General features: G+C 40.5%; 6 protein-coding genes, 4 long non-coding RNA genes and 1 pseudogene across 14 annotated transcripts; 7 read left to right on the forward strand and 4 right to left on the reverse strand.

Moving 5' to 3' along the window:
• Positions 1-4755: 4755 nt before the first annotated feature.
• On the forward strand, positions 4756-10548 carry LOC102082669 (myelin-oligodendrocyte glycoprotein). The gene is made up of 3 exons (XR_003216748.1): positions 4756-4860; positions 8181-8534; positions 8970-10548. It is a non-coding gene; the product is annotated as a myelin-oligodendrocyte glycoprotein (long non-coding RNA).
• Positions 10549-14740: 4192 nt separating this feature from the next.
• Positions 14741-18913, forward strand: LOC112844258 (uncharacterized). Its single transcript, XR_003217004.1, has 3 exons — positions 14741-15813; positions 17811-18165; positions 18710-18913. It is a non-coding gene; the product is annotated as an uncharacterized LOC112844258 (long non-coding RNA).
• A 9660-nt stretch (positions 18914-28573) lies between these two features.
• LOC112844066 (Fc receptor-like protein 4) lies at positions 28574-65086 on the reverse strand. Of its 5 annotated transcripts, none has more exons than XM_025903535.1 (6): positions 50909-50995; positions 49485-49520; positions 33367-33402; positions 30466-30726; positions 30144-30386; positions 28574-30068 (listed from the first exon to the last, which is right to left on the reverse strand). In XM_025903535.1, exons 1-6 carry the CDS (start codon positions 50940-50942, stop codon positions 29857-29859), a joined length of 822 nt encoding a protein of 273 aa, XP_025759320.1. In that variant the 5' UTR covers positions 50943-50995; the 3' UTR covers positions 28574-29856. The 5 variants fall into 5 exon arrangements, with proteins under 5 accessions (XP_025759320.1, XP_025759323.1, XP_025759317.1 ...); XM_025903532.1 differs by lacking the exons at positions 28574-30068; positions 30144-30386; positions 30466-30726; positions 33367-33402; positions 50909-50995 and adding exons at positions 42397-44938; positions 45031-45225; positions 45388-45633; positions 45713-45976; positions 64885-65086; XM_025903529.1 differs by lacking the exons at positions 28574-30068; positions 30144-30386; positions 30466-30726; positions 33367-33402 and adding exons at positions 42397-44938; positions 45031-45207; positions 45388-45633; positions 45713-45976 and having other exon boundaries at positions 50909-51013.
• Positions 65087-75283: 10197 nt separating this feature from the next.
• Positions 75284-89453, forward strand: LOC112844049 (low affinity immunoglobulin gamma Fc region receptor II-like). The gene is made up of 5 exons (XM_025903476.1): positions 75284-75659; positions 87698-87961; positions 88041-88307; positions 88383-88533; positions 88630-89453. Exons 1-5 carry the CDS (start codon positions 75293-75295, stop codon positions 88637-88639), a joined length of 1059 nt encoding a protein of 352 aa, XP_025759261.1. The 5' UTR covers positions 75284-75292; the 3' UTR covers positions 88640-89453.
• Positions 89454-94588: 5135 nt separating this feature from the next.
• On the forward strand, positions 94589-112181 carry LOC102076888 (uncharacterized). Its single transcript, XM_005464307.4, has 5 exons — positions 94589-94827; positions 94950-95042; positions 99951-100292; positions 100531-100672; positions 109908-112181. Exons 2-5 carry the CDS (start codon positions 94967-94969, stop codon positions 109957-109959), a joined length of 612 nt encoding a protein of 203 aa, XP_005464364.1. The 5' UTR covers positions 94589-94827; positions 94950-94966; the 3' UTR covers positions 109960-112181.
• LOC106098112 (uncharacterized) lies at positions 101232-104359 on the reverse strand. The gene is made up of 6 exons (XM_019354470.2): positions 104222-104359; positions 104010-104118; positions 103635-103873; positions 103374-103521; positions 102599-102708; positions 101232-102157 (listed from the first exon to the last, which is right to left on the reverse strand). Exons 2-6 carry the CDS (start codon positions 104047-104049, stop codon positions 101846-101848), a joined length of 849 nt encoding a protein of 282 aa, XP_019210015.1. The 5' UTR covers positions 104050-104118; positions 104222-104359; the 3' UTR covers positions 101232-101845.
• LOC102079611 (uncharacterized) lies at positions 104368-109577 on the forward strand. Its single transcript, XM_019354469.2, has 3 exons — positions 104368-104903; positions 106160-106261; positions 107201-109577. Exons 1-3 carry the CDS (start codon positions 104574-104576, stop codon positions 108923-108925), a joined length of 2157 nt encoding a protein of 718 aa, XP_019210014.1. The 5' UTR covers positions 104368-104573; the 3' UTR covers positions 108926-109577.
• A 372-nt stretch (positions 112182-112553) lies between the features above and the next one.
• On the reverse strand, positions 112554-115345 carry LOC106097089 (uncharacterized; annotated as a pseudogene).
• A 10171-nt stretch (positions 115346-125516) lies between these two features.
• On the forward strand, positions 125517-126671 carry LOC112844215 (uncharacterized). The gene is made up of 2 exons (XR_003216946.1): positions 125517-125805; positions 126641-126671. It is a non-coding gene; the product is annotated as an uncharacterized LOC112844215 (long non-coding RNA).
• A 5524-nt stretch (positions 126672-132195) lies between these two features.
• Positions 132196-136068, forward strand: LOC106097088 (uncharacterized). Its single transcript, XM_019354471.2, has 3 exons — positions 132196-132452; positions 135000-135341; positions 135578-136068. The coding sequence occupies exons 1-3, from the start codon at positions 132377-132379 to the stop codon at positions 135763-135765; spliced, it is 606 nt and encodes a 201-aa protein (XP_019210016.1). The 5' UTR covers positions 132196-132376; the 3' UTR covers positions 135766-136068.
• A 2702-nt stretch (positions 136069-138770) lies between these two features.
• LOC112844190 (uncharacterized) lies at positions 138771-139386 on the reverse strand. Its single transcript, XR_003216904.1, has 2 exons — positions 139325-139386; positions 138771-139249 (listed from the first exon to the last, which is right to left on the reverse strand). It is a non-coding gene; the product is annotated as an uncharacterized LOC112844190 (long non-coding RNA).
• Positions 139387-144179: the final 4793 nt, after the last annotated feature.

A 144179-nucleotide genomic window follows, 5' to 3' on the forward strand; every position in this document is an offset into this window, starting at 1 on the left:
CAGCTGTGAAACGCGAAGCCTGCCAGACGTTTATTTGAGTAACGTGACCTTCTTCGTTATTACGCACGTGTTTCTGATCCCACCCACAGACTGTTTTCGTTCCTCCTCATGACACAAACAGTTGTCAGAGCGCGAAGCTGAGAACAAACCCACCTGTCATGACACTCGGAGTTTTATTTTCAAATTGAACTTCAACATCGTCCGGATTAGAATTAGGATAAACTGGGATGTTCTGAAATCTCACCAGCCTTGGATATTTAGCGAGCTTGAAGAGTCGGGTCAGCAAAACAATGAGGCGGAAATGTCTCTGGTGCGCTCACCGTGACTGCAGGTGAGTGTTAACTCATTTTGACTCCAGCAGTGTCACACACGAGCTTTCTTCATATTTATCATATGAACGCGTCTTTAAGTGGACCTCGTGGCCTCACTGCACAAAAACAGTTACTGACACGAAGTGTGGAGTAACTCTGGAGCAGGTTGAATGTGTTTTTTCCTTTTTTGTTTGTTGGCTGTTTGTCTGTGTCTGTTTGTGCACGCTCACATAAAAAGTGGGTGTTTTGCTTTCCTCTTCCTCCGCCCGTAACACACTATTTGAGCGCCGCCTGAATCAGAGTGAGGGCAGCTCACATATAAATCAGACATGAGACCAGCAGCAGCTATGAACACTCAGTGCGCCAATTATTTCAGATGTGAATAAAGAAGAGCTCCTCCGTGAATCGCTACCTTATCGTGGTGGAGGGGTTTGTGTGTCCCAGGGATCCCAGGGGCTATGTTGTCTGGGGGCTTTTGCCCCCTGGTAGGGTCTCCCATGGCAAATTGGTCTTGGGTGAGGGACCAGACAAAGAGCGATTCAGAAGACCCTTATGAAGAGAATATCGAGGGAACAGTTTACCCTGCCCGGGATAGGGTTACCGGGGCCCCGCCCTGGAGCCAGGCCCGGGGAGGGTGCCCGAGGGCGAGCGTCTGGTGGCCGGGCCTTAGTCCATGGGGCCCGGCCGGGCACAGCCCGAAGAGGAGACATGGGCCCATCCTCCCGCAGGCCCACCACCCGCAGGAGGCGCCATAGGGGTCGGGTGCATTGTGTGCTGGGCGGCGACCAGGAGCGAAGGCCCTGGCGGACTGATCCCCGGCTGCCAAGACTGGCAATAGGGACATGGAATGTCACCTCTCTGGTGGGGAAGGAGCCTGAGTTAGTGCGTGAGGTTGAGAGGTACCGGCTAGATATAGTCGCGCTCACCTCTATGCATGGCTTGGGCTCTGGAACCAGTCTCCTGGAGAGGGGCTGGACTCTGTCTCAGTCTGGAGTTGCCCCTGGTGAGAGGCGGCGGGCTGGGGTGGGTATTCTAATATCCCCTCGGCTTGCTGCCGGTACGTTGGGGTTTTTCCCGGTGGATGAGAGGGTTTGTTCCCTGCGCCTTAGGGTCGGGGAACGGGTCTTGACTGTCATCTGCGCTTATGCGCCAAGTGGCAGTTCAGAGTACCCAGCCTTCTTAGAGTCCCTGGGGGGGGTGCTGGAAGGTGCCCCATCTGGAGACTCTGTTGTCCTGCTGGGAGACTTCAATGCTCACGTGGGTAACAACAGCGAGACCTGGAGGGGCGTGATTGGGAGGAACGGCCTCCCTGATCTGAATCCGAGTGGTGTTTTGTTATTGGACTTCTGTGCAAATCACAGTTTGGCCATAACGAACACCTTGTTCGAACATAAGAGTGTCCATAAGTGCACGTGGCACCAGGACGCTCTAGGCCGCAGGTCGATGATCGATTTTGTAATCGTATCACCAGACCTGCGACCATATGTTCTGGACACTCGGGTAAAGAGAGGGGCTGAGCTGTCAACTGATCACCACCTAGTGGTGAGTTGGATCAGGTGGCGGGGGAGGACGCTGGACAGACCCGGTGCACCTAAACGCGTAGTGAGGGTGTGCTGGGAACGTCTAGCAGAGGCCCCAGTCCGCGAGATGTTCAACGCACACCTCCGGCAGAGCTTCAACAGCATTCCGAGGGAGACTGGGGACATTGAGTCCGAATGGACCATGTTCAGCGTCTCCATCGCCGAAGCTGCTGCATTGAGCTGCGGCCGCAAGGTGGTTGGTGCCTGCCGTGGTGGTAATCCCCGAACCAAATGGTGGACACCAGAGGTGAAGGGAGCCACCAGGATGAAGAAGGAGTCCTATCGGGCTTGGTTAGCCTGTGGGACTCCAGAGGCAGCCGACAGGTATCGACAGGCCAAGCGGAATGCGGCTCGGGCAGTGGCTGAAGCAAAAACTCGGGTGTGGGAGGAGTTCGGAGAGGCCATGGAAAAAGACTTTCGGACTGCCTCGAAGAGATTCTGGCAAACCGTCAGGCGTCTCAGGAGGGGAAAGCGGTGCTCTACCTGCACTGTGTATAGTGCTGGCGGAGCGCTGCTGACGTCGACTGAGAAAATTGTCAGGCGGTGGAAGGAATACTTCGAGGACCTCCTTAATCCCACTGACACGTCTTCCGAGGAGGAAGCAGAGTCTGGGGATGAGGGGAATGACCCGCCAATTTCTGGGGGCGAGGTCACTGAGGCAGTTAAACAACTCCTTGGTGGCAGAGCCCCTGGTGTTGATGAGGTCCGCCCCGAGTTCCTGAAGGCTCTGGACGTTGTAGGGCTGTCCTGGTTGACACGCCTCTGCAATGTTGCGTGGAGATCAGGGGCAGTACCCCTGGATTGGCAGACCGGGGTGGTGGTCCCCATCTTTAAGAAGGGAGACCGGAGGGTGTGTTCCAACTACAGGGGGATCACACTCCTCAGCCTCCCTGGGAAAGTCTATGCCAGGGTGCTGGAAAGGAGAGTTCGTCCGCTAGTCGAACCTCAGATACAGGAGGAACAATGCGGTTTTCGTCCTGGTCGCGGAACACTGGACCAGCTCTTTATCCTCTCAAGGATACTTGAGGGTGCATGGGAGTTTGCCCAACCAGTCTACATGTGTTTTGTGGACTTGGAGAAGGCATTCGACCGTGTCCCTCGGGGTGTCCTGTGGGAGGTCTTGCGGGAGTATGGGGTGTCTGGCCCATTGCTACGGGCCATTCGATCCCTATACAACCGATACAACCGTTGCAAGAGTTTGGTTCGCATTGCCGGCAATAAGTCGGACTCGTTCCCGGTGGGTGATGGGCTCCGCCAGGGCTGCCCTTTGTCACCGGTTCTGTTCATAATTTTTATGGACAGGATTTCTAGGCGCAGCCAAGTGGCGGAGGGCTTTCGCTTCGGTGGCCTCAGAATCTCATCTCTGCTTTTTGCGGATGATGTGGTTCTGTTGGCTTCATCAGGTGAAGGCCTCCAGCTCGCACTGGAACGGTTCGCAGCCGAGTGTGAAGCAGCGGGAATGAGGATCAGCACCTCCAAATCTGAGGCCATGGTTCTCAGCCGGAAAAGGGTGGAGTGCCCACTCCGGGTCGGGGATGAGTTCCTGCCCCAAGTGGAGGAGTTCAAATATCTCGGGGTCTTGTTCGCGAGTGATGGGAGAAGGGAGCCGGAGATCGACAGACGGATTGGTGCTGCGGCTGCAGTGATGCGGACGCTGCACCGGTCCGTCGTGGTGAAGAGGGAGCTGAGTGTAAAAGCGAAGCTCTCAATTTACCGGTCGATCTACGTCCCTACCCTCACCTATGGCCACGAGCTGTGGGTAGTGACCGAAAGAACGAGATCGCGGATACAAGCGGCAGAAATGAGCTTCCTCCGAAGGGTGGCTGGCCTCTCCCTTAGAGATAGGGTGAGAAGTTCGACCATCCGGGAGGGGCTCAGAGTAGAGCCGCTGCTCCTCCACATCGAAAGGAGCCAGTTGAGGTGGTTCGGGCATCTGACAAGGATGCCTCCTGGGCGCCTCCTGGGTGAGGTGTTCCGGGCATGTCCCACCGGGAGGAGGCCCCGGGGCGGACCCAGGACACGCTGGAGAGATTATATCTCTCGGCTGGCCTGGGAACGCCTTGGTGTTCCCCGGATAAGCTGGAGGAGGTGGCTGGGGAGAGGGAGGTCTGGGCTTCTCTGCTTAGGCTGCTGCCCCCGCGACCCGGCCTCGGATAAAGCGGATGAAGATGGATGGATGGATGGATGGATGGATAAATAAGAGCTGGAACTTTAATTTGGATCTGCTGCTCCGTGCGTTCGGGTCTGACGCTGATCAAGAATGAAAGAAACCTGGACTGGATCCCTTTAGTCTTTTAGCCCTTACTGATTGAAAGTTATTAGTGATAAAGATCCTCCACATGTAACTGAACACTTTCCTGAGCTGCATTCTAGCAGCTGCAGTTCCAGACTTGAAGGCATCAGGACCAAACATCGGTACCAAAACGAATTAAATTAATACATAATTAATGAGAACATCAATGGACATTTAATTATTTATATATTTGTTTCATTAAATCACAATCAACTAAAGCAGATTTATTTCACCCGAAAATGATTTTTTTTTTTTTCTGTTCTGATGGGGGAAGAATTCAGTTGAGCTTCCTGTTAATCCACTGGCGAGCTGTCACATTTAAAAGTCTAAAAAGGAAATCGGAAATCAAAGTTTTGGGGTTTTTTCTATTGATTTGTTGACTTTTTTCTGTCTGAAATGTCATACATTCTTCATTTTACTACATTTTTAAAGTGAGGATTATATATGGTTCTACCTTCCGGTGTGACTAATTTTAAATGTTTAAAATAACTCCCGCCCCCCACACCCACACACACCCCACACACCCCCACTAGAATGACCCTGGAATGTAGGTCTGGAATGTGAACTGCTTCTTTCTGTTCAGGTCAGGGCTGCTATAATCTTCTCTCCTCTGGCTTGTCACAGATGGCTTCTGTCAGATTTCTCCTGTTTTTGTCACTAATTTCTGTGTCTGCAGGTGAGTCAAACAGTTTTTTCCTTGGTTATTCTTTCTGTAACCAAAGGCAGTTTTATAAATGAGCGAGTTCTGTTCGTGTCTCAATGTTCCATTTAATTTACTTAAACCGGGTGCCAATGACCTTTTTTAAAGGTGATAAACTCACTCTTGCTTAACAGGTGAAGTCTCGCTACTAGGTTGTGACCCCTTTGTGACAACGGGATGGTCAAAAGACTTTTTTTTTTTTTTTTTAATCTGGCTAATGCCGCGTGGGAAGACGGAATTTGCGAGAATGAGCGCGTCATCAGGAAACTAGTGTTTGGAATGAGTAACGCAGAGGTTCGGCTGATTGGAACTGACAAAGGAATTAAACTTTCTCTTTTTGTAATTGGTTAAAAAAAATAATTGATATAAAATGGGTTATAGATCACAATGTGGTACATGCATTACTTTTAACTGCAATCTTTAAATGTAATTATTTTCTTCATTGAGGTGTCAGGAAAAAATAATAGTAATTCTTGAAGACTTTTAGAAAGGATAGAATGGGACTGAGAATCAACTATGACAGCATCAGAGTTCACAAGTGCACTTTTGGGTAAATACATATCACAGTTAATAATTTAACAACTCTGCTGTCCACTTTTTGAATCAGAGGCAGAAATGTAAACAGATCTAATACTGAATTAGCGAACATTCACACAGCTGTACTTGGCAGATGACTGGTTATCATGTGTCAGGCTTGCTTCTTATTATAGAAAGAAACTTTAGGGGTTTCAATAGACACATGTTTTTACTGTGTGTTTTGATGTTTTCCTAATATTTAATTAATTCAGGTGTGTAAAGCTGTAATAAAAAAACAAAATCACGCTTTTTTTTCCCTGTATCCTTCCTCCACTGTCTACCTTGTTGATGGTTGTCCCTGTTACGCTGCTCGCTCAGAGATAACAGTATACATGTTTGGACAGAGAGAAACTGTTGGATTACTGCGAAAAGAATAATCATACTTTAACTATAGATTACATTTTTTTTTTAAAAATGTAAGTAAATTAAATCCAACTAAAAGCAATACTTTGAAATTTTTACATTACTTAATGTAACACTTTTACCACCGGCTCGTGTGACAAGACCCCCCTTATGCCTTCAGGTGAAGTCTTAACCCTGGTTAAACATTCTGTGATAAAAGATACATCTCGAAAAGTAAATATCAGTCTAGGGTAGCGTATGATTCTCGTGTCTAAATAGTCACGTGGAGGCTAGGGGAAATACACTTGGCCTGTAAACGCTTATGCATCTGAATACTTAAATGATAAAACACCATGCAATAAAACCAACACAAGATCTCAGGTTTAGAAAATGTATTAAACATTTGCAGGAAACTCACATTCAAACCCTTTTTTTTTATGAAGAAGAATGAATATAGAAAATAAAATGGAACCCCGGGGGATAGGTTTTAGTCTTTCTTTTCTCAAACTGTCTAATTTTATTTTCTTTTGAGTGCACTCTTAGTCTATTTTTGTTGGCGCGCTTTAGTTGGAGCTCTTTGTAATAACGATACCTCCGTGTATCCGTGACGTCTTTGCCGCATCCGATGAATCACTCGCTCGTTGCGGTAGCAACCGTCTCCACTCGCAGCAGCGAGCAACGAATCTCTGGTTCCCTCAGTAGTAGCGAATCGTCCTCCGTCAACGTCTCTCTCCCGAGACGACTCTTAAAAAACTCCTTCTGTCCGTTCAGGCGGAATCTCCTTCAGCAAGAACCGTGGCGTTAGCCTAGCTCCAGCTAGCCAACGTAACCGAACTTGCCTCGTGTTCACCAAGCACAAATGGATACGGAAAGTCCGGCTCAAACGCTCCGAGTGAATACCGGAAAGTCCACAGGCGGTTGGTTTGTTGTTGCTGAACAACCTCAACCTTGGTGACATACGCAGTCCCGGAGTCGTTGCTCTGTCTACGCCGTTTTCACATTACTCCTTTCCTTCTCTCTTGTTCTCCAGCCTTCTCCCGGAAGTGAAAAAAACTCAAAAATCATGAACTCACGGAACGTAGCGTAAGAAAATAATTTTTAAACCTCTTCTCTTCTTAAAGACATTCACATTCCATGAAATTATGTTTTAAAGTAACTGATTTTAAACACAACTATTTATGCATTTTAATACATTTATTTATATCAAGTATTTATACCAACTTTAGCTTCACCATGAACTGTAATTTTATCTTTAACTTATTCTCATGAAAAAAACAAATACCACTGATATTTATCAGAGTATTACATTAAGAAAACCACAGCATTGGGAAACTCAATATTACAAGTAATGTTGAAAACAAGGAGAGGACAATTCTTGGAAATCAAAGGGAGTTTGGTCTTAACCTCCTCTTGGGTTTTACCATGATGACAGAGGACAAAAGGAGAAAAAAAGAGGAAATGCAGACACACCTCTGTAGGTTTGGTCACATAGATGAATCAGAAGACCACGTGTGGTTTTTATTACCCAGTTACCAAGTTTTGTCAATCAATTACATTTTCAGTTAAGTGTGCCAAATGTTGCCATTTAAAACAAGTGTATAAAAATAATATATATTCTAAAACCATCATATTATATGCTTGTTGTTGTCTATAATACAATATAATAAAACTAAAGCCCCATTTGGGCCTACCACCTCTGCTCTGCTTTACTAGCTGTAAAGCAACCAAATATAGAGGGTAAGAGTGGACAAAATCACAAAGCCAGATTTTAAATACGCTCTCTGAATCTATATTGATATAGTGCATCTCAAACATCTGTGCTACTATATCTATAAAGCTGGTCTATGTTGCTGATTTTCACGGTCTGTGTAAAGTCTTGACTGTAAAACATTTCAAAGTAATGTGCTCGTGTAATCACATTACACTATTCAATAATTGAATAAGTTACTGAATGAAATTCAGTAACTACATTACAGTTAAGGACATTTTGAGCATTTTTAAAGAGATTTTTTTTATCACTGGTATGTTGATGACATTAATCTCCATCACTCGCTCTCACAGTCTCTCTCTTTATCTAATCTTTCAGTACATAGCATGGTCTAGATTTAAATTGTCTTCATTCCCATTCTCTTGTTCTTCTTTTTTTTTTAAAAAACATAAAGTGAACTTTTTAAATCATGCACAGAGAACCTGATATGGTTACAGCACTAAATACAGAGAGGAGATGTTTTCACGCCTGAGATTGGTGAAATTATCCTTCAAACTTTTGTTTGGTCAACTGTGGTTTTTTAAAAAAATATTAAATGTCGTGTTTTAATGTCAGTTTCATGCATTAAAAATCTCTTTGCAATAAGAAAATTGATAACACTTTTCTTCAGCTCTACAGCAGAATGTTCAGGCGACGCTCGGAGCTGACATCACTCTTCAATGTCAGATTTCCACAGATGAAAGAATCTCAGTGCTGAAGTGGAGCAGACCTGACCTGAACACAGACGGCTACGTCTACTTCTACAGGAACAAACGCTCCTATGAAAACTACCAACATCCATCTTTTCATGGAAGAGTGAAGCTGAGGGACCCGGAGATGAAGGATGGAGACGTTTCTGTGATCCTGAAGAACGTCACATTTAATGACACTGGGATTTATGAGTGTCATATAGCTGTGAGGAACCCTGTGAGAAGTAAAAGAGCTCACACTGAGATCAGTCACTTCATCAACCTCACAGTCACAGGTCTGTTTGTCATGCCAACAGCAAATGAAGTGCGTCCATAATGTCGTAGTTTGCATGTCCACTTAGCAAGTTCAAGTCCAGCTGGAGACACAAAACCTTTGGGCATTAGTCTGTAGTCAGCAAAGACATATGTGTGTTTAGTGTCACATGTCAGAACATGCTGAGCTGCTCACTCTGCTGCAAGTAGCTTTAATACAGAAAATTGAAAATGACATGCACTGAGCTAGCAGTTCTTACTTCTGTGTATCAAGGGTAAAGTCGTAGCATGCTGCTAACATAGATGCTTTCGGTCAACAGCCAAACACATTTTATGTAACTTGTGTCTCCTTAACTGTAGCTGACTGAAGCTGTTCTCCTGCTAGTTTTACCTGCTGAACACTTTAAAGCTCACATGTCTGAGGGCTTCTTCGCTAACGGCCAATCTTTGCTCTGCAGGTGAAGTGCATGAAAACATGTTTAAGAACCACATCATGGAAAGAGAAGATGCTGATGGAAACACTGAGGTTGAACAGGTTGAAGCACAGACTATCCTCATTGTTGCTGGTGTTGTCATTGCTGTTGCTGCAGCTGTTGGTTTGTTAGTGTTGCTTCTTAAGAGAAATAAGAAGCAGCATCTACCCTACTGAGGAAGAATTAGTAGGAAGTCCTGCTGATTACAAATAAAACAGCCATAAAGATTTAAATATATTTAATTGGAAGTGAAAATGATAAGATCGCAAACTGTTTATTAGATGAGAATTTGTAACCATTAAAACGATTAAACACTGTCCTCACATATCTATCATAAAAATATCCTCATAACTACATTTATAATTATTAATACCAGTTAAATATATACACCTAGAGAACAAATCTTGCTTATTGAAGCTAGTCTGTGCATTCAAAGCAGTGGTAGGAAACTTTGTGTGCACACATTTGCATGTATGGAAATGACACATAGATATTTGTGCTCTCAGGTGCACTGCAAGCATTTCATCTACTGCATATACATGGATACATTAGAATTACTAACATAATGAAATGTATGTGTTTAGACATTGAAGCATCCGGAGTAACAAGAAAATCCATACAAAAAGGCCACAGCCAAGATTTGAACCAGGAACTTTCTTGTTGTGAGGCGACAGTGCTAATCGTTAGTGTTAGTGGATGCTGATGGAGACTTGAGGGTGTGATGTGTTGTTAAAACTGTTGTAAAATGTCAGAAAAGGTCAAATTTGACCCAAACAGAAAGTAAAGGGTTGAGGAAAGATTAAACACTGACACTTCAGTAACTACATTTATCAAGTACACCACACTGAAGACCATCTCTGCTGTCCATTAATGTCAAACCAAGTAAAGTTTTAGACATTGCAGGTGATAATTTTGAGACTACTGCACTTCCTGTGTCACACCATCTCATGATGTCAGACGTTTTATCCTCACAGTCTTTTATTTGAGCAGTGTTCAAAAACAAAAGGAGAAAAACTGAAAAGATGTTTGCTGATGTTTTAGCAACATTTACCTCAAAACTGTAGGAAAAAAAAAAAAAGTCTGCTGAGGCTGGTAAAAGTTCTACACCTCTGCAAAGGTGGTGGTATGGTGAATACATCAGTAGGTTACCGAGGCCTCCATGGCCTCAACTCAGCTACAAATAGCCCCTTTTCACTAATACCTACTCGACTCTGCTCTGCTTGGTTTTGGTCATTTGTTTTTATAATCGAGTGCCACCTGACATGCATGCAGGCGTTAAAGTGATGCAGCTGAACGTAAGGATGTCAAGGTGATGGTATACTTGCTGATTGTTCTGTGGCTGCCATTTCCCTCATTGCTGGCTTTTAATGGTGGCTAGTCAGAAAGACTGACTAGCCACCGTTAATGTCACATTTTTTAGATCGCCACACTTAGTTCACTCAAAGTACCAGGTACTACAAGGTAATGGCAAACCCTAAAAACTGAGTCAAGCTGGGCTGACTTGACCTGAGTAGGTACTAATAGAAAAGGACTAAAAGTGTTGAGTGGAGGGGGAAAAAAAACAGGAAACTGCTCAGTGAATTAACATCCATTCACAGTTTACTTTTTCTAATCAAAAGCAGAATTAATATAGTATGTCTTTTTTAGCTCGGGTGTGCCCGAGGTTTATCCCTGTTAAAAGGGAGGTCTTTCTCCCCACTTCAACCAAGTGCTGCTCGAAGGGGCTGATCTGATCTTTGGAGTCCTTTCCCTTAGTTTAGTGTTTTTATTATTAGGTGTTGTGAGCTGAGACAAAACAGATCTTACTGACCTGAATTACCTCTGAATATGCATCAATACTTTACATACATTCATGTGTATGTGTTGAACGTTTGATAATTTTTTTTTTACCTCAAGCGCTTATTTATACCACACAGTGTGATCTGCACACATACAATATCAATGCGTATGTAAAGAAAGCAGTGACTTTAAAATATCTGAAATATTTGGGTTTTATTTGCAAGCTGATGTTTATTTTTTTTTAACTGTGATTTTTACAGATTTGAATAAAAAAAAAATTACACTTTTTTTTTTTAGGAGAGGCTTGACAGGCTTATTATTATTAATTTGTTAATATTTATTATCAAAATAGTAATATAGCGATATTGATATTATCATTATTATTAGATTAATTAAATTTATTCCTTTTGATTTTTGCTCTCCATTTGTGGATATTTAATTAAAATGAGCTTGACATCCCTTTTTGATACACACTTCACATACTCAGAACAAAAATCCTTAAAAAGAAACTGAAACTATGATTATTCAGATCATTTTGATTATAGGGCTGTCGGGTTTCTGATAGGTCCCTGTTTTTGTGTTGTATGTCATCAGTGTGTGATTTGATTGAGTTTGATTGTTCAGTTTGCCATGAACCACTATTATGCAAATTATCGTGAGTACAATGTACAAAGTACATGTTTCTCTACACTGTAAAATCAAGCGTTACTTAGCATTACTGACTGTGAAGTTTTTGTCCTCTGGTCAACTGCTGCTTTGAAAAACATGTATACTGAGCACCAGATGGTTTTATTTTCTGTTATTATCTGCACACCGCATAATAAATAAATAAATCATTAAATGGTGTAAAAGAGCGCCTGTTGTCTAATCTAAATATTTGAAATAAGAATATTTATTATACTGCAGAGACAATACTGACACACATTTGCTGAGTGTCCAACAAAATGTTGACAATAAGTGAGGAAAACTGTTCCTCCATTCAACGAGTTAAGGTGAATATTAGGGAGGGAGGCTTTTTTTTTTCTACCTCAGCTTTTAGATTTTGATTTGATTTGATTTTTGATGTACAAAAAATAAAAATAAGCAACTTAAATAAAATATGCTTACAAGAATAAAATATTTTTAAAGAGGTGGAAAAGGTTGTGTTCATGTTAAAAAAGAACAGCACTTCATTTTAAACTAACATCTCTGTTTTAGTGAACCATACAGTCCAGATGGGTTTAAGGTAGTTACCCATTTATTTATGTAATACCCTTAAATTTGTACGGCACCCATTATCATTTATCTGTACCTACGGCCACCAGGTGGTTCAAACCCAGTCTCTTTCATTGAAGAGCTTTTTGTGAAATTATTAAAAAACCCCAAAATATTATGAAATTACAACTTCATTTAATATAACTAAAGCTTCAAACAGGTTAAATGTGAGCACGTTTTTACTGACTAGAGGGCTATACTATTAAGGATGCTAAACACAGGCAGGCTTTTGTTGTGTCAGCTTACCTAACACTTACTTATCACATGAATAAGTAAGGTGGTAAAGAACTTTCTGTTAAACCAGGTTCACTGCTTTAGGCTTTGTGTGCACATAAAGAGATATTCTGCAAGCGATGGTCAAATGGTGATTAAAAACCAAAAAATATAACGGTAATAATTAATCAAGTTAACCTGAGTACACTCTCAGTGCTCCATTTATTTCTAAGGTGACAGCTGCAAATTGAAACTCTGAATATTTAAACAGGATCCATTTAAACATTAAAGCCTACAGCGGAGAGCTGTATTGGTAATCTGGCATAATGGACATCTTCCCGGTGGGACGACTTATTTATGTATATATATATATGTATATATATATATATATGTATATATATATGTATATATATATATATATATATATATATATATATACATATATATATATATATATATATATATACAGTTAAGCCCATAATTATTCATACCCCTGGCAAATTTTGACTTAAAGTTACTTTTATTCAACTAGCAAGTTATTTTTTGACTGGAAATGACACAGGCGTCTCACAAAAGATAATAAGATGATGTACAAGACGCATCATTGTGGAAAAAAATATTTCTCAGCTTTTATTTACATTTGAGCAAAAAGTATCATGTCCAGAATTATTCATACCCTTTACAAACTGTCACAGTCTCTGGGAAAATCCAAAGTTCCATACCATTCCAAATAGTCAAAGCTGTTCTAAAGCATCCTAATTACCCTGATTAATTGGAAATAGCTGTTTTGATCAACTCAACAGGTGAAAAACAGCAGCTCTCTGCAGGTGGTCTGTGGACATTCATGGCTAAGACAAAGGAACTCAGTGAGGACCTGCAGCTGTGCATTGTGGCTGCTCACAAGTGAGGAATGGGCTACAAGGCCATATCCAAATGTTTTCAAGTTCCAGTGGCTACAGTGCAAAGTATTATTAAAAATACAAGATGTTCCGCACTGTGGAAAATCTCAGAGGATGTTGTCGGAGGCCAAAAGTGAAACCTGTGCTGGCCAGGAGAATAGTGAGAGAGGTGAAAAAGAATCCAAGGATCACCACCAAGGCCATTCTGGTGAATCTGGGCTCTGCTGGTGGCAATGTCTCAAGGCAGACAGTCCAATGGACACTGTTGGGTTCCACGGATGCAGACCAAGGAAAACGCCACTTCTCCAGGCACTTCTAAGGCATGCCAAAGCTCATTTGGCCTTTGCAAATGCTCATCTGGACAAAGAAGAAGGTTTCTGGTCTTCAGTGTTATGGTCAGATGAAACAAAAATTGAATTATTTGGTCACAATGATGTTGCCTTCATTTGGCATAAAAATGGAGAAGCCTTCAACCCAAAGAACACCATCCCCACTGTCAAACATGGTGGTGGGAACCTAATGCTTTGGGGGTGTTTTTTAGCCAATGGACCAGGGACCCTAATCACAGTAAACAGCACCATGAAAAAAGAGCAATACATGAAGATTCTCAACATCAGGCAGTCTGCAGAAAAACTTGGCCTTGGGAACCAGTGGACATTTTAGCACGACAATGACCCAAAACATACAGCAAACGTGGTGAAGAAATGGTTAGCAGACAACAACATTAACGTTTTGCAGTGGCCTAGCCAGAGTCCTGACTTGAATCCAATTGAGAATCTGTGAAGGGAGCTAAAGATCAGGGTGATGGCAAGAAGACCCTCCAACCTGAAAGATTTGGAGCTCATTGCTAAAGATGAATGGGCAAAAATGCCTGTGGAGACATGCAAAAAGCTGGTCTGCAATTATAGGAAGCGTTTGATTGCTGTAATAGCCAATAAAGGCTTTTTTCTATTGATTATTGAGAAGGGTATGAATAATTCTGGACATGATACTTTTTGCTAAAATATAAATAAAACCTGAGAAATATTTTTTTCCACAATGATGCCTCTTGTACATCGTCTTATTATCTTTGGGGAGACACCTGTGTCATTTCTGCTCAAAAAAGAACTTGCTTGTTGAACAAAAGTAACTTTAAGTCAAAATTCGGCAGGGGTATGAATAATTATGGGCTTAACTGTATATATATAAAATGTAGCAATAATCAAATGAGATGTAAACATTTATAAGGGTGTCTGTATCACTGTATCAGTAAAGGCCCCTATAGGGGCCCCCTCTGACAGAGGTGAGCCCCCTCCCCCTTTGTTTCCTTTCTTTAAATGTCAGGCACTAAAAGCTAGTGAGGTGTTGCATGCATGCATGGGTGGTCTTTGAAGCTAACACCCACACACTAAACAAATGTGAGCCCTCTTTACTCATTTCTACTTAGACCACCGTCAGTTCGAAGGCACGAGATGACAGCACCTTTGTGATCAGTTTGAGAAAACACTTCTTATATCAAAAAGTGTAACTGTTGAATTGACTGTTTTGGTTTTGGTTTTGTTTTGTTTGTTTTTTTTGGCGGGGGGGGGGGGGGTGTCAGTAACCAGTATATTTAATGGAACCATCGAAAAAAATTTACCTTCATATACAGAGATTTAAAATATAAGTCTGAAATATTCAGCTTTTGATTTCTCCTTATTTTTCTTTCCCAGGTAGCTTCAGAAGTATAGAAATATTAACACGAAGCTTCCACATTTTCATTCTACAAACAAGGGAACATGTTAAAGGCCCACATCACCCTGTGGGACAGGCAGCTGCGCAAAGCTAGTTCTTGCATAGGGATGAAAATTTGTCCCATTCACTTGGACACCATGATCATTTTCTACTTGGGATTCCTTCTGTGTCAAAATAATGTTCTAATAGAATCAGAGTTTAACAGTCTTAAATTCAGAAAGCTGTAAACTGGAAAAAGATGATTGGTATGTTAAAACATGTTAAACAAGTGGTCAGGTAAGATGATCTCTTAGGAATAATTTTACATAAAGTTCCCAAACAACTTGCATGATGTGAAAAATCACATGGCTTTCGTGGCCTTGTCTAGAAATGGCACAGTCACTTTCCAAGATGGAATGGTCTCTCCTTTCACTTGGAGGAAATCGACAGCTGGCAGTCAAACTTGATTGCCAGCTGAAATTCCTTGTTATCCTTGAATCCAAACATGGCCAGTCACTGACAGAATAGTTATGGTGGAGCTGACTATCCCATAAGAAAAGCAGACAGAGGCTTCTCATGAGAGAAAGAAGGAAAGGTATGCAGAACTGTCAGCCACATGTACATAGGCAGGCTGGAGAGCTCACACCTTGCCTGTGGAAGTCAGGTGCTGATATTTCAGTTAAAAAACATTTGGTGTTGCAGGTAATGCCTTGTAACGCCGTTATTCCCATCGCTGGTAGGGAGACATTTCTACTGCTGCTCCACCACACAAAGATGTTCTGGCATTAATAGAGTAAGTCATCAGTGAAGGATGTGTCCCAGCCCTACAATGTTATTAGAGGTGAGAATTGGGAGAAATGCCCAATATATAAGGTTTCAGTTGACTGAAAAAACCTTTTTGTTTAGTCTGCAGGCACTTCAGTGTAATCTGTTGTCACACATGGCTTTTCTCAGGGTCCTCCTGTGTTTCTTCCTAATTGCTGAATCAACAGGTGAGTGAAACAACATTTGTTAATATTTTTATTCTTTACAAAGGCTAAAAGCTGACAAGAAAAACTTTTATTTAATATGTGTATATGAATGAGAGGGAGACTGGTGTAACAGGGAAGCTGCATGAAGCAGAGGTAAAAAGTACCCAAAGGTTTAAAGACTGGAACAAAGTAGTCAGTCCCCTCTTATACTCACTTTTCACCCATGACTGTTCACCAATCCACACCAGTAACACCATTATAGAATTTGCTGATGACACCACTGTCATAGGACTGATCGACAACAACGATGATTCAGCCTACAGAGAGGAGGTTCAGCATCTGAAGCAATGGTGTGACGACAACAACCTGCATCTGAACACAGCCAAGACCAAGGAGATGGTAATCGACTTCAGAAGAACAAAGCGTTCTGAGCACTCTACCCTCTACATTGATGGGGAGGAGGTAGAAAGGGTAGAAAGCTTTAAGTTCCTCGGAGTCCACATCTCGGCCGACCTTACCTGGTCCACAAACATCTCCCACCAGGTAGGGAAAGCACAACAAAGGCTGTACTTCCTCAGGAAACTACGTCAGGCCCAATTACCCCAAAGACTGCTAGTAAACTTCTACCGCTCCACCATTGAGAGCCTTCTGACCTACTGCTGCACACTCTGGTTCAACTGCTGCACTGCGGAGGACAAGAGGAAACTGCAGCGGGTGGTGAGGGCAGCAGAGCGGGCAATCGGCACTTCACTAACTCCCCTCAGAGACATCTATACTGGCAGACTTCAGCAGAAAGCCAGCATCATCATTAAAGACCCCTCGCACCCTGGACACTCACTTTTTTCCCCCCTTCCCTCTGGTAAACGCTACAGGTCCATCAGGTCGAAGACAAACAGACTCAACAGAAGTTTTTACCCACAGGCTGTCAAACATGCCCTACCTCCACCCTGATTGGAGGATAACTGCACTGCCAACACTCGTGGACATTACACCTTATTTATAAATCGTATTTCTGTTTATACTTCAATGCAAACAACATCCCTACCTCTTTAAACTGTATTTATTATAACATTATTTAGTATAGTTCCAACAGCACCCCCCCACTCAATGTGCAATATCACTGATCACACTGCACCTCTCAATGCACCTGCTAGTTAGATGGCATGTATGTGTATGTATATAGATGTAAGCGTGTATGTGGAAATATGTGTGTGTATGTATGTACGGATGCATATATGTATATATACATATATGTATGTATGTGCATGTATGTTTGCAGGTGTATGTATAACTTGTACATATCTTTCTTGTGTAAATGTAAATTTGTCTGTTATTGTGTAAATACTTACGCTATTGTGTGCTTCACACACATGGAGAGATGCCAAACTGCCTTTCACTGTTCTTGTAACAGTGACAATAAAAAGCTATTCTATTCTATTCTAAAAAGTAATGGATGGTGAACAAGAGAAATGAAGAAGAGAGTGCAGGCAGGATTTCAGGGGTGACTTGTGAAAGAAGGGTAGCAGCAGGAGTTTGATGATAGTTCTACAAGATAGTTGTGAGACCTGCTTTGATGAACGGCTTAGAGCTGGTTCCACGAAAAGGCAGGAGACTGAACTGAAGATGCTGAGGTTTCATTTGGTGTGAACAGGATTGACAAAATTAGAATGACTATATCAGAGGTTTGGAGACAAAGTCAGAGAGGCAAGTTTGAAACGCAATGGCATAGTCCTCTTAGGAGTTGAGATGACAGACATCCCAAGCCCACTGTGCAATGCTCCAAATCTGCAAAAAACCCCAACAACAAACAAACAAACAAAAAAACCCCCACAGTAGCGATAATTAGCATGTTAAATGTTAAGCTTTCTGGACTTCATTCATGCGATTTCATGAACTGGAGACAAATGTGAGATTTGATCATTTCAGTTATCACTTACATTGCATAAACAGCAGCTACACGTATTAAAGTGACAGTAGAGTTAGATAAACTTCATACTTACTTGTTCTCTTTCCTTCAGCTCTGCAGCAGGATGTGTAGGTGAGGTTTGGAGAGGATGTCACTCTTCAGTGCCAGATTTCCACAGATTAAATAATAATCTCAGTGCTGAAGTGGAGCAGAGCTGACCTGAACACAGGCGGCTACGTCTACTTCTACAGGAACAACCGATTCTATGAAAACTACCAACATCTATCTTTTCATGGCCGAGTGAAGCTGAGGGACCCGGAGATGAAGGATGGAGACGTTTCTCTGATCCTGAACAGCGTCACGTTTAATGACACTGGGATTTATGAGTGTCACATAGCTGTGAGGAACCCTGTGAGAAATAAAAGAGCTCACTCTGAGATCAGTCACTTCATCAACTATAGTTACAGGTGAGTCTCTTCCCCAGCCAGGAAATTGCAGCACTTGCTCACTTTAAAAAGAATTTCCTGTACTTGTGTGACATAGTAAATGACCAACCAATATGTGTGTAGGTAAAATAACTCACCCACTGTCCCCTCTGCTCACTTCTACTCCGATGGCGAGTGTGAAGGGTAAAGTCATAGCAATCTTCTTCTTTCAGCTGCTCCCTTTTGGGCTTGATACAGCATCTGACTCTGATCCTCCTTAGCATCCTCCTCTGCCACACCAACCCTCTATATGTCCTGCTTCACTACATCCATCAATATTCTCTGGACATATTCTCTCACACACGGATACTAAATGTACTTTGGTGGACATTGGTCATCAAAGCTATATTTTAGCTGTATATATTTGAAAAGGTTTTGCTGTTTTCGCAGCTGTAAAATATAATTTGCTCCAGATGAGTAACTGAAGCTGTTATCAGTAGTTTCACCTGCAGAACACACACTCTTGTTGGTTTCTTATTTTGGTGTCTCAGCATTTCTGCTCTAACAATTAATGTTTTCTCTGCAGGTGAAACACGTAACAGCATGTTTGAGCAGCCCATCACAGAAGGAGAACATGGAGGTGGAAACATGCATTTTGTTCAAGAGGAAGAAACTCCAACTGTCCTGATCGTTGTTCCTGTTGTTGTTGCTGCTGTCCTTGTTGTTACTATAGGTGGTTCTGTGCTACTGTGGACATTTAAAAGAAAGAAGCAGCAAACTACTGAGGCAACCACAGCTGAAACTGCCAACTGTCTCCACCTTCAGGTTTCTGGGCTCCCACATCTCTGCCTATCTCACTTGGACAAACAACACCAATACCCTGCTAAAGAAGGCCCAGCAGCGGCTACACTTTCTGCTTGTCCTGGGGAAGAACAATCTGGATAGAAGCTGCTGCTGGCCCGTTCCTGCCCCTGAGTAGAGAGCATGCTCTCCTACCACCTGGGTGTTTGGTACACAGGAGCCACAACTGAGAACAGGAAGGGTGGCCAGAGGGTAATTAATATTGCCCAGAAACTCATTGGCTGCCCTCTGCCACCCCTGGGGGACATCACAGGTGACCCCTTGTGCACTCTGGTTGGTGCCACAGGTCAATGATGTCCAACACCTCCAGACTCCACTAACAGCTTCTCCCCTAGGCCATTCAGACTGTGAGTAAACACACTGTACATGTACATTAACAATAATGGTAAATTCTATTCTATTCTATTCTATTCTCCATTCTTATAGCATTATTCATGATTCTCTTGGCTCTTGACGGAGGCGGTCGCACTGTTCTCCTTCTCCCTCTCCCTTATCTTTTCTGCTTGGCTTCTCATGTCTTTTGTATTGTCTCGCTTATTCAACTGGTCCCGTAATGGAATTGACACCTTCCTGGGCTTGGGAGAGCCTGATTGTCCTGCGGAGACGTTTGCTGCCAGATACTCGATGGTCGGTTGCGTTGTGTGTCTGGCGACACTCTCAATGGAGGACATTAAATGACATCTACCAATTCGGAACTGCGGTAACATAGTTCTGGCTGATTGGAGCTGGCTCAGACCTGGCTTATCGAAGTACAAGAAACGGCTACAGCTGTTCAAAATCCCACAAGGCTGGACCACATGATAGACCATTGGCAGGGCTGTGAGTACTCAGACTGCGTTTTGAACGCAATATGGATAAGATCTTGAAGAAGCTCATGGCTCTGCTATATGGATAACATCTTGGAGAAGAACAACGGGAATTGAGAGACCTGGAGACCAGTTAGACCAGCTGTAAAAATTGGATGCAGTTGTTCACACTAAACCTGTCATGGTTCTTGGTCCGTTGGACCCAGTATTGTCTGTAATAATGTAATGTAGTAATGTCTGTAGTAATGTCTGTCTTTCAGTGTCCTGTCTGCATCCTCATGTAGTGATCTCTTGTTTCCTGTTTTATTGTGAAGGTCTGCGTCTCATGTGAATGTGTTCAGTTTTACCTCTTGTCTCATCTTGTTAATTACTACCAGCTGTGTCCACCACCTGTGTGTAATCTCCCTGTGTTTCTTTGTGTGTATTTAAGTCGCGTCTTCTGTCTTTGTAGTTGCTGTTTCGTCTGTGTTGTTCCCCTCGGTCTTCCGGCGTCTCTCCGTCCTTCTCTCTGTTTATTTCCCCGTACCTCCCTGCATATCTGTTTCCGGTTAGTTTCTGTTAGTTTTTCCAGTTTAGGTTTTCTTAATTTCAACCTCTCCCTCGCCATCGCTGTTTGTATTTTCTTCTGTTAAATAAACTCACCTGCACCAGAGCTGCCGCATCATGGGTCCTCTCTACAACTCAACACGTCTGCCACACCGGATGTGACAAAACCCAATCATTCACCATCTTCACTCAGCCGCATGAGTGAAGATGGTGCCAGCTGAAGGCCTGCCAAGGTTGAAGCTGACAGGAACAACAAAATTCTCCATGATAACAGGATTGTTGTCAGAACTCTTTGTACCTCCTTCAAGGCCATCTGTGTTGATCGAAGATTGTTGAATTTGCTTAACCAGGTGAAGGGACCCTGTCTCTCGGTTGAACACGGAACACACATACACGCACACGCATGTACACTGACACAGACCTGCACTCACCTGCACTTCTTTTCACTCATTGAAAAGATGCTAAATACAGCTTTGAACATACGTCTAAGGAACGCCAACCATTTCTTCACGGGTTGCTAGGTGACAACGCCTCAGTTAACTGCTATCCTGAAAATCGCAGCCCCTTTGAGGTGCCAGTTCTAACCACTGTAACATCAGCACACTCTGACATTTCCACCCACCTCAAAGCACAATAAAGGTTAACTCAATACCCATGTTAACTGAGGAGTGTGGCTGTAGCTCAGGCGGTAGAGCAGGTCATCTACTGATTGGAAGGTTGGTCTAGTCTGCATGCCAAATATCCTTGGGCAAGATACTAACCCCAAATTGCTCTCCGATGCATCCATTGAGGTATGAATGTGTGTAAATGTTAGTTAGAAAGCACTTAGAAACGTGCTTGTGCAAATGGGTGTGAATGGGTGAATGCACAAGTTGTATAAAGCGCTTGGAGTGCTCAGAAGAGTAGAAAAGTGCTATATAAGAACCAGTCCATTTACCATTTACCAAAGGAAAGGCACCCAGCATAAAACCTTTGTCAAATCAAACCTTTGGAGGTTTGTATTCACAACTTGTTTTCTTTTAACACATCTTTTTCTATTGGTACCTAAAGCTGCTATTGTTTTATTTTTCTGTATTTATTATTTTTCAATAAATTTAACTAAAAAATTGAACACCAGTTCTGTCTTTCTTCTACTGAGTGAGCTCACTGAAACTTTAGGATGACTGAATCTTTTCAAGCATCAAACAAAGTCAGGAAACTTGTCTTGAAAACTATTGTTGGCATTGTGTCACTTTTTTGTGTTTTTTTCTTTTTTTAATTTGTTGTTTTTAATCCTGTGATTAACCGTGTGAGTGAAAAAGTTTGTTTCTGTAATCTGAGAAAATAAAGAGGAAACCACTTTTGCGATAGAGTATACATTTTGAAATCCTTCAAAAACATGTCAAAATATCAGCTGAGAAACAACACCTCAGGTCTTACAGCAACAGGAAATTGATTTATTTCATCATGTCTAAAAAAAATTCCCACCTGACCCTTCAGAAGAAGCTGATGTTTTACTCAAAAACAAAGCAAAAAAATTCCCAGAACATGGGCTGTCATATGCAGTTTGTTCTCCTAGTAATACCATGTAAATATACAATTTTCAGGGTAGAAATTCTCATTTAAGCTCTGTTCAAAGCTGCGACCAGATCAACTTTTCCCTCCAAGTTTTGTTAAGCGTTGTTTCTATAATGAGTTTTGAGCAACAATATCATGGGATATACCAGTGGGATGGTCCCTGGATTTCTTGAAAGCATCTGACTTTAGGTTTCTGTCTAAGCTTTTTCTTTTCTTTTCTTTTCTTTTCTTTTCTTTTCTTTATAGTAATAATGGGGAGAGTTGTGTTCTGAGGATTGTATGTTTTTTGGGTCTTTGTTTTGGTTATCCATTATCCATCTATCGACCTTCTTCTGCTTATCAGGGCCGGGCTGCAACCTAAGCAGAAAAGCCCAGACCTCCCTCTCCCCGCCCACCTCCTCCAGCTTGTCCGGGGGGACACCAAGTCATTACCAGGCCAGCCGAGAGATATAATCTCTCCAGAGTGTCCTGGGTCCACCCCAGGGCCTGGGGCCTGGGGACATGCCCAGAACACTGTGCCCAGGAGGCATCCAGATCCCCAAACCCCCTCAACTGGATCCTTTCGATGTGGCGGAGCAGCGGCTCTACTTCTACAACCTCTCGGATGCCTGAACTGCTCACCCTATCTCTAAGGGTGAGGCCTCATTCTTTTGGTCACTACCCACAGCTCATAACCATAGGGACATAGAGTGACTGTAAATCGAGAGCTTTGCTTTTACACTCAGCTCTCTCTTCACCATGACAGACCAGTACAGTGTCCACCTCACTGCAATCACAGCAACAATCTGTCTATCGATCTCCTGCTCCCGTCACTTGTGACCAAGACCTTGAGATACTGAAACTCCTCCACTTGGGGCAGGAAGTGGAGGAGTATCCTCTTTCATTTATTGGGCATTTTCTAGTCTGTTTCGTTCTGACTGTATGGTCTCACTTCAGTCTTTAAGGTTCCTTTGTCTTCAGTTTTTTTTTTTAAATTATAGTTTCTCTTACTTTTTAGAGTTGGCTCTTTGATTTATCTTGACTTACTTAGACTCTTTATCTCGATGTAGCAGGCAGGGCTATTTGGTTTCATTCACTGTGTTGCGCTTCATTAACCACCCAGAGTTCCCCAGTATCCTGTTCACCGTGAGCTTCCTGCCTTTGTGTTTAGCAAATTATTTAACTTTCAGTTTCACTTTGTCACTTTGTTTTATTTTTTTGTTCTTGTCTATGATTGTTTAGTCTTTAGTCTCAGTCTGCCTGAGTGTCTGCCTCCCATGCTAGTCCATTCCTGTTATATTCTCTTTGCTTTCCCTTACACTTTCACATGAAATGGGTGGTGTTGGCAGCATTAGACTAATGGGACTAAGGGGCTTTTCACAGACTATGAATCATTTTCCTCAAATCTCTATGAGTGCTGCCATAAAGAAAAAAAAAGAAAAAGAAAAATGCAGTAGTGTTTCAAAAAGAGAACTTATTAATGGTGAAGAGAATCAATACTCTGGTGGTTTGTTAAAAAAAAAAGAAAAGAAAAGTCATGGTGCTCCTGCATCGGCTATTTCAATCTAATTTTCTTCAGTTTTATTTTTACAACAGCAAGGTCTGGCTCTTGCTGCGTCCTGCTCTTCAGCTCCATGTACCTGGGGTGAGACTTTTTAACAATTATTGAATTATTACTTCTAAAATTTGCACATTTGTATGCTTCGGCTCTGTGATCTTACCTTCTTTTCTGTTCTCTGCTGAAAACCTGGATCCTTTGAGTGATTTACCTTTAAAGAGAATTTGTGGATCTAAATTAGACCATTTGTAACTGCAAACTCCTCGTGCTGTTGTTAGAAATTGTTTTCTTTGTAAATAAGTGCATTGATTATTTAATCCTCAGTCAGTGTTTTAAGTCTTAGACATGGATTCATTTAAACATTAAAGCTTGCTGTCCTCATCAAGGAGCAGCGGTTTGTCAGCAAGTCAAATTGAAATTAGGTTGAGCAAGTACTCTTCGTTCTGTTTTCTAGTAGCTGTAATTATGGCAGTGTAAAGGACTTGCCAGCAGATTAAAACAAAGTATTTTTTTAAAAATATACATTTTCTGCATCTCTACTTAAAGGCATCTTCCCATGACGGGAGTAGCGTGCTGACAGCAAGAAGTGTCCTCTGGGGCCTGCCTGAGGCCTCTCTGTGGAGCTTGCATGTTCTCCAAAGAAATGCTGTCAGTGAGGTTAAATTGCCTGTAGGTGTGAATGTGAGTACAAATGTGTCTTTTAGCCCTGTGAGACCAGGGTGTACACTGCCAATCAGCCTCTGTCATTGAGTCTCTGCTATCCTAGAACAGCACGCTGAGCAGTAACTCTGAAAGGGTTAATGAGTAACGTTAAATGGGGTTGGAGTGTGGTTTGTGTATGTGTGTGTTTTTCCCTTTTTTGTGCACCTAGTGTGGCAGCTGCACCCTTGGACAAAAACTGATTTATCCCAAAGACAAAACTCCTAAATAGTAAGATAATGTGTGCGGTGCAGCGAGGAGTGTTCAGACCTCAAAAGTGGAGATTCTTGTGATGTAAATGCCCACATCTTTCTTCATGATTAGTAGAGGGTCAGCAACCACCACTCAACTCCTCCCTTTCAAGAGAATAAAACTAAAATATCATTGATTTCTACCTTTCTACCTCTCAAAGAACTTTAAATATCCATATGACAGCTTTGACCATCATATGTTTTTGTGAAATTCTGAACCAATAACTCAGGGGTGTCCAAACTTTTTTCACTGAGGGCCACATACATAAAAATATAGGAGGGGCTGGGCCACTTACTAGAAATTAGGCATATAACCTTAACTTTACTGTATTAAAGTTAGAAAAATCACTTAAAAGTGGTCGAATATGTTATATTGTGGAATATAATTAACCTCCTAAGACTCTTCCACGGCATGCATTTTTAATTTCTCTTTGATATTTGGGCTGATTGGGGCCCGATGAATGTAAAAACAAAGAATTACCAGATGTTTTTTTTTTTTTACCTTATTTTTGTTTTTATGAAAAATGCGAGCCACATATGAGGATATTCGTTTAAAATTTTGATAGATCAGTAGCAGTATAATGTCCTCGTAAGTGGATATCAGGCCCTTGTAGAGCAAAATTGAGTATTTTGGTCTAAATAACCCAAAATGTGATGTCCACATATGTGGACGCCAGGTCCTAGGAGGTTAAAGACAAAACTGCCTACATCACAGCTTTCCATAAATGGATCTTTATTGATTTATTCAGAAAAAAGCTTTGGTAGCTCATTCTCAGAACAGCAGTCTCAGATTTCTTCTTAGACAGAAGATTTACAGCACAGAGAAAAAACAATAAAACGGAAAATGGGACGGGTACATTTCAAGTTTGTTATTTAAGTTCTTAGGCTTAGCAACACACCTATTAACGTTCGTTTGAAACCGTTATCAACATTAACAGACTGAACTGGACTTAATAACATGAGTCCATATAATTTTAGTAAATTATTCTGGTGAGTATCAGCTGCGCTGGGTATGTAAATCGGGCCATCCAGCTGCGGTGCTGATCGTACGCCACTCTTGGCAAAAATCCGGACAAATGTCACTTGATCAAGGAGCAGATCTGCATCAGATGAGATCAGCTGACTTTGCGTGTGCGTGCGCTGTGCACAGCGGTGTGTACTCTGTGTGTTAACAAGAAAAACACATAAGAAAGTGGTTCGCAAAAGCAGGGTAGTGACAGAATTGATGCGCATTATTGATATTTGAAGCATGTGTACCTGCACATTAACACACGGGTACTGTGGAATATACTTTTTACTCACCTAAAGCGCTCGTGCTCTCGTCCACTCCCTGCAAAAAATTAGCAGCTGTGTGGCGTCTGTGGCATCAGTGCTCGGATCGCATGCGATGGAGTAAAAATCAAAAGCACAGCTTTATCAGACAGTTGCAGTTTAATGTTGGCTGACAGTCTTCAGTGCGTGGCACAACTGTATTTCTGGACATGCTGACGTTGTTGAAGTCCTGCACTTTTTCCGGGCACATTATTTCGGTGACTTTAACGAGGCCGTGTTTTATGAGGTCTCCATCTGAAAAAGGCTCGCCATGTCCTGCGATGAGTTGGGCGACCTCATAGCTGCTATTGGAGCCTTTTCCTGGACAATTTGAGCACGAAAAAAAAATACTGTTGCTGACCCCGCAGGATAGCTACCCTTTGCTTTAATTTCTGCTCTCGCTCAGCACCAGTGTAGGATGCATAGGCCTGATGTTTGGTTTCATAATGACGTCGTACATTATACTCTTTCATAACTGCCACAGTTTCAGTGCAGATCAAACAGACACACTTCCCCTTGAATTCTTTGAAAAAATATTCACTCTCCCACCTTCGACCATTCGCTTCTTTGGTTCTGCCATGTTTAGTAACTTGGGGTAAATTTCTTCTGTGATTGTCCTTTTTGGTGGAGCAACTGCCTTGATCAACAGTAGCTCCCCCTGGTGTTAAAACTAAGAAGTGCAATAAACTCAAGCAAAAGTTGACGTGCGGGCCATTTTCTATTCTATTTATAAAATTACTTGCGGGCCAATTAAAACTGGGCGGCCCGCGGGCCGGACTTTGGACATGCCTGCAATAACTGGATGTGACCGCCTACTTTAAGGCGAAATGGAGTCTTTTCCCAGCAGTTCCGTACTTAACCAGGATTCTTTGCTTTTCCAGCAGGCTGTTCTGGTTACTCTGAGTTCACACTTGCTTATCTGCAGATTGATTGTTAAATTGAATCTATTCAATTCCATTTTGTGGAAGCAGAGCAGCTTTACCCATATGGAAAAGATATATATAAATCTTATAAAGTTTGTATCTGTCTTGTGTGAAACTTGTATGAAAAGCATACAAGAGTGAAAACAGATATAAGATCCCTTGAAAAATTATATAAATGAAACTTGTATGTTTTGGATACTTACTAAAACAATATATGAAAGTAATGAGAACGTGGCCACTTTCATGAGTAAATCATATAAGCCTTATATGATTCACTATATGAAGTAGGCCACATCTTATGCAAGTCTTTTATAAGTTTTTTCTATTTCTTTTCCATATGGGTAGTAACAACTCAAATCACCACAGAAGATACAAGAAGGCATTAAGTTTGTCTCCGAAACACTTGCTAGAAGTCGTTTATTAAAAAATTCAGATTGGGAAAAAAATGTGCCTTTATGCTTTATACGTTAGAGAAACAAATTATGTGGGAACTGTGAAAACGTGAAGACTCCATCACTGCAAGTCACCTTTGACTGAAACTGAAAAAACTGACATAAACCTTTAAAATTTTAATTTCAAAAACATCAAATTAAATCCAAATTGTTTTTTTTTCTGTGCAACAAAATTGGAAATATCTCTAATTTATCTTTACACAATCAGGGAATTCTGTCCATCTATGATGCAGTATAGATATAATCTGGAATGATATTCAGTTTTTCCTCATTGAGTGTCCTGAGTCACTACTGATTGCTACTTCAGTTTCACACTGACTAACACTCAGTCACGGTACTGGGTCTGTGACTCACTGACAGAGGCGAGGCTGCCGGACACTGGCGCCACCGGGCCCTCTGACCACCACCAGTAGGCAAACATGGGGTTAGTATCTTGCCCAAGAATATTTGGCATGCAGCCAGGAGGCAGCCTGGGATCGAACCACCGACCTTCTGATTAGTGGCTGACCTGGTCCCAAATGCTTTAAAATCAGGTAGATTTAAACCACATTTACAAAAGACACAAAGAGCAATCTGTATTTTTTGTACTAATTAAAATGAGAGCTTTGGTTTCATCCCATAGTTGTGAAATACAGGCTTAACAGTGAAACAGTTGGTGACACACTTCATACATAATTGCATAAAACATTGCTCTCTCCTACATAAGCTCCATTATGACTTAAAAGAATTGGTATTAGTTCTTGTTAAATGCAGTACTGGCCTGTATAGTGATGGTGTGATAAAGCCCCATGTGTCACACACACACACACACACACACACACACACACACACACACATACGACTAATCATCCTCTCTGAGATTGATTGACTTATGTTATTATTGTGCAATAGAATGTCAAAATGCTCCTAACTGCTGATATTTGTCTGCCTAACCTGCTTACATCTCCTTGTTCATATGAAAAAATAATTTCTGCATTTTAAACAGCTCGAATCGCATAAGAAGGCAGTGACATCATTTCAGAGAAACTGAGCCTTTGGTCACGTGATATTCTAGGCTTTATTTGGACACGCGACCTTTACTCGACACAGGACTCAGGCTTCAGTGTCAGATGTAAAATCACTAGTCCTGTATTTACTTCTTATTCGATCAGCACCTTATGTTTAAGCCATGATTTTATTTTGTGAACCAAACTACATTTTTACACATTAAAACGGACACATTTCCTGAAACGCTTTGCTGGAAAAGAGACATACTTATTGTAATATGCATGCAACTGATTCTTCCATGAGTCACTAGAGGGAACCAAAGGACCACTAAAAACCTCCACAGCCCTCCTCAAAACACACAACAGTCTCAAAGAATGAAGTTACGTTGAAACCAAGCACACCATTGTTTTTCTTGTGACATTACCAGTAAGTTTGATGTGTCACATGGCCCTCTTCCTATTGAAAAAACAAAAGTTGTATCCAAGATGGCCGACTTCTAAATGACCACCATGGTCACCATCCATCTTGAGGAGTTTGCCCCCTCACATATACTAATGTGCCACAAACAGGACTTTAATATCACCAACCATTCCCATGTTATTACGGTGTATCCATATAAATGGCCGACCCTGTATAGCAATCTAGAGTTTTAGCTTATTAACTACAGCTGTCTGCTGTGTTTTTTAAAGAAAACAGAAATATGCAAACAGTAAGTATAAGTATAAAAGTATAAGTATAAGTATAAAATATGAACGTATTTATCTAGTCTATGAACATGGTAATTTCCCCAACCATGATGTGGTTAGCACACAACCCTGACTAGCCGGTACACACAGAAACAAATTAATAGTAAGTTTGTGAGTAAATTTCATTTATAACACATTTAAAACCAAAGTGCTTTTATAATTCTATCTAGAAAACAAAAAGAGACTATACATATTCAGTCTGTATATGAAATAACCCAAGAGCACCCAATCCTTCAATCACAGTTCCAGAAATTAGATGTCTAAAAACACAGAGACAGAAAAGGTTTGTCTTTAGCTGAGTCTGAAACTGTTGGGGGGGGGTGTATCAGTTGTGTCAGTTGGGCCTTAATGATCTGGAGGGAAAATACAGACACACACTATTTCTACCACATATGCAGGTTTGATACCATTTAGGCTTTAAACACAGCGTCTTAATACTGAATTCTATCATTCACAGGGAACTAGTGCAACTAAACTAGTGCAAGCCTGCTGACTCTGTACTAATGTGATCTCTTCTCTCAGTCAATGTAAATGGATAAAAGATTAATGAGTAACTCTGCTATGCAGTGTGTAACAATAGTCCAATTTAAATCAAAGGTATGCATGAGTCTTTCCAGATCAGAAGACCAATCACAGAGCCCATCACTAAAACATTAAAGCAAATCTTAAAGAGTATCTGCATCATTATTCAGGGTGAGTTTGATATTAAGAGTGTGTTAATGGGTCATACAGTAACTTTGTGACTTTCATGCTTCTGCTGTGTTAATCAGAGATGAGCAGACCAGTGAGAATAAATAAATCTACAGTCAAACTTTTGTGAACCTGCTCTGGAAGTATTTCAACAAAAGGAACATAGAGTAAAAAATGAGGGATGACACTCCCTCTGTCTTTGTGACATCATCAATCTCCTGGTCCAGTCCCTGTTAAGCCTGTGTAGGTGGGATCATCACTGTCACAGGAGGCATTTCATGGAGTCCAGCAAGGTCAGAAAGGAAAGTTTGATTATTCTATTTAAAGAATTAAACAATTAACAGCTGCCAATCTTTGGGTTATTAGGTCATTGATTATTGGCTCTGGATAAATATAAAGACACCATGAGGAGAGTGGAGATAAAGTATGGACAGAACACCACTAGGTAGCGGACCAGGGTCAGCGTGAGCTGTGAGTGTGTTGAGGCAGAGGGCAGAGCTCCAGATGTGGGCTGGGCTGAAGCTGTGCTCAAGATGGGTGGTTTTAAGGCAGGAAGTGGAGCTTTGATTGGAGGTCTACCTATAGAGAGAATCCCATCTGTTCAGGTGAATACATAAATAAAATAAAAGGTGAAATCAGAGTGAAGCTCCTCACCTGTGACAGTGATCCAGCTGGATGGAGACTCTCCATGACTGATGTCACACTTGTAGAGGCCTTCATCAGACCTAGAAACATCCTGGATGGTCATGTGACCTGTAGGCTCTTTCCCGATGAAGACTCCATCTTTGAAGAAAGCAGCTGGGAGGTTGGAGGGAGTGGTCTTTGTTTTACAGAGCAGAGTGACGTCATCTCCCTCCATCACAGGGAGGACAGGACTCTGCAGGATCACTGATCCACCTCAACACAGAGACAAACTACAGCATTTCATCCATTTACACACAGCTTCATCAACACTAACTCCACACACTCAGCTTACCAGTGACTGTCAGGTTAACCATGTTACTGATGGGACCCTCTCTGGACTCACACCAGTAAACTCCACTGTCCAGTGGAAAGACATAACTGATGTTGCAAGAGGAACCAGCTGGTATTCCCCACCGAACTCCACACTGAGTCCTCTGTTGTTTTCTTGTGTTTCTTGTCAGATTCCATCTCGTAGAGCTGTTGTCCTCACAGCTCAGAGACACAAAGTCTCCTTCGAAGAACTGAGATCGGTTGGGGCTCACTGTCAGATGAGCTGTGAGGGAGAGGAGAATACATCCTCCATATTTCTTAACAATTGCAAACCTTTTAAAACCACTAACCACTGTGATTGGCTGCTTCTCTGTATGACAGCTTGCGACTCCTAGCAGTGTGCAGGTAGTACAGTTCCTAAATTGTCAGTTATTGACTTGGATTGACATTTCGCTTATGGTTTTCCAGATTGGTTTGCTGCTTTTTGGAACATCTGACATTCCCACTCATTTGATTTAATGGGAGAGCATTGGAGCTCTATATCCACTGGCTGGCTTAACTTAATCAAGTTTTATTTATATATCTTCAAAACACAACAGCGGTTGCCTCAACGCACTCAGGTGCCTGCTGCACAATTTCTGACTTTCCAGCTCAATCTCTCTGCCTATCAATATAAGTCCATTTCTCCTTCTTTACTTTCTAGCTGCTGGAAGAAGATGCAGAAAATCATGCAAACTTCAGCCAAGAGAGTGTCTGAGACAATCGCATTCACACCTTGAGATTAGTCTATTATATTATATTATATTATGAAACTGTTATAAAACTGGCCCTTTTAACATGGGAGTCTATCGAGATTGCTTCACTTTTGGAGCCAACAAACATCACTTTTCACTTTCTTGATGCTCCTAACAGTCAGTATTATTAGAAAATAGTGACTAAATTTCAAATTATACGCCAGTGGTACATGTTGTCACGTTACTGTGTTATATGCTACCATGGATTGTATCATACACTCATTTGTGTATGATACATACACGATGCATACAGTATGATACATACAGTAACTATGTATATTTTTAAAATGTACTAAAATTAACTTAACAGTTAACATAAACTGGAGAACTTACATACTTTGTAATGATGCACAGAACAATACTCAAAACAGACAATCTGAAGAGCATTTTTACAGATGACCAACTCATTACATTTACTGATCAACAAACTAGTTTGGATAGTTGTGCTTGTCAAGCACATGCTGCTTTCACTGTGACAAAACAACAATCAAGATGCCAGGTCAGATCAGAATGAAAATTCTTAAAAACATTAGTGCAACCTCTACAACATTTAGTCATTTGTACACAATATAGTAGCAATTTCTCCTTCCTCTGAACAAATTGCAAATGCTCTTGGACATGTATCAGTTGCTTTCATACAGTTCTCTGCTGTCAACAACATTATCATTTGCTTATGTCATGTCAGTCAAAATGAACTGTACTTTTGGATGGTGAATAGTCGTTCCCAGTAAAACTAATAGTCTTCATTTCATTGTTGAATCATTACATACAAAATTGGTGAATTAGTTTTCAAATGCTGTCCAGCAAATGTTATACCTATTTTTATTATTTTTTCCTGGAAATGTCCCCTAAATTGAACATTTTCTCTCAGGTGAACTTGAGCTTTCACTGACGAGGAGGTGTGTGAAGTAATAGTTGTAACCAATGACAAGCCACTTGTTCACAGTCACTCATGGATCGATCCCAAGAATCCTCAATTGGCAAGCATATATGAACCAAGCAGGACATAGTATGAACCATTTCTACAATTCTGTGACACAGAAATGGAAGGTCAGCATCGTGGAAGAGGGGTGAGGATGCGGGGGGGACAAAACTGGGGAAGAGGGAGAAGACGCAAAATACATAGGCAGATCCCTAATGAAATTAGGTCAACACTTTTTGACCATGTTGTCAATCACTGTCTCACAATGGATGAGGCTGGTCGGAGGGTCCAACCAAATGTTGGAAGAACACTGTGAATTTAATCAGTCAAAGATTTTGTAGGGAGAACAGGTATGTATAGTATTGGACAGTAATCCAACATCCCATAATATCTCATGTTTAGTGTACATTACTGTAATTTTACTGTACACGGCTATACAAAAAGTGCATAGTGCTGTCTTGAGCACTTTCAGGTAGTGTCACTGAGTTCTGACCTTTTTTGCATTGGAAAACACTGAGAGAATACTGTACAGTGTCATAATGGAAACATGACAAAGCCAATTGACTATCTTGTTCATCAAGATGGTGTCAAGACTTCTCATTTTGATGACACTGGCAGTTTCATTGACATGAATACTTGCTTTTGAGGAATGGATTATCGATTTTGAGCAAGTGACTTGCTTTTGCAGGTTATCCACTAGGATTTGCAGTTTGCACCAAATGTTTCGAGAAATGCACTGCTGTGCAAATGTTAATAGTGATGTGAGAAAAGCACCAAAGTGACTGAGAAAAACTGTAATAGCCAAATCTGGGTGCATCAAAACAAACACAGTGCTTCCAAGAATATCATGTTTGTTTGTTTTGTTTTGTTTTTTTTGCAAAAAAGGCTCTGGATGTTAAGCAGTTAAAGTTGTACTGTCTCAGTATGACATGAAAGTGGGACAGGATGTGAAGTCTCTGAGTTTCACCACAACATGCACAACAGTAACGTGTAACTACTTCTCTTTTCTGGACCCCATTACTTTGAAAAATTAAAAATATGACAAAGATCCAAAAATAATGCATTTTTATATGGAGATAACTGCAGGCAAGGTAAAATCTGATCTATCCCACCAATGAAAAGCCTCTGTGAGCTCTCCTAAAGCACTTTACAGACTTTTCTTTTATTAGAGCTGCTGAGTTTCCAACTTTGACAGAAGTTTACTGACCTTGGTTTGTTGTGCAGATCAGTAATAAGGTCACAACTAAAGAGAAATGATACTCAGGTTAGTTTCAGGTTTTAGACTCAGGAAGGCATGCACAAAGCATTAAAAGCATTTTTAAAGTCACTAAACTCCACTTTTAAAGCTTTTAACTCCACACTCCACACATGCTTTAAAAGTCATCTTTCAAAACTGGAAACACTGTAATTTAAAAGCAATCTAAGCTGACAGAAGTGTTTTAATAACATCATTTTTAAAAATGTCAATTTAAAAAATAAATTTTACATAAAAAACACAAAATGAAGCTAAAATGTAGCTTGGTTAGAGTTTGTGGGGACCTTAATAATATTTAAGACTGTTGTTTCTTAAATTCTCTTTTTTATTCTTTTTAGACTTTGTTAAAGAATATCATAGGAGCTGAAAAATGCTTATAGGAGTACCAGAACAACTTAAATGAAATTAAATGTTATTGGAATCAAACTCAACAGAACTGCAGTGCAGATGTCAGCTAGTGTAGTAATAATTCATTATGTTGTACTTACAGAGCAGCCACAGCAGTGTTATTTCTTTCATTCTTTCTCTTAATGGTATTATTGACATTTTGATCATAGTCAAACATCATAGTCACATCTCGTTGGACACGCCTCCTTCCTGATTCTGTGAGACACTGCCGTTTGGCTTTGCTCCCCTATAGCTTTATGAGAAATGTTCCTTTTCATAAGTCTATAAAGTGAGGAAATGAGAAATGTTTCTTTGTTTTACGAACCAGAAAGACCCAAACTACTCTTGTCATGAAAATCTTTGTTTTAATATTTATCCTAAAATTTAAACTACTTGTTTCTTTCCACTGTTTGTGACGTCAGTTTAGCTAAAAGGAAATGAGATTGAGGTGTTTTTTAACCTGAATCAGAGAGCCTGTTTCTGCTTTAACCACTAAAATGTGGTGAGAAAAAAAGGGTACAGCGTGTCTGGTTCAAACTGGTTTCAACTTTTTTGCTCAGGTGACCCACATTAAGCATCCCTTCTCCGTCTATTGTCGCAAACCAGGCCGCATGGTATCATTCAAAAAACTATTTATTTTAAATGAAGAAATAAAACAGAAGCCTTACACAAACCATGGATTTTGTGGTCAGTACAAACAGTGGTGTTGATAGGTTCATTGGTGGAATAATGGCATACACAACATTGTTTAGTGCTAACCCAAATGAAACACAACGAAAAACCACCAGGGTATCTCAGAGGAGAGCACCACACAGTGACTGGAGACCCTTTTAACTCCCAATGCATAACATACCAATGATTTGTCACATTACATCGGTATGTTAAGTTTTGGGATTAGAACATGTTGGTGACTGAGCTCAGATGGCCTTTATAGAGCACTGACACGCTAGGCCCAGTTCTTGTCACTGTCATTAATTGGAAATTAACTACTACTACTACTCCTCTAATGCCTGCAAACGAGGCACAAAACAGAAAAACAAACAGGCCGACAGAAGGGCAACATGGAGTGGGTTGTCACACTATCCAAAGTTCTTGGGCAGTGGCGGTTATCCCAGCCTACTTCAGGGTATTACACAATAAAGCCTGAAATAGCACTGACCAGAGCTAACACAGCTTAGAATCACCATTTAACTTAACTTACATATTGTCAGCCTGCTGCAGGAAGCTGAAGTACCTGACATAGATCCATGCAGGAATAGGTTGAACATGTGAGGTGGCAGTGTAAGCCACCGATTAAGCACATCACATATAAGTAAAAATGATTTAAGATAAAGGTGCTCATCCTCCTGCTCATCTGGGGGAACATCAGCAATTTCCCAGGCCATCCAAGAGACATAATCTCTTAGGCGTGTTCTGAGTCCACCTCAGTGTCTCCTTCCTCTAGGATAGGCTCAGAACACCTTGCCCAGGAGACATCCCAATCAGATGCCCAAACCATTTTAAACTGCATGATCAAAGACATTCTTCTATTTCAATTCTCCTCCCCATCCTGTTGAATGGTGTGGGAGGCAATTAGCTATAGTTTTAACTCCAGACGTTGCAAGTAAGATTCTTGGTGTCCTTATTTGGTGAGGATGTTTTACTTCCTTCCCTTTATGTCCTCACCTGTGTTTGTATAGGGTAAACCATTAAGGGAAGGTAAGCACTGTACAGGGTGAGGGGAGGTGACCCTTTGTCAGCATACACGCGCACACACACACACGCATGCACGCACGCGCGCACACACACACACGCATGCACGCACGCACGCGCACACACACACACACACACACACACACACACACACACAGTGTTTTAACCTTTTGTGACCTTTTGTGGGTGTTACAATGGGTGGTGCTTGTATTCACTGAATAAAAGGCTGCAAGTGAAAGCTGTTTCTTTGAAGTTGGCGAGGAGACAGGTGAGGAGCGTTCAGCTCCAAGAGCCTGGTTCCGACCAGCCTTCCCTTGCTAGCAAGTAAAAAAACCATTTTCACCGTTGTCTTGCTTTCTTCATGAGTGATGAGTTTCTGAACTAGCGGGCCTGCTGAAGCACAGACCCAATAGATATTGATTTTTGCTATATGATATTATTTTTGCTCTTAAAGTGTGCATTTTATCCAATACCATGTGGCAGTTACTCACCACCAAAAAACAAAGAAACAACTGGGGTGTTACTGTCACTTGGTGTTTGCTCTCTGTGGTAGAGTATCATTTACTATTCCTGTTCCAATACACAATGGTGTTTTTGGTAACTGATCAGCTTATTGATAACTTCGTATTTTATACTGTAATCTTCATATGCTTCATGCATATGTATAGACTCTCTAACTTATAGTCACAGTATTCACTCACTGTGTCTTTAGGGATTTGCTAGCACATAGCCAACTCGCTAGCAGCATTGCCTCCTATCCCTCCCACACTTTCCTGATCATTGTGTTTAATTGCTCCTCATCCTCCTTCAGCAGTAATGGCACTTTTACTAAATGTAGTTAATGACACCTGGTTAGATCGGAAGGTCACTAAAATCAATATTGAATCGGTGTGTAACTTTGTCAAAACAATGTTGGACTGAAATCAAGAGTTGTTCTTATGGTTCTCATTTCTTCAATCAGTGATAAATAGTAAGATGTTCTAGCTTTACCTGAGACTTTCTTATAAAGCAGCGAACTATTTCTCCAGGCTAAATGATGATCTTCTAAATTTGTTATTAATCTCTGGCTCTCTTCCCCAGCATATCTTTTATCCTATCTTGATTCTTTCACCCCAACCGGTTGCTGCAGATGGCCACCCAGAGCCCAGAGACCTTTACGTGACTGTGGACTCAAGTGCAGAACCAGATATGGAGATGGCCCAGTTAATTTCATACAAGGTTTATTTGTAAACATAAACAAAGGACCTTAAGTGGCAAACTGTGAACAGAGGAGACAGTAGTTAGTGAGGATACAAAAGTTATCCACACAAAAAAAAAGGAATATAAATGTATTTTACAGTTTTGTACCATTCTTCTAGAATATCATTAAATTTACATAAATAGTGATTTGTGATTTTACTTTTCAAATGTAAATTAACGTAAAATCACTGTAAATGTAATAAAACATAATTTTCTTGTTTTTTTTAAATGTATTTGTCTGTACATATCCAGATTTAGATTGTTAAAATACATTCAATGCTATGGAAAAATATATAAAATGATTCTTATAAACTTTTTTTACATCAAATAATAATTATTATTATTGTTGTTTAGGGCGATCGTGGCTCAAGAGTTGGGAGTTCGTCTTGTAATCAGAAGGTTGCCCGTTGGAGCCCCGGCTCGGACACTCTCGGTCGTTGTGTCCTTGGGCAAGACACTTCACCTACCGCCTACTGGTGATGGCCAGAGGGGAATTATGAAGTGGAATTATAAAGCGCTTTGAGGGTCTCAAAAAGCGCTATATGAATGCAATTCATTTTTATTTAAACCAACTGTTAACTGTATATTTCTGTACATTTAAGTATTATTATTCATAGTGCTGCATTCATTGACCTTGTTTATAGGTAATTTCATTGTTTAATCACGTTAAATTTTCCTAATTTAATGTTTAAAAGCACTTGAAAAAGGCAAAATCCCATGTAAAATTAGGGCAACAAACTGTATTGTCATTACTAAAAATAACCGTATTTTCATGAGAAAGATATTTTCTGTTATTTTATGGTATTATTTTGGCGTCCCAGCTGCCGGAATATTACTGTTTTTTTAGGATTTCTTTCTTTTTCTTTTTTTTTTTACGGTGTAGATTGTTTCTTTAAACCATTACCGAGGCACTAAATATGCCCTCAAATCCGGCTACAGCATCATTTCATTGTGTATTTATGAGGATTTGGGTCCAGTATAAACAAAAAAAATATTTTCTAACCTTAACTGAAAAATAAAATAAAAAGTGGACTTACAAAGCAGTTGCAGTAGAAAGGCGTTGAAACCAAGCACACCATTGTTTTTCTTGTGACATTACCAATAAGTTTGATGTGTCACATGGCCCTCTTCCTATTGAAAAAATAAAAGTTGTATTCAAGATGTCCGACTTCTAAATGGCCACGATGGTCACCACCCATCTTGAGGAGTTTGCCCCCTCACATATACTAATGTGCCACAAACAGGACTTTAATATCACCAACCATTCCCATTTTATTACGGTGTATCCATATAAATGGCCCACCCTGTAGATTTACACTGTCACCAGTTGTATACATGCCCACCACAAACACACCTACACATAGTGGGGCATTGTAAGTACATTGGAGACATTAAACAGATAGTGAGACGCAGGGGCGATTCTAGGATCAGAGCTTTGGGGGTGCTGAGCACCCAGAGAGCTGCCCAGCCAGGCAAGATAAACTTTACACGTCACGATGAGACTTCTTCCCCGTCTCTGTCAGTCCCTGCATCCTTAAATGTCTCCAGTTGTCCCGAGTTCTCTCTGACTGTCTCCTTGGTGCATTTAAACCCCTGTTCCTCCCTGTCCTCATCATCTGTTGTCTTCATCTCCATTATCAGTCATCATAATTTTACCATCTCTGTGTAAGTCTGCAAATTTCTTTATTAAATCATAAGATTCTTAAATTCATCAAGTCTCTCTCTGCCTGGGTCCTCGTCACAAAACATGACATCACCGTTTTGTACATTTTAACACAACCCTCACATTTGTGAAAGAAAAGCAAAACACTTTTTTGATTAGTCTGTAACAAAACCATCAAATCTGATAAAGGTTATTTAAATGATGCTCATAGTGAGTAAGAGGTAAACTGAGTGCATGTTTTGGACAGAGATTCACTTTTAATGTGTATGTATAATATAATACAGATACATAAAAAACACTCCCAAAACAGAATAAATTATTACAAAATATTAATAAAAAACTATAAAAATGGAGGCAACTTTGCCTGTGGTAGAATGTATACAATGTATGAAAAAATCTTTACTGCAGATACTAATTTGACTAATTTAATAATACTAATTTTGTGTTGTAAGATTTATGAGTTTCATGCTTTCATAGTGGTACTTGGGAGAGCTTGACATTTTTCTCAGGTGGTGCACACTGTAAAAAGTTTGAGAAACACTGATAAGTGTTTCTCTGCCGCATAAGTCTGTATGCGGCAGTCATACAGACAACTGGACAGTCCAAAAGTTGGCCTACCTATTACTGGCTGAGGTTTTAGTAGAGTTGTGGCTGAACCACATAAAAATATATCATTAATTTTAATCTCCCCAATCAATTATAATGTTAGGTTGGAATGTTGTTAAAGAGGGTCAAAAATGTTTCAACCCAGTTTGTTTTGCAGATTCTGTATAGCAGCTTTAATATAGGGAGGACACAACTTCCAGACTGTATGAGTAAAATCAGGTTTTTTCTCTTTGTCAGTGTAATAGTTTCTGTTTTGCCTGTCACTGTTCCCTGTCTGTTTTCTTACCTGGTTCTTCCTGACCTTGTACTTTCTCCTCACGTTCCCCTCTTTCCTCTCTCCCTCTTTGGACTGACAATCATACACAAATAGATTGTATTTAATTAGATGAAAAAATTACATTAATATGAAATTTTTTTTTATTAAGATCACTAACGAAAAGTCCTCTCTCAGTGTACTTTCAACCAAAAGGCAAATAACCAAACCACATGAACATCTAATAAAAGATATAAAATATTGAAACACTGATCCAACATTATTCTTGATTGACGGATCATTTGTTCTTACACTTTTACCTGAATGTGGCTCCTGTTTTTGAAAAAACTTCCTCATATCCATTATGAACCTGGCTGTCTCTCTGTACACAAACACACACACACACACACACACACACACACACACAACAGGAGTTATAAGGTTAATGGGCATTCAGTCAGTTAGCTAGTTAGTATCCACTTCAAACATAACAGTGGTAACAACAGCAGGATACAGACAATTTTAAGTTTTAGATTTTAAATAGGCTGTATACATTTCAGTGGGAGCAACAGGACGGTCAAATGTCGCTGAATTTACTACAGAGTAGGACGGATTGTAGGGTAGCAAACATCATTGGAAAACACGTTTTCAACACTGCAGGTTACCTGGTGTAAGGTTTTTCAGCTAAAAAGAAACACGACTCCTATCTAACTACATAAAGAGTAACTGAAGGTTAAATGCTGCTAATATGTCCTGTTTTAATCCAGGCACTCCACCTCCGCTCCGCTGCGTCTCAGCTACCATCGCTCTGGCAGCATCGACCCTAGAGCCAGAGTGGGGGAGCTGGAAGAAACCATTTTGGGAGGGGGGAGGGGTTATCTATACTTTTGTTGTTAAAATGTTCCATCTCAATTAAGTACTGTATGCTTTTTATATTTTTAGTAGTGTGTCACACAAACAGCAAATGTTGTCAAAAAAAGTAAGAAATCTTTGGGGGTGCTTTGATTCATTTTGGGGGTGCTGAAGCACCCCCAAAAATGGGCTAAAATCGCCCCTGGTGAGACGCCTTCTGCTTATCAGGGATGTAAATGATTAGGCCATGGCTAAGCAGAAGACAAGGTCATAATTCTCTCTTTTTCGGGGAAGGTTTCAAGGACGTTTTGAGCTGAAGGTATAGAGCAGGGGTCAGCAACCTTTAACACCCAAAGAGCCATTTGGACCCGGTTTCCACGCAAAAGAAAACACTGGGAGCCGCAAATACTTTTTGACATCTAAAATGAAGATAACACTGTATATATTGTTTTTTTTACCTTTATGCTTTGTGTGAACAACTAAGGTGTGTTGCTTATAAAAATCCATGAAGTGCTACAGAGAAAATTACATTTTATTTATGTAATTAACACATTTTGAACTCTTAAAGAAATATAACAAAAGCAAAGATACCCAGCTGAACTAAAATGATCCATGTAGCAAACAAAAACTGTTGTGAGCCGCCACCCTTATATTGCCTTTGGGATTTTGGAGCCTTGACCTGACTTTCAAAAAATAATTGGAAAAAAGCACCATGCTGCTGAAAAATTAAAAATAGATATCTGCAAAATTCTGCCCAAATGTGGTGTGTGTCTGGCTGTGGGCTGCAAGGCTACAGCCGGCTGTATGCGTACAGCAACCGTGTGTGAAAGGTGGTCAATAAAGAGATGCTGAAAAGCGTGTTCATGGAAACATCGTCGAGTCTGCCGTGATATGTTTACAATGGGACTTCTGCTCCTGGGCCTCTGCGCGCGACGTCTGCGCATCGGGGCTGTGCGAGGTCACTTTCATCTTTGCGCGGGACTGTGGGCTGTCGTCTGTGAGGTGTGAGCGGTGTTTGTTTTTAACATAGTTCACGGTGGAGAATGGCTGCTGACATAATGTGGATCCGAAGATCCATAATTGGCCTACCTGGGGTTGAAAGTCTCGATAAATGCACGGCGTTTCGGCGGGTATACCGGCTTTCACGAATGTGACGCTTATTTTGAGCGATGAAAAAATAACAGAATATAATTTTATTTTTATATTTCGATATCACAATAATCTTCCAATTTAGAACTACAAGTTAAAAAAGAACTAACATAAATAAAATACACTTCAGCTAAATACTTCTAATTTATTTTCCCAAACCACCCGGAGCCACAGTATAAGGACTAAAGAGCCGCATGGTGTTGCCGACCCCTAGTATAGACTCATGTGACATGCTGAGGAATTTTCTTTGTGTGTGAGTTTGGTAAAAACAATATAAAATGAGCAACCCAAATTTCAGAGATTACCCTGGTGTTTGGCTGGGATGTTTCTCTCCATGTTGCAATGTGTTTATTAAGCCCACTTCAAATGGTGTTCATGAAGGGAGTGCTGCAGGTTATTGTGAAAACTTCTATAACAAATCAGTCTAAAGAAAAAAAAACACAGATGTTTGGGTGTGTGAATGAACCTACTGCAGGTAACAACAGGTTTAACACAGAAACCTTAAAAACAATGTAACTGAGTTAAAGTGAAAGCGTTGTTTCAGTCAGAATAAATTGCTGAATAACCAAATGCTAGAGGACGCATAGAGGACGGGACTTTTTTAGGGCCCAGCAGCTTCAGCAGTACTGTGAACAGTGGCTGTGTTTATGGGAGGTGCTTAAATGAAAAGAGCCCAGGCAGCAGGTTTAACAGGTCTTTGCACCCAAACATGAAGTCTAATTCAATACAACCTCGACATACACCCACAGTATACCATTACTAAGCTACATTTTCAGCTCACTCCTCTGTGAATGTTTTAAAAGAAAACTAAAAACAGTAATTTCTTCCAGACTGGAGTTGCTGATAATATGGGATTGGATTTTCCCAGAATGTGTGTAATATTTGAATTCCTGTTTGATTTTTCTTGTCTAGAAAAATAAGAGCATTTTATCAGGAGGCACAAACCTGAAGCTGCCTAGATTTGTGATTTCATTTATTTGAAATAAACCATTTAATATTTCAGTAGTATATTTGAGTCTAATTGTTCTTTAAAGTCTACTTATAATTTCATTCTGATCATCAAAAAGAACTCGTTAAGAAAAACTGCAGTGGGCTTAATTTGTAGCTTGATGGTAAAAAAAAAAAAAAATGCGGTCCTTCATGGCAGCTACTTTTAAAACTTTATTTTTCATTTAGATTTAAAAACATCTACAAAAGTCTGGGGCAGTGATTAAAGATAAAACATGTTTGTAAAAACAAAGAACAGAAAACATGATGCGACCAACAGCTGAGACAGTGGAAAAAATAACTTACTTCTAGCTGTCATTCCCCTTACCTGCTCACTTGTGACTACTGTAAACAGGCTGTGTCCACTTTGATGTATCTTCCACCTACCCCTGACCACACCTCAATCTTAGCGCAAATACACACTTCAAAACTGACTAAAACTCAACTCAACTTCTGATTATTATCGACTAAGGCTTCAGTGTTTTGTCATCTAATATTAATCTTATTTTAAATCAGTGAGTGATTTATGATATTGTTCTGTTAATTTTGTTTTCAGTCTTAAATACTTCTTGGGGACACATGACATGTAAACGAATGAATGAATTCAATCTTTAACTTAATTTTTTTCCAATGCTGTTTTTGGTTTGTACCCTTCATCACAGTTAGTTGTCGACTCTGACCAAATTGTTTAGAGGCACACAATCACAAATTTAGCCTATTATCTTCATGTACACTCATCTTCTTTTTTATCTTTAAAAACAAACACTAGACTTTAGAAAATAAAAATAAAATTCACTAAAACCATCATTTGACATTACAAATCATAAAAATAGTTTCCGTTTCAGTTTGGTCAGATTTATCAATAAAATATGGGTGATGAGATCTGCCCTCAAACTGTGTGTGGTTGTAAAGAAATATCTTTTTTTCCGAACTTTTGAATCCAGTATATACACAAAGAAACAATACCCAGGAAAACTTGAACTAAAAGTGACGCTAAACTGCAATGAAAACAAAATAATTTTTACAGGGAGGTAAGGATTGAGCTGTGATCACTTTGGGGTGGCATACATCTTTCAGAAACAATGCATTGCTATTTAAGCAGCTTAAACCACACACCTGTACAATATTTGAATGAAATTAGTGGAGCAAAGAAGCACTATACAAATGTGGCAGTGCTAATAGACAGTAGTACTGTGTATTACTACTGTGCCGAGAAGAGATGTTTAGTTTAGCTAAGCAAGTTTATTACTCGAGTGAAAGTGAAAAAGTGCATGCTCTGTAATGTACTCAAAGTAAGAAAGTAAAAAGTGCTCCTTGAAGGAAGATTCTACTAACCATATTGTAAAAAGGTAACAAAACCTGTGCTATATTAATATAATAATATAATAATGTTACTACTTAAGAATACAAATATTGTTACAATTTAAACTATAATTTAAATAAATGGGGCTAGTTTGTAGGAGACATGCAGTAAACAAAAATAATTTACTGTTGCCTACATGGCAGAGTGTGACTTCACCTAAACAGCAAAATTACAACAGTCACGGTTTAAATTGGGATTCAGCAGATGGGGAGCCCTAAGATCTCTCCAGTGGTTCAGCACAGGGAAACAAATCACAACTCATAATAATTTCTAATGTGAGCTTCACTAGTTGTTTTTTTTGTTTGTTTGTTTGGGTTGCTTTTCCATTTTCTACATCACTGCCATACCAAGCCTCAGTCTTCATTTTCACTACCACCAGAGTCTAGACTCCAGGGGCTCCTGACCTAAATCCTATCACTGCTGGGATCCCTTTCTGTATCTCATTGGAATCTAATCTCCAAATACATTAGTTTCGCTATCAATAAATAAACAATACATAATGTTTAATTCTTCCAAGTTCTTAAGTTCTCTCATTATTAAACCAGTTGTCTTGATTACAGATGTTATTCTTCTTTGATGAGGGAACAACATTATTTTTACAGGATTAGCAGTATCCATTTAAATGTGTGAGAGCAGCAGTAAAATATAAACAAGACACAAATTTAAATAAATGGTAAATTCTGGTGTCATTGTACATTGTTTTCAATTATCACTAAACCTCAGGTTTAGAGTCAGACAGTGTGTTATTACATCTTTCAATACTTTGTAGCTTTAACACTTTTCTACAAATGATCTCTACCAACCAAATCCACCAGTAAAGTACATTTTCTTTAAGTGGTTCTTAAATGAAATTGTTTTATATTGTACATGTTGTCATTCATGCACATGGCACAGTATTCAAGTTTTAAAAAGGAGTCTTTATGTGGCCCTGCTAACAGTCTCCCTTTAAAATCTTTTATTTTGAAGCTCATTATTCATGCATGAGTGAGACACTGAGACAGCAAACAAAGAATGTCTTCCTAAAATGAGAAATAAATAAATCTGCAATCAAAAGGTACGATAGTTGCTCAGAATTGCTCAAATTGTTATCTTTGCCATTCTGCAGGTTTGGTTTAGAAAAAAGATAACTGCCTTGTACATTAAAGAACTACAGTGATACATAGGCAGCACGTGATATAAATCCTCAGCAGGAATACGTTTTCATTAATATCAAGCTGAACATGAGCTCTGCTTCAGAAGTGATGCTCTATAGTGACATCTTCATAGTCATTATCCAATCCCTGCTCAGCCTCGTCGAGTGGGGTCTTTACCATAGAGACATGCATGTAGTTTCCTGTAAATGTTAGAAAGTTAAATCAGCTGCTTACACAGGAAGAAAAGATCAGTCTGATCAATGACCAGCATATTGACCGATCAGAGTGTTACCTTTGGCTCTGCATCGATACAAAGACACCATGAGGACAGTGGAGATGAAGTATGGACAGAACACCACCAGGTGGAGGACCACTCTGAACACACGGTGGAGGGAGGAGGAGTCAGGGGACAGTACTGTGGAAGAGGGAGGAGCTGAGGTGGTTGGTGAAGGTGTGGGTGTAGGTTTTTCTGTGGAGAGAATTGCACCTGTTGAGATTAATATGTGGATGAAATTAGAGGTGAAATCAGAGTGAAGTTTTAAGGCAGGAAGTGGAGCTTTGATTGCAGGTCTACCTATAGAGAGAACCCGACTTGTTCAGGTCAATACATAAATACAATAAAAGGTGAAATCAGAGTGAAGCTCCTCACCTGTGACAGTGATCCAGCTGGATGGAGACTCTCCATGACCGCTGATGTCACACTTGTAGAGGCCTTCATCAGACCTGGAAACATGCTGGATGGGCATGTGACCTGTAGGCTGCTCCCTGATGAGGGAGCCATCTTTATAGAAAGCAGCTGGGAGGTTGGAGGGAGTGGTCTTTGTTTTACAGAGCAGAGTGACGTCATCTCCCTCCATCACAGGGAGGACAGGACTCTGCAGGATCACTGATCCACCTCAACACAGAGACAAACTACAGCATTTCATCCATTTACACACAGCTTCATCAACACTAACTCCACACACTCAGCTTACCAGTGACTGTCAGGTTAACCATGTTACTGATGGGACCCTCTCTGGACTCACACCAGTAAACTCCACTCTCCAGTGGGTCAATGTAGCTGATGTTACAGGAAGAACCAGCTGGTTTCCCCCACCCATCTCCACACTGTGTCCTCTGTTGTTTGCTTGTGTTTCTCCTCAGAGTCCATCCAGCAGAGCTGTCGTCCTCCTCACAGCTCAGAGACACAAAGTTATCTTTAAAGACCTGAGAGCTTCTGGGACTCACAGTCAGACGAGCTGAGAAGAACAATAAAAAATATACAGTGCATTATTTCCTTTTTGCAGCAATCAGACACCTTTCAGATCAACTGAAGTTATGAAACTTGGTGACTCCTGCTGACCTTCAGTGTTTTGAACTCAGTTAGGGAGAGTGGATTATGCAATTTCTAATATTTTACACTCCCATTTAATGCATCAATTTGTAAATGTTTTGAAAGATCAATTTGTGCTGTTCAACAGACTCCATGTTTGGAGCAACAGTGATCTTTGAGATGCTTTGCTACAAGATGAACAACAGCCACAAGGAGCTGTACCCTCCATAGAGATTGATACCACAGCCTAAGGTCAAGGCAACATGGAGGGAAGTTAGCCAACTGTCAGAACTACAGAAAGCTGTGATAAAGAAAGGGGTGGCTCAGAGCAGACCACAGCACCTTCCTGAACAGGGTCCAGTATCCATCACAGTGGCAGACATTGAAGAAAGGCTGGACAGCCCCAAAGGCCTGACTTGACTAATGCCTACTGGCTAAAGAAGCTAATTGCACTAAATGAGCGCCTCACAGTGTGACACCTACAAATGTATGGTTACAATTGTAATTTCTTTTGAGAGTTTATTGTTATAAAATGACTTATTTACTGAATCATTGCACTGATTCTTAGTTAGGGTTATACAGATGTAATTGCATGGCTTTGCCACAAAAGGGACACAACTGAATGCAGTAGCTTGCTCCAAGGCCCCCTTCTGTTTGATGAGGAAGTTACTCTAGACTGAAGGCAACAAATATCTCCTGTCTCTACTTTTTCTGTTGGTACTCTGAGTTGTCAAATTGCATATTTAAAGGCATAAAACCTTGTTCATGTTAGTTCAATGAAAGTTGAATTTTGAAAGAAGTATATTTTCACAGATTCTCTGCTGGTTGAAATGAGAGTTGCTATTATCTAACAAAATGATGGGCCACACTGTATATGTGTTATTTATTCAAAAATGTAGCTCCTGGACAAGGTTCTATGATTGATAACATAACTTCACCCTGGTCCATTTCTCACTCATAATGTTTATGGACTGTATAGTAAATACTGATTTGGGGAGATGGAAGAATACACTTGTTTATGGTTTTCTGATGTGAAGTATTTTTGCACATGTTATTTATTTTATATATATATATATATATATATATATACATATATATATGTATGTACATACATATATATATATATATATATATATGTATGTACATACATATATATATATATATATATATATATATATATATATATATATATATATATATGTATGTATATATATGTATGTATATATATATATATGTATGTACATGTATATATATATATATATATATATATATAGTTATAGTGCATACAAATACAGATAAAGGGTAATTATTTTGTGTATTTATACCTCAAAAATGTAAATTTGATTTAATGTCATGGTTTGTGTTACATGAGAATGTATGGAGAAAAGATGGAGGGACATGTAAATGAAAAAAAGATTGGTCTAAAATTCTGCTTAATGAACAGCTAAGGAAGAGCCTGTAAAAGGAATACCCCTCATCTCTCCTGTACCTATTTTTCCTATATAACACAGCTAAAGGCCTGTGACATAGTTTTGGAGATCAACAAGCTGCACAGGCATTTTCCTGATCCTTTATTTAACAAACCTGAGGCAGACATCACTGTACAGTTATGTTGAAGCAGCAGACATCTAACTATGGAGGACTACCCTTCCAACTACACAGACACCTTAGCCTAGAGCTGGGAGTGAAACCAGTTAGCAACTTTACAGCAGACATGGGACACTGTAAGCCTGATCATATATTTTCTCTAAGAGACATTTTTGCTAAGCAGAGAGGTTAAAGTGCATGGGGGTCAGTTTGAGAACATTAAAAATGACATAAGTTACCATGTACTACTGTACGCAAGCAAATTGGTGAGTGGCTTCATGTGAACCACACAGAGGGAGAGATCATCCAAGGTGTGCTCAGTATTATTAAACTTGAGCAGTTTAGGGATATGTTGATTGGCAAAGATGACTGATGAAAGAGTGAGTGATTCATTTCTGTCATGGTCCCTGTGTCTCTCTGGCTGGCTCACTCTTGGCCACATGTTTGTTGTTTCCTCTCTCTCGCTTTCTCTCCACTGTCTCCTGACCTCTTGGGCTGAGCTCGTTATTGTGCTCCCGCCATTGGCCCATGCACCTGGACTGATTATCTTCACCTGCCGCTTATTGACTTAGTTTCCTGGCCGCTACTTAAGGCCGTGGCTCAGAGCATTTTACCACTGGATTGTTCAACGTTCAAGATTTTTCAAGTCCATGAGCATTGGAATTCTTGTGCAGAGCTCTCCAGGTCAAGTTACATTTTTTCAAGATAAGAACAGAGCAACTAAGAACCAAAACATAAATAAAACATGAAATTGAGAAATTATACTATTTACTATATACAAAAAACACTATACAGATGTACTATGCACATTAGTCAGTGATTTTATCCCGTTATACATTCGGTGTTCAATATTTTTTGTTTTGCCATGAGTCTGACAGTGGAGGGGAAGAAGCTGTTGAAAAACCTTGTTCTGTGTTTGATGATGGTGTCTGCTCTGTTGTGTGTCAGATTGTATATACAGTTTTTGTGTCTGAGCAGAGGGTGAACTGGATGGTGTGAGTCCCTGATAATTCTCTCTGCTCTTTTTCAACAGCGTTGTGTGTACAGAGAGTCAATTGTTATGCAAATTAAGTTTGTGTAACCCCAGCAAATTCCTCGTCTTACTCTCCTGTGAATTCTCTAGCGTGTTTTCTAACTGATATTCTCTGTACATAGATTCCCTAGACCCTCCCTGTTATCTTTTCTGGATTCCTGAGTTTAGCTAAGTGGCGTGAAGTGAGAAGGAGCATGAGTGCCAGAAGAAGGAGTTTGGCTTGTGAATAGAAGAGGAGCGTAGCGTGTGTGGACTCCCCTTGGAGCCCTAGACCCCCTGCCCTGCACCTCATATATATTTCGCACTTGGGTGATGGTAAATAAACCCTTAAACTTCTGTCTGAGTCCGTTCTGTCTGCCTTGACAAATTCAGAAACTGTTGAGCACCAAGCAACATGATCGTGAGTCACTTGATCAAGATCATGATGACTGGACTGAAGCAGAAAGTCATGTTTGCATCCAGAAAGGATCACATGAGCATGTACCCCTATAGTGCGGGAGTCAGTTGTGTCCTACATTTTACAGTAGACCAGGGACCACACTGGGCAACCCACTGGGGGCTCTGTGGGTCTGCCCACATTGCCCCCACACATTTGTTAGGTAAGGCACAGAAGCAGCACCTGCCTGTCGTTCAAGCTTGTGTTTGATAAGGACAGCTTATTTTAAAGTGAGTTGTTTTAAAGGGGAGGAGCTAAAAACAGCTAGTTTAGGACAGAGGATGAATTTAGAGAATGGACCAAGGACCTGTATAAAATAAAGAATTAAAGAATTATGAAAATGAAAACTTTAGAGTGTGACAGAAGAAGGTTACTGACCTTGCTTTGTTGTGCAGCACAGTAGGGAGATGACGGCTACAAAGGAAGACAGCTGGGTTAGCTTGAGGTTTTGCAGCAGTGTGTGCAACATTCAGAGGAAGTAAAACCATGCAAACCGCAATCATGTATGTACAAAGCAAAAAGCATGTATGCAATGGAAAAAGTGCAGACAAAGTCTTTTTTTTAAACTTACACACAGTTTTCTTTCACAGACTTTCTAAACTGAGAGAGCCACTTGACAAAAAAAGAACACTTTAGTTATTCAATTTATTGATTGAAGGGTGCAATGTATTATCATCAGTAGTGTTCCCTGGTTTTGTAAAAACACATTAACTCTGTTAATCTCCTTGATCTTTGAGGTATTCATTTTGGGGGATCACCGTAGCAGGTGATCATCCTCAATCTCTCCCTATCCCTAGTATAGTGGGGATATCAGGAATAGACACGATTGTCACCGATTCACCCTGGTGTGTCGGCCAGAACACCACTTAAGGCCAAATTATCCCAGAGTACAGCGTTCCCTCCGATGCATTCATTTCTTTTCTTGTCCATCTCGGTAATTCCGTGTGAAACCCTTAACATCTTCAGCTCAGTCTCCTTTCTTTTTGTCAGTGTCAACATCTCCAAACCATACATTATAGCAGGTCTCACGATTATCTTGTAAACGTTCCCTTTCACTCTTGCTGCTATCCTTCTGTCACCCCTGATACTCATTTCCACCTATACCACTCAGCCTGCACTCTCTTCTTCACCACTCTTGTGCACTGTCCATTGCTTTGAGTGGTTGGCCCTAAGTATTAAAACTCTTCTACATCTTCACTTTTTCACCATCCTCCCTCTCACCCACACAAGTATTCTTTCCTACATCTACTTTCTTTCATTTCTCCTCTCTCCAGAGCATACGTCCACCTCTGCAGGCTCTCTTCCAACTGCTACCTGATCTCACTACAGGTCAAAATGTTGTCTGCTAACATCAAAGTCTAGAGATTCCTGCCTGGCCTCAGCCTGAATTGGTTCCAGCAGATCGCCACTGCTCCCCGAGTCTTGTTCTGCCAGAGGGTTCTTTCTGTTAAAAGAGAGTTTTTCCTTCCCACTGTCAACTTGGTTATAGGGGTTATCTGATTGTTCAGGTTTTCTCTTTTCTCTGGAGGGTCTTTATGTTGCTATATAAAGCACTTTTAGGTAACTGTTGTAATCTGGCAATATATGAATAAAATTTAATTGGTTTTGGTATCTTATTTCTTTTACTGCTGTAACATGGTGAGTTAGATTTTTTCTGTGAACCAGTACTGAGGCACTAAATATACTCACAAATCCAATCACAGCATGGTTCAGTTCCGTATTTATTAGGATTTGGGTCCAGTATAAACTGAAAATGTATTTTCTGACCTTAACCCGAAAATAAAATCAAAAAGTGAACTTACAGAGCAGTCGCAGTAGAGAAGCTCTGTTCATCATGCTGTTTATCTCTTTGATCAGTTCACATCAGGTAACACAAACCTCCTCCGTCCTGACCGAGCATCACTGTCAGCACTGTGGTTTCCTTTTCAAAGAAAATTCAACACCTTTTTTTTTTCTTTTTTCTGTTCTGTTTGTTTCTATAGAGATGAGATATTATTGAAACAAGAGACTGGACTATGTCACAAAGATGAACATATTTAGAAGTTGAAATCAAAATCAAAGGAGAATATTTGTATAACTAGTATATGTTTATCTTTAATGCTAAAATGACCCATATCTGCACTAAAATTCAGATTAGATAGTTCCTGTTGCATAATGGTAGAAACAAGTTTTGTCTTGCGGTAGCTGTCAGTGTTTCAGCTGTACACAAGGCCTTTTGTTTCTGCATTTCACACAGACCTCTGCTCTACCTTAACCACAAACCTTTTTTAACTACATGCTATAATGCTTTACTATTGAAAGTCCACCCATCTATCAGTCATCTGCTTTCTGCAGCTTATTCAGGTGCACTTTCTCCAGCACTTCTGTAGGTTCATCAATGCTTTCTTAACCCAGCCAAGAGACAAGTAATGGTGCATGAAGAACCAGCTGGTTTCCCTCACGTCTGTGTTTCTGGAGATGGTTTTACATTTTTTTTCTACATTTGTGAGTTCTCATCAGTCTGGACTAATATGCCCTTCATGTATATATGCCAGAACGTAATATTTGTAACTTTTAAAAAGCAAATTGGTTAAGGTTAGGGATTAAAAACTACTGGATTAGGTGTATACAAAGATCCCAATTTGGGTTAAAATACAATAACTGCCACTTCTTTCAAAGCTCAGAGCTACTGGAACAAGATGGCATCAGTGGGCAAGAGATGAACCCATCCAAGATTGGGTTCATGGGCCCCAAATACAATGGAAGAAGGATCATTGAGTGTGAGAGGAACTAACCTGAAAGACAGGATCATGGCGAAGCTTGGAACCTGGATCCTCTGGAGCCAGTTACCAAGACTACATGAAGTACCTTTTCTACTAGATGATGTCAATGCAGCACTACAGACAATATCTACTCACTGCACTTCCCGAGCATCTGGCAGCATAAATGAGCCAGCTGCTAGTCAATAAGAAACACCCAGAATGGCTAACCGAAGGCTGGACAGTCCTGATCCACAAGGACCCCCAGAAGGGACCAGTCACATCCAACTACCAGCCAATAACCTCGCTTGGTACCACATGGAAACTCCTGTCAGGTATCATAGCAGCTAAGATGAACAGGCGCATGGCTCAATACATGAGTCGGGCACAGAAAGGAATTGGCAAGAATACCAGAGGCGCAAATCCCAAGCTTCTGGTAGACAGAGTAGTCGCCCAAGACTGCAAGACCAGGCTGACCAACCTGTGCTCTGCCTAAATTGATTACAAGAATGCATGTGACTCAATGCCCCACACCTGGATCCTGGAATGCCTAGACCTGTACAAGATCAACAGGACCCTAAGAGCCTTCATCAGGAACTCAATGGGGATGTAACAAACAACACAAGAGGCCAACTTCAAGCCCATAGCACAAGTCACCATCAAGTGTTGAATATATCAAGGAGAGGTTCTGTCCCCACTGCTGTTCTGCATAGGCCTGAACCCCCTCAGTGAGATCATTAACAAGACTGGCTGCGGATACCGACTATGGAATGGAGCAGTTGTCAGCCACCTCCTGTACATCGATGACATCAAGCTGTATGCCAAGAGTGAACGAGACATCGATTCACTGATACACACTACCAGGCTATACAGCAATGACATTGGAATGTCGTTCGGACTGGAGAAGTGTAGTCGGATGGTAACAAAGAGAGGGAAGGTAGTCAGAACTGAGGGGATTGAACTACCAGAAGGCAACATTGCAGACATCGAGGACAGCTACAAGTACCTGGAAACCAAATGGGAACCATGAAGACGCTGCTAGGAAAGCTGCAATCACCAACTACCTGCAGAGGGTCAGACAGGGGTGGCTGTAGCTCAGGAGGTAGAGCAGATCATCTACTTATTAGAGGATTACTGGTCTGCATTCCAAATATCCTTGAATAAGATAATAACACCAAGTTGCTCACTGATGCATCGATCGGTGGATGAATGTGTGTGAATTGTAGTTCGTAGGCACTTAAAAGCACAGAAAACAGTACTAGTGAGAATGCAGCATGTTGTATAAAGACCTTTCAGTACTCTGGGTGAGTGGAAAAGGGCTATATAAGAATCAGTCCATTTACCATTAACAAGTCCTGAGGAGTCAGCTGAATGCTAAGAACAAGATCTCTCCCTTTAAGCCGAAATCCACCGGCCAAGTAAGCCAAGTTCCTCCCTTAACCTTCATTTCCTCCTGGATAACTTTCATATGACTACTGTCTCCTCTGTTCAGTTTGCCACTTTAGATCACCACACCACGAATCCCTCGTTGTATTTAATCCTTTGTTTATATTTACAAATAAACCTTGTGTAAAATTAACTCAGCTGTCTCCATATCTTGTTCTGCATTTGAGTCCACAGTCACATACAGGCCTCCAGGCCCACTTTGATAGTTTTTACCCTCAGCTATAAAAGGCTGATGAGGTATTGTCACCACCAATGTTCCCTCTAAGCTGCGCACGTGCGCAATTGCGCACTGCTGGCACGGTCTCTGCGCACAGAAAATCTGCGTTGCGCACAAAAAAAATCTAACCTGAATTGAAATTAAAATTAAAACTTTAACAATTCTGTTTTGCAGTGTTAGTCAGTAAGTGACTGGCTGCTCCTGTATGGGATTAGAACGATGCCACCTTATCCCATAGTCCAGCCAATAATGCGATTCACATTCGTATATACGCAGCTAATCAACGTGGTTGACAGGCTATGACAGCGTCCTTATGTGCCGACACCGGTGTTTTAGCTAGCAAAGCGGCGTGGCTGATGTGGAGTGAAGCCACGTTAATGACAACGTGTACAACCACTGGAGATGTGAGCAGGACAGACGAACAACTGACGGAAAAAGTGTGGACTTTATACCAGTTTTTAAATTGTGTTAATAGGCCACGTAAAACCAGAGTTATGATAAAAATATCTGCAATGTTTGGTTTTCTTCCTGAATACTGTCGTTGTTTATATTTACTGCGGGAAGAAACGGTAAAAACGGCGTTTTATAAGGAAAACGCTTGAAAGCACTCGCCACCTGTGAGCAAAACAAAAACCAAAACCCTCCCCCACCCTTTCCTATTGGTCGAAAAAAGTACCATGTCGACCAATCAAAAAATGATATGACAACGTGGCATCTAGTTGTTAAGAAACGGGGGGGAGTTTTAGGAGTGACGGCGGTGTTCTGAGATGTGAGAGATTTGAGACGTTTAGCGCAAATCTTGTGTAGTTAGTGTGTAGTGTAGTCAATAGTTTTGTTGTGTGTGTCAGAACAATGAGGCGACTGCTGAATGTTACAGGTGTTACAGGAGTGATACATCTCCTGCTGTCAGGCCTGCAGGTATCAGGCTGTTGTTCTCCTTTATCTCATAGTGGACAGAAATTATTTTTTGGAGTAGCACAGATAATTTGTGTGGCATCAAATTTGATGCAGAAAAGCTGATTGTTCTGTAAATAGTTTGAAATGTTTATTTAAAAACACCTTGGCTGCATTTTTAGGCAAACAGCTGCAAAAAAGTGTTGTTTGAAAAACTCAGTTACTTTTTTGAAGAAGTAACTATATAATGAATTGCCCAACATTGGTCATTATATACTGTATTTGGCAGACAGAGTTACAGGACTCTCTCCCAGACCACAGACTCATAATACAAGTCAGAGCTTTATAAAAAGAAAGAAAAAAGAAAGAAAGTTGTGTTTTCATAATTGGAGTTAAAGTTATTTTTACTTCCAATAGTGTTAACATACTACACAGGTCATGAACAAGATTTTTTTTTAATTTTCATTGTAAGTGGGCTAAAGCAGTTAATTAAAAGTAGTCTAACATAAATGAAAATGCTGTAATTTGATTATTTTAATAAACCATGTAACTTGGATGGTTTAGATGCTGGCGTGACCACAGTGCACACGTCTGATGTCGCTCACAGTGGTCCAAGGGATCGCTCAGGGAGTTTGTGTGTTCGCTCAGACACATGAAAAATTAGAGGGAACATTCGTCACCACCCTGCCAGGAGAGCAGACAGGCAGCATGGACACCAACGCTTGTGAATGCAATTGGGAATCCTTGCAAAGTAGGATTTTGAAATTCATAACATATATACTAAAGCCTCTGAGTTTGAATCTGATTGACTTTAAGGTCAAGGTTAGAGGTCAAGTGCCAGGTTCAGGGAAAGAACAGGAAAAACAGGATCCAAATGCAAGACTTCCTGGTTAGGGACAGTAAGTTTATTTATAGTGAATAAAGAACAGCCAATGTGAATTGCAAAATCAAAATATGTCAGAGGTTTTCCAGTCTGGCGTTAAATCCTTACATGGCATCAAATTAGCCCTTTTAAAAGTTTTTAATGACATATTTTTAGCTATTGATGCTGGCGACTGTGTTGTTCTCATGCTTTTAGGTTTGACAGCTGGACTTTGATAAAGTGGATCATGCTATTTTACTATCTCGTTTGGAGCAGTAGGTGGGCATTAGGAACACAGCACTGCAGGTCCTACTTGGCAGAGTGACCTCTTTGTGTCAGTCTCTGTGACTATACCAAAAATTAACTCCATTAATTTTGGTAGACCCACTGAGACCTGCAATGTGTATTTAGATTTTTTGGCCCAGTATAATAAGCTAACTATCACGAACCTGGGGGTCAAACCTGGGGGTCTGAACTGAAGCTTAACAGTCAGATTCAGGCAGTAATAAAATCAAACTTCTTTTTGCCGAGACAGTTGGCTAAAATAAAGCCAATTCTTTTACGGCAGCACTATGAGGCAGTTATCCACGCCTTGGATTACTGTAATGCCCTTTATATAGAGGTCAGTGCTTCATACATTACTCATCTACAGAGGGTGCAAAATGCTGCAGCTTGTCTTTTAACTGCCACTGGAAAGTTTGAGCACATTTCCCCTATTTTCTTATCTCTCTGAGCTGCTACAGCCTTATACACCCACCCGCTCTCTCTCGTGTCAGCTGATCAGCTGTACCCAGGACTAAGCGTAAACTGAGAGATTGTGCTTTTGCTGTAGCAGATCCAAAACTGTGGAACAATCTGCCTTTAGAGATTAGACAGGCCTCTTCTCTGCCTGTTTTTAAATAACTTCTGAAAACTCATCTCTTCACCCTGGCCTTTAACACAATGTGAGATGTTGTTTATTTTAGTTGACTGTTAGCTTATGATGTTGATTTTAGTGAGATGTTGGCCTTTGACATCTTGTGAGATGTTGGTTTTTAGTTTCTTTTTCTTAGTTTATATTCATTGAATCTATATTGTTTTTTGTTGTTACCGCCCTGGACCTCTTAGGGAGTGAGACCGCCTTTCTCTTCGAGCAAATCCAAGAGTGCCAGGACTCGCTGATGAGTCCTGGCACTCTGCATACAGGAGGGCTGTATGCAGGCTGGAGACCCGTGCCAGCCCTCCTGTATGCAGATTACAGTGTGTCAACCCTCATAGACAATTGGCTGCCTGGATCCTGTAGTGCTCTAGGAAGCAATGAGTGGTTGATTGTACTTGCCTTTGGCTACAAAAGGCTGGAGATCCTTCACTCAATTGCTGCTGCTTAGGACTGAACATGTAGTTTGCCCTTCATGCTTCTGGCACGGTTGGGTGTGGGTCACAATCAGCCAAGGTTTCGGATGAGCTCATTGTGAAACCTAACCCCGCCCTATCATGTGATTTCCTGAGGTCAGATGACCCAGGATGTGAGTGGGCGCTAAGGTGTCTGGGAATGGATCTCAAAACTGGATTATAGATGGCAGACAGTTGGTGTCATAAACCACCACCTCTCTTTAAAGATGGTCGTTCACAGTGGACATTACCGTATTTCCCGGACTACAAAGCGCACCTGAATATTAGCCGCACAAGCTAAAATCAGGGGAAAATCCTGTTTTGTACATACATTAGCCGCACCTGACTAAAAGCCGCAGGTGTTTCAATGTTGACTTATCATATGTAAGAGAATATGCACAAAGGGAATTGTCAGGAAAGAGATGGCTGTTTGGAGACACATCCCTTTTATTAATATTTTGAAAAACAAATTAGGGGTACATATTTGCATAACTTTTTAGGTATATGTACAAGTACCGGTAATTACAAGTACGAAACATGTACTGTGCTTCATAAATGAGTAACAAATGTAGTACATAACAATAACCTACAGCACACCAGAAAAATAGATTCAGCCTACCTTTTAGGCTCAGGTGCAGTGACACGGCTTTAACAAGAAGAAAAGTCAGTCATTCACCACCATCTTCCTGCGCACTAAAACCACCAAAGTCCTCTTCTCCAGTGTCAGAAACGAACAGGCTCAGGATGGCTACGTCATCCACTCTCAGCTTCTTTCCTTCGTTGTCACTTTCAAAACCAAAGAAATCCTCGTTGTCAGTATCAGAGTCGAACACCCTCAGAAGGGCCGTGGCGGTGTCCTCCTCTCCATCATGCAGCAGTCCAGCCCTTCAAAATCCGTTGGTGATCATGGATGTTTTCACACTTTTCCACGCTGTCAGAATCCACCGGTGGAGTTGAGCATAAGTTGCTTTTGCCAAGTTTATCGCCGCTCGTCATCCACGCCTCCCGCTGAACGCGTAGCGCTACTTTGAAGTTTGTTTTTCGCGCTACTTCGTACGGCACCAACATACCACTCTTGAACCCCGATACTGTGTGTCTGATCACATGCCCTTCCGCCAGGCAACGTAGTGCCGTACAACAGCGGAACAAACAAAACAAATCGTCTTACGATATCACAAAAATCATGGACAATCCATAGAAAAGCCGCACCTGACTAAAAGCTGCAGGGTTCAAAGCTTGTGCAAAAAGTAGCGGCTTATAGCCCGACAATTACGGTAATTGCTTCTTTTACTCATCTTTCAAACCATCTATCTTCTCTGTCCAAAATGTGAACATTGGCATCCTTGAAAGAGTGACCTTTGTCCTTTAGATACAGATGAACCACTGAGTCTTGTCCCATTGAGGTGGCCCTTCTATGTTGTGCCATGCATTTACGAAGTGACTGTTTGGTTTGGTGGGGCTAGGTTTCACAATGAGCTCACCCGAAATCTTGGCTGATTGTGACCTACACCCATTCTCACACCTTAGCTCATGTGATTAGGTAGAGGATCATTAGGGGGTCCATTGTCCCTCTCGGAGGGTTACTCCCACAGAGCTTAAATCTGGGACTCTCCACCATTTCACTCTAGAACTGAAGAAGCTTCTCGGATGACAGGTGAAACGTTTTCAAGCAACTTAAAGAAATCCAGACCCTTTTCTTTCCAAGCTCCTTAGACTACGATGACCTGGATGACTGAGAACCTTCACAGACATACTGTTTAAAGATAGTCTACCCTACCCTAAAAAGAGATATGTTAGATACCAAATGCACTCTGATGGCAGTGTGCTTGTATACTTTGAGTGTGTTTAATATTCTTTTGTTTTATATAGCTTGTCATCCTCTTGTGGTCCCAGTTGGCACTTGGAAAGCTTGTTATACCCAACTAGTTCATGTCTGGTAGAGGATTCTAGCCTCTCAATATATCTCCATGTCTTTGTCCGATTTTTCATTTAATTATGTTTTCGGCTGGCAAAAGTCATAGGTCAGTTTGACCCTTGAACTTTTAACCTATGCTGTTGTAATTAGAGATGGACCGATCCGATATTACGTATCGGTATCGGTCCGATACTGACCTAAATTACTGGATGGGATATCGGAGAGAAATAAAAACTGTAATCCGATCCATTAAATATCACAAAAGCAGCTCACAAAACTTGTGACATGGCTTAACTCGGCTCATAACCGTAGCACGTCGGAGCAGTATGCGTCACGTGATGGAGCGGGTGTGGCGTGCGAGACCTGCCCGCGGTCTGGTTGAGCATTTGGAGCCTCGCTACCAAATCGGCATTTCATCTCCGAGAAAGTTATCCCAGAGAGAAGTAAAGCAAGTGTGTAAGTTCATCTCTGAATGTTTGTAAAGCATTCCAGCGTTAAGCTTAACAACCGATATATGGAGCGTCTGCCTCTTCTCTCCCCCTCCCTCTCCTGCTGCTACTTCAATCATGAAACTGATCAATGATCAGCTGATTGGCTTTTCTGTCGCGAGTGCGTAGGGATGGGTACCGGTATCCGGTGCCATGATGGCACCGGTTCTGACATAAACGGTAATAACCAGACCGAAAAGCAGCGCACATTTCGGTGCTTTCTTTTGGTGCTTTTCCCCCCCTGAGATGTGATACACTTTGAATTCTAGCCAATCATTTTACCTTTGCAAGCGTAGTAGGCGGGCCCATGTAGGTACGTTCTTTTAGAGCAGAGCTACAGATTAAAAATGCCCAAGGCGAAGCGATCAAAAGTCTGGCTGTACTTCACAGCAAAATATGCAAACTCAGCAGCCTGCAACAAGTGCTTTAAGCTGATACTGTAATACTGTGCAAAGAAGGTAACACCTCGAATCTGATGAAACACCTGGCGACGTATAGCATTTTGTTAAAAGCCGAGAAATGCACCGTATTTGATAGCCTGCTGCGAGACCTCACACCGGGCACATCTACTGCGGGTGTGGTGCCTGTTATTGGACGCGGAGTTAGCAACAACCCCCAAGAACCCGAAGAGGAGAGCAATGTTCCCTCTAATTTTTCATGTGTCTGAGCGAACACACAAACTCCCTGAGCGATCCCTTGGGCCACTGTGAGCGACACCGGCATGCGGCATGGCACTGTGGTCATGCCAGCATCTAATCCATCCAAGTTACATGGTTTATTAAAATAATCAAATTACAGCATTTACATTTATGTTAGACTACTTTTAATTAACTGCTTTAGCCCACTTACAATGAAAATTTAAAAAATCTTGTTCATGACCTGTGTAGTATGTTAACACTATTGGAAGTTTTTAAATAAACATTTCAAACTATTTACAGAACAGTCAGGTGTTCTGCATCAAATTTGATGCCACACAAATTATTTGTGCCACTCCAAAAAATAATTCTGTCCACTATGAGATAAAGGAGAACAACAGCCTGATACCTGCAGGCCTGACAACAGGAGATGTATCACTCCTGTAACACCTGTAACATTCAGCAGTCGCCTCATTGTTCTGACACACACAACAAAACTATTGACTACACTACACACTAACTACACACTAACTACACAAGATTTGCGCTAAACGTCGCAAATCTCTCACATCTCAGAACACCGCCGTCATTCCTAAAACTCCCCCCGTTTCTTAACAACTAGATGCCACGTTGTCATATCATTTTGTTTGATTGGTCGACATGGTACTTTTTTCGACCAATAGGAAAGGGTGGGGGTTTTTTTGGTTTTGTTTTTGCTCACAGGTGGAGAGTGCTTTCGAGTGTTTTCCTTATAAAACACAGTTTTTACCGTTTCTTCCCGCAGTAAATATAAACAACGACAGTATTCAGGAAGAAAACCAAACATTGCAGATATTTTTATCATAACTCTGGTTTTACGTGGCCTATCAACACAATTTAAAAACTGGTATAAAGTCCACACTTTTTCCGTCAGTTGTTCCGTCTGTCCTGCTCACATCTCCTATGGTTGTACACGTTGTGATTAACGTGGCTTTTTAATTAGTTTTAATTTTAATTTCAATTCAGGTTAGATTTTTTTTTGTGCGCAACGCAGATTTTCTGTGCGCAGAGAGCGTGCCAGCAGTGCGCAATTGCGCACGTGCGCAGCTTAGAGGGAACATTGGAGGAGAGTCCTGGCCCCTAGCCCTGCCAGGGTAGCAGAAATGATGACGGATGATGATGGCAGCAGCAGCTGTTTTTCTCTGCATGAGTAACTTAATGTTGTTTGCGTGTAATTTACGTTGAGTAGGCTAACCACGTTATTACATTAATGCACGTAAGGTGAACTAGCATAACCGTTGTAGTTACATGCGGCTGTCTTCTTGTTTGATGGCAGATGCTCCCTTCACCCTGGCCAAAAAGCCTTGAATGACCAAAGAAAAAGTGGGAAACAGCTAAACATGAGATGTTTTTGGACAAAGTTTGTGTTTTTTTTCCCCATTGATTAAGCACTGCTTCCAGCCAAGAGTGATACCATATATGCCCTATAGCTGAAGAAAAGGCTCACATTGTTATCTTTTTACAAAAAAACAGCTGAACATGAGAGGTTTTAGGACAAACTTTGTGTTCTCCATTCTTTAAGCACCGGTTCGAGCACCGTTTAAGCACCGGCACCGTTTCAAAAGTACCGGTTTGGTACTGGTATCGGATAAAACCTAAACGATACCCATCCCTACGACTCCGTCTCTCTTGTTTGTTTTTGGCCCACTTCGCGCCAGAAAGAGGAAACTAGCGGGTGAACAACAGCAGCACGTTTAAGCTTAATAAGCTGTTGTTAGAATTTATTTAGTATTACTTTCTAGACCAGGATCCTTTTCTGTGTAGCTGACGGCTGGTAAGACTCCAAAGGTTTATATGGCTTCTTCTTTGTATGAGAGAGCTTTAACCTGCATCTGTGGAAGGTTTTTCTGAAAGTGTTCCTGAGCCCATGCAGTGATTTCCTTAACAGAATCATCCCAGTTTTCAATACAGCATCGCCTGAGGGCCTAAAGATCATAAGCCTCCAACTGTGATCTTTGGTCCCTTGTGCACAGAGCTTTGTCAGATTACTGGAATCTTTTAATAACATTATGTAATGCAGATGATTATGTAACAGATATTACAATTAAATAATATGAGATACGTATTAAATTATTGTCTCGACAACTTTGGACCAGTATCAGAAAGTTCTAGGTAAGACTATGGAGCCTTGAAAGGATCAGCAGAGAAGGAACCACACAATGATAGATAAGATATGATTTAAGTAGAAACTGTATTGAAAGTTGTGAAGTTTACAAACCCTGCCTGTCTAAAGCCGGCTTCCTACAGTGCACAACGCACATTAAAGGGCTCAAAAATAAAATTAAAACCAACATCCTCTTTAAGGAAATTCTCCAAAGAGTTTCAACTAAAGAGCTTCCGCTCCTGTTGCTCAGTCCACTTCTCTTTGGAAAGAGAAATTAGAGTTCCTTGTGTGTGTGTGTATGTTTCTGTCCACTGGTTCTAACACTACCCGGGTAGATTTTTAAAGTGTTAGTCTTATCTGTGTCAAGGAATGTAGCTATAGTCCTGAGGTTCGCTGAAGATGGATCCCATAGCTGGCCACACTGTACTCTGGTCCGTCTACAGTCACTCTCTTGGGATTGGCTCGCCACTGAACCCACAGGATTCAGATTTCGAATGATCCAGTCCTGGTCAAAAACCAATCGGGATCTTTCAGCTAATTTGGCGGTTGCCTCGTGAATAATGGCTTTCACAACAGGAAATGTTGACTGACAGAAAGTCATCTCAAGGCATACTCGCCTCCTAGTGGCAGGGAGGGAAATTACACCTCCAACCTTATTCAGCAGCACAACCCACAAATCTGATGTGGGTTACAATTACATGTACAAAGTCTTTGCAATTTTGCTTCTGAGGACCATTATTCTGGATTTGTTCTAAAAATTTTAGACCCAAATTGCAGATTAGTGAACTTCTACCCATCTTTACTTCTGAGAAGCTTTGAAACATCTCTGAGGAAAAAAACCACTAAAAAATGAAGCTAGTCAGTCCTTCTTCCTGACGGCATGTTTCTTGTCACACATGCGAACAGAGCTAAGATCTTTATAGCAAGGGCGTAGATTTGGCATGGATGGAAGGGACAGGTCCCCACCAATGTCCAGCGATTATTGAATTGTCCCCACCAATAATTTGATCTCTGCGAGTAAAGAAAAACAAACCCGATAGAAAGAAAAAAATGATCTGTCAGTGTTAGAGTGAATTGTTAAATGTTGTCATTTTTATGCTTACCATCTCTACATTGTTTTAACTCTGTGATGAAAGGAATTCTTCTGTCCTTCCCCCCCAGATTCTCGAGGTTCTGGGTGGGGGGCTGTAGTCTTTTATTACAGACACATCCTTGTAAAGGTCTTTTTGATGTAAGCTTCCTGCCCAGCAGGAGGTCTCACACACACACACACACACACACACACACACACACATTCTTACATACATACAGAAGTTCACACATATACATACAATGCCTTCTCTTAGAACCATGTGGGCGTTGCTTTGCTGTGATGTGTTTTATGTGAACTGTTACTCAATAAAAGGCAGCGAGAGGAGGCCGGATTTGGGGTCATTTCGTGGTAGACACCGACGAGGCCTCCCTTGCAAGTAAATCAATCGCTGTTGCCTTGTTTTTCTTTCACGGGAATAAGTCTCTAAACCAGCGGGGCTTGTGGAAACACAGACCCAACATTTATTTGGTCCTTCGGAGCTGGAGCCTAACACATCGCATTCACCGAGGAGAAAGAGAGGACGCCACCGCAGTCTGCTAGCAGCCAGCGTCTGGGACGATTGACGAAAGCCCTGATACTTTCCTTTTTTACCAGGCCGGGGAGTTTGCGCCTGAACTCCCCTCAGGATGGATGGCGATTGACGGGATCCAGAGATCCTTCCCATGAACGAAAACAGAACGAACAGTGAGTAGAAGAGGCCTTATGCGTCACTGAGACTGCGCGTGCAGTTGCGGTCCACACTGTAAAATGTAATATTGTGTTTAATTAAAAATATTAAATAGGCTGAACTCAATTTTTATCAATTTGTTATTAGAACTCAATTTAAATAAGTTACAAGTACTTTTTATGCAAAAACGCTGATAAACTCAATTTATTTGAGTTGTCTTAACTTAGAAAAACTAAGTAAGCTGGAAATTTTGCTTCTCAGTGCGGAAGGATGAAAGATGTGTTTTGAAAATGCCGCGTGACTACCGTCCTCCTCCCTCTCGGATCAGTCCGCATGTTCACGGTGCATTTGTTGTGGAATATGTTGAGCAAACCTGGAGAAGCGTCAGCTCAAGATATTATTGTTGTCATTGCTGTGGATCTTTACCTGATACACTGACTTGGTGAGTAAATGTTTACTCTTATTCAAATTGATTGATTTTGTGGCTTCTCTTAGTTTAGCACCAGGTTTATAATCTTGCTAGCTAGTTACTGTTAGCCTAGCGTTGCTGCTGCCGCTGGGCTCATGTTACTTAAAAATTAACACCACAGCCTTAAAAACCTTACATAGAACTATATCGGTGAAATTTTCTGTTGATCGTTTGAAATAAAAAAGTGAGATAAGAGCCCAGACAAAATTCTTCGGGAGGTGCAGCCGTTAGGGGTGGGGTGTGGTGTGGGGGGTATTTTCAATCCATAGCCATAACTGACTAACTAACTAACTAACTAATTATATATATCATGTTTAACCTGAGTAGCAAAAGACCGCAGGGGGGTTGAAAACAATACGCCAGGAGTTAGCTGTGCTCCCGGACTCTATCAAGCCTTGACCTCCCGGTCAGCTATCGCGCTGGTGGATAACAGAGCTCTCCGAAAACATGGAAGCACTTTTGCAAATATGTGATATTTTGATAAATTAAGTAGATATTTGAGCATTACACAGCTACATTCTCCCCTGAAAATATCTTAAAAGGTTATTTTGTGACCCAGAACGGGTAGTCTGGGGGAAAGGAGGATCGCATTTGTCGGCTGCGGTTGTCGGAGCCTGTGCGTACTTGTAAGCCCGGTGTTCCAGATCAACTGGCGTTTAGATTAACTGGCGTTGGTCGAACAGATGTGTGGCAGTCTTGCGTTTCAGGAGCTGCTACCGACAAACCAGCAAAAAAACCGCCAAATATGTCATCCGTGACACTTGTGAGGTTATCTCAAACACACTCCGTCAGTCTTGATGCCATTGAACAACAAAATGTTTAAAAATGTCGCGAGTTTACCTGGTGATATCCTCATGTGCGACGCGATCGTGAAAACAGCAAACAATTAACACCATGCCGATGTTGCTCACAGGACAGGAAGAGTAAACGATCGGGAGACTCTTGTCGTCGTTATCGTTCCCCTCGCACGTTTTATTTCTCCGGTTTCAGCGTTTTTGTTTCACAACTAAAGCCTGCAGTTTACTTTGTGTGCACTAACATGGACTCGTTTGAGCGCCACCTGTGGCCAAGTGCCACAGCCTACAGCCAGATCAACTTGTGACACACATCTGCACCACGTTTGAATTCGTTTCATGCACAATACATTTGTACCTTTCAATTGTGTGTTTGTTCGTCATGCAAATAAACCTTTGAAAAGAATGAAATGATATCATATATTTATTGTGGCCTACATTTGTAGGCCAATAATACACACAAATTCCAAATTACCACTCCAATTGGTCATCATGATTTTAATATTCTCTTTTTCCATAACAATGAAATACGCCTTGGACAAATATGACACATCAATAGTTCATTGGTGTTGTCACGTCACATCCTGTAAGCATCTTCTGTCTGTGTCTTTTCTCTGGAAATGAATATTTCCAGCCAATATAGGCAATCCATCAACATGGCTGGAGAGTTGGTAGTTATATACAGTCTGTATAAGTGTGGTTAATCTAATGAACATTTGTAAGGAGATGGCAGTCACTGTGAATGTACAGCAGTTACACAGTGATCAGTAATAAACAGAGCCAGTGAGAGTTAGTGGATTTAAGAAAGTCAGTGACTCAGGTGTGTCGATTGGTTTGTCATCTGTTTTTGAGACTGGAGGAGACGTAGAAATCTTTTGTTTTAAATCTAAGTTAGGAAGATTCCTGTTTTAAAACAAGCACCTTTTGTGAGAAATGCAAGAAGTACATCTGCAGAAAGCACACAGTTACATTATATTCATAATGTGGACAAAATTGAAAATGTTGAACATTGAAAAACTGAGAACGTTGGGCAAGTTCAAAAGAACTTGCCCAGAATTGTGTTTGTAAGAACGCAAAACCTTTACCAAATTGTTCCTAAAATAGTTATGGAAAGTCTAACTGTTGTATGTCTGTGTTCTACATGTTTATCTAATGGAAAATAAAGTTGCTATTGTCATATTGCAGTTTCTTGACAATTCTGAGTGGATTTACACAGTACGGGTCAAAATGACCCACAACAAAATCAATGTCATTTTTTTGTTTTTCAACATAATACAAGGGTTAATTTCCAAAATGTGCATATGATCTTCAATATGTAGCAGATCCACTATCACATAGCGGCTGGAGCAGTTTCCAATGGAGGTCAGTCCACTGCTGCCACCTGTGGCCAAGTGCCAGAGCCTACTACTAGATTAACTTGTGACACATCTGCAATTGCTGCTATGATCACATTGAGTAGAGGCTGAGTGGCTGCACTTACCCCTGGTACATCCAAATCTACCCACAAACATGTTGAAAGATGCAATGCCAGCAATGTGGATTGTCAACACTAAAAACAATCAGTAAGCAAAGACAACAGGGATCAATTTTTTCTGTTTATTTAGCACCCACAACATTTGTAGTCGCCTTCTGCACAGGGGAAGTCCACACACACTGTGTGGTACCACTTTCCGCAGAAGGTGCATTCAATCTTGCAGATTGAATGAGATTGTCAGGGTCATTGTCTGACTGTTTATTACTAATCACCTGCTGTACATTCACAGTGACTGCCATCTCCTTACAAATGTTCATTAGATTAACCACACTTATATAACTACCAACTCTCCAGCCATGTTGATGGATTGCCTATATTGGCTGGAAATATTCATTTCCAGAGAAAAGACACAGACAGAAGATGCTTACAGGATGTGATGTGACAACACCAATGAACTATTGATGTGTCATATTTGTCCAAGGCGTATTTCATTGTTATGGAAAAAGAGAATATTAAAATCATGATGACCAATTGGAGTGGTAATTTGGAATTTGTGTGTATTATTGGCCTACAAATGTAGGCCAATAATACATATATGATATCATTTCATTCTTTTCAAAGGTTTATTTGCATGACGAACAAACACACAATTGAAAGGTACAAATGTATTGTGCATGAAACGAATTCAAACGTGGTGCAGATGTGTGTCACAAGTTGATCTGGCTGTAGGCTGTGGCACTTGGCCACAGGTGGCGCTGGTTGACTCGAGTCCATGTTAGTGCACACAAAGTAAACTGCAGGCTTTAGTTGTGAAACAAAAACGCTGAAACCGGAGAAATAAAACGTGCGAGGGGAACGATAACGTCGACAAGAGTCTCCCGATCGTTTACGCTTGCTGTCCTGTGAGCAACATCGGCGTGGTGTTAATTGTTTGTTGTTTTCGCGATCGCGTCGCACATGAGGATATCACCAGGTAAACTCGCGACATTTTTAAACATTTTGTTGTTCAATGGCATCAAGACTGACGGAGTGTGTTTGAGATAACCTCACAAGTGTCACGGATGACATATTTGGCGGTTTTTTTGCTGGTTTGTCGGTAGCAGCTCCTGAAACGCAAGATTGCCACACATCTGTTCGACCAACGCCAGTTAATCTAAACGCCAGTTGATCTGGAACACCGGCAATGGCGGAGGAGCGCCGCTGAAAAACTTATTACTTTTTCTGGGTCACAAAATAAACTTTTAAGATATTTTCAGGGGAGAATGTAGCTGTGTAAAGTTCAAATATCTGCTCGATTTATCAAGACATCACATATTTGCAAAAATGCTCCGACGTTTTCGGAGACGTCCATTTTTTTCATGCTTTGTGGCAGCTTCTGAACATCTGTGGCATCTATTAATGTCAAATCTAGCCTTTATTTAACAACATAAGCAAACTCTATGTTACAATGATTGCACAGCCATTAAGGATCAAATCAGTTTCTGAAAAATGTTCAGTTTTTTCTCCCTCTGCTTGCTTCTTACTGTCTTTGAGGCTCGGGACCAGCACTCCTGCTGTTGGACAGAAAGACATCAGTAAGTATTTTGGTTTTCCAATATATTAGCAACTGTCAGTGACATTTATATTAATCAGGCTGAACTTTAATCATACTTTAGATCAGCCTGTTTTACTTATTGTTTTATTTGTGCTTTGGTTTGGGGAAGTTGTTTCTTTACTGATCTTTTCCTGTCTTCTGTTATTAGACTTGAGATATGACTGCACTATGCTGTTGCTGGTGACTCCAGTTAATTCTACAAGACATGCTGTGTAAGTAAACAAACAACAACAGTTTGGTCTGCATTTCTTGAAAAATCACATCCCCCAAACTTAGTTTAGAGGGTCTACACTGTATATAGTGAAGTCTGCAAGTTTTCTAACAGCAAAATTTGTTTTGTGCCCAAATCATTTGCAGAAAAAAATGTTTTAAGAAAGCAATTAAGTTCATGTTCCAAAAAATATGATTGTTTGCTTGCAGGACAACAGGAGAGATGAGTCCTCCGTCACAGATGGTGTGGTCAGTGAAGATGGTCGCCTGCAGGTTCAAGCTCATTGCATCTCCAACCCACATCCACTGCCACTGTACTTAAGGGAAGTTAAAGACTTTCTTCTGCACCTACATTTGGATCACCTCGATCCATGACAGTCATTCAGGCAGTAATGCCTGGACTGGAAACAAGCATCCTTAAAATAATACAACATTCCAGCTCATGTGTTGGAATGAAAAACAAATGTGTTGTTTAAATCAGAGACTGCACTTGTGACAGAACAACAAATATTTTATTTTGATTATATAAGTAATGTAAGTACAAAACAAACTGTGGTAGACCTAAACTTATTTTCAGAATAATTAAATCTGAGACTTTGTTTCATTGTAAGATTATAACAGTGATGGCAATATAATTGTTTGTTGTTCAGCAGAACAGTGTCCAGTATGTTGGCTGTTGTACTTTGTTGTGAGCTGATTGTGAGTTTCTGATTTGTGAAGAAGTTTTAACATGGCACACATTTGGTTACATGAGAAGAAACTTATTATGTGATGAGACAACAGGGTTATGCTGTATGTTGTGTGTGTCTGATTGAATGGATGTTTGAGATTAAACTGGCTGTTGATTTGTCTTTTGTTACTAAGTTGAGCCTGCCAATTAGGTTTGGTACGATTTATCCCCCTGACATGAAGAACACGTGTCATGACTTAACAAGGCCTTTCTTCCCTTTCCTTTCCTTTGCTTTCCTTTCCTTTCCTTTCTTTTCTTTCTTTTCTTTTTATTTTGTTACTTTCATGGTGCACTGAAGGTTTTGTTTGATAATTTTTCTGTCATCTAAGCAGATCTGAACATTGAATAGGAAGAACTACACAACATCTTGTTGCAAATGGTTGCAAAGTGAGCTTCTCCAAAATTAAAATGGGCTCAGGAGAAAGCCACTTATTTGGGACAATTAGAAAATGAGTTCCTGTCCAAAAGGATTCAACGAGGAAATCCAGTCTAAAATTCTTCTTTTCTTTTTGAAATGTCGTTGTTTTGCTGAGGGTGGAAACGAAATGCGACGATAATTTCCACATTCAGCAAAAGAAAGAATCGCTGAGTGAATAAGTGAGAAATTTAAATAAATGGGGAACTGACTGACTGACAAAAGCTGACAAGACTGACTGACTTAACACCATTGTGTGAAGTTAACCCCCACCTGACAAATGTGTGGATGTATCTCTGTGTGTGTCTCTGTTGCAGGAACAGAAGGAGACCACAGGAGGAAACTTGGGTCACATGACTATGTGAACTCTGCAAATTTAACCTTTTTAGTTTAAATTTTTCTGTCTGTGAATTTACCATAGGTGTGTTATTCACTACCTTGTGTTGCTCACAGAGATCACTGTGAGAAAGAGTGTATACACCTGCACAGCGCTAACATTTACATTTCTTTTTACAGCAGATGGTTAATCATGTGATTTGATCATGTGATTTATAGCAGGACACAACTTAATGATGTTTTTTTTACCCCAGGATTACTGAGATTTTGTGTGAAGAAAACTGTGGTTACAGGCTGTATGTTGATGATGAAATTACACTGTGTTGTTGAGAAAATGTTGGAGAAAATGTGAATGTTACAGGGGAGAAGTGAATACAGTTTGAGACATGCTGTGTTTGAAACCAGTGTTGCTTCTTTTTACAGCAGAGTGTTAACTTTATGACCTTTTACAGCACCTCTGGAATCTGGATGGCCGACACCTGACAATCAGGATGAACCATGTGTTTGGCTAATGTTTGTTTTTCTTTAAGAGTGTTTGTAAAGGATTCAGCACAGACAGACAAGTGATAATTGAACAGATGTGCAGTGGTTACAGAATAGTTACATGGGGTTCATTATCTGACCACTATTGGGCTCATGGTGAGGGACAAACTTAAGGGAAGTCACTGATTACAATGTGGAATGACATTGAGATGTTCAATGATTTGGAACAAATTATGGGAAAAGTAGGAGTTTAATGAGTTTAGAATAAACCTGCAATGATACTTGTCTCTGTGATGCTGAATACTTTATTACACTTATGAGCTGCAGTTGGTTGCAAATGTGAAGTTGTTTTAGCTTTAAGACTTTGTCTTCCAGGACACAGGCTGTAGCTGGGTGTTAAACAAGCTTAACATTTAATTGCTGACCAATGTGTTTTATACAGGGTTACAGGTTGGAGTGAAGCTGCTCCAAGGGGCAAACCCTGGAGATTGTTTTAGGGAGACTGTGAAACATTCTTGTACAGGTCTCATTGGGGAGTTGACACATGGCAAAAGCCATGTGGCGAGAGGAGTGTTATTTTTTTTAATCTGTAGATGTCGTGAGGTGCCATGACGAGAAGGAGTGACTGAGGGGATCGCCCACACGAGGAGGGGGAAGAGGAAGGGTAAGAAGAGTAAGAAATATAATTGCTGATGACATCAGAGCTACAATAGTGGACCATGTAATCAACCATGGAATGACCCTGAGGGAAGCTGGCCAATGGGTCCAGCCTAACTTGAGCCATTTCAAAATGTCCTTATGATGCTTGCTACAGTGTAGCCACTGTAGCAAGCATCATAAGGACATTTTGAAATGAGAATCGGTTAGTACAGTCACTTTGCACTAAGACTTGTAGCACTGCCATGCTAATGTGAAACACAACAATACCATAGATGTAAAAATACTGAAATTGTTACTTTACAGAATTGCTAGACAACCAGATGCTGGGGGCAGAGGAAGCATGTTCACTGCAGACCAAGAAACCCATATAGTCAATATGGCGATTGCAAATAATCCTATACTTGGAAATAAACACTTGTGTTTGTTTTGATGTGTGTGAATAAACACCAGTACTTGAAGTTTGGATCCCTCTATGCTTACGGATCTATGACAAAAGTATGAGCTCAATCTGACATGGCATACCTTGTGCACAGAGAAAGCAAAAGCCAGATGTGTTTTTTATTCATACCATCAGTGTGTAGTTGGCGCATTGTGTGCTTATTAATATGAAGGCTTGTGTTAACTGTTAGATACAAAAATACCATTTTTACAAAAGTGTGGAGAGTTAAGCAAGGGTTATTTGCTTTTACAAGAAAACTACAATGTTTTGCTGATTGGGTGAAGAGTTTTCTTATTTGTGTGTAGAGTTTTGCAAAAATAGCCAACAGTTACAAAAAATGTGCTCAAGCCATCAGAAAAAACTGTAATAGATGTTCCACTCGTTGAGGGAAAGGTTTGGTTTGTTGATGGGTTGAGTTTTACAACAGCAGAGGGACAGGCTAAAACAGGTTTTACTGTAGTAGATAGTGAGAAAGTTATCTGTGCAGGACGACTAGCATGTTTCATATTTGCTTGAGCAGCAGAGATGCTAGCTTTAACGGAAGCGTGTAAAGCTGCAGAGAAACAAGATGTGACAATATACACTGATAGCCAATATGCATTTGCTACATTACATTTCTTTGTAGTGCAGTGGGTGAGACGAGGTGTGACAACCTCGACAGGGAAACCTGTAGAACACAGCAAACTCCTGCAAAATCTGCTGAAGGCCATGTTATTACCCAGTAGAATTGCCGTTTGTAAATGTGCAGCACACATGTGAGGGAAAGATCCAGTTGCATAAGGGAATGCTTTTGCAGATAAGATCGCAAGAGGGGCAACTTTAGGAGCACATGGTGTTAACATTTTTGCAGTGCAACACCAGCAGACGTTGCCTATTATGCAAGGTTTACTGGCAGACATGCAGGCTCACTCACCTACTGCAGGAAAACAGTTGTGGCTTACAGAATGAGCGAGCTTGCAGGATGGTGTTTATTGTCTGTGTGATGAACCAATACTGCCTTAGAATTTGTATAAGACTGCTGCTATTTTGAGCCATGGGCCATGCCATGTCGCAACAGGAGGGAGAGTAATGATGGCAGCAGTAGTTTATACTCTAGGATTAAATACCTTTTAAAAAAAAAAATTTCCAGGTAGAGAGAACTAATGGAATAGTAAAGCTAAGACTTAGGAAGTCAATGGAAGAGACAGGCAGGACATGGTTATACTGTATAGAATTAGTTAAGATGTACATGAGGATTATTCCAACAGAGAACGGTCTGACTCCCGAGCAGGTTTACGCTTACGGATCTGTTGCTATGACAGCAAGTCCCAGATGAGCTTCGGAGAACCGAACGATCCAAGATCACGCAAAATCGTCAACATTCAAATCCGGCTAACTTGCTTAGCGAGGTACGAAGAACAGGCCCCAGGGTTAGAAGATATAAAAAATATTGTCAAAATTTAGATCACATGCTACCCTTTCTCTGAAAAAGCACATCACCCACCTGCAGAAGTGGAAGAAGGTTATGAAGTGAAGAAAAATGATGAAGAGTCTGAACTATGTTCAAGTAGGTTCTCAGGCATCCAGGACATGGTAGTCTGAGGAGCTTGGAAAGAAAGTGACTGGGCTTCTTGAAGTTTCTTGAGTTTTCAGAATGTGAAACTGAAATAGAAGATGTGTCAGAGGACTGCACATCATCCATTTCAATTATGATGAAGACAAAAATCAAGCAGGAAAGAGGAGTCAGCTGAGACAGAGGCATATTTGCAGTAATGTGAGGAAACATTGATCTGGTCTTCTATCCTTCCCAGTGACAGACGATGCATGACTCTCTCATGTGCCACAGAGAAAGATTATCTACCACAGTCCAAGCACATATGCCAGGTCCCATACTCCTTCAGTTGCTTTTCTACTCGAGTACTGAAAGCATTATACACAGTGTATTCTGCTTGTATTCTGCTTTTTAACGTTCAAATGCCAATTTATGCATCAGAGACCAAGTTGGGGTTCAGTAACTTGCCCAAGGACACCTTGGTAAGAACTCCAGACTAGAGCACACAGAGATTGAACCAACAACCATCCAATTAGCAGATGACCTGCTCTACAGCCAACTCAATGACAAACAAGGAGGGACAACAAGAGAGGAAGAAAAATGGATCGAATGCAGCTGTAGGCATATGTGGGTATGTTGATTCTTACTGCCGTGCATCCAGTAAAGTCGCTACGGCCAGTTTATGACATCCTGAGTCTGGTAGAGAAGTTTTAAAGGTGACACAAGATTAACCAGAGAAGCACAAAAAGGCTATAATTTCTTGATAAAGACACAATAGATGATCATCGTTCATGACACAAACGTGCTCCCATTTGAGGTGTATGGAACAAGTGGGTGTTTCTCCTGCTGTGATGTAAGATCCTGGTACTGATGTGACTGTATGAGCACCAAGTCCCCTTCAGAGGACTCTGTCTATTCCAACAGAACATCCCAAGTAAACCTATGAGATAAAAACATGGGCAGTATGTGATGCCAGGTCCAGCTGTACATGGAGCATGCTAGTGTACGATGGCAAACCGTCTGTCCTGCAGTCAGGACACGCGAGTTGCCCCTAACATTGCAGAAGGTTTCCAAAAGAAAACAATCACCTGTAACAACTTGTTTACTGTATATGACCCTGGCCTGCAACTGCAGAAAAGAAAGCTGTCCATGATGGGACCAGTACAGAGGAATAAACCTGAGCTTCCTCCTGCACTTGTGTCAAATATGGACATGAAAGTTTGCCTTCACTCAGACCCATGCCCTGGTGTTCCTACCATGCCAAAACATAGAAAAATGTCAGGTAATGAGCTGGAATAAAGTTGAATAAAACCTTGAAACACAGAGATGATGATATTTTATACTTGTGGCTTTATAAACAGTCAAAGCAAACAGGGTCATTTTTGAGCCCAGAGGACAACAGATGTGATTATTTTCTGCCAGTAAAAAACTTGAAGTAGTTTAAAAACAACTTTCTAAATTAACTTTGACATAAACCCGTCTGTGATCATCTGTTAAAGCAACCAACTCTGGTTGTGAAACGATAATCACAATAACTGATGATTTGATTTATTTTTTACCCGAAAACAAAGAAAAAATTCATTTTTATAAGGTTTTTATCAGACTTAAATTTGAAATGGAATAAAAAAATGTGTCAAAATGTTTGAATTAAGTTTTAATTAAAAGTGGGGGAAAAATCCACTTCATAGTAATTAAGTATCAATCAAACCAGATGGGGACATTTTTGACCCCTGAGGACCACAGGTGTGATTATGTGCTGCCATTTAAAAATTTTAAATGGTTCAAAAAAAACTTTCTCACTAAAGTTCAACATACAACACTGTAGTTAGTCAGATAGTCAAAATTATCTAAACAATTAAATATTTCATTTTCTTGTTTTATTTTCACTCAAAAAAAAGTGTACTTTATGTAAACAAGGTCTGGTGGCCTTAAAATGTATAATGTTGGGTAAATTTTGTGTTAATGTGTTGGTCTCAAGTAAAACTAAGATGTAACACTGAATTGATTGACAATTTATACTTTATACTTTAAAAAACACTCAAATGAAGTGGGGACATTTTTGACCCCTGAGGACCACAGGTGTATGGAAATCGGGAGGACATTATGAGGGTTAAATTACACTAGATTTAAACTACATTACTACATTAGGAAATAAAGCTGTAGTTGGTTAGTTATTGGGCATATTCAGTACTTCAGTAGGGGATCACAGAACGACTCTAAATGGTCATGTGACAATAAGGAACATAAGAAAGATAACACAAAATGCACTCTTAGAATATTTTATTGCTGGTAATATTATTTCTTTAGGTTTCAAATAGGTATTTTGATTTGATAAGTTACAACTCAAACACATAGTAGGTGATGGTGATTTTTTGAGGAGTGGCAAGCCATAAGATGTGGAAAGAAGAAGAATTCTAAGAGGTTTACACAGTTACTAAGACACTCTCCATTATTCTTTTATTCAAAAAATATATCTATTATTGAGAGATTTTGATTTGTGCTCAAAACCACACAGTGGTTTTTTTGTTTGTTTGTTTGTTTGTTCTGTTTGTTTGTTTGTTTGTTAAATGTTATGTTATATCATGTGCAAGGCCAGGAAAACACTAACAGAAATTTATTGCACACTTCAAGATGAAATGGAACAACAAAAATATCCAGTCTACTGTCTCGTGTTCTCAGTTTGGCCAGTAAAAGAAAAACAGGTTTATATAAACTGTTTAAATGTGAAGAAGACTTTCTGCCTACTTGTTATTTGTAAATGCAAACATCCGGCCTGCTCTACGGAGGACGTTTCCTGCTTCTTGTCAGTCGCCTTAACCTCAACTAACGAAACGCACGCATGTTATTCACACCTGTTTGTTGCTCTTTCTTTCTGTGAAAATTCACTTGACTATCTTTCTTCTATCTTTGCAGTTCTGAACTCATTGCTGACTTGTTCAACAAAGCAAGGTGATTAAACTTCTTCAATCACAGTTTCAAGTTTTCCTTTAAATATTTTTATCCTTGGACTCTACTCAAGTAGCTTTGCGAAATTCATATCCTAAAATAGTTCTTATTTATCTTAAACTGGGCTCAGGACTAGAAAGAAAGTTCAACATATCCAGGATATTTTTATATGGTTTTACTTAGCCTAATTACCAAAGTTAAGGATAAGTAGTCACATGGTGGTTATCAACTTTATAAGTTAGCTCAGAATTTGTCATTGTGTTAGAGCTACAGGCCTCCAGGCAGGTTTGCTCTGTGTGTGTGTGTATGTGTGTTTGGTGCTGCAGTAGTTTCCAAAATAGAGATTCTGGCTGAAACTGCAGAAAACATGGCTGGTGTTCTGAGAGGCTATTTAAAACTCTGAGAAGAGCTCACTTCTTAAGCTCTTCTCTGAGGCCTTGATACTTCTCCAGTTTCTCGCGTTCCTTCTTCCTCATGTTGCTCTCATTTGGGATCGTTACATCTATCACTACGGCCGTCTTCTTCTGCTTATCTACCACCATTAAAACTGTTGCTGGGCAGGGAGGGCTCCCACTATCTTTGCTCCAGGAAGCACCTGGCACAGGCCTCCCTGGGAATCCTCACACTCACTATCTCCCTCTTCTCTATCTGAGTCTAAAATTTGCAAAATATGCAAAATATTATTAACGATACAAGGTGAAAAAAAACTTCCAAGAATATCAGATTACCCATGGAAATATGAAACAGCATTATTTGTTCACCTGCAAAAAGAGAGAGCTTTAACATTTTAGTTAAATGAATTTGTTCATTAATGAAAAACTGTTGTTAAGATAAGGTAGTCATTCTTTGTGAGACATGTTTATCAAACTCATCCATCATCCAATGTTTCCAATTTAGTGATTGTTTCCATAAAAGAGCCATTACCAGCAGTATTTTTAGCGATGAAGATACACATGCATCACCAAACATGACACACACTCTGTTGTGCCGTTCTATTTTGCCATGTCCAGATGTTTGCCGTCAGGGACAGTCAACACGACTCAACCTGTGGATGAATGAATTCAACATACATCTAACTTTGATATTAGTGCCTTTCAAAGTCTTTGATAAACCCCCGAAGCAGTCCCACATAGCAGACAGATCTGGTATCAAACCAGCACTGCTGGCTGACTTCTGGCATGATAAGACGTATGTCATCCAGATATGGGCCAGGCCTGGTGTAGATGGCACTGTTTATGTTCCTGTTTTCCTATTTTGGTTGGAAGACCCAAATGCCATGTTGCAATACTATACTGCTATGGTAGCCAACGTTTCAAATGCTGGTTTGACAGTTTTGTGAGTGTGCACTTTACCACTGGGTAGCTGTAGCTCAGGCAGTAGAGCAGGTCACCTACTTGTCAGAAGGTTAGTGGTTTGATCCCTGGCTCCTTCAGTCTGCATGTCAAGAGTGTGAATGTGTATGAATGTAGTTAGGAAGCACTCAGTTTAGAAAAAGTGTGTGATTGGGTGAATGTGGCATGTTGTATAGAGCACCTGAGCTACAGCCACCCACTGGCAAAGATGAGTAAACCCTCACTAGGTTTTGGATAAAGTGTACACTAACTAAACTAACTAACTAACTAACTAAAATAGGAAAATAGGAACATAAATAGTGCCTCATTGCCAGACCTGGCCCACATCTGGTTGACATGCACTCTGCCATGACACCATTCTGTCAGAAGTGCCAGCTTGATGCCAGATCCGGGCCAGGCCTGTTTTCTATGAGCCTGGGCCACATGAACCAAAACACAATCGAGCCAGATGTGGCATGCCATCACATAGACAGTGCCATCTATGCCAGGCCTGGCCCATATGTGGATGACATCATGCCAGAAGTCAGCCAGCAGTGCCGGCATGGCTTTTACTTTTACACTATTACACATGTCGTTATTACATGGCTTGATTAAGGTACACATTAGGCTGACATCTGGGGCCAGAGCTGAAACTGTTCTGGGCCAGCAGAGAGCCAGCTGTGTGTCTCCAACTGGCCCGTGCCTGCACACAACTTACACATGGGCCACATACCGCAAAGAATGACGGCCCTTTGGTGGCCCAGATCAGGTTTGCCAGAGGTAATCCATACACTGGCCAGCACAGGACCAGCACTGTGTCTGCAACTGGCCTTGTGCCAGGACCAGCACTGTGTCTGCAACTGGCCTTGTGCTGGCCCATGCGTAGGCCACCTCTGGCAAACCTGATCTGGGCCACCAAAGTGCCGTCATTCTTTGTGGTATGTGGGCCAGATCCGGGCCATACCAATTTTGCTATGTGGGGTCATGTGTTTTCATACAGCCACCACACATCAAACATCAAATTTTACAGCAGAGTCATAGATCACCATTTTCTATCTATACAGTGCTTTGTGATCTTTACTGTTAAGGTATTCAGTTTGTTTAAAGCATCCAAAAGGTATTTACAAATATCATTTCACCAGCTGGGACTGGATCCTCAGTTACAATGAGCGATGATGGATAGAATAGATAAATCCTTTATTTGTCCCACAAGGGGAAATTTGGTTGTATCAGCAGCAAAAACACAGATATACAAACAGAACAGGACACGGAACAGAAACATACACATTTTTTACATATTTCTATCATGGACATTAGTTACCAAATAGTGTACTGTACAGTTAATAAAATTAAAGTACAGATAAGTGGCAAACTTAGGTTGTAAGTGTGCAAACAGAGCAGGATACTGAAAGATGTTTAAATAGTTAAGAATATTTAGAATAATTAGAAAAGTGCAGATTGCGTATTGTACCTGTGCATTAAAAAGTGGACATGTAACTTCCAATACGTTAGTATATATATAAACTGAGAAAAGTAATGTGCAGTTATAACAGTAGAAGTTGTTACAGCACTGATGTAAACATCTATGTTTGTTGGGAGCAGTTCTGATTGTACAGTCTGACAGCTGCAGGGAGGAAGGACCTGCGGAAACGCTCCTTCATGCATCTAGGATGCAGCAGTCTTTCACTGAAGGGGCTCTGCAGTTCAGCAACATTTATATGCATGGGGTGGGAGACTCTGTCCATCAGAGATGTTATTTTGGCCAGAGTCTTTGTCTCCCACCACCTGCACTGGGTCCAGGGTGCATCCTAGAACAGAGCTGGCCTTCATGATGAGTTTATCCAGCCTCTTCCTCTCAGCTGTCGATAAACTGCTGCTCCAACATACCACACTGTAAAAAATGACGGATGCCACCAGAGTCATAGAAGGTCTTTAAAAGTGCTCCCTGTACTCCAAATGACCTCAGCTGCTTCAGCAGGTAGAGTCTGCTCTGACCCTTCCTGTAAAGAGCATCAGTGTTGTGGCTCCAGTCCAGTTTATTATTCAGGTGAACACCCAGGTACATATAAGAGTCCACGATCTCAATGTCCACTCCCTGGATGTTCACCGGTGTCACTGTGGTGGGTCTGCATCACCGGAAGTCCACCACCGACTCCTTGGTTCTCCCGGTGTTGATCAGCAGGTGGTTCTGCTGACACCAGTCTACAAAGTCCAGAGTCCACTGTCTGTACTCTGAGTCGCCCTCACCTGTGATGAGGCCGACTATGGCAGAGTCGTCAGAGAACTTCTGTAGGTGGCAGCGTGGGGAGTTGATGGAGAAGTCTGCAGTGTAGAGGGTGAAGAGGAACGGTGCCAGCACCCTTTCCTGTGGGGCCCCTGTACTGCAGACCAGTGTATCAGAGACACAGCCCTGTGACCTCACATACTGTGGGTGTCCTGTGAGGTAGTCCAAGATCCACTGGGACACGTGGTCCTAGGATGCCACACAGTTCATCTGCGCAGCACCTCAGGAGCCTGGAACTGATGCCATCTGCACCTGCAGCCTTCCGCACCTTGATCTTGCGAAGTTCGTTCCTCATTCAAAGTGCTGAGATTGAAAGAGTGGATTTTGGGGGAGGGAAGTGTATGTTGGAGTCCACAGATGCCGGGAGTGGGTATGATGGCTGGCAGCTGAGATGTGTGAAGTCCTGAGATAAAAGAATGGATGAGAGACCGTGAACTGGTGCTGCGGTTTGATGAAGGCCTCGAAGAGGACTGGCTGTGACTCCCAAGCTGGGCAGATCCCCAAAGAAGGTACCCTGTAACACAAGCGAAGACTGGGCGTGGTGAAGGTCTTGGAGGTTGTTGCGAATGTATAACTGATACCCTTGTGATGACCATCGGCCAAGGAGCTTAAGTGGTTGGTAATTCGCTAGCGGGATGCGGAAGTTGCTGAGAAGAGAGAAGCGATTGGGAGAAATCCCATATGACTAGAGAATTTGGCGAAAGTGCAAAAGAAACCATGATCTGGTTGGCCGGACGTGGCGAGAATCAGTGATGAACAGTGGTTCTGAAGGTAAGGTGTGCTAGGATTTTCTGAGGTAGAGGTAATAGGTTAGTGATTTAAAAGCACTTAAATGTGAATTTATTTTGAAGTAGTATATAGGAAGGGGGCTGCCCAGTTGGTTAGTTTTGCTCCGTTTGAGGAAGAAGACAAGGCAGTCTTCGGAGACTGGGTGGAAGTCACTTGAGCAGGGGAGAAGGTCCGGATGAAATTTTGTTGATGAGGATGTAAATTCTGAACAGCATAACAACCTGAAGAAGGCGAGCAGGAACATTGCTTCGAGTGTGCGTTCCAGAAAGTAGTCATTGTACTTGAGCCGAAGTGTAGAGATGCAACAATGTAGAAGATCCAAAGTTAGGGGTAAACGTCGTGGGGTTGCAGAGGGAGCTTTATATGAGTAATGATATCTCAGACGACGTAGTGGTCGAGCAAGGTGAACCTGTGAGGTACGTCTTTATTGTGGGAATTTTTAATGCCCAAAAATCGGAAAGCAAAAGATCTGATACTAGAAATGGTTCCCATGTGGAAAGAGGGGAAAGGAAGATTGAAGTGACTATTGAACAAACAGAACATGTTCCAAGAGGTCCAATATGTGGACAAGGCACGTGCAGCAAGACTGTTTATTATCGCGCCTCGGAAGAGTCTGATGAGCTCTGTGATGCTGGAGTTTAGATCTCGAATGTCATGGCTGAAAATGGAGGAACTGGTGTCAGAGCTGCCTCTACATGAGAGGCCAAGGCCCTGAATGTCTGGAGGGAGAGACGAGACAGGGAGTCATTGTGTGTTTTGTCAGCAATTGGGTTCTCTAGTCACTACTTCACATAGCCTGCTTTTGCCAGACTGTGACAGTAACAAAGCTGACTGAACAGGTATACTTAAATATAAAATTTAAGATTAACAACACACAAAACTAAAGAGAAATAAAGGGGTTAGAGCACATTAAATTAAAACTCTTAAGTAATGAAAATAATGGGTTGATTCATTTTTGAACTACTTTCAGAGACTCACTAAAAGTTTTATTTGATTCTGCCATTAGTTCAAATCAAGCTTGCCTTTAAAAAATCTGCATTTTTGAATAAATTATTTTCCAAATAAAATCACAATCTTAATTTAAAATGTAACTTTACTACACAGTAAACCAAATTCTGCTATTTTTATGTTAAGCCGGGAAAAGTCAATGTCCTCACCCTGCAAACAGCTTCACATGTTGTTTTCAAAAGCACTGAACTGCATTACAGTAAAAATAAAGATGATCTAAATTACTGAACTTATTAACCTAGTTCTTTCTCACTGATTATTGGTGAGAGCCCTCTGTTTAACCTGCCAGCAATAACTTCCAGTGAGAAATGTATCTGTTGAATTGTGTTTAACAGTGTAATTGGACTTTAATTATTAAATTCCTTGTGAGCTCCTTTTTTATATACATAAAGGAATGGCTCTGAATACTAAGCTTCTTAGATCTTTCCAAAAGATTGTGGTGGAATTTTCTGTTAATAAATTCTGCAATGCAATCAGCTGTGGCCAAGCTTTTAATTACTGCATGCAGGAGAGCAAACATACAGCAAACATCCCAATTCTACGGTCATGAGAGGTGTGCCCTTGAGATATCACATGCACCTCTTTTATACTCTCACACACAACTCTCTGTATCTTTTCAGTTCCAAAAGTTCTTTGTCCCACCTGCCCTGTTGCTGGGCAGGGAGGACTCCCACTATCTTTGCTCCAGGAAGCACCTGGCGCTGGCCTATTTACCTCTTCTCTATCTGGGTCTAAAATTTGCAAAATATGCAAAATAATAGTAACGACACAATGGAAAAACTTCCAAGAATATCAGATTACACATGGAAATATTAAACAGCGTTAGTTGTTCACCTGAAAAAAGAGAAAGCTTTAACATTTTAGTTAAATGAATTTGTTCATCAATGAAAAACTTGTTAAGATAAGGTGGTCATTCTGTGTGAGACATGTTTATCAAACTCATCCATTATCCAATGTTTCCAATTTAGTGATTGTTTTTGGGAAAAAAACAAAACAAAACAAAACATTTTCAGCAGTATTTTTTGGGCTAAAGGTACAAATGCATCACCAAACATCACACACATTCTAGCGAGAAGAAATCACCAGAGTCGCAGTTTGGCTTTGGAAGAGCTGTACAGCATGATCGTGTCAAGGAGTGATGGTTTAGATGCTGCAAGTGAAAGCAAGTGAGAGATAAATGAGTGGCCTTAAGAGATTATGCATAGTTCAAAGGTTAAGTTTTTCAAAAGGGAGAGTAGCTGTCGCTTGGAACATGTGGGAACGAGGAAAAAGTTTTGAAGGAAAAGAGTGATGTGATTGAGTTTTTCAATAGGCAGGGAGGCCTGGAAACGCTTGGTGTCAAGAATTATGCCAAGGAACTCCAGGGATGTTGAAGGGCCCTCAGTTTTCTCTTCTGACAATGGAACACCAAGTTCAGAGAAGACTAACCATCAAGATGGATAACCCATGAGCTGGCGGTGACATGGGAGGGGATATGACTAGGAAATTGTCGAGAAGATGAACTAAGAATGGCAGCTTATGGTTGTTGGAGAGGATCCAACATAGAGTTTTGGAGAGTGAGTCAAACAACTTGGGGCTGCTTTTGAAACCAAAGGTCAGCCTGACTGCGAAATAATAGGTATCCCTCCACTTGACTCCGAACAAGCACCAGAAATTGGGGGGAAAATTTGCAGGACTTGCAGGCACTTGTGATGGATTTTGAAAGCCATGTGCCTCTTCCAGCAATTTTAATGAGAGAAATGCCATGGTTCACTGTGGAGTATTTGAGAGAACAGTGGTCACTGGGAATGAGACTATTTATGGTTGGAATATGACTGCTGTGAGGCACAGATAAATCAATTAAGATGCGCTTTTTGCCTGAATATTTTATGGTAGCGATGACCAGAGGGCTAATGGGAAAGAGGGGAATAGGTGGTTTAAGAAAGGGTCCGATCATGAAACCTTCCCTAACTTCTTTGGTAAGCATGCCAACAATGGTTTCTGGGTCTTTGAGAGCTGACTGGAGGTTTTTACAGGTACAGGAAACTGAAAGCTCAGTGTGGGGGCATGCTGGGTGGGATGACCAGTGCCGCAAAAGGAAAAGGAGTAAATGCTGTGAGTTGTGAGGAAATATCTGGTGTGGAGCCTGGGGCCACACAGATAAAAGCGGATGAACGGAGTGAGGGCTCATCTGCTTTTTTGAGCTGGGGTGATGCAGGCGGGAGCAGGATGCGATGGAGCACCACCTATTTTGATGGAGAGAGAAGAGGCAGCAAATATGTGACAGTAGAGTTCCTGATCGAGATTGCCCCAAAAAGTGTCTTGATTAAACTGTTGTAGGCGAGCAGCTGCCTGAGAAGAGAAGTGGATGTGGTACTAGTAAAAGCCGGTGACGACGAGTCTTAGGGCGAGATCAAGCATTATAGTCAAGCAGGAATCGAGGAATCGGAAAGATGATGTAAAGAACATATTTGTATGATTAAAATGTGAAAGCAAACAAGAGCAAAGTGAGCTCTTTTGCCCGAGTTGGGGCCGTACTACGTATGATGATGGAACTGTTGATCACACTGGGTGGAGCTTGAGTTTGAGTGGAGTTTGAGTGGAGGAAGAATGAGCTCTGCTAGATCTTTATATTTACCAGCAATGATTTCTTGGGGAAGTTGGGCAGATACTGGAAAAGGTTTTGGAGCCAGTGGGTTGGGAGGAGGAATTGCTGAGGGCAGCAAAGACTGAGCAGTGTTAGCTTAAAATGAAGGCACCTGGGCTAAAAAGCTAGGGCATGTGCTGCTTGAAGCTTCACCGACCGGAGGAAGAAAAAATGCTGGATTAGAGGGATGTATAGTTGGATACGTGGTTGTAGGATTGTTACCTGAAGTATTGTAGAGAGAAGCTGTGGTGAGAGGAACCGGCAACCCGGTGCCACAGAGGTTTGCTGCAGAGTTTAGCAAAGGAGTGATAAGTGGCTGAGAAACTGGCAACCCGCTTGCCGTGAGGTTTACTGAGGGGAGTTGCGAAGGGGGGATCGATTGGAATAACTTTGCCTTGTTGTTGGATCGGTGAAAGTAAATCCCTCCCTCTTTTCAAACTCGTTAAACAAGGGCTATTGTCCAGTCTGAAATCCTCAATGGGAAAGTGTCTTTGGGAGGTCTCACCAGAGTATGGAAATGGCAATGTTTCCTCCGAGTTAGGCATTATGATTGCTCAGATTTCCGGGAAGGTCTGTAGGGCTGAAGACGCATCTCAGAGCAATCAGGAGTGGAGCTGCGCTGCGAACCTTTGCTGGTGTAATCTTCCTCTAATCAAAGTTAGAAGGTTATAGTTTTGGGGGATCAAGAGTGAATCGAGTGGAGAGAGGAATTCTGAGAAATGGATATAGCAGACTGTATAGCTGAGCGGGGAGAATGGCTGCTGGAAGGCTCCCCAGGCAGGCCAGAATTCATTAGATATGTCAAAGTAACAAACTGTTGAACGAACTGTTGTTGATATATACAGTATAAAAAAATAAGTGCATACATCCACCCTTTTCCCAGTGTCTGGGTGAATTGTTTAACTAAATTTATTTTCTAATCAGTGGTTGGTAACACCAGAGTTACTTCACTCTGTCTCAAAAAATGAACCTGTTGTCCTCCAAACTGAAGAGTTAATTGTCAGCTGTTGATGAACTCAGCATTGGATAACAAGTGTCTGTTAAGTTTTCTCTCTTTTAACATTAATGAGTGTAAGCTGGTCTTCATTGCATATGTATGTCTTAGTATGCTGGTTAATACATTCTCTGCTTATCTGTGTTTGTGCATTGTTTCACTTTGCTGTTTTTCTTTTAATGGTTATGTGGGCAAACCACAGCCTACAGCTCCGTCCAGAGTCCCCTTCCTTCTGTCCACCTTGAGTCCTGCCTCAGCATTTCTCATCAGGACATTCTCTCCAAAAATATCTCTCTTTCATTAGTAGTATTTTTTTTTGTTTTTGCCACCTTGTGGTGTTTCACTGAGGACTTGCCTCACAACTCCCCATTTTTAAAGCTTTGGTGGGACAGAGGGTTGATTTTTTTTCTCTCAGGGATATCAGCCATCTTGGAGTTGTTCCTCAGCGCCCACACTCAGACCATACTGTTTGTGACGCCAAGCTTGTGGTGGAACTTTCTGTTAATAAATTCTGCAAAGCAGGAGAGCAAACAGACAGCAAACATCCCATTTCTACAGTCATGAGAGCTCTGCCCTTGAGACATCGCAGCGCCTCTTTTATACTCTCACACACGACTCTCTGTATCTCTTCAGTTAAAATAACTCTTTGTCCCACCTGGGCTGTTGCTGGGCAGGGAGGATTCATGAAGCACCTGGCGCTGGTCTCCCTGGGAACTTTCATACAGTTAGCAGATAACATAGTTAAACGAGCAACACCAGGTCATATTGACCTTTACCTAAGAAAAAAAAAAGGCTAGATTTTGTCAGTGAAATTCTAACCACCTAAATCTAAATGTTAAAATAAACTAGAGTTTTGCCATCACTAGCTCAAGCTCGGGTCCTGCCAGAAGGTACCAGAGGCCTGGAAGCTTGAGGGTCCTGCACAGTATCTTAGCTGTTCCCAGGACTGCGCTCTACTGGACAGAGATCTCCGATGTTGTTCCCGGGATCTGCTGGAGCCACTCGCCTAGTTTGGGAGTCACTGCACCTAGTGCTCCGATTACCACTGGGATCACTGCTACCTTCAACCTCCACATCTTCTTGAGCTCTTCTCTGAGTCCTTGGTATTTCTCCTGCTTCTTGTGTTCCTTCTTTCTCATGTTGCTGTCATTCGCCACGTCTAACACTATGGGTGTCTTCCTCTGCTTGTCCACCACTATTATGTCCGGTTGGTTAGCCATCACCAGTTTGTTTCTTACTGATAATATCATTGGTAAAATTTGTGCCATATAAGCATGTTAAACCTGTTTGACTTTATTAGTAAAATTCTTCCTTTCATCTTTCTAACTAGTTTCTGTTTTTTCCTTCCTCTCATCTTGACCTCTGTTCTTCAGCCTCTGGATTTTTGTGTAAATCACAGTTTTTAAGTTAATTGTTAAGTTAATTCTTAACATTTAAAAGTGTGATGTCTGGGTACAGAGGATCTCCCTCATACGTTTGCGTTGTATTGTTGTATTCTTCAACAGCATCTTTAGAGTGTCATCTGTCTTTGGCCTTGGGATTTTTTTAAACTATCAAGTTTTTTGACCACTATACAACTAGGAGTTAGTCCAACTTCATTACTGTCTGTAGCACAGGGTTTGATTTTATTTATGCTACTTAGGCTCATTTTCAAACTTCTTAAGAAGTTTAATATTTTAAGGTGAAGAGCATGAGCTCCACTAGACTGAATTTCTCAGATGTGAAGTTTCTGTAGAAAAAAAATAAATAATTGGATGACATTAAGCAGTGCAATGCTCTGAATATACTCATAAATGGCTTAAATTTGTATTTCCAACTAAATGTATGATTCATGTATAGTTTAACTTTGTTTGTGAAGTTACTGTTGAAGACAGACACAATTGTAAGGAGATAGTGGATCTGTGGAACTAAAATTTTCTTTTACTATTTCTTTTTATGTATTTGCAGCACTGCAGCCATTTTCACGGCATACATTATGATTTGGTACTGTAAGCTATTTATAAAAAGATGTATTTTCTTTTAAATCCATAAGTCTGCCTGCTTTCATTACAAGCTGGCCAGTTTTGCTTCATTTCCAGCCTCTTTGGGACTGTTCTCTCATATTGTTCCCCTGCCACTGAGAGTACACCTTGGATGGTTCGGAGGAGAACATCTGGTGTATTGCCTTGGCTTTTGTCTTCTCTGTATACATTTTCTTCCACACCTCTTCAACAACAACAACAAACTTTATTTATATAACACATTTTAAAATCAGTGGTATGCCAAAGTGCTTAACATACAAGAGGGTCAGATATAAGTAACAGAGACAGATGAAGGCCATGGCAAAGTACCAAACATGCTCGCAGGTTGATGGCATTAAAAACACAGAAACAAAAGAAATACAAATGAAAGCATAATAGAACAGCATAGAACAACATAAAAGCAGCTAGCCAAGGCTATAAGTCGTTGGCAGTTATTAAGGTCTCTGGTATTGGCAGCTTGTTTTAGTTCTTAGACACTTTCTTTCTTCATCACAGCTTTCTGTAGTTCTGATAGTTGGCTAACTTCCCTCCGTGCTGCCTTGACCTTAGGCTGTAGTCTCAATCTCTACAGCTCCGTGTGGCTGTTGTTCATCTTGTAGCCAAGAATCTCAAAGATCACTGTTGCAGTGGTGTAGATGAGGTAGTTGGTTTCAGTGACGGTCACAGTAGAGATTGATAATGCTGCATTTACAGGTGGTTGTTGTTGTTGTTGTTGTTGTTGTTGTTCCAGCACAGTCCTACAGCTTACAGTGTGTATTCTAAATAGGTAAAAGTAATCCTGTGGAACAGCCCAAAACTGGTCATTCAAAACCATTCACAAAATGATGCATTTGGGAATATTAGGGATAATCAGAAATCTAATTGCCAGTGCTTATGTATTGGACTGAATTAAATATGAAATGATTACTTTAACAACACGGCTCTGGAGTGTGTTTCATGTGAACCATTTTTTTTCTTAATAATTTGCATAATCCGCTCTCCCTCACAGCACGTCTGACTGTGAGTCCCAGCAGCTCTCAGCTGTTTAAAGATGAGTTTGTGTCTCTGAGCTGTGAGGAGGACGACAGCTCTGCTGGATGGACTCTGAAGAGAACCACAAGCAGACAGCAGAACACTCAGTGTGGAGATGGGTGGGGGAAACCAGCTGGTTCTAACTGTGACATCAGCTACATTGACCCACTTGAAAGTGGGGTTTACTGGTGTGAGTCCAGAGAGGGTTCCATCAGTAACATGGTTAACCTGACAGTCACTGGTAAACTGAGTGTGTGGAGTTAGTGTTGATGAAGCTGTGTGTAAATGGATGAAATGCTGTAGTTTGTCTCTGTGTTGAGGTGGATCAGTGATCCTGCAGAGTCCTGTCCTCCCTGTGATGGAGGGAGATGACGTCACTCTGCTCTGTAAAACAAAGACCACTCCCTCCAACCTCCCAGCTGCTTTCTATAAAGATGGCTCCCTCATCAGGAAGCAGCCTACAGGTCACATGACCATCCAGCATGTTTCCAGGTCTGATGAAGGCCTCTACAAGTGTGACATCAGCGGTCATGGAGAGTCTCCATCCAGCTGGATCACTGTCACAGGTGACAGTGTCACTGTCACAGGTGAGGAGCTTCACTCTGATTTCACCTCTTATTTCATCCACATATTCACCTGAACAGGTGGGATTCTCTCTGCAGGTAAACCTCCACTAATATCTGGAGCTCCGCCCCTCGCAATATCCCTCCTGCATTTTGAGGTTACTCTGATGGGCTACCTGGTGTTTGTTGTTCTGTCCATACAACATCTCCACTCTCCTCAAAGTGAATCTTTAACATCACACAGCCATGGGTAACACACAGACCTGTTAATCAGTTATTAACATCTTGATGATTATGAGCCGTCTCTAACTGAAACCATGATAAAGTTAAATCCTTTCTATTCCAGAGGTAACTGATCTGCCTGCCCCCAGATGCTAACCAGATCAACCAATGGTGAGCAGGATGTGGGCAAGGAGGTTGATGATGTCGCCTTATGGCTTGTGAATTTAATCAAAGCTATTTCCGTGTGTTTATCAACTGTTTCCATTTTGCTTTTGTTCTCTGATCCAGTTCATAAACTTTTCTGATTAGATTGTATATGAGTGTTTATGCACCCATCGTTGCTGTTCATTGTTAGGTGAAAGGATTTTGAAAAAGTCTTTGTAAATCATGAATTGTAAATATTTAACCAAATTCTGGGTACTTTGCAATGGGGTGCGGTTTCAATTATCCATTTTCTGATTAAAATCAATTCTAGCTTGAGTAACTTGTTATCGATTCATTAAAATCCTGAATCAATTTTTAAATATAAATGTATTTTGCCAGAATCTCAGGTTAAAGCTGTCATTTCAAAAACAACCAAACTGCAAAAACAGTAAATCAGAGCAGATAAATGGATTCCACGCAAAGACATAAACACAAAGCTGTTCTTTTTTTCCTTCACCTTCATGTTTTTTTCTGTTTTATCCTCAGTTACTTTGACACAAAGACATCTGCTGTGATGTTTACACCTCTGTTGAAGTCTCACAAGTGTCAGCTTTGATTTTATAGATATAAAAATATGGATACGTACTGACTGATTGGTGATCAGAAATATAATATTTCTGACTGTCTGAGGCAAAATTTCCCAGATTCAAATCAAATCGAATTGAGTTGTAATCAGGGATCAAATCGATTCGGGACCTTGTGAATCGGAATCGAATCGATTATAGAAATTAGAGACAATACCCAGCCCTGCTTTGCAGCAGTAGGAGTAGCTTTTTTTCTTATTTTAACTTTCAATCATTGCAATCCACTAGTACCACCTGTGGCAAAGTTTCACAGTCTATGACAGGATTAACTCATGACACACCGGCACCTGGCTCTATTACCATATTTTAACACTTCTGTCATGCACAATACTGCTCTTCTGTTCTTGCGTCTTGCAAATAAACTGTTACCTAAATAAAATGGCCCTGAGTATTTATTTTCAGCTTGCACCAGTAAGAAAAAAAATGTCCTATTATGAAAATGAAACTTTAAAAATCACCACTACTTTTGTTCAGGAGGATTTTCACTTTAAATTGCTTCAATAGCAAATAATTACATATTCATAAAATGTTTTTACAGTAATGCTTAGCATTCTGTCAGCACAGTCTGGTTTTTTCTTAGGAAATAAATTTGAAACTCATCTGAGATGATGGGCTGGTGCATTTTAATATTTCATTGGTGTAACTTGAGTCACATGAGACAATCATCAAGTGATTGTTAGGAACACTTGGGGCAAATACACATAATTAATCAGCACACTTGGAGTGGACTGGTAGTTACAGTTACGGCTCAGGTAATGTAAACATTTGTGGATTTAGTGAGGAGACAGCAGTCAAACAGTGATTACAGAACAATTAGAGACATTATGAAAATGAGTAGTGATTGTGTATGTGAGATGAGTGACTGAGGTGTGCTTATACCTACTAAGAAGCAAAACAGCAGACAGAGTCCACTGTTGTATTTCTCATTTCTTCTACAAATGTCATGCCCCTAAAAGACTGCTAACATACAAGGCCTCAGAGTTTTGAAGCAATTTAAGTACTGATATATTAGGCAAATATGTAACTGTAGCTGTGATGCCTAATTTGCTCACTAAACAAATGGCCTTGTTGAAAAGTTAAGTGTCACAATCAAGACCTACAGTATGGCCATTTTTGTTTAGTGTTGTAACCATTTCACAAACAAAAAGTATCATATTTCAGAGACAAGTTTCTCTCAAATAATTTCAGATCCCTCAATAAACCAGTGGCTGAAAAGATACGGGATACATTTCTTCATTTAAAATAAACAAACTGACTACAATGACAGCCCATATTGTCTTATGTTCAAGGAGAGGCAAGGTGTCCTCAGAATTCAAGGTAAAATGTTTTAGTATATTAGACATAAAATCTTGGGTTCAGCTGCATTAAGGCCATTTTAATCTATTTTGGCACGTTACTGAAAAAAATTAAAAGGTCTGTGAAAGCCTAAACGACTCACAAGTCCGCATATTCAGAAGTGAGGAAAAATATTCAAAGCAGCCAAGAGAAGATCTTCAAAAACATAACCCAGGAGCAGTGAAAAGACCTTTTTAAAAACGATTAAGCTTGAGGGAAAAATTACTGAGGTGGTGTCAGAGAAAAGAAAATGATTAATTAATATGAATATGATTAATATTATTCAGCTGACCAACAACTTCAATAAAACATATTTAGTATAAATATATTCTTTATGGCGGTGGATTATGAGAGTAATAGATTACAGCAAGGATGAATCACCTGATGATGCAGATAACATTTTCTGATTAAAGTCCAAAAATGCTTGAGAATAGACAGAGTCAGAGCTGAAATCTTCTCCTGTTTAATTGTCTCTCTGAAAGCAGAGGAGAATTGTATTGAGATATTTTAATTAATTTATAGGGTCTGTCACTCTCGCTCTCTCTGCTGATATGAGTGAATGAAGCCCACCCACCTGTCTCTGTCTCTCACTTTCTCTCATTTATCTGCCAGTAATCATTCAAATATGATATCTATATATTTACTTCATTACACTTTGGATTTCAGTTTTCAAGTGATTGGATAGTCTGTATTGTTCTTATAATAACAATAACATTATTATTATTATTATTATTATTATTATTATTAGTGGTAGTAGTAGTAGTATTAGTATTATTAGTATTATGAGAAGGAGGGTATTATTCAAAAGTCAAATTCAAAGTAAACTTTATTGTCATCTCTGCTATATTCAGTGCAGCATATAGAAAGATGAGACGATGACGCTCCAGTTACAACAGTGCAAAAAACCCTGTTAAATATGTATAAAAAGGAGTAAGAAAATAAATATGCACTTAAGTCTAAGGGGATCAAGAGAAATTACAATTTAAAATTTAAAATTTAAAGTTTAGAGTGGTTTAAAGTGACCAGTGTAACAGCTTGTAAATCTGACCAGATTTTCTTGGGAGTAGAAATTGTCCATAGAGCAGCATTTGTCTTATAGAGGCAGTGGCGTGTAAAGCACAAAAGAGTCAGTTGACAGTTTTGTGTGGGTGTGTGGTGGGGGGGAGAGGGAGAGCTGATAGCGAATTTAAGAGTCTTATAACTTGTGGGAAAAATCTATCTCGCTGTGTGGAGGATCGGGCCCAGATGCTGCGATAGCATCTGCCAGATGGAAGGAGAGAAAAGAGTCCATGTGAGGGGAGTGAGGGATCAAGCACGATGCAGGAGGTCTTACTGATGCAGCAGTTGTGAAAGATGTCCTGTGGCAGAGGGAGAGATGTTCAGATGATCTTGGCAGCTGCTTTAACAATCCATTGTAGCTTGCTGAGATCACCAGCATTGTAGTTGTCACACGGAGATGCAGCTGGTCAGAACGCTCTCTATGGTGCTTCTGTAGAACGTGGTGAGGATGGGAGGAGGGAGGTTGGCCCGCTTCAGGCATCTCAGGAAGTGGAGGCGCTGCTGGGCCTTTTTGGTGGTAGAAGAGGTGTTGGTGGTCCAGGTGAGGTCGTCTGAGATGTGAACTCCCAGGAACTTGGTGGTGTTAACAGTCTCTACTGTGGAACCATGGATGCTGAGTGCTGTGTGAGTGGAGCAAGTCTTCCTGAAGTCAACGATCATCTTCTTGGTTTTGTCCACATTCAGTGACAGGTTGTTTTCACTGCACCAGGACGCCAGCTGTTGAAAATCATCTCTGTACGCTTGCTCGTCGTTGCTGCTGATGAGTCCAACCACGGTTGTGTCATCAGTGAGCTTGATGATGTGGTTGGAGCTGTGTAGGGTGGTGCAGTCGTGTGTCAGGAGGGTGAACAACAGAGGGCTGAGAACACAGAACACAGCTCTGAGGAGCTCCTGTGCTCAGCTTGATGGTGCTGGAGATGTTGTCGCCGATTCGGATGGACTGAGGTCACCCTGACAGAAAATCTAGTATCCAGTTGCAGAGAGAGGTGCTCAGTCCCAACTTGCTGAGTTTTTCAAACTGTTTTCAAATGGTGTTGAATGCTGAGCTAAAGTCTATGAACAGCATTCTGATATAACTGTCTTTCTTGTCCAGGTGGAAGAGGGAGAGGTGAAGAGTAGTGGAAATAGTATCCTCGGTCGATCTGTTCGGCTGGTATGCAAACTGCAGCGGATCCAGTGAGCAGGGAGGTTGCTTTTCACGTGTGCCATGACAAGTCTCTCAAAGCACTTAATGATGATGGAGGTCAGTGCGATGGGACGGTAATCATTCAGGCAGGATACTGAGGATTACTTTCTGCGTGAGCAAAATTCTTGAGAGTAAGAATTGTTTGTAGAGCAGCATCTGCATTACAAAGGCAGTGGTGTGTAAAGTGCAATTGTGTGTGTGTGTGTGTGTGTGTGTGTGTGTGTGTGTGTGTGTGTGTGTGTGTGAAAAACAGAAGCAGTTGCATGACAAACATTAATTCAGTAATTACTGATTACAAAAAATGATCCTACTGCCTCACAATGATGAATCACAAAAAATCCAGGGGTGTCTGTTTAGTCGTGATCACGTGGGGAGCAATGTTCCCTCTAATTTTTCACGTGTCTGAGCGAACACACAAACTCCCTGAGCGATCCCTTGGACCACTGTGAGCGACATCAGACGTGTGCACTGTGGTCACGCCAGCATCTAATCCATCCAAGTTACATGGTTTATTAAAATAATCAAATTACAGCATTTACATTTATGTTAGACTACTTTTAATTAACTGTTTTAGCCCACTTACAATGAAAATGTAAAAAATCCTGTTCATTACCTGTGTAGTATGTTAACACTATTGGAAGTAAAAATAACTTGAACTCCAATTTTGAAAACACAACTTTCTTTCTTTTTTTAAAAAAAGCTCTGACTTGTATTATGAGTCTGTGGTCTGGGAGAGAGTCCTGTAACTCTGTCTGCCAAATACAGTATATAATGACCAATGTTGGGCAATTAATTATATAGTTACTTCTTCAAAAAAATAACTCAGTTTGGCAAACAAAGTTTTTTGCAGCTATTTATTTATTTTTTAAATGCAGCCAATACGTTTTTAAATAAACATTATAAAATATTTACAGCACAATCAGCTGTTCTGCATCAAATCTGATGCCACACAAATTATTTGTGCCACTCCAAAAAATAATTTCTGTCCACTATGAGATAAAGGAGAACGACAGCCTGATACCTGCAGGCCTGACAACAGGAGATGTATCACTCCTGTAACACCTGTAACACTCAGCAGTCGCCTCATTGTTCTGACACACACAACAAAACTATTGACTACACTACACACTAACTACACACTAACTACACAAGATTTGTGCTAAATGTCTCAAATCTCTCACATCTCAAAACACCGCCGTCATTCCTAAAACTTGCCCCCGTTTCTTAACAACTAGATGCCATGTTTTGATTGGTCGACATGGTACTTTTTTCGACCAATAGGAAAGGGTGGGGGGTGTTTTGGTTTCGTCTTTGCTCACAGGCGGAGAGTGCTTTCAAGCGTTTTCCTTATAAAACGCTGTTTTCGCCGTTTCTTCCCGCAGTAAATATAAACAACGATAGTATTCAGGAAAAAAACCAAACATTGCATATTTTTTTATCATAACTCTGGTTTTACGTGGCCTATCAACACAATTTAAAAACTGGTATAAAGTCCACACTTTTTCTGTCAATTGTTCCGTCTGTCCTGCTCACATCTCCAATGGTTGTACACGTTGTCATTAATGTGGCTTCACTGCACATCAGCCACGCCGCTTTGCCAGCTAAAACACCGGTGTCGGCACATATTTACTTTAATTTCAATTCAGGTTAGAATTTTTTTTGTGTGCGCAACGCAGATTTTCTGTGCGCAGAGACCGTGCAACAGTGCACAATTGCGCACGTGCGCAGCTTAGAGGGAACATTGGTGGTGAGTTGTGGGCGTTTCAAACCAGGCTTTGGAGCAGTGTTTCGGAGGCTCGACACACCGTCAAAACATCATAAACATATCAAACTTACCATTCTCGGAAGAAGAAGAGAGAAGAAGAAGAAAGCACAGAGTTGAGTCAGATGTTTCTCGTGGAAGTTGAGCACGGATGACCAGCGCCCCGATGAAATTTCTGCTTCTTTCTTTCAGGTAACCGCATTAGTGAAGCCCACTTGTTACCTGTCGTATTTTGTCAGCGATGTGTAACATCGGTAATGCTCCGTTGTAAATATCAAAACAAACACGTTAACTTTCGGTAACATTTGTTATAGAGTCCCTTTCGACTGTAATGGCGGCGTTACGACCATCGACTGTCCTGACGGGAGTATTTATCTTCTATCTACTGGGACATCTTTACTGTGAAGGTAACCTGGGTTTAAACATCTGCTATCCTTGTAATGTGTGGAGTTTGGAGGTTTATATAGTTACTGTAACAGTTCGTGGATCGATGTAACCCTGTAATGGTGAACGTCACAACTTCTAAGTCGAAGTCTAATTCGAGTCGGTTTCACTTTCACTTCGAATGGCGCAGCTGCTGGATAAAATAAGTTTAAAAGTGGAATTTTAACTTTTAAACTTAACAGTAGATTTGTTTTAGAGCTGAGTGACTACCGCAAAGCAACTTTTTAGCTATAGAAATATACAAATACAAGCCATTTACCATCGATATAAAATCAAAGACCAATGCTCCACCCAGAGGAAAGTCACGTGATTTATGTGCATTTCAGCCATTTGCCGTAAGAGGCCAGCAGGCAGTTACAATATGTGGGTATAGGGCAGGGGTCTGCAACCTTTTACACCCAAAGAGCCATTTGGACCCGGTTTCCACGCAAAAGAAAACACTGGGAGCCGCAAATACTTTTTGACATCTAAAATGAAGATAACACTGTATATATTGTTTTTTATCTTTATGCTTTGTGTGAACAACTGAGGTGTGCTGCTTATGAAACCCATGAAGTGCTACAGAGAAAATTACATTATATTTATGTAATCAACACATTTTGAACTCTTAAAGAAATATAACAAAAGGAAAGACACCAACCTGAACTAAAATGATCCATGTAGCAAACAAAAACTGTTGTCAGCCGCCACCCTTATATCGCCTTTGGGCTGTTGGAGCCTTGACCTGACTCTTAAAAAATAATTGGAAAAAAGCACTATGCTGCTGAAAAATGAAAAATAGATATTTGCAAAATTCTGCCTAAATATGTATTTTACCTGGTTAATGCGTGCGGCGGGGCGTGGTTTGCAGCGCCGCTGCAGGGGAGGCAGACGCACCTGAGCGACACCCGCAATCACGCCTCGGTGCCTTTACGTCTGCGCTATCTGTGCTGTGTTGGTGGTGGTGTATGTCGGGCTGTGAGCTGAAAAGCTACAGCCGGCTGTATGCGTACAGCAACCGTGTGTGAAAAGTGCTCAATAAAGAGATGCTGAAAAGCATGTTCATGGAAACATCGTCGGGTCTGCCGTGATTTGTTTACAATGGGACTTCTGCTCCTGAACCTCTGCGCACAGAGTCCGCAAATCGGGGCTATACGAAGTCAGTTTACGCAGGACTGTAAGCTGTCATCTGTGAGGCGTGAGCGGTGTTTGTCTTTAACATAGTTCACGGTGGAGAACAGCTGCTGACATAATGTGGATCCGAAGATCCATAATTGGCCTACCTGGGGTTGAAAGTCTCGATAAATGCACGGCGTTTCCGGCGGGTATAGCCTACCGGCTTCCGCGAGTGTGACTCTTATTTTGAGCGATGAAAAAATAATAGAATATAATTTTATTTTTATATTTCAATATCACAATAATCTTCCAATTTAGAATTTTAAAAAGAACTAACATAAATAAAATACACTTCAGCTAAATACTTCTAATTTATTTGCCCAAACCACGGGAGCCGCACTATAAGGACTAAAGAGCCGCATGCGGCTCCGGAGCCGCGGGTTGCCGACCCCTGGTATAGGGAGACCGAGTAATAAATGCATTTATCCAAAATAGTTTTTTTTTAATATATCACAGTGAAGTGTATGTAGTTATACCTTTGTATGTATATTTCTAAGTGAAAAATGGAAAAAGGAAGTGTGTATTATCACTAGTGTTATGAGCGCTAATTTTCACAGACGCAGATGCTTAAAAAAACAAACAAAAATTAGAGTGCATGCTAAACACCAGTCAGTTTTATTTATTGCTGTTTTGATGGAATATAAATAATATTAATATGGTCTTATAAATCTATCAAATTAATTATTTTCTACCTGCCAGTTTTTATTCACAGTGCTTTCAGTAATGCCTTAAAAACACAGACTGGAAATAATCTTAATTAAAAAAAATGTAAGTAACAGACTGAGTGCTGTTCAAAGATGGGTCAGTCTGTGAGATCAAAACAGTCCTGTTTTAATGACCCGGGTGCTTGGAGGGGTTTGTTTCCTAAGAGGGGTGCAGGGAGGGATGGAGATGATCAGCTTGTCCAAGGTGGGGGTGGGCTATCACTTCATAGGCCTGCTTGATGTTATTGTACACATGTTACACATCCCATGTTGTAATTTCTGTGGATTTTGCCTCTAATTAATTAAATTTTTCTAAAACTATATTTTTTGAGACACCACTATTCACAGGTAGAGTCTGTTTTTCTTAGGGCTTAGGAAAGTTTTAACACCTGTCCTGCTCCTGTAGGTGAAAAAAATAGCAAACTGGCATGTCATTCCACCAGCTACATATTGAGACATCTCTTATCTTGTATTATTAGAGCGGGAACATGTGAACTTCCCAATATCTTTTCTCTAATATCCAAACCGTCTATTTCTCTTCAAAAAGAGTTGTTGACAGTACACCACAGTGAAACTAAGAAACCAAACTGTCACGGCTGCCGAGGAGAGCCGTGTGGTGTTGTAGGAAAGGAGGACCCAAAATGCAGGCAGTGACTGATGATTCGAGTGACATTTATTTACAAGTGGTGGAGTGGCAAAACAGGCAGTGAGGGAAGAGAATAAACAGAACAAACCTAAACTGGGAAAACTAAATGACAAACCGGAGAACATGCGAAACGGGGAGAGAGGCAGAAGAGAATTTACAGAGCAGACCTAAACTGGGAAAACTAAATAACAAACCAGAGATCATACGAACGGGGTGAGAGGCAGAGAGACGCAGATGAGGAACAGGACACCGAGGAACACAGAGTACGCAGACTGACACGGAGTAACACAGACGAACCAGCAACAGGCAGGAGAACACACAGGGCTTAAATACACACACCAGTAATCAGGGGATGAGAGACAGGAGGGCAACACAGCTGGGAGAAATCAGAGCTGACGGGACAGGGGAAACGTAAACTGAACACACTCACATCAGACAGAGACCTTCACAATAAAACAGGAAACTCACAGACACAGAACCAGACAAGGGGTGACAGACAGATTCACAAGCAGACAGTGTGACACCATGGACAGACGGAGGGAACACAGAGAAGTGGGAGCAGGCAGGCACAGAACAGAAACCTAACAAATGGCAAATCACAACAGAATACATACTCGGAATGAACAAAAGCATAAGGAAACACAAAACACTGAGTTGGCAGGCTCAGGACCATGACACAAACAACCAAATAAAAGTTAAGGAAGTAAGGAGAAATAAACAGAAGTGTTCTGGTCCTGTAGCTGAGGCAGGTTGCAAACTGACTGCAATACAGTTGGATCCATAATTATTTGGACAGAGACAACTTGTTTCTAATTTTGGTTTTGTACATTACCAGAATGAATTTTAAATGACATGACTCAGGTGCAGTTGAAGTGCAGACTTTCAGCTTTAATTCAGGTAGTTAAACAGAAAGGTACATAAGAGATGCATAAACATGTGAGGAACTAAAGCATATTTTAACACGTTCCTTTCTTTTCAGGGGCTCAAAGGTAATTGGACAAATTAAATAGCTGTCAATAAAATGTTCATTTCTAATACTTGGTTGAAAACACTTTGCTGGTAATGACGGCCTGAAGTCTTAAACCCATGGACATCACCACATGCTGGGTTTCCTCCTTTTTAATGCCCTGCCAGACCTTTACTGCAGCTGCTTTCAGTTGGTCTTTCCAAGTATTCAATCCTGAGTATTCCTACTATCTGTTTCTCTTCAAAGAGATAAGACTACACCACCATGAATCCTAGAAACAAACCCCCCAAGCAAGGATTTAGAAACATGCAGAAGTAACAGGCAGTGTGGTGATTTACGCTGTGCGGACACCCTCGCACCCATCAGTGTCACCCGAATTAGAAGAATTAAAACAGAATGGTGATGAGAACATACATGAGTCCAGAAATCCAAACTGACTGTAGGTGTTGGGGGTGGGGCTGAGATGGTGGTCACATCGTGGGTGTGATTCCAGACAATAATGTTCATTGCTGTTTTTGGTCAGTACACTGCAGTGAATATAATGGGACCTTAAGAGAAATGACTACTTGGCTGTTGGCTGTCCACTGTACACAAAGGTGTAACTAAAGCTTATGCTTGTTCTATGGTACTGCAGATGTGTCTGTTTCCATAGGTAGGGCATTTGCTAACAGAGAGGGGTGTTTCAGAGGGATTTTCAACCTTTTAGTCAGTAGGACCAAGGCTCTCGAGCACTGTACCACTCCAGCTCCATTTTGCTGACTTTGTGGAGTATTTTTTTTTTTTTTAAAGAGCTAAAAACATTTATGTTTAATCAGGCCTTCTGCTGACATTTTATTGTTTATGTTTTTAATTTTACTCTGTCATTCTCTATTGATGTTGTGTTTTTGTTGTTGTATATCACTTTGTGACTTGTGCTTGTGAATATAAATACATTTTATAAACTTCCTTTCATTATTGAGCTGTTTGATATTCATCCTCTCAGGGATTCAAATCTGTGCAGACATTATTTATTAGTCCTTCCTGGATTTTCAAGCAAGAGGAAATTAAAAAACAAACAAACAAAAGCAAAACAAAACAAAAACCACATTAAAAACAAATGGGTGCATCACAGTGGCTACATCTACATTTAATACAGAAACATATATCATCACTGCTTTAAAAACATAAAAACATATAATCACACACATAAGCATGAATGTAAATATGTCACCAGTAAAGCTTCGTTATTCACTTATCAACTCTCATACATATTTTTCTTTTTCCATCATCTTATCATCCTTTTTGTGATATGTTCAGTTTAAAGTAAGAAGACTGTTTGAATTATTGCATTGAAATTAAATATTTTGTTAGAACTGTGTTACTGATTTTTCTTCCTTTTTCTCATCTTTTCCTTCTGTAGGCCAAAAAGAGGTCAAAGTCAGACGAGGAGAAGATGCCACTCTGGAGTGTTACGGTCCCAGTGGTGCTACTGACATACTGTTAAGGTGGACCAAACCTGACCTGCAGACAGAAGATTATGTCATTTACTTAAAAGATGGTCATTTTCAGGAACACCTCCAGAATGACTTGTTTAAAGGTCGGGTGGAGCTGAAGGATTCAAAATGGATGACGAATGGAAACTTCTCAGTGATTCTCCAGAATGTCACCATGGAGGATTCTGGAACATATGAATGTGAAGCAGCATACAACAATCAGCCAGTTCAGCTTTTGAACAGAACCAGCCTGATGGTAGAAGAACCAGGTGAGTGAGTAGAGTTGAGTGTGTGTGTGATCAGAGGTGAAGCTGCTTCCTGGTTGTTGATGTTTGTTTCTAAAGATGTTGTTGATGAGACTTTGTAGAAAGCAGCTGGTCTGAGTGATGTGATCAGAGTGCAGTAGATAATGTCTGACAGCAGTTTGAAGAGGAAATGGATTCTGTTCTGTTCTTCACTCATCACCTACCTGACAGCTGACACCTCACACCTGTTTCTCACCTGCAGGTCAGACAGGAGGACAAAGTGGAGATGGAGGGGAGGAGGCTGGAGTAAAGGAGAGTGGTTCTGTTGGACTGATAGCTGGTCTGATAGTTCCTGCTGTGCTTGTTATTGTTGGTGGTGGTGCTGTTTTTATCTACAGAACATATACACTGGAAAAAATGGCCCTCCAAAAACAAGAAAAAAAAACTTAATACAAGATATTTTTTGCTTGAAATAAGTGAAAAAATCTGCCAATGGAACAAGTGAAAATTCTCTTGACAAGATTTCTTGAAATAAGACAGTTTAATAAGCCTTGCAAGATCTTGAAATTAGCCGGAAAAACTCATTCTTAGCTATATTTTACTAGTGTTGTGAAGTTTGTGTGTCTCATAATAAGTTTGTGACACTCAAAAGTAGCATTTTCCCCTCAAAAGTAGCTTCTTTTTTTTTAAACCTTCCAACATCACACTCTTTGTTTTAAGTGTATATAACTTATTTTGAGTTCTAAAATGTGACACTGTTCTAGATTTAAGTACAACACCTTACTTAAAATAAGATTAGAAACTGGCATTTTGAGACAAAATTTATGTAAGTTAGCATTTTTTACTAGTATTTTTGTAATAATTCTCCATTTCTAGTGCATTTACCTTTCTATACAGCAGTAATACTGTTCTAGATTCAAGACATTTACCTACTACTTATAAGACAAAAAAACATGAAAACTATAGATTTGCAGAGCAGCAACTTTATTGGTAAAGCCCCATAAACAGAGAGGACTGCATTAAAGAAGTCATTTTGCAGTGACTTTTTGTTCTGCCCAATCTGGCCCTTAATACACTGCTAAAATCTGTGCATTGCACAGGCACAATTCAAAGCACAGACAAACACACTGCTAGACATACTAAAACTGCTCAACCTGTAACATTTGTTATTAATATAAAGTGTTTTTATCATTTAAATTAAAGGTCCTGGGCTATATTAACATGGACATTTGACAACATTCTTCAAACAATACCATTGTAAAATTATCATTAAGGATGCACAGAGCCTATCCACTGAATACACTGTAGCCTAAACTCAACATTAAAAAAAAAAAAAAAAAAAAAAAAAAAAAAAAAAACCTTTAAAATCAACTAAAAGCTAGGCAGTCTCTGCACTGCACAAACCAAACATAAAATGTCGGCATGTTCGCCGATATTATCGTGCATCCTTAATTATAAAACTGGGCTAACCTGGCCAATTTCCAAACAAAAATCAATCGCAACCAACATTGACTGTAGTAGCCTTGGAAGGAGAGAAGAAGTGCTTTCCTATAGTCCACATCTTAACCACACTGGCTCTACTGGCCAATAAAAGCATTCCAGTCAGCCATGCTCTTCTTGTAAGATGATGTGAGATCTCGCTCATTGATTTTGTCCAAGAGAACCTCCGTCTGTATGACGGAAAGCAGAGTGGCTACACACTTTGGGTATGTAAGATGTAGGGTATAATAGTAGGCCATAAGGTATAAAGCACCCTCCGTAACCTCGTCTTTTGGAAACGTGGTTATTGGCACATCTCCTACCGCTAGGATGCAGTTGGACGGACTCGCGATCAGGACTGGGCAGGAGAGAGGACGTTTCATCAAATAGGTATTAGGGTCTTCTTGGTCCTTTAACACAGACAAACTTTTGTAAGGATTATGCACTTTTGTTTCAAACACATAACTAAAGCTAAATTACAACAAAAGTTGAGGTTCTGAGAAAACACATCTGAAATTGCTACTTTTTAATTATTCTCGATGGAATTACTGTTCACATATGTCTAGCCTTCCTGAAAAACAGAAAACCAAGGCTACATTAAATTAGGTATCATTGAGGTGATAAAAATGTGCTACCACGTAATGCATACATGTTTGTATTTACTGGTCGCAGCGATCTAACCTGTGAGAAACCTCATTCCAAAAATGTGTTTTAGGTGCCTTTGAAGGCTTAGAACATATAGTTTGTGAATATAAAATACTTTGGCACTCATCAGAAGAAGCATTTTTTTAATACTGTTGTCCCAAAAAGAACAAAAACAAAAAACAACTGCTACATTTTACACAACTCACCTCAAGGACATGCACCAGAGCCTCACTCGCATCCCGTGCCCTCTTTGGAGGAGCAGAGGTGGATGGGAACAGTGATGGCAGCACACGCAGGATCTCAAGAGCCTGTTCAGCTGTACAGAAAAAAGAATCATCTCATTACCACACTTAAACAAAATCCTCAAGATAAAAAAACAAACAAAACAACAACAACAAATATTTGGCCAGTGATAACCGTCATGGATTGAAAAGGTGAACAACAAGACACTAGCACATGAAAGTTAAAGCTGTAATCCACAGTTTAAGCTTGTCACAGTAACCTAATAAATTGCTAAATTGTGTAGATAATTGTTGTATACTGTGTTTATAGTAGGCTAATATGACTTATGCTTAAATGCTAACTATGCCTACATTGACCTACATTGCATTAATGTTAGTCTGTAAAACTTAATGCTGAGGAGGGGAGGGAGGGGGAACAAAAAGGGATTTATCTTACATTTTATGTTGTGTAGGCTCACTGATTAGTGAGCCTACACAACAATCTTTCCCTAAACTGGCCTGTTGGTTTTTATTTTTAGCCTTTTGTAGCGTTGAGTCTGTTTTCCCTGCGCATAACTAGTAAAGGTGCGGCTTTCAGCTCCTTCAAGAAGGAGAGGGGGAGTGGGGGATTAGGCCTTTAAAATTTCAAATTCTCCTCCTCCTGTCCTCAGTGGCATCACTTTATGGACCGCTGCTTTAACATGCTTAAAGATCCAAACTATACTCTGATGACTAATAACACCAAAACATCATTGCTTACCTTTATCCATTCCCATTGGGGGCTTCAGCGTCTTTTTCCATACACCAAAAAACTGCACCTTCTGGCAGAAATCTTGCCATCTTCCCTTCAGTTCATTGACGAAGTTGCCATTATCTTTATCCAAAATGCGATGAAGCTCCTCCATCACCTATAAAATATTCAGCATACCAATACAAACATGTCAATGCATCACTGAGGAGCAAGAAGTTGGTATGATAAACATTGTTTGGTTTGAATCACGTGTATTCAACAATGACTTACATGTCCAATGTCCTTGAAGCAAGGATATGCTTCTAGAACCTTTTTGTGTCTGTCCTCCTCGCGAATAGTATTTGAATCAATGAATGCTCTTCTGGCTGAAAATTCCAAATCCAGGAGCTGAGAGACATCCTGGTGGTTTGGGTTTTTTATATTAAACAAAGTTTGTAGGGTACTGTAGTGTTTGGCCAAGGTTGCTGGACAGTGGGTGTCTGGACTGTCGATATCTGCAGGCTTGTTTGCTGCAAGACACAAAATTACATAAATAATGTCTCTCACTTTAAAAAAAAAAATCTTATGTCATTAAAATGACAAATGTCAGAAATATAAAACATAAGTCCTTTTAATCTGTTTAAAAATAAAATTTGCATACATTACCCTTTAAAACCGACACTGTGACCTCATCCAGTCCTTCCATGCTGTTAGCCTACTTAGCACACTAGTTAGCTTTTTTGTCGTTAGCTTGCTTCGTCCAGTCACTGTTCGGCTACAACGTTACACAATACAAACACACCAAAACATTTAGAACTTTCGAAAGGAGTGTAATATGTACAAAGAAAATGAGCACTGTATAATACATTTTAACTTACTTCCAATGAAACACGGATGCAAAGAACTCTCGGACAGTAGTGGCAGGCACGTGTCTGCATGAACTTAAGATGTCCACCAGATCATTCACGACAGCCAGAAACGAAGTTCGTCTTCAATTTGCCTGACATTTCTTTGGCCCAAAATCCTAAAAGGATGATTCATTGGTTTTTAAACCAAACAACTGTCTCTGTGCATTGCAAAATAACGTTAATTATTATAGGTTAAAAAAAAATAATTTAGTTTATCCCCCACATTTACGACAATTTAGCAGGCGCGTGTAACCATGGTAACGAGTTATTTTATGGCACAAATGCAGCCCGCGCTACCGAATGAAACATACTAGCTTCCAACATGATTTGGCGTTGCTTTATATGCTACGTGTTTTTAGCATTGAGTCTGAGACAACGTTTGAGTCACATTAATACCATGCACAGCCGCAGCCCTGACTTTCGCGTGGTGTGTGGAATTGATGGCTGTCCGAGTGAGTACAGAGTGTATAACTCCTTCTACTATCACGTAAAGCGGACACACGCGCGTCACCTTCTCGGAGTGGAAGCGGATGAGGAGGAAGGATCAACCCGCCACGGTTTACCTGAAGCAGGTGAAAGGACGGCTCCAATCAACCAAACTAACGCCAGTTCTTCAGTAACTGACGAGGGCTCAAGCATCCCCACACTAACCGTAAGTTATTTTAACAAAAGCCGGAGAAACGAGCTGCAGAAGCTGTAACATAATGTTAGCATTTACTTTGGCTGATCCAAGTACGTCCATTAAATGTGTTGTTTTTGACAGATTCATGTTGTACTTTTATTTTAACAGTGATGAGTGTCGAACTAGTTGCTTCGCTAAATTAAGTAACTCACCTGAAACGTAAATGAGAGCTGTGGCAGAAACGCAAAACTGCAGTCTTGTCAGACAGTGTTTTTTTCAGTCATCCGTTCGCTCCGGTGAATGCATCCAAACTTTGCAGAAAGTCCTATTAGTTTTAAAGAAAAGTTGATATATTGTTGAAATATGTGTTGAAATCAGCTGGTAAAAGCCAGTCAGCTAACTGAACCTATGTAAATAGGTTTACATAGGTTGCTATCATGTTTACATATAATATGTTCAAGGTCCACTTAGAGAATGACTATTAGGCAAAGCAAACCAAAATGAAATGATTTGTTCAGAGTTACTGTCCAAAAAAATTTAAACGCACAAAAAAATACTCATCTTCACATTAATAAAAGCATTAAAGTCAATATTACTTTTATTGTCAGTATTGCTTATTTTTTTTAAAGGTGAAACTACTAAATATAACATATTTCAAATTGTCAGCAACTTGTCCGACAGTAAATAACTGACATAAGTAATTACTTTCATACAAACCAATCAGTAAGTTATTTTGTATATTTTTTAAATGACTAATCAGTTATAAATAACTATTTACATTTCCGAAGTAACAGCAAGACTACTAACAACATTAACTGTTACTTTTATTTCTAAAACTATCTTTTGTTTTTCTTTTCTTTACCTTTTCTTCTTAGTAACTCTGGAGGTTATGTTTTTGGTGGCACTTGTCTGACTGTTAGCAAAATAACTCAAAGTTATGGACAGATTTTAAATTTAAAGAAAATGTCACAAATGGGCCAATGAACAAGTAATTCAATTTTGGTTGTGATCAGGCATGATCGAGGAATTTAAACTATACTGTACTGAACTCTCCATGTGCTTTGCTAGTCTTATTAATCTATTATCAAGTACTGCTTTGTTTGTCATTTTAGTTGTCATTTTAAAAGTTCAAATTAAAGACATCAGTCAGTAAAATACATCTACCTTGTACCTTATGGGCATGAATCTAGCTAACTAATGAATGCAATATTGTTTGGTGATTGCTACCTATCAATGCAATTATTTATTTCTGTTTTAATAGATATGTTTTTGTTATTCTGTTTCAGAGTGGATTTCAAGAAGATGGAGAGGGTCACCTGAATCTTGACTTTTATAAACATGCAACTGCATTTCTTCTTCAAGCCAAGGAAACTCATCGACTGACACAGGTAATTTATGCCATTAATTTTCCATTGAATTGTATTTCATTGTTAGAGAACCTAAAAGCAATTTGCTTAACTTATGCTTAACAGTGCTCAAGCTATAACTTGGGCACTGTTCAGACCTGGCATCCTGAATGATCTGATCATAAATGGACAGCTTTAGGTATGTGAGTGAAACACCTGACATTAGAATGTGTCTCCATGTACTTCATGGGTGACCACTCAGATCTCACTCCCCCACTATATATGGAAATAGACATGTATGTTGCATCCAAAATCTGCCTATCACTATATTTCCTTAGCATGAGCTAAGAATAGAAACAACATAATACACACAACACAAATTTTCAATTTGCATTTCCACCTATGATCCGATTCCTCAAAATGCATTATAATTAAGTGAAAACAAGGTCTTAACGTTGCATAAGGCATTATTATTCTTTACAACAAAAAAATTGGGTGGTAAAATGGTAAATGGCCTGCATTTGTATAGCGCTTTACTCAGTCCCTAAGGACCCCAAAGCGCTTCACACTACATTCAGTCATTCACCCATTCACACACTGGTGACGGCAAGCTACATTGTAGCCACAGCTGCCCTGGGGTGCACTGACAGAGGCGAGGCTGCCGGACACTGGCGCCACCGGGCCCTCTGACCACCACCAGTAGGCAAACATGGGGTTAGTATCTTGCCCAAGGATATTTGGCATGCAGCCAGGAGCAGCCTGGGATCGAACCACCGACCTTCTAGTTAGTGGCTGACCTGCTCTACCACCTGAGCTACAGCCACCCACAGGTAGCTTATTTTGCTCATTGCATCTCACTAACTTTATGTAACTGAAGGGTTCCATTTTCAAAAAGTGTGTCTCTTTGAGTTTGCATGTTGACTGTGTTTTCATATGAATTTTGTAATTAAGGATTTTCCTTTGTTTTTTCCTCTTCCACAGAGAGCTGTTAACCACATCGTGAGTGGAGTCCAGCAATATCAGGCCGTATTATTGGAGCACCTAAAACAAGAAATGAGTGACATGATTGAGAGACATTCTGGGGACCTGGATCAACTAAAGAGTGATGGAATAGGGGTATTTGACCAGTTTGTTGACCCTTTCACTCAAATTGCTTCCACCCATTTGCAGGACAAGACCATCAAAGAACTGTTAAAACCAGTTGAACCAGAGATTATTGTCACAAAACAAACAATCTGTTATTCGAAGCGTGGAGACTCCAGAGTTCTTGCCATTAAGGACCATTGTTTTCATTACATACCGTTGGTGAAAAGTTTGGAGCAGCTGCTATCACATCCAAGAATACTTGCAATGATTGATGAGAGGCCAAAGCCATGCAAGGATGGCTTTCTTCATGATTTCATTGATGGAGACATTTTTAAGTGGCACCCACTGTTTATTAAAGTCCCAACAGCATTACAGTTGATTTTATATACAGATGAAATTGAACTATGCAATCCTCTTGGATCTCAGGCAAACAAGAACAAGCTGTTATTGATTTATTACACCTTAGGTAACATCAGCCCTAAGTACAGATCAAGACTTCCTGCTATTCGTCTGCTTGCCATGGTAAAATCAAAAGATCTTTCCCGTTGTGGTATAGATGAGATATTTGAGAGGATTAACCGTGACTTAATTGAGCTGTGTGATGGTGTCCAAGTTGTCACTGCAAGTGGTGAGAGGACAATTCATGGGGCACTCATATCTGTGTGTGGAGACACTCTAGCTCAGCATGAAGTGGCTGGATTTAAGGAAGGAGTGGGTTTTGCCTACAGTAAATGCAGGCACTGCGAATGCCACTTTGAAGACATGCAGGAAAAATTTAATGAAGATTTGTTTGTTAAAAGGACCATGGCCAGTCATAACAGGCAATGTAATGACATTGAGAAGGCAAGTACTGACTTTCTGAAAGACAATCTAAAAATAACGTATGGTATAAACAGGAGAAACACGTTAACAGAATCTCCTCACGTTGATATAATCAATCAAACCCCACAAGACATCATGCATGTTATTCTTGAAGGCGTTGCCCCATATGAAATCAAATGTGTTTTAAAGAATCTTGTGCTTTCAGGGCAAATGAACTTGGATTCATTCAATAGTGCAATTCTGTGTTTCCCTTATTCTCCTGTTGATGTGAGGGATAAGCCTTGCCCCATATCTGTCAGTACGCTGTCGTCAAATGACAATAAATTGAAACAGTCAGCTGGGCAGATGCTGGTTTTCTTAAAGATCCTTCCATTTCTTATGGACAAAATTGGAGAAAATCATTACACACAAATGCTACGTAACATGTTAGAGATCATAAAAATTCTGTTTTCACCTATTATTGCTGTCTCAACTCTCTCCAGACTGAAGCTTTTAATAGAGCTGCATTTAAAACATTTCAAACAACTGTTTCCAGATGAAAATATTATACCTAAACAGCATTATTTACTGCATCTTCCTTCTCAGATTAAGGCTCTTGGTCCTACAGTGAGGCATATGTGTATGCGCTTTGAGTCAAAACATTGTTTCTTCAAGCAGTGGGCTCTGAAAAGTAGTTTTAAGAATATTTGTAAATCTCTTGTGAAGCACAACCAGCTTTATGAATGTAGTCAGAACGTGCATGAGAAACATCCCATTTTTTTTCAAGTGAAGTCGACATGGGTCCAGCCTCTGAGGTGAAAAATGTTCATTATGTAGAAGGCAAGATTAAAGACTTCATTGAGCAAGTTGAACATGTAGTTTCTGTACAGTGGATTATGCTACATGGAAATAAGCATTCATGTGAAAAATCTTTGGTTATTTCTGATGTCATAAATGATGCTCCAGAGTTTGCACTTGTTAAAAACATCTATATTGTAAATGCATCTGTGTATTGTTTTGAATGCCAGCCTCTCTCTACAGTTGGGTGGAATGATCAATATTTAGCTTATGAGGTAGAAGTTCCCTGTCTAGCTCAGGCAAATATTTTTGTGGATGCAGGAAATCTTGTTGACTATACAGCATACCACTATGTAAACTTTAATAACAGCAAGTACATTCCAGTGAAGTATGATCTCACTGACATAATCAAACATCAATCTTGAGTCTTTTGTGAATATGTGGGCTGAAATAATGTTTTTAAACATTGGCAAAAAATTTATTGTTCTATTGACTTTTTATTTTACTTTTGGCGCAATCTGTTCAGTGCAACACAACTGAGAGGGAAACAATTTCAGTGTTTTGCCTCTTTCAATGTCACATTGATATGGTTTGACTGGTATGTAAGAAAAATAAATACACTGTGCTTAAGATACTAAGACTCATAATAATGCAATGTTGGGCATGTTATTAATCTGCAGTTCTCAATAAAGTAGATTGGATGTCCTGATTCAAGTTACGTCTATTTCTTGAAACAAGATGATACATCTTTTACAAATAACACAGCAGCTTAAAACATTTATGAAATGCCAAAAAAGCTTGTTTCGTGTGATATATGACTCAAAATATGTTTTTAAGAGTTTTTCACTTAACAAGATATCCAAGATGCACTGTCTAAAAACAAGTTCCCATATCTCACTGAAACGTTACTCTTTAGCTGATTATGGCTTATTTTAAGTGTGATTAGATATTTTGACTTGAAATAAGACAAATATACTTGGTAAGATTTTGCGTTTTTGCAGTGTAGACGTAGACAAAATCCAGATTACCAGCCCCCTGAGGATCAGGGGCTTTGAAATTTTATCAGTGGCTTCCAAACTGAACTGTGAGTCCTGCTGCTTGTTTCAGATTCACGAATAGCCAGTTCAACATTCAGAGTGACTGATGTTCTGAAGGCAGACACAGTTAACAATGTAAAATTAAATTATGGATGATGAAATTGAAGTGGAATTCAACAATTTTTAAGAAACAATGTTTTTTTTAGTCTTAAAACAAAACTAGTCATAGTCATGAAAACATTGATCAGTCAGGAGATGAAAAGAAACCTCTGACCTGTTGAGCCATTCAATGCAGCTTTAATATGATCTGGAATCTTTGGTGGCAGATTTCCTTTCTCATGTATTGATCACATATTTTACCATATCACTGTAACTGTAGATTTACACTGTCACCAGTTGTATGCATGCCCACGACAAATGGGCCTTATGCTCTATCACACCTACACACACACACACACACACACAGAGTGGGGCATTGTAAGTTCATGGGAGACGTTAAACAGATAGCGAGACTCCTGCTAATGAGGGATATAAATCTTTAGGTCATGGCTAAGCAGAAGGCAAGGTCATAATTCTCTCTCTGTGGGGGGGAAGGTTTCAAGGAAATTTTGAGCTGAAGGTATAGACTCATGTGACATGCTAAGGAATTTTCTTTGTGTGTGAGTTTGGTAAAAACAATATAAGATGAGCAACCCCAAGCAAAATTTCAGAGATCACCCTGGTGTTTGGCTGGGATGTTTCTCTCCACATTGCAATGTGTTTATTAAACCCACTTCAAATAATGTTCACAAAGGGAGTGCTGCAGGTTATTGTGAAAATTTCCATAACAAATCAGTCCAAAGAAAATAAAACACTGATGTTTGGGTGTGTGAATGAACCCACTGCAGGTAACAACAGGTGTAACACAGAAACCTAAAAAAACCCCAAAAAACACTGAAACTGAGTTAAAGTGAAACGTGTCTGAGCCTGTCCCTGTGAAACAGAGTTTGGAGCCTGCATCATTGTTTTAGTCAGAATAAAGTGCTGAATAACCAAATGTTGTCATGACTTCCTTCTACATAGAGGACAGGACATTTTTAGGGCCCAGCAGCTTCAGAAGTACTGAGAGCAGTGGCTGTGTTTGTGGGAGGTGCTTAAATGAAAAGAGCCCAGGCAGCAGGTTTAACAGGTCTTTGCACTCAAACATGAAGTCTGATTCAATACAACCTCGACATACTCCCACAGTATACCATTACTAAGCTACATTTTCAGTTCACTCCTCTGTGAATGTTTTAAAAGAAAACTAAAAACAGTAATTTCTTTCAGACAAAATGTGCTGATAAGGTGGGATAGGAATTTTCCAGACTGCTGTGTCATAATATTTGAAGTCCTGTTTGATTTTTCTTCTCTAGAAATATAAGAGCATTTCATCAGGAGGCACAAACCTGCAGCTTTGTGATTTCATTAATATAAGACAAACATTTAATATTTCACAGGTATATTTGAGTCTAACTGGTCCTTGTGCTTCAAATTTAAACACTTTCATTTAGATTTAAAACATCTACAAAAGTCTGGGGCAGTGAATTAAAGATAAAACATGTTTGTAAAAACAGAGAGTAGAAAAAAATGACGTGATCAACAGCTGAGACAGTGGAAAAACCGACTTCCTTCTACCCGTCCTTCCTCTTACCTGCTCACCTGTGACTTCTGTAAGCAGGCTGTACACTTTAATGTCTGTGCCGCCTGGTGGTCAGTACAGGTACTACATCAACCCCTACCTCTCACCAGACCTCAAACTAAGAGCAAATACACACTTCAAAACTGGGTAAAACATGATTCAGCCTCTGATTATTATCCACCAAGGCTTTAATTATTTGTCATCTAATATTAAATTTTGTTTTAAATCAGTGAGTGTTTTATGATATTGATCTGTTATTTTTTTTTCTCTGTCTTAAATGCTTCTTGGGGACACATGACATAAAAGAATTAATGAATAAAAAAAATTTTAATCTCAAAAGCTTCCTAGAAATGTTTGAGTTATCGCTCAGAAGAGATCGAAGCATCAGCAACATTTGTAGTAGAAAACAACTTTATTATTTTTCCAATGCTTTTTTTGGTTTGTACGTTTCATCACAGTTAGTTGTCGACTAACCAAATTTTTAGAGGCACACAATCACAAATTTAGCCTATTATCATCTTCATTTACACTTTTGTCTTCTCTTTTATCTTTAAAAACAAACGCTAGACTTTAGAAAATAAAACCCACTGAAACCATTATTTGACCTTACAAATCATAAAAAATATTTTCACTTTCAGTTTGGTCAGATTTGTCAACAAGACATGGGTGATGAGATCTGCCCTCAAAATGTGTGTGGTTGTATCTTTTTTCTGAACTTTTGAATCCAATATATACGCAAAATATCAGAATAACTAAGAAAACTTGAACTAAAAGTGATGCTAAACTGCAATGAAAATAAAAGAACATTTTCCATAGGATGGCCAGGATGGAGCTGTGATCACTTTGGGGTGGCATACATGTCTCACAAACAATGCATTGCTATTTAAGCAGCTTAAACTACACACCTGTACAATACTTGAATGTAGGTAGTGTAGCAAAGGAGCACTATGTATTAATAGAAAATAGAACTGTGTATTACTACTGTGCCAAGAAGAGATGCTCAGTTTAGCTAAGTAAGTTTATTACTTGAGTCAAAGTGAAAAAGTACAGGCTCTGTAATGTAGTCAAAGTAAGAAAGTAAAAATGGCTCCTTCAAGGAAGATTCTACTATTTTGTACAAAGAGAACTGAACCTGTGCTATATTAATATAATAATATTACTACATCAGAATACAAATACTATTGTAATTTGAACTATAATTTTAAAAAATGGGGCTAGTTTGTTATGTAGGAGACATGCAGTAAAAGAAAATAACTATTTACTGTTGCTTACAGAGGGCAGAGGGTGACTTCACCTCCACACCTAAACAGAAAAATTAGAACAGTCAAGGTTTAAATTGGGATTCAGCAGATGGGGAACCCTAAAATCTCTTTAGTGGTTCAGCACAGGGAAACAAATCACAACTCATAATTATTTCTAATGTGAGCTTCACTATGTTTTTTTTAATGTACATGATGTGATCACATGACCTGCTGCTTTTTTTGGATTTACACCATTAAATTCAACAAGATGTCAGCAGATGTTTCGCCATCCTGGTTGATTTCCATCCTCTACACTGACGATACACTGTTTATACTTTCTCTATACATTTGGTTTGGTGTGAAGTTGGAATTTGAGACAAAAGCCTCACTCAGATTTGTTACATAAAAAGTCTAGATTATGTTATTGGGACTTCATTACCCAGCAGCCCTTGCTCATTCATGGGATTTCATCCTAACAGACTGTCTGACTCCAAAGCAGAGCGCTGTTGTGAACTGAGTGAATCTCTATTTTGACACTTTAGTTAACTTGCTAATTAATTACCACTAAAATTAGCTCATAATTTGATATTTGTTAATCTTGTTCGGGGTTTGTTTGTTTCCTTAAATGTCTGATGTGTTTTCGAACGTTATATTGTGTGACTGTGTAAAATGGAGGAGTTGTGAAACCATGTTTTTGGTGCGCAGAAGTTAATTAGATGTGTAGTAGATGTGATTGCTGACCTGCCTGAGCAGGAATGATTTCATTCCTTGTGTTGGAGCGCCATCTTGTGGTGGTTTAGAGAATTGTTGAGAATTTATATTCTGTCTCCTTAAAGCACAAATATGATGATATAACTCCTTAAAGTTGTAAAAAACTTTAACCAAGAAAGAGTTTCCTTTCTTGGTTTAAAAATGTATGTTGTGTTTTTAATGAATTTCATTTGGACATCTTAGCATTGTGAGATGTGCAGAAACAGAGCGGAGGAAAACACTGCTCAAGTTCTGAAGATATCTATATTTTAGCATTTTCATTCTGATTGTTATGAAGCTATTGTTTGAGTTCAATAACAGAGATCTGGAATCACTCATATGCCTGTCTGTTTGGGTTGCCTTTCCATTTTCTACATCACTACCATGTGGTAGTGTTAAATAGTTTAAAAAGGAGTCTTTATGTGGCCCTGCTAACAGTCTCCCTTTAAAATCTTTTTATCTGAAGCTCAGTATTTAGACCTGAGTGAGACACTGAGACAGCAAACAAAGAATGTCTTCCTAAAATGAGAAATAAATAAATCTGCAGTCAACGGGTATGAGTTGCTCAGAAAATGTGTTATCTTTTCCAATCTTCTTCTTCCTAGCGGTTTATATCCCGCGACGCAGGGTCCGCTATCTTGCATGCCTTCCTCCACTTCTTCCTATCAAGGGCGACTTCTGGTGTAACATTCACAGCCTTCATATCATCCTCGATTCGGTCCATCCAGCGCTTTTTTGGTCTTCCTTGCGGCCTGTTTCCCTCCAGATCTAATTGCTGGACTGTCTTTGCGATGGAATTTTTATCGCTACAGACAACATGGCCGTACCATCGGAGCCTCGCCTCTTGTCTGTGATCGGTGTCACTCCCCATTGTTTCCTGACATCATCGTTCCTCGCTCGGTCAAGTCGTGTGAGACCCAGAGGCCACCTCAGCATCTTCATCTCCATGGTGTGAAGAGCTTGTTCATGTTTGGTCGTCGCTGGCCAGCACTCTGACCCGTAGAGTGCCACTGGGCTCACAATCGACTTATAGACTTTCACCTTAAGATAGATTGGCATTCTCTTGTCACATAAGACTCCACTCACCTGATGCCACTTCATCCACGCTGTGTTGACACGGAGTCTGGCGTCTGGTAGGGTTTCGCAGTCTGAGGTGACAAGGGACCCGAGGTACTTGAATTGGGCAACTTTAGTCAGCGGCTTGCCGTCGATAGTGATGGCACTGTTGGTCTGGGGGCCAGATTCAAGGTACTCAGACTTCTTGGTGTTCAGGCGCATGCCGTTTTCAGAGAGCCGGTCTTTCCATGCTTGTGTTTGGGTTTGCAGGGCTAGGCAGGTGTTATCTTTTCCAATATGTTCTCAAAACAACTGCAGGTTTGGTTTAGAAGTAAACTAACTGCCTTGTACATTACTTATTGCACAGTGATGCATAAACAGCACATGGTGTGTATCCTCCTCACAGTAGGAATAAGGTTTTATCAATATAAAGCTGAACATGAGCTCTGCTTCAGAAGTAATGCTCTATAGTGACATCTTCATTGTCATTATCCAATCCCTGCTCAGCCTGGTTGGGTGGGGTCTTTACCACAGACATGCATGTAGTTTAAATGATATCAGCTGCTAACACAGGAAAAGTTCAGATAAAGAGACGATCAGCATATTGATTGATTAGAGAATGATTCAGAGTGTTACCTTTGGCTCTGCGTCGATATAAAGACACAATCATGAGAGTGGAGATGAAGTATGGACAGAACATCACTAGGTGGAGTACCACTGAATACAAACTGTAGGGAGGAGGAGTCAGGGAACAGTACTGAGGAAGAGGGGGGAGCTGAGGTGGTTGGTGGGGGTGTGGTTGTAGGTTTTTCTGCAGAGAGAATCTCACCTGATCAGATGAATATGTGGATGAAATAAGGTTACGTTCACACTACAGGTCTTAATGCTCACTTCCGATTTTTTGATCAAATCCGATTTTTTTGTCTGCTTGTTCACACTACACATAAAATACGACAGCAAACGCGCTCTAGTATGAACGCTCAAAGCGGCCCGCATGCACAAAACAAGATGTCACACACAACTTGCTCTGTTTAGACCCAGAGCAAACAGTATTGTTTGACTGATGGCCCTTAATATAAAGACTTCGGACTTTACGTTTCCCAATTTTTGCTTTAAGTTATTTTGTTATTTACATAATAATGTATGTAACCTAATAATTATCCTTATTGCAGTTTTAGAGGAGCGGTGCTTCAAAGGATAGTTGCAGATTTCTGTCAGAATCTGCAGAAAATACAGTAAAAATAAAATGTTCACGTTTCTCCAACGTTGTCTTCCCAACAGTTTCACCAGATGGCAAGGAATCATTCGCGATGTCTTATCGGGCGCTTCTCCGGCGCTGATAATTGGCGTCTGTCTTGTGTCAGTGACGTAAAAGACGGATTTAATGCGAACTGGCCGTTCACACAGCAGTCGCTTTCTAAAACATCGGATATGTATCGAATTCAGTACCACATACGAAAGTGACCAATATCGGATTTGAAAATATCGGATTTGTGCCGTTCACACTGTCATACCATGATCGGATACGGGTCGCACAGGGTCAAAAAAGTCGGACTTGATGCGCTTTCGCCTGCAGTATGAACGTAGCCTAAGAGGTGAAATCAGAGTAAAGCTCCTCACCTGTGACAGTGATCCAGCTGGATGGAGACTCTCCATGACCGCTGATGTCACACTTGTAGAGGCCTTCATCAGACCTGGAAACATGCTGGATGGTCATGTGACCTGTAGGCTGCTTCCTGATGAGGGAGCCATCTTTATAGAAAGCAGCTGGGAGGTTGGAGGGAGCGGTCTTTGTTTTACAGAGCAGAGTGACGTCATCTCCCTCCATCACAGGGAGGACAGGACTCTGCAGGATCACTGATCCACCTCAACACAGAGACAAACTACAGCATTTCATCCATTTACACACAGCTTCATCAACACTAACTCCACACACTCAGCTTACCAGTGACTGTCAGGTTAACCATGTTACTGATGGGACCCTCTCTGGACTCTCACCAGTAAACTCCACTGTCCAGTGGGCTAATGTAGCTGATGCTACAGGAAGAACCAGCTGATCTTCCCCACTCATCTCCACACTGAGTCCTCTGTTGTTTGCTTGTGTTTCTCCTCAGAGTCCATCCAGCAGAGCTGTCGTCCTCCTCACAGCTCAGAGACACAAAGTTATCTTTAAAGACCTGAGAGCTTCTGGGACTCACAGTCAGACGAGCTGAGAAGAACAATAAGAAATATACAGCGCATTATTTCCTTTTTGCAGCAATCAGACACCTTTCAGATCAACTGAAGTTATGAAACTTGATGACTCCTGCTGACCTTCAGTGTTTTGAACTCAGGGAGAGTGGATTATGCAATTTCTAATATTTTACACTCCCATTTAATGCATTAATTTGTAAATGTTTTGAAAGATCAATTTGTGCTGTTCAACAGACTCCATGTTTGGAGCAACAGTGATCTTTGAGATGCTTTGCTACAAGATGAACAACAGCCACAAGGAGCTGTACCCTCCATAGAGATTGATACCACAGCCTAAGGTCAAGGCAACATGGAGGGAAGTTAGCCAACTGTCAGAACTACAGAGAGCTGTGATAAAGAAAGGGGTGGCTCAGAGCAGACCACAGCAACCTCCTGGTACAGGGTCCAGTATCCATCACAGTGGCAGACATTGAAGAAAGGCTGGACAGCCCCAAGGGCCTGACTTGACTAATGCCTACTGGCTAAAGAAGCTAATTGCACTAAATGAGCGCCTCACAGTGTGACACCTACAAATGTATGGTTACAATTGTAATTTCTTTTGAGAGTTTATTGTTATAAAATGACTTATTTACTGAATTATTGCACTGATTCTTAGTTAGGGTTATACAGATGTAATTGCATGTGTGATCCACACAGATATGTGGTCACAATCGTGAGTTAAGTGTCGTGATATATGGAGATTATTATGCATGTTTTATTTTGCTGGTTTATTGGTGTAATTTAAATCCACAATGTCATGTAAGTTCCCTGTTGCCAGGAGAGTGTATAACACTTTGGACAGTAGGGGGCAGCAGCGTGCTTTGGGAACTGAGTCGGGTGCATAGCTGCCGTAAGTTTTCCATTCTGGCAAGACTGACCAGGCGAACGGCAGCGTGTCTCCTGTGTTCACTTTCTCTCCTGTTTTACAGTGTTAGAATCTAACTGGTCTGAAAAAGACATATGAAGCTAGAGAGCTAATAAGAGGACGGCCAACAAAAATGCTGGCAAGGATCGTAATCTGGCTACGCGCCCATCATAGTGGGGCCTGTAACACATGGCTTTGCCACAAAAGGGACGCAACTGAATGCAGTAGCTTGCTCCAAGGCCCCCTTCTGTTTAATGAGGAAGTTACTCTAGACTGAAGGCAACAAATATCTCCTGTCTCTACTTTTTCTGTTGGTACTCTGAGTTGTCAAATTGCATATTTAAAGGCATAAAACCTTGTGCATGTTAGTTCAATGAAAGTTGAATTTTGAAAGAAGTATATTTTCACAGATTCTCTGCTGGTTGAAATGAGAGTTGCTATTATCTAACAAAATGATGGGCCACACTGTATATGTGTTATTTATTCAAAAGTGTAGCTCCTGGACAAGGTTCTATGATTGATAACATAACTTCACCCTGGTCCATTTCTCACTCATAATGTTTATGGACTGTATAGTAAATACTGATTTGGGGAGATGGAAGAATACACTTGTTTATGGTTTTCTGATGTGAAGTATTTTTGCACATGTTAAGATATAAAGAGAGTTTACTAAGATAACAATAAGCAGATTAATCACAGTGTTAATGCTATGGCACAGATATATTTTTGAAACTGGACAGCAGAATTAAGCTATAGTGCATAAAAATACAGATAAAGGGTAATTATTTTATGTATTTATACATCAAAAACAAGATGACCAATTGACTTTAAAATGTAAACTTGATTTAATGTCATGGTTTGTGTTACAAGAGAACGTAAGGAGAAAAGATGGAGGAACATGTAAATGAGCAAAAGATTGGTCTAAAATTCTGCTTAATGCACTGCGACGGAAGAGCCTATAAAAAAACCCCTCATGTCTCCTGTACCTACTTTTCCTGTATAACACAGCTAAAGGCTTGTAACATAGTTTTGGAGATCAGCAAGCTGCACAGAAATTTTCCTGATCCTTTATTTAACAAACCTGAGGCAGACATCACTGTACAGTTATGTTGGAGCAGGAGACAGTTAACTATGGAGGACTACCCTTGCAACTACATAGACACCTTAGCCTAGAGCTGGGAGTGAAACCAGTTAGCGACTTCACAGCAGACATGGGACACTGTAAGCCTGATCATATAGCTTCCCCAAGAGACATTTTTGCTAAGCAGAGAGGTTAAAGTGCATGGGGGTCAGTTTGAGAACATTAAAAATGACATAAGTTACCATGTACTACTGTACGCAAGCAAACTGATGAGTGGCTACATGTGAACCACACAGAGGGAGAGATCATCCAAGGTGTGCTCAGTATTATGAAACTTGAGCAGTTTAGGGATATGTTGATTGGCAAAGATGACTGATGAAAGAGTGAGTGATTCATTTCTGTCATGGTCCCTGTGTCTCTCTGGCTGGCTCACTCTTGGCCACATGTTTGTTGTGGTTGTTTTTTTGCCCTCTCCCTCACTTTCTCTCCACTGTCCCCTGTCTGCCTGGGTGGAGCTCATTATTGGGCTCCTGTCTTTGGCCCATGCACCTGGACTAATTATCTCCACCCGCCGCACATTGACCTAGTTTCCTGGCCGCTACTTAAGGCCGTGGCTCAGAGCATTTTACCACTGGATTGTTCAACGTTCAAGATTTTTCAAGTCCATGAGCATTGGAATTCTTGTGCAGAGCTCTCCAGGTCAAGTTACATTTTTACAAGATAAGAACAGAGCAACTAAGAACAAAAACAGAAATAAAGCATGAAATTGAGAAATTATACTATTTACTATCTACAAAAAACACTGTACAGAGAGGGTGGTAATACACTTCCTAGTATTGCACGCATAAAATTTCACATTTTTACAAATCTGTTTCAGTGAATATATTGCACATTAGTCAGTGATTTTATCCCGCTATACATTCGGTGTTCAATATTTTTTGTTTTGCCATGAGTCTGACAGTGGAGGGGAAGAAGCTGTTGAAAAACCTTGTTCTGTGTTTGATGATGGTGTCTGCTCTGTTGTGTGTCAGATTGTATATACAGTTTTTGTGTCTGAGCAGAGGGTGAACTGGATGGTGTGAGTCCCTGATAATTCTCTCTGCTCTTTTTCAACACCGTTTGTTTGTACAGAGAGTCAATTGTTATGCAAATTGAGTTTGTGTAACCCCAGCAAATTCCTCGTCTTACTCTCCTGTGAATTCTCTAGCGTGTTTTTCTAACTGATATTCTCTATACATAGATTCCCTGGACCCTCCCTGTTATCTTTTCTGGATTCCTGGGTTTAGCTAAGTGGCGTGAAGTGAGAAGGAGCATGAGTGCCAGAAGAAGGAGTGTGGTTTGTGAATAGAAGAGGAGCGTAGCGTGTGTGGACTCCCCTTGGAGCCCTAGACCCTCTGCCCTGCACCTCATATATATTTCGCGCTTTACTAGTCCTGCCTAGGGACCCCAACGCGCTTTACACATCCAGTCATCCACCCATTCACACACACACTGGTGGAGGCAAGCTACAGTTGTAGCCACAGCTGCCCTGGGGCAGGCTGACACAAGCGAGGCTGCCATATCGCGCCATCGGCCCTTCTGGCCAACACCACTAGGCGGTAGGTGAAGTGTCTTGCCCAAGGACACAACGACCGAGACTGTCCGAGCCGGGGATCAAACCAGCAACCTTCCGATTACAAGGCAAACTCCAAACTCTTGAGCCACGATCACCCCGTGATGATGGTAAATAAATCCTTAAACTTCTGTCTGAGTCCGTTCCGTCTGCCTTGACAAGTTCAGTAACTGTTGAGCACCAAGCAACATGATCCTGAGTCACTTGATCAGGATCATGATGACTGGACTGAAGCAGAAAGTCATGTTCACATGAGCATGTACCCCGATAGTGCGGGGCTCAGTTGTGTCCTACATTTTACAGTAGACCAGGGACCACTCTGGGCAACCCACTGGGGGCTCTGTGGGTCTGCCCACATTGCCCCCACACATTTGTTAGGTAAGGCACAGAAGCAGCACCTGCCTGTCGTTCAAGCTTGTGTTTGATAAGGACAGCTTATTTTAAAGTGAGTTGTTTTAAAGGGGAGGAGCTAAAAACAGCTAGTTTAGGACAGAGGATGAATTTAGAGAATGGACCAAGGACCTGTATAAAATAAAGAATTAAAGAATTATGAAAATGAAAACTTTAGAGTGTGACAGAAGAAGGTTACTGACCTTGCTTTGTTGTGCAGCACAGTAGGGAGATGACGGCTACAAAGGAAGACAGCTGGGTTAGCTTGAGGTTTTGCAGCAGTGTGTGCAACATTCAGAGGAAGTAAAACCATGCAAACCGCAATCATGTATGTACAAAGCAAAAAGCATGTATGCAATGGAAAAAGTGCAGACAAAGTCTTTTTTTTAAACTTACACACAGTTTTCTTTCACAGACTTTCTAAACTGAGAGAGCCACTTGACAAAAAAAGAACACTTTAGTTATTCAATTTATTGATTGAAGGGTGCAATGTATTATCATCAGTAGTGTTCCCTGGTTTTGTAAAAACACATTAACTCTGTTAATCTCCTTGATCTTTGAGGTACTCATTTTGGGGGATCACCGTAGCAGGTGATCATCCTCAATCTCTCCCTATCCCTAGTATAGTGGGGATATCAGGAATAGACACGGTTGGCACTGATTCACCCTGGTGTGTAGGCCAGAACACCATTTAAGGCCAAATTATCCCAGAGTACAGAAGAAGGAGCTTGAGGTTTGGTTTGAGGATCTTTATTCTCTCACAGCTCAATTCCTGTGGCTGTAATCACAGGTGTGTTTGTGTGGTTTTCAACAAAAGAAGTACACAATACCAATAAATGATAATTACGGTGAAGAGATAAGTGACACACTCAGATATATGCATAATACAAAATAGCTAACATAACTGTATACAAGGATCAGACCAATGTAGTACACTTCTACTGCTCACACTATGCAACTAAACAGCGTTCTGTGTGAGGTTAATTACCCTCAGTACAAAGGAATTACTTCCGGTGATTGCACAAAGAAAAAGGCTTCCCCATTATATTCTGCCATGATGCTCTTATTGTGAAGAGCAAGAGAAACCTGCCACTTCCGACAGAAGTACGATCGGCATTTGGCGATCTCTTAACAAGTTATTCGCTATAAACTCCATACTATAGATTACAGAACCACATACCCCACACATACCATGCAGGGAAGCCCTGATAACACAGGAATGAAGTAAGAAACATATCAAGGACCGTACATGTGGTAAACTAAACCAGGATGAACTAACTGACAACTAGTGATGGGATTTCCAGCTCTTTTTAGAGAACCGGCTCTTTCGGCTCCGAACCGGCTTTTCAGGTTGTTTTGTTGCTTTAATTAATTTATTATTAACAATAATATAAAATTATGCACAAAAGGAATTACTAATGTAAAAAAAAGTGTTTTTATTTATATATGTTTATATATAAATATATACAGTGGCCCCTACAGACAAAACACATACAAACTCCAAAAAGCACGTACAAACTCCAAAGCATAAACTCCAAAACACATTTCTAGCTTTAACTTAACTTCAAAACAGAGCTACCTAGATCACTTAAATTACACAATTGAAATCACATGTTTATTGTTTGTGTATTTATACACAAGCACTCATATATATTCAAATAATTAAAAATAAATTGTTCATTTACTACCACACACCAAATCCGGTTGTTGGTACTTGCTGGCTTGTGTAGCCACTAAGTAACAAAAGCTCAATGCTGGGCCTAGCATTCTGGAGCACTTCTGTTGTGTTTTGTATGTGTTTTGGAGTTTTTACGTGCTTCTGAGTTTTTACTTGTTTTTGAGTTTTTACGTGCTTTGTCTCTAGGGGCCACCGTAAATATACTTTTATTTATTCACTCCACATAAAATGTAATACATAAATTATATAATACAAAAAACAAATAGTCACAGTTCAACTTTTAACTATTAAAATTTTCAGCTTTTTCCTTTTAAACAAATTTAAAATTAAACAACACAAAACACTGCAAACCACAACACAATTAAATATAAATTAAAATATGAAAACAAAAAGAAGATGCATATGTCACATGGGCCTGCATGAATAAACTTTCTGAATCCTTTGTCATCTGCAAATGAAAATAGTTGTGGATGATTACTATACCTTTCTAATGTGACGTTGTCCCTGGCTCTCTTTCTCTCCCTCCTGCTCTGTTCCTGTGCTACTGCGAGTGTAACTACCCTCCCTTCCCCCTCTGCCAAGTGCAAAGCACAAGGCTCGCGTGCGGAGTGAAGCGGAAAAAAAGTGCAAGAGAGAGAGAGAGAGGGTGAGAAAGAAAAAAAAACCCACGGCTCGCAATAAGGAGCCAGCTCGCGTCGTTCACGTCAAAGATCCGGCTCTAAGAGTCATTCCGTTCGCGACCGACACATCACTAGTACAAAACACAACAGATGTGCTCCAGAAGGCGCAGTGTTGAGCTTTTGTTACCTAGTGCAGCGGTCCCCAACCCCCGGGCCTTGGACCGGTACCGGTCCGTGAGTCGTTTGGTACCGGGCCGCGAGAGTTGAGGCTCAGGTGTGAAATGTATGGTTTTCAGGGTTTTTATCGGTTTTCAGCGTTATTTTGTTATCGTTTTTATCGTTAACTCGGTTTTCCTGGGTCTTTTCACGTGTGTTATGAATAAATCTTCTTTTTTTCGGTACCAGTACCAGTTTTATTTTGTTGTATTTATCCGCGACACCTTAAAGGCCGGTCCGTGAAAATATTGTCGGGCATAAACCGGTCCGTGGCGCAAAAAAGGTTGGGGACCGCTGACCTAGTGGCTACACAAGCCAGCAAGTACCAACGACCGGATTTGGTGTGTGGTAGTAACAGGTAAATGAACATTTTTTTTAAATTATTTGAATATATATGAGTGCTTGTGTATAAATACACAAACAATACACATATGCTTTCAATTGTGTAATTTAAGTGATCTAGGTAGCTCTGTTTTGAAGTTCAGTTAACACTAGAAATGTGTTTTGGAGTTTGTACGTGCTTTGTCTCTAGGGGCCACTGTATATATTTATATAATATATAAATAAATATATATATATATATATATATATATATTGTATATATAAATAAAACCACTTTTTTTACATTAGTAATTCCTTTTGTGCATAATTTTATATTATTGTTAATAATAAATCAATTAAAGCAACAAAACAACCTGAAGAGCCGGTTCAGAGCCGAAAGTGCCGGCTCTTTTTAGTGAGCCGAGCCGAAAGAGCCGGTTATCTAAAAAGAGACGGAAATCCCATCACTACATCCAATACTAAAATTGCCCCCTTACTAACTGGATGACGTCACCAGACGGTGGGCTGGCTGGAACTAACAGAAGGTTAAATGCTAAATGAACATTATATAAACTTATATGAACTTACACACACCTGTATAAGAACTCAGAATTATCCTAGGAACTTTGGGGCCTTTTATACACTTAGTGTCCTTTTCTTTCGAACCAACCCTCTGCATGTCTTACTTCACTATCTCTATGAATGTTCTGTGAGGTCTTTCACTTTTCCTGCTACCTGGAAGCTAAGTCTGCAATATCCCTTGTCCAGTATAACCACTATCCCTCTTCTGCACATGTCCAGACCATCTCAGCCTTGCCTCTTTCACTTTGTCTGTAAATTGATCAACCTACACGTTCCCTCTGATGCATTCATTTCTTTTCTTGTCCACCTCGGTCATTCCCTGTGAAACCCTTAACATCTTCAGCTCAGTCTCCTTTCTTTTTGTCAGTGTCAACATCTCCAAACCATACATTATAGCAGGTCTCACGATTATCTTGTAAACGTTCCCTTTCACTCTTGCTGCTATCCTTCTGTCACCCCTGATACTCATTTCCGCCTATACCACTCAGCCTGCACTCTCTTCTTCACCACTCTTGTGCACTGTCCATTGCTTTGATTGGTTGGCCCTAAGTATTAAAACTCGTCTACATCTTCACTTTTTCACCATCCTCCCTCTCACCCACACAAGTATTCTTTCCTACATCTACTTTCTTTCATTCCTCCTCTCTCCAGAGCATACGTCCACCTCTGCAGGCTCTCTTCCAACTGCTCCCTGATCTCACTACAGGTCAAAATGTTGTCTGCTAACATCAAAGTCTAGAGATTCCTGCCTGGCTCAGCCTGAATTGGTTCCAGCAGATCGCCACTGCTCCCCGAGTCTTGTTCTGCCAGAGGGTTCTTTCTGTTAAAAGAAAGTTTTTCCACTGTCAACTTGGTTATAGGGGTTATCTGATTGTTCAGGTTTTCTCTTTTCTCTGGAGGGTCTTTATGTCTTCATTTAATTATGTTTTTGGCTGGTAAAAGTCATAGGTCAGTTTGAGGTAGGTTAGTTTGACACTTGAACTTTTAACCTATGCTGTTGTAATAGATGCATTATATGGTTTAGAATCGTGCAATTGAAAAATGTAAGGCCTTCCCAGAAAGGGACATTTTCTACATGTCTACAGGCTATTCTGCTCTAAAACCTGTATGTACTTTTCAACATTAATGGTGTTTTTTCAGATATTCAGCCTGTGACTCCAAAGGTATATATGGCTTCTCCTTTGTATGAGAGAGCCTTAACCTACATCTGTGGAAGTTTTTTCTGAAAGTGTGCCTGAGCTCATGCAGTGATTTCTTTAACAGAATCATCCCAGTTTTTAATACAGCATCGTCTGAGGGCCTAAAGATCATAAGCCTCCAACTGTGATCTTTGGTCCCTTGTGCACAGAGCTTTGTCAGATTACTGGAATCTTTAGTGAACTTCTGTCCATCTTTACTTCTGAGAAGCTTTGCAACTTCTCTGAGGAGGAAACCACTAAAAAATGCCGCTAGTCAGTCCTTCTTCCTGACGGTATGTTTCTTGTCACACATGCGAACGCAGCTAAGATCTTATAGCATCATCAATCAGCATGATGGAGGGAACGTATCTGCTGTGGCTGCTCTGTAAGTTGTCTTTATTTTTATATCCAGACTCAGATTTGAATAAAGCCTTTTAAATTACACTAGATTTAAACTACATTACTACATTAGGAAATAAAGCTGTAGTTAGGCATATAGTTATTAGGCATATTCAGTGCTTCAGTAGGGGATCACAGAACGGCTCTAAATGGTCATGTGACAATAAGGAACATAAGAAAGAAGATGCAAATAACACACTCTTAGAATATTTTTATTGCAGGTAATATAATTTCTTTAGGTTCCACATCGGTCTTTTGATTTGATAAGTTACAACTCAAACACATATTCGGTGATGGTGATTTTTTGAGGAGTGGCAAGCCATAAGATGTGGAAAGAAGAAGAATTCTAAGAGGTTTACACAGTTACTAAGACACTTTCCATTATTCTTTTATTCAAAAAATATATATAATATTGAGAGATTTTGATTTGTGCTCAAAACCACACAGTGTTTTGTGTTGGGTTTTTTTTTATGTTAGATCATGTGCAAGGCCAGGAAAACACTAACAGAAATTCATTGCACACTTCAAGATGAACAACAAACAAACAACAAAAAAAAAATATCCAGTCTACTGTCTCGTGTTCTCAGTTTGGCCAGTAAAAGAAAAACAGGTTGATATAAACTGTTTAAATGTGAAGAAGACTTTCTGCCTACTTGTTATTTGTAAATGCAAACATCCGGCCTGCTCTACGGAGGACGTTTCCTGCTTCTTGTCAGTCGCCTTAACCTCAACTAACGAAACGCACGCATGTTATTCACACCTGTTTGTTGCTCTTTCTTTCTGTGAAAATTCACTTGACTATCTTTCTTCTTTCTTTGCAGTTCTGAACTCATTGCTGACTTGTTCAACAAAGCAAGGTGATTAAACTTCTTCAATCACAGTTTCAAGTTTTCCTTTAAATATTTTTATCCTTGGACTCTAATCGAGTAGCTTTGCAAAATTCATATCCCAAAATAGTTCTTATTTATCTTATACTGGGCTCAGGACTAGAAAGAAAGTTCAACATATCCAGGATATTTTTATATGGTTTTACTTAGCCTAATTATCAATGTTAAGGGTAAGTAGTTGCATGATGGTGAGCAACTTTATAAGTTAGCTCAGAATTTGTCAATGTGTTAGGGCTACAGGCCTCCAGGCAGGTTTGCTCTGTGTGAGTGTGTATGTGTGTTTGGTGCTGCAGTAGTTTCCAAAATAGAGATTCAGGAGATGGCTGAAACTGCAGAAAACATGGCTGGTGTTCTGAGAGGCTATTTAAAACTCTGAGAAGAGCTCACTTCTTGTTGCCCTTCGTGCCCTTCGTGCAACAATAAGCCAGCAGTGCCGGCTTCTTAAGTTCTTCTCTGAGGCCTTGATACTTCTTCAGCTTCTCACGTTCCTTCTTCCTCATGTTGCTCTCATTTGGGATCGTTACATCTATCACTACGGCCGTCTTCTTCTGCTTATCTACCACCATTAAAACTGTTGCTGGGCAGGGAGGGCTCCCACTATCTTTGCTCCAGGAAGCACCTGGCACAGGCCTCCCTGGGAATCCTCACATTCACTATCTAAAATTTGCAAAATATGCAAAATATTATTAACGATACAAGGTGAAAAAAAACTTCCAAGAATATCAGATTACCCATGGAAATATGAAACAGCATTATTTGTTCACCTGCAAAAAGAGAGAGCTTTAACATTTTAGTTAAATGAATTTGTTCATTAATGAAAAACTGTTGTTAAGATAAGGTAGTCATTCTTTGTGAGACATGTTTATCAAACTCATCCATCATCCAATGTTTCCAATTTAGTGATTATTTCCATAAAAGAGCCATTACCAGCAGTATTTTTTAGCAATGAAGATACACATGCATCACCAAACATGACACACACTCTTTTGTGCCGTTCTGTTTTGCCATGTCCAGATGTTTGCTGTCAGGAACAATGAACACGACTCAACCTGTAGATGAATGAATCCAACATACATCTAACTTTGATATTAGCCTAATGTGTACCTTAATCAAGCCATGTAATAACAACATGTGTAATAGTGTAAAAGTAACATGACAAAACACTGCTCCCCACATAGCAAGGAGGTCTGGCCAGGATCAGGTATCAAGCCGGCACTGCTGGCTGACTTCTGGCATGATGAGACGTATGTCATCCAGATATGGGCCAGGCCTGGCGTAGATGGCACTGTTTATGATCCTGTTTTCCTATTTTGGTTGGAAGACCCAAATGCCATGTTGCAATACTATACTGCTATGGTAGCCAACGTTTCAAATGCAGGTTTGGCAGTTTTGTGAGTGTGCACTTTACCACTGGGTAGCTGTAGCTCAGGCAGTAGAGCAGGTCACCTACTTGTCAGAAGGTTAGTGGTTTGATCCCTGGCTCCTTCAGTCTGCATGTCAAGAGTGTGAATGTGTATGAATGTAGTTAGGAAGCACTCAGTTTAGAAAAAGCGTGTGAATGTGGCATGTTGTATAGAGCACCTGAGCTACAGCCGCCCACAGGCAAAGATGAGTAAACCCTCACTAGGTTTTGGATAAAGTGTACACTAACTAAACTAACTAACTAAAATAGGAACATAAATAGTGGCATCATTGCCAGACCTGGCCCACATCTGGAGGACATAGGTCTTATCATGCCAGAAGTCAGCCAGCAGTGCCGGCTTGATACCTGATCCTGGCCAGACCTCCTTGCTATGTGGGGAACAGAGTTTTGTCATGTTACTTTTACACTATTACACATGTTGTTATTACATGGCTTGATTAAGGTACACATTAGGCTGACATCTGGGGCCAGAGCTGTAACTGTTCTGGGCCAGCAGTGTGTCTGCAACTGGCCTTGTGCTGGCCCATGCGTAGGCCACCTCTGGCAAACCTGATCTGGTCCACCAAAGGGCCGTCATTCTTTGTGGTATGTGGGCCATGTGTAAGAACATTGTGTGGGCCTGATCCGGGCCATACCAATTTTGCTATGTGGGGTCATGTGTTTTCATGCAGCCACCACACATCAAACATCAAATTTTACAGCAGAGTCATAGATCACCATTTTCTATCTATACAGTGATCTTTACTGTTAAGGTATTCAGTTTGTTTAAAACATCTAAAACATATTTACAAATATCATTTCACCAGCTGGGACTGGATCCTCAGTTACAATGAGCGATGATGGATAGAATAGATAAATCCTTTATTTGTCCCACAAGGGGAAATTTGGTTGTATCAGCAGCAAAAACACACATATACAAACAGAACAGGACACGGAACAGAAACATACACAATTTTTACATATTTATATCATGGACATTAGTTACCAAACAGTGTACTGTACAGTTATTAAAATTAAAGTACAGATAAGTGGCAAACTTAGGTTGTAAGTGTGCAAACAGAGCAGGATACTGAAAGATGTTTAAATAGTTTAGAATATTTAGAATAATTAGAAAAGTGCAGATTGCGTATTGTACCTGTGCATTAAAAAGTGGACATGTAACTTCCAATAAGTTAGTGTATATATAAACTGTGAAAAGTAATGTGCAAGTTATAACAGTAGAAGTTGTTACAGCACTGATGTAAACATCTATGTTTGTTGGGAGCAGTTCTGATTGTACAGTCTGACAGCTGCAGGGAGGAAGGACCTGCGGAAACACTCCTCATGCATCGAGGATGCAGCAGTCTGTCACTGAAGGAGCTCTGCAGTTCAGCAACATTTCCATGCATGGGGTGGGAGACTCTGTCCATCAGAGATGTTAATTTGGCCAGAGTCTTTCTGTCTCCCACCACCTGCACTGGGTCCAGGGTGCATCCCAGAACAGAGCTGGCCTTCCTGATGAGTTTTTCCAACCTCTTCCTCTCAGCTGCGGATAAACCGCTGCTCCAACATACAACACTGTAAAAAATGACAGATGCCACCACAGAGTCATAGAAGGTCTTTAAAAGCACTCCCTGTACTCCAAATGACCTCAGCCGCCTCAGCAGGTAGAGTCTGCTCTGACCCTTCCTGTAAAGAGCATCAGTGTTGTGGCTACAGTCCAGTTTATTACTCAGGTGAACACCCAGGTACATATAAGAGTCCACTATCTCAATCTCTACTCCCTGGATGTTCACCGGTGTCATTGTGGGGGGGTCTGCATCTCCGGAAGTCCACCACCGACTCCTTGGTTCTCCCGGCGTTGATCAGCAGGTGGTTCTGCTGACACCAGTCCACAAAGTCCAGAGTCCACTGTCTGTACTCTGAGTCGTCCTCACCTGTGATAAGGCCGACTATGGCAGAGTCGTCAGAGAACTTCTGTAGGTGGCAGTGTGGGGAGTTGATGAAGAAGTCTACAGTGTAGAGGGTGAAGAGGAACGGTGCCAGCACAGTTCCCTGTGGGGCCCCCGTACTGCAGACCAGATGATGAACAGTGGTTCTGAAGGCAAGGTGCGCACGGATTTTCTGAGGTAGAGGTAATAGGTTAGTGATTTAAAAGCACTTAAATGTGAGGTTATTTTGAAGTAGTATATAGGAAGGGGGCTGCCCATTTGGTTAGTTTTGCTCCGTTTGAGGAAGAAGACAAGGCAGTCTTCGGAGACTGGGTGGAAGTCACTTGAGCAGGGGACAAGGTCCGGATAAAATTTTATTGATGAGGACGTAAATTCTGAACAGCGTAACAACCTGAAGAAGGCGAGCAGGAACACTGCTTCGAGTGTGTGTTCCGTACCTCGAGTGTGTGTGAGGTACGTCTTTATTGTGGGAATTTTTAATGCCCAAAAATCGGAAACAAAAGATCCGATACTAGAATTGGTTCCCATGTGGAATGACTGGAAAGGAAGATTGAACTGACTATTGAGCAAACAGAACATGTTCCAAGAGGTCCAATATGTGGACAAGGCACGTGCAGCAAGACTGTTTATTATCGCTCCTCGGAAGAGTCTGATGAGCTCTGTGATGCTGGAATTTAGATCTCAAATGTCATGGCTGAAAATGGAGGAACTGGTGTCAGAGCTGCCTCTACATGAGAGGCCAAGGCCCTAAATGTCTGAAGGGAGAGATGAGACAGGGAGTCAGTGTGTGTTTTGTCAGCAATTGGGTTCTCTACTTCACACAGCCTGCTTTTGCCAGACTGTGACAGTAACAAAGCTGACTGAACAGGTATACTTATCTATAAAATTTAAGATAACAACACACAAAACTAAAGAGAAATAAAGGGGTTAGATCATATTAAATTAAAACTCTTAAGTAATGAAAATAATGGGTTGATTCATTTTTGAACTACTTTCAGAGACTCACTAAAAGTTTTATTCGACTCTGCCAATAGTTCAAATCAAGCTTGGCTTTAAAAAATCTGCATTTTTGAATAAATTATTTTCCAAATAAAATCACAATCTTAATTTAAAATGTAACTTTACTACACAGTAAACCAAATTCTGGCAGGAGTAAGAAAATAAATATACACTTTATGACCAGGGGTAAAGGGATCAATAACAATGTGTATTTTATATTTTGTTGATTTAAAGTCTCACACACAACCCGTTTTTGAAGTTTAAAAAAAAAGAGAAAAGAAGAGGAGGAGTGTAGCGACTTCCACAGTCGCTAGAGGCCGGGGACTGAGCCTGCCTATTTGCCTAACGTGCTGTCAACTTTACGCAATAATGCGAGAGGTGGAATTGCTTGCTTGTTTATTAAAGTGCTTGAAAAGTTTACAGAGCAATTTGATCGGCTCGCGATTCAAACTCTTAGAACTTCACAGGCTCTAATGCAACAAGAGGAAACCCGTTGTGCTTCGGTCAACAAAAACTACGGCTACCCAGCCCTCCTCTCTGTGAAAATCAAACCAGTGAAAGACAGACTGACAACGCCCTCTTAACGTCACCGCTAGCACCCACGTGACTCCCGTTACACATCACCATAGCAACCAAACAAATGAAAACCCAGTGATCATTAAAATTCAATACATTTAATTATGGCTCCTAGAAGGAGAAACGAGCAAAAGATGCAGGTAAGCAGATGTGTCATTGGATAATGGCAGGTCATGTATCCTAAAACATTAAGAATCAGAATACTTTATTAATCCCTAAGGAAATTATGTGGGTTACAGTTCCTCCAAGAAGAAATGGTAAAAATAGTAACAGTAACAGACTAAACTCCAAACGATATATACAATAATATAATATTAACTAGTCAGTGTCAATTGTTGATTTGTCCTGTTCTCATTGTATGACGAATTATGATGTCTGTTTGGTAGCCGTTTGCATACTATGCATACTCTCTCTAACTCTTCATATGTGTGTGTGTGTGTGTGTGTGTGTGTGTGTGGGGGGGGGGGGTGATGCCCGTGATCACGTGGTGAGTTGTGGGCGTTTCCAACCAGGCTTCGGAGCAGTGTTTCGGATGCTCGACACACACCGTCAAAACATCATAAACATATCGAACTTCCCATTCTCGGAGTTAAGTCCGATGGTGTTACTCGTGAAAGTTGAGCCTGGATGACCAGCTCCCCGATGAACTTTCTGCTTCTTTAGTTCAGGTAACCGCGTTAGTGAAGCCCACTTGTCACCTGGCATATTGATTTGTCGGCGACGTGTAGCATTTCGACTGTAATGGCGGCGTTACGACCATGGACTGTCCTGACGGGAGTATTTATCTTCTATCTACTGGGAAATCTTTACTGTGAAGGTAACCAGCGTTTTACCATCTGCTATCCTTGCAATGTGCGGAGTTTGGAGGTTTATATAGTTACTGTAACAGTTCGTGGATTGATGTTAGCCTGTAATGGTGAAAGTCACAACTTCTAAGTCAAAGTCTAATTCAAGTCGCGGTTTCACTTTCACTTCCAATGGCGCAGCTGCTGGATAAAATAAGTTTAAAAGTGGAATTTTAACTTTTAAACTTAACAGTAGATTTGTTTTAGAGCTGAGTGACTACCGCAAAGCAACTTTTTAGCTGTAGAAATATACAAATACAGGCCATTTACCATCGATATAAAATCAAAGACCAATCCTCCACCCCAGAGGAAATCCCCTCTTTACCATCGCCACGTAATTTATTTACATCTCAGTCATTTCCCGTAAGAGGCCAGCAGGCAGTTACACTATGTGGGTATAGGAAGGCAGAGTAATAAATGCCGTCTATTTCTCTCAAAAAAGAGTTGACCAGAGTACACCACAGTGAAACCAAGAAACCAAACAACCAAATAAAAGTTAAGGAAGTAAGTAGAAATAAAAAGCTGCTTCAGCTGGTCCTGTAGCTGAAGCAGGTTGCAAACTCACTGCAATACAGTTGGATCCATAATTATTTGGACAGAGACAACTTGTTTCTAATTTTGGTTTTGTACATTACCAGAATGAATTTTAAATGACATGACTCAGGTGCAGTTGAAGTGCAGACTTTCAGCTTTAATTCAGGTAGTTAAACAGAAAGGTACATAAGAGATGCATAAACATGTGAGGAACTAAAGCATATTTTAACACGTTCCTTTCTTTTCAGGGGCTCAAAGGTAATTGGACAAATTAAATAACTGTCAATAAAATGTTCATTTCTAATACTTGGTTGAAAACACTTTGCTGGCAATGACGGCCTGAAGTCTTAAACCCATGGACATCACCACATGCTGGGTTTCCTCCTTTTTAATGCCCTGCCAGACCTTTACTGCAGCTGCTTTCAGTTGGTCTTTCCAAGTATTCAATCCTGAGTATTCCCACTATCTGTTTATCTTCAAAGAGATAAGACCACCATGAATCCTAGAAACAAAATCCCCAAGCAAGGATTTAGAAACATGCAGAAATAACAGGCAGTGTGGTGATTTACGCTGTGCGGACACCCTCACACCTATCAGTGTCACCCGAATTAGAAGAATTGAAACAGAATGAGTCCAGAAATCGAAACTAACTGTAGGTGTTGGGGGTGGGGCTGAGATGTTGGTCACATCGTGGATGTGATTCCAGACAATAATGTTCATTGATGTTTTTGCTCAGCACACTGGTGTCCACTGCAGTGAATATAATGGGACCTTAAGAGAAATGACTACTTGGCTGTTGGCTCTCCACTGTACACAAAGGTGTAACTAAAGCTTATGCTTGTTCTATGGTATTGCAGATGTCTCTGTTTCCATACGTAGGGCATTTGCTGCATTCTCTATTGATGTTGTGTTTTTGTTGTTGTATAGCACTTTGTGACTTGTGCTTGTGAATATAAATACATTTTATAAACTTCCTTTCATTATTGAGCTGTTTGATATTCATCCTGTCAGGGATTCAAATCTGTGCAGACATTATTTATTAGTCCTTCCTGGATTTTCAAGCAAGAGGAACTTTGTTTTTAATACAATTATTAGTAAAAACAAACAAACAAACAAAAGCAAAACAAAAACAAACACATTAAAAACAAATGGGTGCATCACAGTGGCTACATCTACATTTATTACAATCCATGAATAGAAGAGACCACCACATGGACTCAGTCAAACATACAGACTTTGCACATGGGGGCAGCTTCTTTTTAAAACTCTCTACAAACTGTGAGTCTCATGAAACTGATCTGTAAAACAATCCAATTAATAGTTCATAGATGGTACTGTAACATTTACACTGGATATCAGTATTTTAACTGATGAATTTGTAAACACTGAGAATCACTGCTATAATGGTTTTTCATTTCTGAGACATGAAATGATTTATTCATGTAGAAAAAAATATATTTTTAACATTTGTTTGATTTTGTTTAAACTCAAATCATTATGGCTCATAAATCACATGGTTCAGTTTAGGCGAGCACTGTTCAACAAACCGAATTTTAACTCGATGTCATGGCTCTGTAACTGTGAAAACACCTGAAAGCACTTTGTATGACTGTGTTAAAAAGTACATTTTTAATATGCATTTTATATTTATTTAAATAAGCAACAACATGTTTAAGTTAATTTTCAAAAATGTCTCTAGATTTAAAGCAAAACATTAGTTTTTAAAGGTTAGACATTTTTTTCATCATCTAAAGACAGAAACATATATCATCACTGCTTTAAAAGTAAAGTAAAGCAAGTAAAGCTTCGTTATTTACTTATCAACTCTCATACATATTTTTCTTTTTCCATCATCTTATCATTCTTTTTGTGATATGTTCAGTTTAAAGTAAGAAGACAGCATGAATTATTGTATTTAAATGAAATATTTTGTTAGAACTGTGTTACTGATTTTTCTTCCTTTTTCTCATCTTTTCCTTCTGTAGGCCAAAAAGAGGTCAAAGTCAGACGAGGAGAAAATGCCACTCTGGAGTGTTACGGCCGCAGTGATGCTACTGAAATAATGTTAAGGTGGACCAAACCTGACCTGCAGACAGATGATTATGTCATTTACTTAAAAGATGGTCATTTTCAGGAACACTTCCAGAATGACTTGTTTAAAGGTCGGGTGGAGATGAAGGATTCAAAATGGATGACGAATGGAAACTTCTCAGTGATTCTCCAGAATGTCACCATGAACGATTCTGGAACATATGAATGTGAAGCAGCATACAACAGTCAGCCAGTTCAGCTTTTGAACAGAACCAGCCTGAATGTAGAAGAACCAGGTGAGTGTGAAGTTGAGTGTGTGTGTGATCAGAGGTGAAGCTGCTTCCTGGTTGTTGATGTTTGTTTCTAAAGATGTTGTTGATGAGACTTTGTAGAAAGCAGCTGGTCTGAGTGATGTGATCAGAGTGCAGTAGATAATGTCTGACAGCAGTTTGAAGAGGAAATGGATTCTGTTCTGTTCTTCACTCATCACCTACCTGACAGCTGACACCTCACACCTGTTTCTCACCTGCAGATAACACAGGAGAACGCAGAGAGGATAAAGGGAAGAAGAGTGGATCTGTTGGACCTGCAGTTGGTCTGTCAGTTCCTGCTGTGCTTCTTGTTGTTGCTGTTGTTAGTTTTGTGATCTACAGAAAATATGGGAATTCAAATTATCAGTCTCCTTCTGAACAAGGACAGCAGATGGAAAGGTCTTCATAGCTCACCTGTGAGTCCTGCTGTTCCAGGTTTTTATCATTGAGTGTAACACTCAGAGTGACAGTTGGACAGGTACAGGTAACAATGCAAAAGTAAACTGGGTATAAAGGAATTAGAGGATGGGGGATGGGAGAGGGGGGAGAGAACAGTAGTAGTTGGGCGATGTGTAAAAATTTTCCAACCGGCAATCGTAAGTCAAATAATCGACGATGAATGATACATTCACGCATGCGCAGACTTTTTGATGGGCGTGGCCCACCATATCCCAGAATTCATAGCACGGCCCAGTTTTCAACAATGGTGGCAGCAACTCTAATTACTCTTTCTGGGTCACAAAATAAATGTTTAAGATATTTTCAGGCAAGAATGTAGCTGTGTAAACTTCAAATATCTGCTGGGTTTATCAAGACATCACATATTAAATGCTCCGGCGATTTCGGAGACGTCTGTTACCCAACAGCCTGATAGCTAGCCGGGGTTCAAGGGTCACTAGAGCCGGCAAGAACAGTGAACTCCCGACGCATCATTTTCAAACCCAGCCTATGAATTTGGACACGGCTGTTATCATGCATAGTCTGATTTGCGCATTTACAACACAGAAAAAGTCCAAATACGAACTAATTGCTAAAAAAAAGTAGCCAGTTTGGGATTCCTTTGCCTTTAAACCGGATGAAAGCGGTAAACCAAAGGATGTAACTAAAGCAGCGTGCCGCTTGTGCAGACGTATAGTGCGAGCAAAGGACTCAAATACGACTTGCATGAGCATGTACATGTCCACCATCCGAATGTTTTTGTTCTAAGGCTACTGCCTCTCTGTTATGAGTTTGAGTAAATGACTCGCTGCATTTGTGTCTGACACATTCTGTCTGTTCCTTTACCAGCGTGCTGCCTTATTATTTATCTGTAATTCAAGTTAATTCTAAATTCAGAAGACTGTTGTGAAATGATTTTATAAAAAATGTGATCTGTAGTGAGAGCAGGAAGCAAGTGGAGTTATGCACTGGTCAGTATAAACAACACAGAATACATGTGAGTGAATGACAGAGAGAGAGAGAGACAATGAGTAGAAGCAGTGACTGTGCCAAATCAAAAGTGTTGGTGACTGTCAAAAACATTTATTAATTTGTTTGTTTGTTTAGAAACATGTTTTTATAAATAAAGTTTTAAGATGTATCAGTGTTTTGTATTTCTTTTTCAGTCCTTAGCAGAAAAACAATAAGAAAAACTTTATTGATCGCAGAGTGAAATGAGTCTTGAGAGGAAAAGAGAACTCGGACCTCTCAAATCAGTCTGTGCAGCTTTAGTCTGATCTGGAATCGATCCAAAGAAAATGGCAATGTTTAGGAAGTAGATGTGTGAATGAACCCTCTGCATCTACAAACAGTTATTACATGAATAACAGTAAACACTTGTAAACTTATGTTCCTGTGTGCTGGAGTTTTGTTTCAAGCCTGGCGGCTTCAGCAGTGCTGGGAACAGTGGGTGTGTTAGTGGGAGGTGCTTAAATGAAAAGGCCATGATTTTTTTTTTTTTTTTTTGAAGTAAGATTTGATAAAAGTGGTATTTGAGATTTTTTTTGTATGTTTTATCAATTAAGTTAATTTACTGTGGTGGAGTGTGGTTTGTGGCTCAGCTGCAGGCTGACCCACACAGGTGACCTCCATCATGTAATCATCCCGCCCTATTTGAGCAGGACGCTGAGCTGTGCTGCACTGGAGGCTGCTGGAAAGCTGTAAAAGCAAGAGTGAACACACTGTACATAAAATATTCATGTGCCTGCAGTTTTATGTGCCTCAGGTCCTTTCTGTCACAAACACAGATTAGAGTAGACTAATAAAGAGTACAATATAAAACACAATGGCTAACACACAAATAATTTTATTATGAAAATCCCAAATTAATTTATGTGTGTAGGTGTGAAACAGATTAAACAGCTGATTGCCTAAATGTTGAAACTGACCTCACAGCTGAATACAAAAACAAGAACATTGAATTGTGTGACTGTTAAGCAGAGGTGTTATGGAACCGTATTCCTGGTGTACAGAGGTTAGTTTGAGGACCTGATTGCTGCCTGAGCAGGTATGATTTCATTCCTGGTGTTGCAGTGCCATCTTGTGGAGTTTTTTAGAATTTGCTTGGTACAGCACAATTTGGAGTTTGAGACCTGTGTCAATGATCTTTATTCCTTATTTATAATGTAATGAACCTTTTGCGAGATCTCGGAATAGTTCATCATCTTTTTTTTTCTCCAATGTTCCTTTTGATTCTCTGTAAAAGTTAGGCTTTGGAACTCAAAGATCAAAAATATGTTTCTTGTGTTTTTTCTTTTTGTGTGTGTGCTCCTGAATCTGCTCCTGAAAGATGTCTCAGTGAGTTTATAGCATTGGAGGGGGTCATGTTTCCTTCCCTCTAATTTAGCAATGAGAAGCATTCAATAATTTATTAACTTTTACTTTCAAAAATATGAAGAACCAGACTTGGTGTGTTTGTTACTTCACTTTAAAGTTGATTAGAAGAGCTGTGTTCCCACCTGGAAGCTAAATTATGTGAGGACTTTCATTGTGATCACACAAATTGAGAAAAGACAAAAATCATAGTTGGCATTCGTCAGTCATTCATGTTCTTCTATCCAGTCACAGTCTTTACTTAATCATCTATATTTGCCCAAAGTGTTCCAGTGTCCCAGGTGACTATAGTTACACAAATGAAACAAATTCAGCACCCCATCATTTTAGAGGCATTTAAAATTGAATTGATTTCCCAAGCAAAAACAGAAGCAATGCCAACAGAACATGATAACATAAAACATCTCTAAAATGTCATTTGTGTGACTTGACGTGTTCTTTCCTATAGATTTAAGCTGAAGATGAATAAACAGCCTTGTTTGGCCCTCCACTACTCCTAAACAATGGAAAAGAGGGGAAAATTTTTTAAATCAAAACAAATAAAAAAAAATAATACAGCTGTCTTCTTACTCCTACTTGAACTTATGCAAAACACTCAGAATGTACAATGGTTAAGTGTTTTATTTACAAAAACTATTGATTCCATCTAAGAACAAACAGCAAAGAGCGGTGCACACACAACCACACACACTAATGGGAGGAGCTAAAGATTTAAACAAATTTGGGACGCGGTCATGGATCATAACAAAGTCTTGCTGAGAACAGATGATACATGTAGAGTCAAAAGTTTATGAACTGGTTCAGAAAACATGTAAACAAAAGCAAAGTGGAAACAGCTGATAAACACACAGCACTGGGTTTGATTCAGTTCATAACTGCTCTGTGATGCTCTGGGGTGACATCATCAACCTCCTTGTCCAATCCCTGCTCACCACTGGTGGATGTGTTTATCACTGGAGGCAGATATTGATTACGGATTAATAGGTCAGTATGGACAGAACAACACCAGTCAGCACATTGTTGTAAAGTCAAAATGCAGGAGAGATACTGGGGCAGAGCTCAGTGGATAATTGGAGTTTCACCTGCGGAGAGAATCCCACCTGTTCAGGTGAATATGTGGATGAAATAAGAGGTGAAATCAAAGTGAAGCTCCTCACCTGTGACAGTGATCCAGCTGGATGGAGACTCTCCATGACCGCTGATGTCACACTTGTAGAGGCCTTCATCAGACCTGGAAACATGCTGGATGGTCATGTGACCTGTAGGCTGCTTCCTGATGAGGGAGCCATCTTTATAGAAAGCAGCTGGGAGGTTGGAGGGAGTGGTCTTTGTTTTACAGAGCAGAGTGACGTCATCTCCCTCCATCACAGGGAGGACAGGACTCTGCAGGATGAGGTTGTTATAATTACTTTATTCTGTCTGAGTTACCTGGGTGCTGCTCCGGTCCTTCCTGATTGGGGTAAAAGAAGAGGTTGAGAATGGAGCTGGTTTAAGTGGACCATCTATTGTGACCATGCAGGGGGGGGGGGCTTTCTTGTATTAAGTTTGGCTATTGTCAATGTGGTTTTCACCCCTGATGTATAAAATTGATAATTCAATTCAATTCAGTTTTATCTATACTTCACCAAATCACAACTGAGGTAAGGTAGACCTTACAATAATAAAGAAAAACCTTTTTAATAAGAAAAAACATTTCGTAGAAAAGACTCAGGGAGGTGCAGCCATCTGCTGGGTAAGAGAAGAAAGACAGGATAAAAGACAGACTATGGAAAGATCCAGAAATTAATAACAAGTATGATTTAGTCCAAAGGGGTCTATTAACACATAGCGGCTGAAGAAGAAACACTCAATGCATCATGGGAATCCCTACAGCCTACACCTATTGCAGCATAACTAAGTGAGGATTCAGGGTCACCTGGTCCAGCCCTAACTATATGCTTTAGCAAAAAGTAAACTTTTAAGCCTAATCTTGAAAGTAGAGATAGTGGTCATGCCCAAATTCATGGGCTGCCTCCTCCTGAGGCCACATTTGTAGACCGATTACGTCACAGCGACGCGCTGAAGGCTGTCCAAATTCGTAGACTGCTCCGAATGCAGCCAACAAATGCGTCCTCCTTTTCCCCGAATTTGAGGATGGGTCAGGTGTATCATTCTTGGCCCACCATATCCCAGAATTCATAGCGCGGCCCAGCCAAACTCCAGTTTCCGGCAATGGTGGCCGCTACTAAGTTTTAAAATTACTGTTATTAATTTTTCTGGGTCACAAAATAAACTTTTAACATATTTTTAGGCGAGAAAGTAGCTGTGTAAACATCAAATATCTGCTCGGTTTATCAAGAGATCGCATATTTGGAAAAGTGCTTCGACGTTTTCGGAGACGTCTGTTACCCACCAGCTCGATAGCGAGCTTAGAGCTCGACGGTCACTGAAGCCGCCGAGAACGGCACAACTCCCGGCACACATTTTCAGATCACCACGGACTTTCGCTACTCAGGTTAAACGTAGTATATAAGTACCTGAGACAACCTAAAAATGTTATTGTTGGGCTTTTTCAGTGTTTTGTTTGTTCGTGAGTAAATCGGTTTGGCTGAGATTCAAGTTATTAAATTAGATTAGATAAAATAAAACTTTATTAATCCCCCGAGTGGGTTCCTCCTTGGTTTTTATACAGCTGACTAAACGTCAAACAGAAAACTGATTAAACAGAAGTGTGAGATGGTTGAGAATTTACGCCAGTGTCCTGTTATATTTTACATAGCGAGGAGCAGACAGCCGAGTTTATTTAACTCCACCGAGACAGCGGTGACGTTAATCAGAAGGCTAGATTGTCCAATTTCACTGCCGTTTACTTCCGGCCTACCCGACCGTCTGAGAACCCGGCCCACGTAGACCGCGAAGGCCGGGTCCTCAGGAGGATGCAGCCCATGAATTTGGACACGACTACTGTCTGTCTCCCGAATCTAAACTGGAAGCTGGTTCCATATAAGAGGGGCCTGAAAACTGAAGGCTCTGCCTCCGATTGAGTTACTGTATAAGTGGAGATGCCTCTCATTTGGGCAGGTCATTTTGTTAATGTTATGATGTTTTGTTAAGTATTTTTTATTAAAATTCTGTTTATTTGAACTCTTTTATGGGCCCACTTAGTTCTTAAAATAGCTTTTTGGGATATAATAGAACTAATTTGTTTTATGATTACACCTGTGCCTGCATGTTCTTGACTGCTTGGTCTGTGATTATATAAAAAGACTAAGATGTCGAGGAGACGTTATGTTTCCATTGGAACAGGACGCGGTTTGAACAGAGAACAGATCTGACTCTTAACCAAATATTTGGGGTGGAAACTTCAGCCTGTGTAGTGTATATTTTAAGACCTACAGCCTTTAGCAGTACTGGAATTAGAGCTGTGTTTGTGCGAGTAGCTCAAATAAAAAGAGCCCATGTTTCAGGTGTAACGGGCTCTGTCACTCAGGCTGGTTCAAAGCAACCTCTAACGATAAATGTACTACTGGTAAGTATTCATGGCCTTGACCATGAGACTCACCTGCTTACAGCCTGATGCTGCTTTTAACCTGTTTGGTGCTAAGGTACATCAGAGGTTAAGCTACAACATAATAATTATAAACAACGTAATTATATTCATAGGCCAGCCTAGTGGAGCAGTGGTTAGCACTGTTGCCTCACAGGAAGAAGGCCCTGAGTTTAAATCTACCATCTGTGTGGAGTTTGCAGCCACTCAAGAGTTTTCATGCTGTCCTTAGTCCGTGGTTGTGGTTTAAAGTTAATTCTTTATTTCATGCACTGAAGAGAGAAGTGTATCGGTTAGCCACAATCAAAACAGAACAACGTACATCATTTTCATCTGACACCTTGTTGAAACCCACAGAACCACATGAGAAAAAAAAGTGTTTTTTTTTCTTTTTACTAAACACAATCTCTACTGTGGGAAGAAAGGCAGGATCTGACAAAATACACATAACATTGATCACAGAGGATATAACAAAAACTGCAAATTTGTATTAGTCTTTTATGTGTCATTGTGCCCTTAAGTAATATCCCACATAGCAAGCAGGTCTGGCCCAGATCTGGTATCAAGCCAGCACTGCTGGCTGACTTCTGGCATGATAAGAAGTATGTCATCCAGATATGGTCCAAGCCTGGCATAGATGGCATTGTTTATGTGATGGCATGCCACATCTGGCTCGATTGTGCTTTGGATTATGTGGCCCAGGCCCATAGAAAACAGCTCTGGCTGGGATCCGGCATCAAGCTGGCACTTCTGACTGACTGGTGTCATGGCAGAGTGTATGTCATGTCTGGGTGGCTGTAGCTCAGGAGGTAAAGCAGGTCACCTGTTGATCGGAAGGTTAGTGGTTTGATCCCTGTCTCCTCCAGTCTGCATGTCCTTTGTGTGAATGTGTATGAATGTAATTAAGAATCACTCAGTTAAGAGAAAGTGTGTGGTTGAGTAAATGTAACGTGTTGCATAGAGCACTTTGAGCAGACACAGTATTGAAAACCGGTTCTTGTTGAGAACCGGTTCCCACTGTTTCAATTCCTTGGAATCGTTTGCCATTTTTGCAAACGATTCCCTTATCGATTCCAGTCGCCCCGAATGACGTCACCACGTTGCGGAGCGTCATTTACCTGGCAGGAAACACGGCGGCTCAAACACTCAAAAGTTTGTTTATATTTTACGAGAACGGATGACAACAGGGCAACTTGCAATACTTGCAAAGTAGATATTTCATTTAAGGGAGGAAACACTACGAATATGCAAAAGCATTTGCTCACAAAACACGCGATAACCTTAAATGAATGTTGTGTTTTTAATTCGCTCCGGACTCGTGAATCTCAACCCAGCAGCAGCGGTAACGTTTGCACGTCCTCTCCCGTTAATGCAGCAGGTAAATAATCAACTAACAGTGCATATTATGTTAGCGCGATCTGCTTTATTACAAAACCTGCCATTACTGTGCATTTAGGTGACCGTGATGAGACAGACAGAGTCTGGCAGGCTCAGATGCTGGCAGTTCTCACTGCAGTCTACCGGTAGCGTCTCCTTTCAGGCCAGGATGAATGTCACCGAGCAGTGACTAAGTTTGTGGCCAAGGGCTTGCACCATTTGTCACAGCAGATGACCCCGATTTTCGGCAAGTGAATGTGTTTAATTGTAGGCAGGGACATTACTGGATATTCTTGTGTAATTGCTACAGAATAATTTATGTTATGCTTTGTTATTGCTACAGAAGAATATTTATTTTATTATTTTATATTTACAATTTTTTTTCCTGGGGACCCCGTGACGCCCCATTGAAGAGCCATAGGCTGGATCTCTTAACACCTCACTGTTGGGTTTGTAAGGCCATTCTACTCCTAAATTTCTATCTTGTTCAAAGAGAAGATAAAAAAAACAATTTCTAAGCTAATCGGCCTTAGTGTTCTCCTTTTTTAAAAAGAATCAATAAGAGAATCAAATCGTTAAACAGAATCGAAAATGGAATCGGAATCGTGAAAATCTTATCAATACCCATCCCTAATCCACACATGTGCTTGAATTGTAGCTACTAAACACAGAACACACACCAAGAATAGCTGTTCAACTAGTTAAATTAATTTAATTTTGATCTGTGACAGAGTGACTTTCATCTCCCTCATTAGACTTTAGAACAATCAATATTAATATTTAAGCTCCAGAGGTCAAATGTGCAGCTGTCACCTCAGAAATAAAGAGTAGCACTGAGAGCATAATCACTGATATAATAAATAAAATGTTTATTTTACTGCTCTTTGCGTTAAATCACCAGATAAACAATGTTTCTGCAGCATTAATACTCTAACGTTTCACAAGTTTTATGACACACGAAACACCACTTTTTATGTAAGCACACAGGGCCTGAAACAGAAATCCTGGCTAACAGAGAAAGCTTATAACCACCAACACTGGCTTGTGCAAACAAAGCCTGTCTGTGCTGCACAGCCCATTGTGTCACTCTGCCTCTACAGTATACCTTG

Source organism: Oreochromis niloticus, linkage group LG3, assembly GCF_001858045.2.
Source record: "Oreochromis niloticus isolate F11D_XX linkage group LG3, O_niloticus_UMD_NMBU, whole genome shotgun sequence".
Taxonomy (NCBI): domain Eukaryota; kingdom Metazoa; phylum Chordata; class Actinopteri; order Cichliformes; family Cichlidae; genus Oreochromis; species Oreochromis niloticus.

Excerpts from the sequence above, each read along its gene's own strand:
- LOC112844066 (XM_025903528.1), bottom strand. The coding sequence starts at position 50,942 with ATGATGAACAGAGCTTCTCTACTGCGACTGCTCT. Across the intron at positions 49,521-50,908 it reads TTCTCTACTGCGACTGCTCT|CCGTCATCTCCCTACTGTGC; the intron begins GTAAGTTCACTT and ends CTTCCTTTGTAG. Across the intron at positions 45,977-49,484 it reads GTGCTGCACAACAAAGCAAG|CTCGTCTGACTGTGAGTCCC; the intron begins GTCAGTAACCTT and ends TGTTCTTCTCAG.
- LOC112844049 (XM_025903476.1), top strand. The coding sequence starts at position 75,293 with ATGTGCAAGGCCAGGAAAACACTAACAGAAATTTATTGCACACTTCAA. Across the intron at positions 75,660-87,697 it reads GACTTGTTCAACAAAGCAAG|CACGTCTGACTGTGAGTCCC; the intron begins GTGATTAAACTT and ends TCTCCCTCACAG. Across the intron at positions 88,308-88,382 it reads TGACAGTGTCACTGTCACAG|GTAAACCTCCACTAATATCT; the intron begins GTGAGGAGCTTC and ends TTCTCTCTGCAG.
- LOC102076888 (XM_005464307.4), top strand. The coding sequence starts at position 94,967 with ATGGCGGCGTTACGACCATCGACTGTCCTGACGGGAGTATTTATCTTC. Across the intron at positions 100,293-100,530 it reads CCTGATGGTAGAAGAACCAG|GTCAGACAGGAGGACAAAGT; the intron begins GTGAGTGAGTAG and ends TCTCACCTGCAG. Across the intron at positions 100,673-109,907 it reads GTTTTTATCTACAGAACATA|TAGACGTAGACAAAATCCAG; the intron begins TACACTGGAAAA and ends GTTTTTGCAGTG.
- LOC106098112 (XM_019354470.2), bottom strand. The coding sequence starts at position 104,049 with ATGGAAGGACTGGATGAGGTCACAGTGTCGGTTTTAAAGG. Across the intron at positions 102,709-103,373 it reads CCCAATGGGAATGGATAAAG|CTGAACAGGCTCTTGAGATC; the intron begins GTAAGCAATGAT and ends TTTTCTGTACAG. Across the intron at positions 102,158-102,598 it reads CTCTGGTGCATGTCCTTGAG|GACCAAGAAGACCCTAATAC; the intron begins GTGAGTTGTGTA and ends TCTGTGTTAAAG.
- LOC102079611 (XM_019354469.2), top strand. The coding sequence starts at position 104,574 with ATGATTTGGCGTTGCTTTATATGCTACGTGTTTTTAGCATTGAGTCTG. Across the intron at positions 104,904-106,159 it reads CAAGCATCCCCACACTAACC|AGTGGATTTCAAGAAGATGG; the intron begins GTAAGTTATTTT and ends ATTCTGTTTCAG. Across the intron at positions 106,262-107,200 it reads AAACTCATCGACTGACACAG|AGAGCTGTTAACCACATCGT; the intron begins GTAATTTATGCC and ends CCTCTTCCACAG.
- LOC106097088 (XM_019354471.2), top strand. The coding sequence starts at position 132,377 with ATGGCGGCGTTACGACCATGGACTGTCCTGACGGGAGTATTTATCTTC. Across the intron at positions 132,453-134,999 it reads GGGAAATCTTTACTGTGAAG|GCCAAAAAGAGGTCAAAGTC; the intron begins GTAACCAGCGTT and ends TTCCTTCTGTAG. Across the intron at positions 135,342-135,577 it reads CCTGAATGTAGAAGAACCAG|ATAACACAGGAGAACGCAGA; the intron begins GTGAGTGTGAAG and ends TCTCACCTGCAG.